This window comes from Stegostoma tigrinum, chromosome 15, assembly GCF_030684315.1.
Source record: "Stegostoma tigrinum isolate sSteTig4 chromosome 15, sSteTig4.hap1, whole genome shotgun sequence".
Lineage (NCBI taxonomy): Eukaryota > Metazoa > Chordata > Chondrichthyes > Orectolobiformes > Stegostomatidae > Stegostoma > Stegostoma tigrinum.
The window spans coordinates 44,247,884-44,392,062 of record NC_081368.1 but is presented as its reverse complement, the minus strand read 5'-3'; the positions used below and the strand labels follow the sequence as shown (position 1 = coordinate 44,392,062).

The 144,179-nt window shown below is 41.3% G+C and overlaps 1 protein-coding gene across 6 annotated transcripts; it reads left to right on the top strand.

Moving 5' to 3' along the window:
• Nucleotides 1–38,027: 38,027 nt before the first annotated feature.
• ocrl (OCRL inositol polyphosphate-5-phosphatase) lies at nt 38,028–140,022 on the top strand. 6 transcript variants are annotated; one of them, XM_059651450.1, is made up of 24 exons: nt 38,061–38,208; nt 42,813–42,882; nt 59,927–60,009; nt 62,771–62,807; nt 69,080–69,187; nt 72,069–72,188; nt 81,452–81,560; nt 83,526–83,687; nt 85,046–85,147; nt 87,520–87,634; nt 90,087–90,203; nt 90,733–90,920; nt 93,674–93,785; nt 97,488–97,597; nt 100,949–101,084; nt 106,096–106,206; nt 108,624–108,789; nt 115,577–115,812; nt 117,828–117,851; nt 121,229–121,348; nt 122,617–122,701; nt 126,974–127,101; nt 130,746–130,857; nt 135,931–140,022. In XM_059651450.1, exons 1-24 carry the CDS (start codon nt 38,167–38,169, stop codon nt 136,053–136,055), a joined length of 2,718 nt encoding a protein of 905 aa, XP_059507433.1. In that variant the 5' UTR covers nt 38,061–38,166; the 3' UTR covers nt 136,056–140,022. The 6 variants fall into 6 exon arrangements, with proteins under 6 accessions (XP_059507436.1, XP_059507433.1, XP_059507432.1 ...); XM_059651449.1 differs by having other exon boundaries at nt 42,813–42,892; nt 62,769–62,807; XM_059651452.1 differs by lacking the exon at nt 38,061–38,208 and adding an exon at nt 54,406–54,635 and having other exon boundaries at nt 42,812–42,892.
• Nucleotides 140,023–144,179: the final 4,157 nt, after the last annotated feature.

The window sequence follows — 144,179 nt, the reverse complement described above, 5'->3', positions numbered from 1 at the left end:
GGGCAAGCCCATCTATCCTCCCTTCTCTGTGCTGTAGATGTTGATTTACAAGCTCTGAGCTTCTGTGCATGTTTATAACTTTGTCAAAAGTTCTCTTCTCATAGAAGTTGTACTGTCATAATAGGATCTTACATACTCTTTAATCATAGAAATCTACAAAATAGCATCAGGAGTAGGCCATTTGATTCCTGGAACCTACTCTACCAGTCAATATGATCATGGCTGATTATCAAACTCAATACTCTAATCCCATTCTCCACCTCCCCCCCACCCCCTCCATATTCCTTGATCCATTTAGCCACAACAGCTATATATACCTCCTTCTTTAAAGCACATAATTTTTTGACCTCAACCACTTCCTGTGGTAGTGAATTCCACAGATACACCGCGCCGTAGAAGCAAAGTAATGTCTCTTAAAGGATTTATTCCTTATCCTTAAACTATGAACCCTGGAATCTTCCACCATCGGGAATATCCTTCCTGCATCTAACCTGCCTAGCCCTGTTAGGTTTATATAGGTTTCTATGAGATTCCTCCCTCATTGTTCTAAACTCCAGTGAATACAATCCTAATTGACTCAATTCCTCCTCATACATCAGTTTGTCATCCCAGGAATCAATTTGGTAAACATTCGCTGCACTCCATCTATAGCAAAAATATCCTTCTTCAAGTAAGGAGACCAAAACCGCACATGACATTCCGGCTGTGGCCTTACCAAATGCAGCAAGACATCTTTTTTTCCTTTACTTGAATCCTCTCGCTATGAAGGCCAGCATAACAGTTTGCCCTCTTTACTGCCTGCCATCCCTGCATGTTTGCTTTCAGCTACTCATGCATAAACACATTGTCTCACGGAGCATTCTTTTCTCTCAACTCAGAGCCATTCAAATAATAATCTGTCTTCATACTTTTGTTACCAAAGTGGATAACCTAACATTAATCCGCAGTACATTGCATCTACCAGGTGTTTACCCCCTCTCTCAGCCTGTCCAAATCACATTACAACATCTCTGCATCCTCCTTGCAACTCACCCTTCAACCAGTTTTGAGCCATGTGATAATCTTGAGGTATTGTATTTAGTTCCTTAGTTTCTTCATCTATATCATTAACTTATATAGTGATTGTTTAGTTGCACACGTGTGCATGTTTTGATGAGCAGAGTTAATGGCATTATCTCTGATCAATAGACACTTCCATCCAGCCCTTGGTATTGAACACATACCGCTCATCATGTGATATTCACATGAGTCTCAAAGCGTGTCTTCAAAACATTTAAAATTTCTGTCATGTGTTTTATTCACTCCGAGAGATTAAGGGTGGAATATATTTTTAAGCAGGCTCATCCCAACAATGATAAAAGTGTTTCAGAGATAGTAGGACCTGCTGCTGGAGGATCTGAGATTAAAAAAAAGTGTAGAGCTGGATGAACACAGCAGGCCAAGCAGCATCAGAGGAGCAGGAAGGCTGATGTTTCGGGCCTAGACCCTTCTTCAGAAACGTGTTGCAATTTGTTCTGATTTACTCATTAAATCAGCAGCCATTCTATATTTCTGTCAGTGTTCATGGAATAATTTCCAATTTTTCTTCATGTCCACTGTCATTTGAACAAGAGCAGATATAGAACATAGAACATAGAACATTACAGCACAGTACAAGCCCTTCAGCCCTCGATGTTGTGCCGACCTGTCATACCGATCTCAAGCCCATCTAACCTACACTATTCCATGTACGTCCATATGCTTATCCAATGACGACTTAAATGTACCTAAAGTTGGCGAATCTACTACAGTTGCAGGCAAAGCGTTCCATTCCCTTACTACTCTCTGAGTAAAGAAACTACCTCTGACATCTGTCCTATATCTTTCACCCCTCAATTTAAAGCTATGCCCCCTCGTGCTCGCTGTCACCATCCTAGGAAAAAGGCTCTCCCTATCCACCCTATCTAACCCTCTGATTATTTTATATGTTTCAATTAAGTCACCTCTCAACCTTCATCTCTCTAATGAAAACAGCCTCAAGTCCCTCAGCCTTTCCTCGTAAGACCTTCCCTCCATACCAGGCAACATCCTAGTAAATCTCCTCTGCATCCTTTCCAAAGTTTCCACATCCTTCTTATAATGTGGTGACCAGAACTGTATGCAATACTCCAAGTGCGGCCGCACTAGAGTTTTGTACAGCTTCACCATAACCTCTTCATTCCAAAACTCGATCCCTCTATTAATAAAAGCTAAAACACTGTATGCCCTCTTAACAGCCCTGTCAACCTGGGTGGCAACTTTCAAGGATCTGTGTACATGGACACTGAGATCTCTCTGCTCATCTACTCTTCTAAGAATCTTACCATTAGCCCTGTACTTTGCCTTCTGGTTACTCCTACCAAAGTGCATCACCTCACACTTGTCTGCATTAAACTCCATTTGCCACCTCTCAGCCCAGCTCTGCAGCTTATCTATGTCTCTCTGCAACTTACAGCATCCTTCATCACTATCCACAACTCCACTGACCTTAGTGTGATCTGCAAATTTACTAACCCATCCTTCTACGCCCTCATCCAGGTCATTTATAAAAATGACAAACAGCAGTGGACCCAACACCGACCCTTGTGGTACACCACTAGTAACTGGTCTCCAGGATGAACATTTCCCATCAACTACCACCCCCTGTCTTCTTTCAGCAAGCCAATTTCCGATCCAAGCTGCTATATCTCCCACAATTCCATTCCTCCGCATTTTGTACAATAGCCTATTGTGGGAAACCTTATCGAACGCCTTGCTGAAATCCATATACACCACATCAACCGGTTTACTCTCATCTACCTGTTTGGCCACCTTCTCAAAGAACTTATGAGAAAAGCTGCAGCCATTTTCATTTAACCATTGTGTAAACTGTTGTTCAATTCTTTTTCTCTTGGCAACTCACAACTCTGCACTGACCTGTGTCTTTCTCCTACTAAGATAACAAAGTGTGGAGCTGGATGAACACAGCAGGCCAAGCAGCATCTTAGGAGCATAAAAGCTGACGTTTCGAGCCAAGACCCTTCATCAGAGACCCTCTCTGATGAAGGGTCTAGGCTGGAAACGTCAACTTTTGTGCTCCTAAGATGCGGCTTGGCCTGCTGTGTTCATCCAGCTCCACACTTTGTTATCTCGGATTCTCCAGCATCTGCAGTTCCCATTATCTCTTTCTCCTACTAGCTGTGTTTTCTTACGGCTCTATATCACTAATCTCAGTGATTCTTCTGACACAATGCTTTTTGACTGTGCCATAAGGCTTTATTGAAGTAAACACTGCCTACAGTATGTGTGCTTCACGGTAGAGGTCGCATGGCTACAGCAGGCTAGGATGGACATTCATACATGATTGTCTTTCAATCAAAATAGAAACAGCCTCTCATCTTTTAACGCCCTAGGCTAAGAATGCTGCATCAAGACCCCTGTTCCTGGTGTGTTGCTCCACTGATTGTATCCTTTCTTACAGGCTCTTTGCACACATTTAACCAGTTGCTGCAGCCTGAATGTGCCTTCCCTTTAAGAATAACTGACTACCATTAAGACCTGCTAGCTCGCTAGAAATTGTGTACTTATGCTGCAAACTAGGCTGCCTGCTGAATGGGCAGTCAGTGAACAAGCTAGGCTGCAACCACAATTGTTGAAAGAAGCATGCAGCACAAAATTTGAAGGTTATCTGCTTCACAGGACATGATTTACAGGTCATATTGAATTTAATGTGCACTAATAGCTCCATTTGAAATTTAGCCCATACAGTACATTAAATTCTCAACAGAATTAAGACTGTGGTGCTTAAGAGCACAATGAGACATTAGTTATGGTAAGCGAAAGTAATCCTATTACATTAATATAATCCAATAAAGGGCTAAGGGCTTGATCTGCACATAGACACAACAAATAGCCTGTTGACATTTGTGCAGTAGCCGTTTATTTTAAATCCTTTTGGCTACTACAATCAGGAGTCATATGTTTTACATTTCCAAACTATTTAAATCATAGAATTTTAAACATCAAATCACTACTTAAATGGAAACAATGCAGTAATGATTATTGTAACAAACACTTACCTGATTTAACAATTCAACAGACCCAATGAATGACTTTAAGAAACTGTATTGTTCTCAATTGCTTTCAGGAAAGTTTTGAATTAAGAACATTCTTGTGACAAAGTTATTTTCGAAAATATGGATTCACCCCAATACAGACAACTTCAGATGTAGATGTGCCAGCTGTTTTAAGACTGCTGTTGCTTCTGCATACTGGGCTATTGGTTGCCACTGTGGATCAGTATATGAGTGATAGTATCCATAGCTCTTGAACGCAGGTTCAAGTCCCACCTGCTCCAGGGGTCTGTGATAACAACTCCAAACAGGTTGATTAGAAAATAAAAAATATAAACAACACATTTTTGTTTGCTGAACCCAGTGTGTTTTTTAATTCATTCATGGTGTGTGGGCTTCTCCGGCCGGGTCAAAATTTGTTGTCTATGCCTTGTTGCTGTTGAGAAGGTGACAGTGAGTTGCTGTCTTGAACTGCTGCAGTTCATTTGTTGGAGGTAGAACCACTAAGCTGTTAGGAAATGAATTTCAAGAATCATCGATACTGAAGGAACATCAATGTATTTCCAAGCCAGAATGGTGAGTGGCTTGGAGGGGAAGTTTAAAGTTGTGGGGGTTCATCTATTTGCTCCCTTGTCCTATTTAGAAGGTTATGTTGGGAAGGTGCTGTCCAAGGAGCCTTTGTGAATTTCTGCAGGGTATCTTATAAATTGTACACACTGTTGCTGCTTATGTTCAGGAGGAAATCGTGACAATCCAGCAACTACCAAATGTCAGGGGCTAAAGGTCCTCATAGAAGCAGTTTGAAATGCCACAAGCTCCAAAAAGACTCTACACTCATTTGGGCAGGTTGGGAAAACTCACTGCTGATTCTCCCTATGAAGCACAAAGAGTTTGTTTTGAGATCAAAGGGAATTTGAAGCAAGCCTGTGTTGCAATGTGGCAGAGAACCCAGACTGCAAGCAGGCTGTACCTTTAAGTCAATTACCTAACAAATAACATGACATTCAGTACAAAAGGACCACCTCGCTTTCAGTCACTTTCTGTGTCATAGAATCAGTGTGCTGCATTCCATTATTTAGCTACATGTATGCAATTTGCAGTAACATTACTAAGCATAAACTCAAATTATTTTTGTAAGTCTGCATGATCATAAATAGTGTTGTAAATAAACTTCAAGCTATCTGACTCCAGAAGAAGCCAACTACATTTGTGAACATTGTCAAGGCTAACATAAAGAGAACCACAAAGCTGGATCAGTCTGTAAACTACGTAAGTAGTTTATGCGGTTAACAGCTTTTGAGAAGAGTAAACTTGGATGAGATGAAGAGTAACAGTTAGCTATAAGAATAAAAACTGAACATGTGTGTAATAGTGTCATAGTGATGTCAGACCACATGGCCTGGAACCCGGATCTGTAGGGTTCCCGTGAAATGTTCTCCTGTACCTTCCCATACATAATTTATGATCAATAAAACCTGTTAATGTTCATTCACCTGCATGTACACCTGATCTTACTTTTCTGCTGTCATTTTGAGTCTTATTTCTGCAGCTGTGATCTACTCAATTACTTCCTCATTACTTCCTCTGGTAAAACCCTTAGTCTCTCCCACATCGACCGCTTGGCACAGAATCTACCTTAAGTCCCTTGAGTTCACAAAGACAAACTTAGATATCAGGTAGCAAATTGATTTAGTCATTAAACACAATGTTATGCTGAACATTATCGAATTCTACTAGGCCCTGTACTCCTCTAAAGCAAACAGATTCCTATTCCTGGATCATCTTGGTATGCAAACATAAGCCCAGGGTTCTCTCTGTAACAACCAACTACTTTCTTCAATCCCTCTACCTTCAAGTCCAATAAATATACGGAGTTCTCCAGAAGTTGCTGACAGTTATTGAATATTAATGGGTTAAAACCAATACAGAAGATGCATTTAAAAGAAATTAAGTATTGTTTGTTTCTAGGTAACTATTTTACTCAAACTCCTTTTCATTGTGCTCAATGACGGGTAGACCTGGCTGAACTGGAAGCTAGCACAGTGTGGAACTGCAGGAACACAGCAGGCCAGGCAGCAGCAGAGAAGTAGGAAAGCCTTCCTGCTCCTCTGACGCTGCCTGGCCTGCTGTGTTTCTCCAGCTCTACACTGTGTTATCTCAAACTCCAGCATCGGCAGTTCTTACTATCTCTGAACGGGAAGCTGCCTGACCAATGTCTATTGTTAGACTGTGGCATGCTACCACCTGCTGGTTAAAACCAGAAGTACAAGACGATGTATCAATAGCAAAATCAGGGTTCAAATTCAAATTTTATTTGAATGCTCCTACCATTTCTTTATTGCTATCAGTTTTGAAATTCTACACAGGATTATACACTCAACATTGTTTACATTAACCTAATGGATAAAAGAGTCTTCTCAAAAAAAGCTTAGCAAAAAATTATTATTGCAGCAGTGTAGACAGCTGCTACATGCTGGAATGCAGTTGAACTAATGAGAATTGACTGGGAAGTTAAAAGCTCCAATCGGCTATTACACCAAGTCAGAAACCCTCCAAAAGAAATCTCAAGTGTGAGTTGGATTTGTGACTTCAGAGAATTTCAGCTTACTAACTTCAATAAATAGCCAGAAAAGTTAGAGGGAGTAAAACCTATTTTGTGGCTCATTCAGAATTCAGTAAGTACACTATCTTGCTGATCCTTATATACAGTCATGTATCTGAAAGCATATTTGTAGGAGACTTAATTGATAAGGTGCACTTAATTCTGGTGTATATTTTAATACAACACATGTCATGCAAATTCCTGCCCTAGAGCTTCTCAATGTTTGTAGTTAGGTAGCTCAAGCTGTCCTCAAACATCAAAATCTAAATATTGTGGTTGATCCCACAAACAGCAGCTCAATTGTTGACCTCCCAGACAACGATGTTGCACCAACCATCTTGCCTATTGTTCCTGGGAGCAGAAGATTCTATTCACAAAATCAGTTTCCATATGTGTGCCGATGATTCTTGACCTTAGCACTATTTCTCAAGTCTTATGCTATTGCCTGACTGTTCACCTAATACCCAGGATAATAAAGTGTGAAGCTGGATGAACACAGCAGGCCAAGCAGCATCTCAGGAGCACAAAAGCTGACGTTTCGGGCCTAGACCCTTCATCAGAGAGGGGGATGAGGTGAGGGTTCTGGAATAAATAGGGAGAGAGAGGGAGGCAGACCGAAGATGGAGAGAAAAGAAGATAGGTGGAGAGGAGAGTATAGGTGGGGAGGTAGGGAGGGGATAGGTCAGTCCAGGGAAGACGGGCAGGTCAAGGAGGAGGGATGAGGTTAGTAGGTAGGAAATGGAGGTGCGGCTTGGGGTGGGAGGAAGGGATGGGTGAGAGGAAGAACAGGTTAGGGAGGCAGAGACAGGCTGGGCTGGTTTTGGGATGCAGTGGGTGGAGGGGAAGAGCTGGGCTGGTTGTGTGATGCAGTGAGGGGAGGGGATGAACTGGGCTGGTTTTGGGATGCGGTGGGGGAAGGGGAGATTTTGAAGCTGGTGAAGTCTACATTGATACCATTGGGCTGCAGGGTTCCCAAGCGGAATATGAGTTGCTATTCCTGCAACCTTCGGGTGGCATCATTGTGGCACTGCAGGAGGCCCATGATGGACATGTCATCTAAAGAATGGGAGGGGGAGTTGAAATGGTTCGCGATTGGGAGGTGCAGTTGTTTACTGCAAACCGAGCGGAGGTGTTCTGCAAAGCGGTCCCCAAGCCTCCGCTTGGTTTCCCCAATGTAGAGGAAGCCACACCGGGTACAATGGATACAGTATACTACATTGGCAGATGTGCAGGTGAGCCTCTGCTTAATGTGGAAAGTCATCTTGGGGCCTGGGATGGGGGTGAGGGAGGAGGCGTGGTGGCAAGTGTAGCATTTCCTGCGGTTGACGGGGAAGGTGCCGGGTGTGGTGGGGTAGGAGGGCAGTGTGGAGCGAACAAGGGAGTCACGGAGCGAGTGGTCTCTCCGGAAAGCAGACAAGGGTGGGGATGGAAAAATGCCTTGGGTGGTGGGGTCGGATTGTAGATGGTGGAAGTGTCGGAGGATGATGCGTTGTATCCGGAGGTTGGTGGTGTGGTGTGTGAGAGCGAGGGGGATCCCCTTTGGGCGGTTGTGGCGTGGGCGGGGTGTGAGGGATGTGTTGCGGGAAATGTGGGAGACGCGGTCAAGGGCATTCTCGATCACTGTGGGGGGAAAGTTGCGGTCCTTGAAGAACATGGACATCTGGCATGTGCGGGAGTGGAATGCCTCATCGTGGGAGCAGAGGCGGCAGAGGAAGAGGAATTGGGAATAGGGAATGGAATTTTTGCAGGAGGGTGGGTGGGAGGAGGTGTATTCTAGGTAGCTGTGGGAGTCAGTGGGTTTGAAATGGTCATCAGTAACTAGCTGGTTGCCTGAGATGAAGACTGAGAGGTCCAGGAAGGTGAGGGATGTGCTGGAGATGGCCCCGGTGAACTTGAGGTTGGGGTGGAAGGTGTTGGTGAAGTGGATGAACTGTTCGAGCTCCTCTGGGGAGCAAGAGGCGGCGCCGATACAGTCATCAATGTACCAGAGGAAGAGGTGGGGTTTGGGGCCTGTGTAGGTGCGGAAGAGGGACTGTTCCACGTAACCTACAAAGAGGCAGGCATAGCTGGGGCCCATGCAGGTGCCCATGGCCACTCCCTTTGTCTGTAGGAAGTGGGAGGAATTGAAAGAGAAGTTGTTGAGGGTGAGGACGAGTTCGGCTAGGCGGATGAGGGTGTCGGTGGAGGGGGACTGGTCGGGCCTGCGGGACAGGAAGAAGCGGAGGGCCTTGAGACCATCTGCATGCGGACTACAGGTGTATAGGGACTGGACGTCCATGGTGAAAATGAGGTGTTGGGGGCCAGGGAATTGGAAGTTCTGGAGGAGGTGGAGGGCGTAATACCCAGTACTGCTTGAGTCAAACTTTTCTGCATCCTAATATTGAAAAATTGACACCAATGTCTTTGGTTATCACCGTAAAGTCCATTCCATTCGTCTCCCTGTCAACTGTCTGTGACTGAATCACACTTGACTGGACACAAATGTCTCACTGCATTTTCCCATAATCACTATTACTCCCTTTGCAACATGGTCTGACTCCTCCCTTGTACTAACTCAACCCTAGCTTTCTTTCTTCTGGACCTTCCTGCTTTTCAAATCCCTCCAAACCTATAACCCTCCGCTTTATCTGCAGTGCTACAATATTCTTCTCTTACATTTTTAATCATTTCAACAGTCACACCCACACCTTCAGCTGCCTGGCCCTAAAGTCTGAAATTATCTCACAAAACCTCACTGTTTCTCTTTCTTCCTGAAAAATATTCCTTAAAATGTAGTTTCCATGGTACACTTGTGGCATTTTATGATATTAAAGGTGCATTAGAAATGCTTGTTGTTATTGTTGCCAGTTGGACTTTGGTAGATCATTGAGAAAGCATCTTAGACTTCTTTGAGTAATGCCAGTACTGTAGAGTAATGAGATGGTGATGAATATAATGATGTATCAATGATGTTAGCAGTCATGTTGTAGACTCTGAGAAGAGAAATGGGACAATTTGTACAGAGTGATGTTCTATGGCGCAATATTGTGTCAATTATATGGAAACAAAAGGAGTTTTGCAATATCAAACCAGAGACGGATTATGCTCATTCTTAGGTAGAGACAGCTGCAGTTACCCAAAGAGAAATTCGAATGGGGCCAAAAGTAAAAGTCAAACCACAAACCTCCTCACCATTGCGTGTAATTAGTAGAAGGCACACTGAAACAACTAAACTGCCATGATTATATGTCACTTCTGATCAGCAAAGCATGCTTTCTTTGTTTGTTACTTCTCTAGCCAATGATCAAGTTCATACTGCTGCTTTTCAAAATCCCAATACTTTGCCCTCAAACAGACGATTCTTGAACAGATAGGTTAAAAAATGGTAGTGATTGGAACTATTTTACTATGAGATCCTTGATTGGGATTCTTAACTTGGGCCAGTAAGGGAGTCCTAACTGACAAATATAAACAGAGGATTCAGCGTGCCCTATCTTTCAGGACTGATTCGGAGCTAGCTAGCCACAACCAGTGTGCTGTGCAGATGTAAATTAAGGGGTATTTGTGACAGGATACCAGCCTCTGTGCAGTTATTTCAAAACTCTTGTTAATTTTTTCTGCCATGACAAATTTTTGCTATGACAGGCCAGATCACACTCAACCTGGTTTCTCTCACCCTGACCCTAGAGGCCGAGAATGAAATTAGTCGTTTTGCTAGTCACAACAGCATCAGTATGTATGATAAAGTAAACAATTTGGGTGAAAAAAAGGCCAACCAACAGGTAGGCAGGTTATTGAAACAGATGAGCAGATTATTAAATAAACGGCAATAGATTGGGAAAGGGGGAAGTGTAATGGGGCCTGAGATAATGGGAACTGCAGATGCTGGAGAATTTGAGATAACAAAGTGTGAAGCTGGATGAACAGAGCAGGCCAAGCAGCATCTTAGAATCACAAAAGCTGACGTTTCGGGCCGAGACCCTTCATAATGAGACCTGCTTGTCCTCATACACCAGTCGCCGAAAAATAAGCGAAGAAGGCAAATGGTATGTTGACCTTCATCATGAGAGAATTTAAGGAGCAGAACAGGAATGTCTTGCTGCAACTGTGCAGACTCTTGGTAAGGCCACACTGGAAATATTGTGCACAGTTTTACTCTCCTTATCTGAGGAAGGATGTCCTAAGGATAAGGAATAAGTCTTTTAGGACTGAGATGAGGAGAAATTTCATCACACAGGGAATGGTGGACGTGTGGAATTCTGGGTAACAGGAAACTGTTGAGGCCAGAACATTGAAGACATTCAAGAAAGATGTAGAAATAATTCTTAGGACTAAAGGAATCAAAAGGATAGGGGGAGAATGATCGGCCATGATAATATTGAATGGCACAGCAGGCTCCAAGGGCAGAATGGTGTATTTCTGCTCCTATGTTCAATGTTTCTACATTCCTATGTTCTGACAGCAATGCAGCTTGGGGTAGTTTCCACAGCCGGGGAAATAAGGTTGGGAAAGGCCCTAACTTAAGATACTTCAGTCACTATATACCCTTGGGCTGGATGTTCAACATTACAGTGTGTTATTACCATGAAAATGAATCAATTACTTAGGAAATATTAAAATTCTAACTAAGACAAATTATTTTGTCTCTAAAACAAAGGACACACAAGCCTGAGATGGCCAATGAAACAATTTAGCGACTGTCTGGAAAATTTCTGTGCGGATTACCATTAGCCTCATGAGAGACCATGAAATAGCTTTCCCTGAAACGTGTTAAAGCATTTCAAAGAGACACTTTAAAAGAAAAGATACAATTCAAAAACCTAAACTATCTCCTGTGGGTTACATGCCCGAAACTGTGAACATAATTTGAGGTTAAAAGGAAGAAGCCTGGTCAAAAGACATACATGCGTTTCGCAATGCCAAGAGAAACACATGGGGTGGGGTAAAAATCAACTGCTCGTCTGGTGTGTCTGGGTCATTCTGTGTTTTAGTGCCTCTGGGCTAGAGTGTTCTGTGAAGGTTACAACTGAAGAACATCTATTAGACACCATACATCTGTAGGTGAATGGTGAGAATCTCTCACGCTCTCTCTGAATGCTGGATGGAATTTGTCAGTCAAAAACCACAGTTGAACAAGAAAATGGACAACACGTTTCAACTAATTTGCAGAACCCAGAATCTCCAAAACAAATGCACAACTGCAGAGTCCATGCTATCAGGAGCACCAACAAAGCAGGGGTGGCGTGGGGTGAGGAACTCGAATAAGGAAGAAGAACTCGATCTTACTTCCTCCCCCGGAATCACAGCAAATTGGGGACTATCACCAGGAACAATCTCAACAATATTGCAAATATAAACTGTTGTGTAAATGGACATGCAATGTTGGAAAAGACTGAGTCGGTTTGTCCTTATGTAATGAAAAATTTAAACAATTGTGTAATGGAGTTTTACATTATGAAGAAAATATACTTTAGGATCAAAAAAAAATGGTTTGTAGGTGCAAGCTAAATTTGGTAAAGTATCTTTTACAATCTATTTCACTCAGCCTGGTGGTCATGAAATTTACCCTTGATGATGTCAGCTGTTGAATGGTTTGTTGACATAATCAGAATAGATTGGAATAATCAAAATAAATTGTCAGGACTTTGTATGACTCATGGTGTTCAGCTCCAGAACAGCATCAGCACAAGAACCGACAGTGAAGTAGGTTTTTAGCCTGTTTCTTTGGCCATAAAGAGAAGCACAAAGATGAAAGAAGTATAGATTTCAAAATAAGAATGGAATGCAATTACAGAGCCTTACATTTCTTCAGGAACAGAAGGAAAGTGTAATGTGTAGTCTGCATTCTAATAGAATTAAAACACTTATAGATATTATAAAGTTATTTAAGTAAATAATTAATAGTTTCATGTTTGTATAGGTTCAAGTTAGATTTGAGTGTCACATGACTGCAGGGACATAATTAAATGAATGTAAACTTTGTACTCATAATACAGGGAATTGTATTCTAGATAAGGCCTTTTGTAACTCCACTACAAATCAACTAGCTGAGCCACTTGTATTGTCACTAACAGCACCAGGTGTGTTCACTCTCCAACCTGGAGATGGCACACCGAAAGAACTCAGAACCTCACGAGGGCAGGCCCTCTGACTTTCCCAACATTGTGCCTCACACATCAGGCCACACATCACCTTGTAACTGCACTCATTGCCCTCTCTCCATATCCCTTATTAGTTTCTCATAACACAATCTGAACAGCCAACAACCACACTCATCCTATGCCATATTGCATTCATATCTCAGTGCCACAATCCACAAGTGTTGTTCTTTCCTTCACTCCACACAAGCCACTTCTAACATTCATTACTCATGCTTTCCCTCCTTGAAAGAGAGAGAAGACAGCACAAAGCTGCCCAAAGAGCTAGAGCCTCCTGAGGCACCAATACTCTGACATGCCAAGAGATCTGTAGACCCCATGTTGACAATCTCACCTCCTTGAAGCTGGATTTGTTTCCATCGCCTCTGCACTGTGAAGCAAACAAATGGCTGAGGAGAAGGTAGCTGGTGTTGTTGCTGTTGTATTGCCGTCTCCTCTTGCTGCTGTTGTTTCAATTTTGCGGCATCTCGGTTCTTCTTCAGAGATCTAACATGGAACTACACAGGCTGCTCCATGCATGATGAAGGTCAACAAAAGGGAACGCAGCTATAGGTGAATGTTAGGTGACATGACATGCAAATGGGTAATCATCCATCAAGCACTAAGATACTTTCCAAGAAAAAGATGCTCCGAGCAGGAGCCCCTCACGTTGTTGCGACTGGGGCTCTTATTAGTTTTGTTGTTCAAGGACTTCTCAGGCTCTCAATTTCACCATAGTAACTACCATGGCAGTGCACCTGTATGATTGATCCCGGTAAGTTATGATAGCTCAGCTAACAGATCTACAAACTGTTGAAGCCAGATGCTGAGTTAAGACAGTAGTTACTGACTTATGGTTTATGGCAATTACTTATGTCAAATTTTCAATAGGGTTCCTCATTCACCCAGAAACCCAGAAATGAGCAGGATGGTATCAAAATGTCACCTTTAGGGGATTAACTCATTAAGTGGATCAAATACACATCTCCCCAGAGACAAATCATGTCTAGAGTTATTTACATTAAGCATGGCCTAGAAATGTCTCAGGTCATCCCAAGATTCAAAACTATGAACTGACCCATAGGAAGTGGCAGATTCAGTGGTACAAGATTGTTTCAAGCTTCTGAATTAGTTCTGATAACACATTTCAATTTATTTTTTAACTATCTTCACGTTATTTACATGAACCAAAATAGATGGCTCAAGTTAAGATGAAAATCTGTATCGGACCGAGTTTTCCAGTTTCAGCACTGACAGGCCTGAAAGTGGGAAGGCAACTTAATTAGATGTAACCACAACACTTTTCCATCTCTGCCTGAATTAACCTTTGGGCAGGAAGGCCCAACCTTGATCTTCCTACCACCCACTAATGAGGCCCTTAACTTATATCATAATAACCAAACAAGGGCCACTTTAGGACCTATTCCCACCTGAGTTTAATAATCTCAGCTCAAGATGAAACAAAACAAAAGAAGTGATCACTTAACTGGTAAACCATTGTGGGCAAGCTGTCATTGTTGGTTAGTTGGGAAGGGTGGGGGTCTCCAATTTGCATAAATTTACACATAATGAAGGAACTGGACATAGGGTGGGGAGGTGGCCACTGAATACCATGCTTTTGAACCCGCTGCACACACGCAACGAAACCTCCAAACTCAGATCTCCTTCCCCTCCAAATAAAAGCACTGACCTGACACCCTGGTCCTTGGAGCGTTGAGTGTTCCCTCAGTGGTCAGCTCTTTGCAAAGGCACTGCAATGTGCAAGAGCTAGTCGTCTGATCAGCTGGCAGATACAACTGAGCAGAACATTTACTTTCAATGTTTTGGTTTCAAAGAAAGATCTGTTGCTGCCCTCCAGAGTGCCTTATTACAGAAAAATATGGCAAGTGCTTCTGGAAAAATTCAACACATATATCTCACCATCTTTTCAGCACGTGAGCAAAATGTGCAACTACACTGGAAGAACCCAGTCATAGCTTTTTTTTCTCAAAAAATTTCTCTTGAAACAGGAACACACTTGCATGGTTAATACTATGAATTTGCAAACTTGAGAACTCTGGGCAGAATTTTTTCTGTCCAACAGACATAGGCTAGAAAGCAGGATGGTTGGCAATAGGGGGAGGAAGATATTTGTAAAGGGATTCTGACAACTTCCTGCCACCTTGCCAGTTTGCTGGTGGCAGACTATTTCTCACCTCCATGGGCATATTGTTTAAATGGGAGGGGCTGCAACCAAGAGAGTAGACTGCCAGGTAAAACCTGAAGGCTCCTAGTGAGTATAGTGAATATCACTGGCTCGGTCAATGTTGACATTCTCCTGCCTCACACCTGGTTATGAAATGAAGAAGTTTTTTTTCTCTGTAGTAAGAGGAAATAAATGTCCCTTGTGGTTTTCAGCTTTGTCTGTACCCATTCACCATGGTGCAGCTCCTATCTAATGTTTTTGGTAGTTGTAAATTGTTCATGTAGTTTGCAAATGGTGGTAATCACTTTGTAGCATTTGCCTCAGTACATTCCCCTGTATTACTCAATCATTCCTTGAGGGATTATTCTAAACGGTCTGGAAATAAAGCTAAACCAAGTGTGTAGCTGGATGAACACAGCAGGCCAAGCAGCATCTCAGGAGCACAAAAGCTAACGTTTCGGGCCTAGACCCTTCGTCAGAGAGGGGGATGGGGAGAGGGAACTGAAATGCTGCAGTGTGTGGTGGCTCGTTGAAATAATGTCCCAACACCCACAAACGAAGCTGCATTAGAACATTGTTCCAATGAGTCACCACACACCGCAGCACAGAGGAACTACGAAGAGCAGAAGAAAATCACCTAAGCAGCGTATTCAAAAAGAACGGGTACCCAATGAACACATTCCGCCAATTTCTCAGCAACAAACCTAAACAAACAGACAAGACATACCCAGAAACCATAACCACTCTCCCCTACATCAAAGACATTTCTGAAATGACTGCCAGACTACTCGGACCCCTTGGCATCACAGTAGCCCACAAACCCACCAACACACTAAAACAGCAGCTAATGAACTTAAAAGACCCTATACAGACAACAAGCAAAATGAACGTCATCTACAAAATACCTTGCAAGAACTGTGACAAACACTACATTGGACAAACTGGCAGAAAGCTAGCCACAAGAATACATGAACATCAACTAGCCACAAAACGACATGACCCACTATCACTCGTATCCTTACATACAGATGAGGAAGGACGCCACTTTGATTGGGACAACACATCCATCCTAGGACAAGCCAAACAGAGACATGCACGAGAATTCCTAGAAGCATGGCATTCCAACCGGAACTCCATCAACAAACACATTGATTTGGAGCCAATCTACCATCCCCGGAGAAAAAGAACAGGAAATGACATCACCAACCCAAGGAAACTTAACCAGATAAATAGAAAGCGGGACATAACACCAGCGCTTTACCGGAGGCTCACTGATGATGTTACCTAGAATGGTGGCGAAACGTCTGGGAATAAACCTTACAGCTCAGTGAACCAGCTTACATCTGGAACAAAATAAAGACCCACTCTCTTGTGGACCGAGAGGAGGAGAGTGCTGTCTTGGAGGTGAAAGGAGGACGTCAGGTTGGCTGTGCACCCTTGCGACCAGTGGATCTTAATGCTAGCTTCGGCCTAATGCTGGTTCAGGGAGCAGCCAACCTGCAACGATGGCTGCGGCATGTGCTCGTGCCCCAGGTCAGGGGGTCCAGAACACCATCCGTGTTTCTGTAAAGAAGGTGGATGAATGTGCACCTGTGGACCGCACCTGCTTCGTGAAGAGGGTCCTGTTGGACTGTTGTGGGTTCGCTGCTGCGGACATTTACTGCCTGCAGGATTTCCCCGGAGAAGGGTTTTACGACGTGACCTTCAGGAGTGCCAAGCTTTGCGAGCGCTTCCTGGAGGTTTTCAAGGAGAAAGGAGGTGAGGGCCCCCTCTCTGTATTGACCGCTGTCCCGCTGTTTGTGATGCCAGCGCAGAGGAGCCGTATGGTGACTGTACATATGTACAACCCACATGTGCCAGCAGTTGATGTCCTGACCTTCCTTGGAAGGTACGTGAAGGTGGAAGGGGACCTAACTGACATCATGGACCCCTTTGGCATCTGGACGAGTAAGAAGCAAGTCAAGGTGACGCTGAGGATGGGCGCGGATGGGAATGTCGTACACCCACTGTCCAGCTTCGCGATCGGCGGGAGCAAGGGCTACCTGACCTATGCAGGGCAACCTAAAGTCTGCCATGCCTGTGGTAGGTCAGGTCACGTGGCGGCCGACTGCAAAGCCACCATCTGCAGGAACTGCAGGGAGGAGGGACACCTTGCGAAGGATTGCCCCCCAGAGAAAAGCTGCAACCTTTGCGGGGAAGCGGGCCACCTCTATAGGGCATGCCCGCGGCGGGGGACCACCTACGCCCAGGTCGCCGGCAGGGGCAATGCGGGGCCAGCCCCCTCGGAGGAGAGGAAGGCACCAGGGCCCAGCAAGGACCCCACTAATGTGCAGGAGGGCCAGGCCGTGCAGGAGGGCCCAGCCCCGCAGGATGGGCCCGAGGCCAGCAAAGCACCTCTGCAGGTTCCGATCCCCCCCGACAACCCGGAGTCGATGGAGGCGGCAACAGGCGACCGAGGGGAGTGGACAACAGTCCGGAAAGCGAGGAGGAAGGTGCGTTGGCAGGCCCAGGAACCGCAACAATCAGGCGGGAAGAGGCAGCTACAGGGGGGCTATAAGAGCTCCTCTGACGAGGGGGATTCGGAGAGGGCCCACCCGAAGCAGAAGTTAAAGATCTCGAGGGGGAAGGAAAGCAGCACCCCGCTTCCAGGTGACGGGAGGCGTCCTGAGGCTCCCTCCGACACCCAGTCAAGTGCCGCTGGAGCACTGGAGGGCCCCCCGGGACTTCCAGGCGGGAAGGTGGAAACAGCGCGTCCCCAGCCTGACCCGGAGCCGGACCCTCCTGCCTCCGCACCCCTGACGGGGGGATGCCACCCGGAAGGCAGCACCGTCGGTTTCCTGAGCCCAGGAAGCGTCCAGCAGTTAGCCCGGGCAATGGGCATGAAGGGAGAGATGGAGGGGCTGGACCTTGGACTTGGGGAGGGTACTGCAGTCACTGCCCACAATAGGGGTACGAGTTGCGAGCATTAATGTGCGCAGCGTCAAGTCCACCGCAAGATGTGTGTCCACGTTGGCCTACCTGACCACCATCAAGGCGGACCTCCTGTTTCTGCAGGAGTGCGGGATACCGCACCTCGGCAGGTACGGGAAATGGTCTGGCGCCTGGACCTGTGGGCCTTCGATCTGGTCGGGGGGGTAACGACTGTCGCTCCTCGGGCCTGGCTATTCTGCTGCGGGGAGGCAACTTCACCATCTCTCAAGTTCAGGAGGTGGTGGGGGGTCGCCTCCTAGTGGCTGACGTCACCTACAGGAACGCTCCCCTGAGGCTGATCAACGTGTACACCCCAGTGGTACGGAGTGAGCGGTTGGCCGTCCTGCAGCGGCTTCCACCCCTGCTGGCTACGTCCAGGCCGGTCATCCTAGGCGGAGACTTCAACTGCATCATTGATGCAGATGGAAGATCCAGCGTGGGGACAGCCGGTGGGGGGAGTCAACTGGACGTCACATCCAGATTCCTGATGGGCATGGTGAGGGACGCCAAGCTGCTCGACGTCTTCAGCACCCCTGCAGACGGAGCGCAGCAGAGGTACACCTGGTCGCGGCCAGACGGGTCTGTCCGCTCAAGGATAGACTTCCTGTTTGTGTCACGGACGTTCTCGGTCAGGTCCACAGGCGTCGAGCCTGTGTTCTTCTCTGATCACTGCCCCCTGCTGGCCGACTGTCACTTACAGGATGACCAGCCGGCCGGCAAGGGGACGTGGAAGCTCAACACGACTCTGTTGACCCCAGAGAACGTCGAGGAGCTTAAGAGGGAGTACGCCGGTTGGAGAACCGTGAAACCCCTCTTTGAGTCTCCAGGTGACTGGTGGGAGACAGTGAAGGAGAACATCAAGAGGTTCTTTGTCCACAAGGGTGTTCAGAAGGCAAGAGAGAGCCGGGGAAAGCTGTCGCGACTCCAGAAAAGTGTGCAGAACCTGCTCCTTCTGCAGTTGATGGGGGTCGATGTCACGGAGGACCTCCGCGAGGTGAGGGGCGAGCAAGCCTCGCTCTTCGCCGCGGAGGCCTCCCGGATAATCTTCCGGTCCAGGGTCCGCTCCGTGGAGCAGGACGAGACGTGCTCGCGTTTCTTCTTTCAGAAGGTGCACAAAGAGAGCTCTGAGCTTAGCCGGCTGAAGGAGGACGACGGCTCGGTGACGTCGTCTCGGCCCGACATTTTGAGGATCAGCAGATCCTTCTATGCCGGACTGTACGACACGAAGCCCACGGACAGCACGGCCTCTGAGTCGTTCCTGTCGTCTATCACGGAGATCTTAGACGACGGCACGAGGGAGTGGCTGGACCAGCCGATATCGCTGGACGAGCTGACCAGAGCCCTCAAGTCCTTGGAGAGGAATAGGACTCCTGGAAGCGACGGCTTACTGGTCGAGCTGTATTCCGCTCTGTGGGGCCTGGTCGGCCAGGACCTGCTGGAGGTGTACGATAGTGCGCTTCGGGCAGGGGAAATGTGCAAGTCCATGAGGACGGGCATCATCACCCTCATTTACAAGAAGAAGGGAGAGAGGGAAGAAATTAAGAATTGGCGTCCCATTTCACTTTTGAACGTGGACTACAAAATCCCGGCCAAGGTCACGGCCAACCGGGTCAGGTCTGTCCTGGAGTCAGTGATTCACCCTGACCAAACCTGTGCTGTGCCGGGCAGGAAGATCGCTGAGAGCCTCGCGCTCATCAGGGATACGATCGCCTACGTACAGGACAGGCGGGTGGACACCTGCCTCGTCAGCCTGGACCAGGAGAAGGCCTTCGACAGGGTCTCTCATGTTTACATGAGGGACATCCTCTCCAAATTGGGGTTCGGGGAGGGCATCCACAATTGGATCCGGCTGCTCTACGCCAACATCGTTAGCGCAGTCTCGATCAACGGGTGGGAATCAGACAGTTTTCCTGTTAGATCTGGAGTCAGGCAGGGCTGCCCACTCTCTCCTGCCTTGTTCGTGTGCTGTGTGGAGCCCTTCGCCGCCTCCATCAGGAAGGACGTGAGCCTGAAGGGCGTGACTATCCCAGGCAGCGGAGGCCTTCAGGTCAAGACCTCCCTGTGCATGGACGATGTCGCCGTCTTCTGCACCGATCGTCAGTCGGTGAGTAGGCTGTTGGACAGCTGCGGCCAGTTTGAACTGGCCTCGGGTGCCAAAGTCAATAGGGGTAAGAGCGAGGTCATGTTCTTCGGGAACTGGGACGACCACTCCTTCATCCCCTTCACCGTCAGGACAGACTACCTGAAGGTGCTGGGTGTTTGGTTTGGTGGAGCTGGGGCGTGCACTAAGACTTGGGAGGAGCGTATCACCAAATTGAAGCAGAAGCTGGGCAGGTGGACGCTCCGGTCCCTCTCCATCGCGGGTAAGAACCTGGTTGTCAGGTGCGAGGGGCTTTCGGTACTGTTGTATGTGGCGCAGGCCTGGCCTATTCCCTGGACCTGCGCCGCTGCGGTCACCCGGGCCATCTTCCACTTCATTTGGGGGTCGAGGATGGACCGGGTCCGTAGGGACACCATGTACAAAGACCTGGAAAATGGGGGAAAGGGCATACCGAACGCCACCCTCGCCATGATGGCTACCTTTGTGTGCGGCTGCATCGAGCTGTGCATAGATCCTCAGTACGCAAACACCAAGTGTCACTACTTACTGAGGTGCTACCTGTCCCCGGTGTTGCGAAGGATGGGCCTGGCCTCGTTGCCGCGGAACGCTCCGAGTAGTTGGACCGTTCCGTACCACCTGTCCTTCGTGGAGAAATTTTTGAAAGGAAACACCTTTGACCACAAGGCCGTCAGGCAATAGTCAGCACGTAGTGTCCTCGGGACCCTTCGGGAAAAGGAGAGGGTGGATCCCGTTGTGTGGTTCCCCACGCAGACTGCCAAAGTCGTTTGGCAGAATGCCTCATCGCCAGAACTTTCAAACAAGCACAAGGACATTGCTTGGCTGGCGGTGAGAGGGGCTCTGCCAGTGAGATCCTTTATGCATGCCCGGAATCTCTGCGCCACCGCACGCTGCCCTCGAGGTGGCTGCGGGGGGACGAGACTGTTGATCACCTCCTTCTGGAGTGTGCCTATGCGCAGGAGGTCTGGAGGGGGATGCAGTGGTATTTGTCGAGGTTCGTCCCGAGCAGCTCCGTGACGCGGGACTCCGTGCTCTACGGGCTGTTTCCGGGGACGCACACCGAGACCAACATCAACTGCGCCTGGAGGACCATCAATGCGGTGAAAGACGCTCTTTGGTCTGCCCGCAACTTGCTGGTCTACCAGCTGAAAGAACTGACCCCGGCCGAATGTTGCAGACAGGCGCACTCTAAGGTCCAGGACTACGTGCTGAGGGACGCGCTGAAGCTTGGGGCAGCCGCCGCCAAGGCGCGGTGGGGAAAGACCACCGTATGAACCCCCTCGCCCAGAATAGGAAAAAGAACCCTATCTGGTAACTGGGCCCAGCTGGCGCCTTCCCCAACTGGTCAGGGGGCCAACTGGGACTGTGCGGGGTGACGACTGCCGGGGTGGTTTCTTTGCTTTGTTTTTTTTTTCTCTCTGTTTTGCTTTTTCCTTTAGTTGGTGTACGTACCCCCTGGGTAACCCGGAGTGGCTTGCATGACTGGGTAGGTGTATAAATGTTTTATTTTTTGTACATTCTATGAATAAAGTATATTTTTTCAAATAAAAAAAAGTGACGAAATGTCTGAAAATGAACCTTCCAGCTCAGCGAGCAAACTCACATCCAGCATGTATGGTTAGCATGTTGCACTTCAAAGGGACATATCTTTAAGACATACTTCCCCTCTTAAAGTGTTGCTGCACTCATTATGATGCAACTGTTGTGTATAATTTGTGGAAGATTTGACCAGAAGGAACAGTACACCAAATGGAGCAACAGGCCAGTGGGAGGGCTTCCTGACATGACACAAGAGGCGTTAATTCAGGAATTGGAAAGGAAGTGGGACATAACAGGCAGAAACCTAACTGTATGGAGCAAGTTGGGCTATGCTGAATAATTTGGGAAATTTGTATGAGAAGTCTAGAGAGGCCTTTCTTGAGGTTGGGAGTAACTAAATTTTTCAACTAAGTTCCAGATGTCAAGATGAGATTCTCATTATGCAATGATGAGACACCAATAAAGAAGATTGTTGCTTGTTATTAACTCGTTAACTGCACATCACGCCCCAATAATATGCAGCTTCTTATCCCACCACCTGCTCCAAATAAACAGGACACCAAAAGTCCTGACATGAAAGTCAGAGCAGGCACCTCTCAACTCTACCTTGCCATTTGCTCCTCTGGACCATCATCTTGGATGCCTAACAACAAGATCTCAGAACACACTCCAAGGTATTTGGTATATTCATACCCACATCCACAGACACTGGCAACCAACACCTGACAGTTTCTCAGGCTTCTCGTGGCACCTCTCTGATCCACTTATAGGACACATCTGCACTTTGAAGGGTGCATGTTGGTAACTACACAGAACTGCTGCTGTAAGGACACTATCTATGTAAGCACAGGTATCCAGCTCATGGGAGATGCCTCACTTTCCAACCCACTGGTCTCCACATTTGAACAATCATCCTGGGCAGTTTTCACCGCTTTCAACAGGATACCATCATTAAACCCATTTTCCCTCCCATCCACTATTAGCATTTCACAGGGACAATTCACTCAGCATTCCCCAGGTTCACTCATCCCTCACTCCTAATATTTCTGCTCCCCATCAAGGCACCTTTGCATATAATTTCAGAAGGTGCACCTCTTGCTCATTCATCACCTTACTTCTCACTGTCCAAGGTCCCAAACACCCCATCCTGGTGAAGCAGTTTTCAACTGGCACTTCTTTCAAACTAGCCTACTGTGTATTCGCTGCTTAAAATGCTATCTCATTTACATTGATGAGACGAACCACAGAACGGGTGATTACTTTGCAGATTACTTCCCTCTGTCTGTAAAATGACCCTGACCTTCCAACTGATTGCCATTTCAATAAATCACCTTTCTCCCATGCTAACACTTCACTGCTGGGCTGGCTGCAGTATTCCAACAAAGCTGAACAAACAATACTTCTTTGTCCACTTCAAGACTTTATAGCCTTCTGTACTCAACAATGAGGTCAACAATTTCTGAGCACTCTGTTACTCTAAGCAGAATGAAGCTGTTTACTCTTTTCTTTGCCTTTGGCTATTATTGAGCTATTTTACATCTGAAACACCCCTTACCATCATTAGCACTCCCGTTATCTTGTTTTGGGTACCCTCACAATCTCTTCCATTTGCACACCCTTACACCCCTGTCAACAGCATAAAAACCATCATTTACCACCCCCTAGATAATAAAATGTGAGGCTGGATGAACGCAGCAGGCCCAGCAGCATCTCAGGAGCACAAAAGCTGACGTTTCAGGCCTAGACCCTTCATCAGAGGGTCCTGAGATGCTGCTGGGCCTGCTGTGTTCATCCAGCCTCCCATTTTATTATCTTGGATTCTCCAGCATCTGCAGTTCCCATTGTCACTGATACAATTTACCACCCCTTTTCAGTTCTGAAGAAGAGTTATTTCAGACTCATAGCATAAACTGTGTTTCTCCCACCAAAAATGCTGCCAGACATGCCAGACATCCAGTGCTTTGTTTTGTATCACTCAGACTGGATTGGACCATGCTAAATAGAGATAACAAGCCAAACAGAGACACGCACGAGAATTCCTAGAAGCATGGCATTCCAACCGGAACTCCATCAACAGGCACATTGATTTGGAGCCCATCTATCATCCTCTGAGAAAATGAACAGGAAATGACATCACCTATGCAGGAAATGACATAACAAGGTGTAGAGCTGGATGAACACGGCAGGCTAAGCAACATCAGAGGAGCAGGAAAGCTGACGTTTGGGCCTAGACCATTCTTCAGAAATGGGGGAGGGGAAGGAGGTTATGAAATAAGTAGAGAGAGAGGGGGGAGGCAAAAACTCAAAACCACTGAATACATCTCTTACACAACCACACCGCATGTGGCTCACTGCACCAAAACCCCATTGTTTAACCATTAGAGATGTATAGCAGTTCAGATAATCTTCTTTACCTTCACCCACCTTCCAAATCCTGGTGAACACATCATCCAAAAATATAGCAATACACTCACTGACATTCTTTCAGGAAAACATCATTCGTCATTTCCACCACTGCCACTACTCCTGCTGTTGCCTTTCATCTAATTCTGTATGCAGTCATAACACTGTCAATCTTCCTTTAAATCATATAGACGCCAAATTTCAAAGTCACTGGTAAAGGCTTGTAGTACAATACCCAAAATCTTCATCAGAGGCTTGCTGGCAGCTGCTTTGCAGAATCAGATGGGAGATGTCAAAACCTATTTTTGGTGGGACAAACCAAACTGACATTTCAATCATCTTGTTTGATCATACAAATATGAAATAGAAGTATCACGCAATATGAAGTTTCCGAAGACTAAAGATGCATAAACAGCAGGCTCATCCCTTGACAGCAACGACCAGTGAAACATCATAACAGCTGTCAGCATTTCATTCCTCGCTGACAAATACCTGTCAGCCATCAGTCCAAGGTTGAGCTGCTGAACAGTTTCATTAACAATTTTTTTGAATCATGTTACATAAGTCATTCTTTTATTAAACTCTCACAGTATGAGGGCATCTCTTGAAAGGCCAGCATTTATTGTCATCCTAATTGCTGTTCAGAAGATCGTGGTAAATCACCTCCTGGAATTATTGCAGTCCGTGTAGCTTAGGTGAACCACAGTGCGGTTACAGAGAGAGTTCCAGGAATTTGACTTAACTTCAATAAAATAACAACCAAAAGAACTTCGGATGCTATAAATCAGGAACAAAAACAAAGTTGCTTGAAAATCTCAGCGGCATCTGTGAAGAAAAAAACAGAGTTAACGTTTCGGGTCCATTTTGAGGAGAGGTCACTGGATCCGAAATGTTAACCCTGATTTTCCCTCACAGACCTGCTGAACTTTTCCAGAAACTTCCATTTTTGTTCAGTAAAATAAAGATTGAAATATTTACGTCAGCGTAGTATGTGATTTGGAGTTGAACCTATTGATAGTTGCGTTCCCATATGACTTTAATGTTTGTATTGTCTTTGAAAAGCAAGCTCATGCATGGAAAAAGGCATCATATATCTTCATGACAGAAAAGAGAAAGTAAAACCCTTCTTGGGAAGGATTTGAAAACGTTAGGGAAAAGAGGCAACATTCTCTGATCACCAAGAGGAACTTAGTGAATAGAACACCTTGCAACATACATTAAAAAGGAAGAAAAAACTGTTATATTTTGAAATGTTCCTATTTCTTTGTAATGTGGCTTGTAGTCATTCAACGCATAAACTTCCTCTTGGCACTGAGATGTATCCCTAAAATGAAAAGTCGCTTCTTACAAAGAACTGCTTTTTGTAATTATTGTTAGCTGTTTCTTTCCAAGACGTAGATTGAGAAGCATTTATACATCTGTAATGTGATGACAGGTATTGTTATTGTAAAAAAAAAGTTCAGTACAAAATTTTTTCCAGAATGCCACTGGAGTCCAAAAGTGGAAAATCTGCTGATCAGAAATGTGCTGATAACTTTTGGACAGCCCCTACATTTTGACATATAAGGATGGGGAGAGTCAATGAATGACTAGCCCCACAATAGTTTAGTGGTATTGTTGCTGGTCCAATCATCCAAAGGCATATGTAATGTTCTAGCAACCAGGGTTCAAATCCTAATATAGCAGGTGGTGAAATTTGAATCCAGGAAAATAAATTTGGAAATAACTCTAATGATGGCAGTGAAGCTGTTGTTATAAAAACCCACCTGGTTAACGCTCTTAAGAGAAGCAAAACAGTAATCTTCACCTCGTCAGATCTGCAGCTTTTTAGCTAACTTTTGAATGTCCTCTGAAAAAGCTGAGTAAATATGAATTGCTAAAGTGTCTCAAATGAACCTAGCATTAGCCTGGACACTGGAAATGACAATGGCAAATGCGGTCCTGTCGATCCTACAAGGCCCTCCTTACAAAATCTGGAGTCTAGTACCAACATTGGGAGAGTTATCTCACAGATTAGTTAAGCAACAGCCTGACATAATCACACTCACGGAATCATATCTCACAGATAATTACCGTATATGATACATCACCATACCTGGTTATGTCCTGTCTCACTGATAATACAAAATGAACAGAGTTGGAGCAGCACAGTGGTTTACAGTCAGGACTAAGTTGTCCTGGAGTAATCAACATTGATTCTGGACCTGATGAAGTCTCATGATGTTAGGTCAAAAATGGGCAAAGAAATTTCCTATAGGTTACCATATAGCATTTCATTCTGAACCCCTCTTCTTGTGATGAATCAGTATTTTTCCATATTGAACTGCACACTGGGTAAGCACTCAGGGTGGCAATGGTGGTAGAATGTACTGTGGGTGGGATGTAAGTAATTCCACAGACAACGAATTAGATCTAAGCCCTTCTGCCATATCCAAGTATGAGTGGTGGTAGACAATTGAACAACACACTGGAGAAGCCTCCACAAATATCCTCGTCCTCAATAATGGGTGAAGCTAGATAAAGGAAAAGAATTTTCAATAATCTTCAGTCAGAAGCATACACGATCCATCTTAGTTTCCTCCAGAGATCCCCAGATATCATACTTCAGCCAATTCAAATCACTCCACATGATATCAAGAAACTGCTTAAGGCACTGGTACTGTAAAGATTATGGCCCCTGAACACATTCTGGCAATGGCTTGTACTCCAGAACTTTCGACAGCCTTAGCCAAGCTGTTTGAGTATAGCTACAATATTGGTACTTATCTAACAATGTTGAAAATTGCTCAGGCATGTCTTGTATACAAAAAAGCCGGACAAGTCTCACCTGGGTGGCGGTTCTGAAGTGCAAGGTTTCAAACTAGGGTCACTCAGCTCCCGACCTCATTACAGCTATAATTCAATCATGGACAGAATACCCAAATTCAAGAGGTGAAGTAAGAATGATTGCCCTTGATGTCAGGGCCACATTGTGGTATCAATCAAGCAGAGGGAAAACTATTCCCTGGTTGGAGTCATACCTAGCACAAGGGAAGGTGGCTGTGGTTGTTGGAAGGCAGTTGTCTCAGCTTCAGGATATCTCTGCAAGAGTTGCTCAAGGTGGTAGATGCAATTATCTTCAGCTGCTTCAACAATGATGTTCCCCATCATAAGATCAAAAATGGAGATAAATGCTGATGATTTCACAGAGTTCAGCATTATTCACTATTCAGGATACAGATGCAGTAAATGTTCAAATGCAACAAGATTTAGACAATATCCAGGGTGTGCTGTTAAGTGGTAAGTGACGTTCACGCCACACAAAGGGCAGGCAGTAACCAACTTCAAAAAGAGAGCCTGAACCATCTTCCCTTGACATTCAATGAAATGATCATCACTGAGGTCTAACTATCAACAACCTGGAAGTTACCATTGGACAGAAAGAGAACTGAACTAGCTGTATAAATGCTGTGGCTACAAAGCATTTCAGAAGCTAGAAACCCTCCAGTGAGAGTTTCACCACCTGACTTCCCAATGTGTGTTCACCATCCAAAAGGTTCAAATCAGGAATGTGATGATACTCCCCATCTGCCTGATGAGTGCAACTCCAACGTTTCAAGAAACTTGATATTATCCAAGACATAGAAGCAGTATGAATGGCACGACATCCTCAAACTTTCACTCATAACCAACATGAATGCCCAATAGCAGCAGTACTATTACAAGATGCACTATATAAACACACCAGGGGCATAGCATCTTGCTAGGGTTCAGAAAAGATTTACCAGGATGTTGCCAGGTTTGGATGGTTTGAGCAATAGGGAGAGGTTGAATAGGCTGGGGCTAATTTCCCTGGTGTGTTGGAAGCTGAGGTGATCTTATAGAAACTTATAAAGTTGTGAAGGGCATGGTGAGGGCCAAGGTCATTTCCCCAGGGGAGGGTAGTCCAAAACAAGAGGGCATACATTTAAGGTCAAGGGGAAAGATCTCAAGGGGACCTAATGGGAAACATTTTTACACAAAGAGTGGTAAGTGTATGGAACAAGCTGCCAGAGGATATGGTGGAGGCTGATACAATTACAACACTTAAAAGGCAACTGGGTAGGAACATGAACAGAAATGGTTTAGAGGGATATGGGCCATGGCCTGAAAAACGGGACTAGATTAATTTAGGATATCTGGTCAGCATGGATGAATTAGACTCTATGACTTTACCTTACCACTTGCACATTCCTCTCCAAGAGACACAGCACACTGGCTTGTAAAGTATATCTTTATTCCTTCAGTGTCACTAGGTAAAAATTCCAGGACTCCCTCTCTAACAGGGAGTATCTATATCAAATGGACTGCAGTCGTTCAAGAAAGCAGCTACCACTGCCTTCTGAACTTCGGACAGGCTATAAATGTTGGCCTGGCCAGCATTGCCCATATCTCCTGGAAAAAAATAAAGAAAAATAAAGTTCTTTGCATGAGAAGGAATTGTGTAGACCTTTGCAAAGAGTTGAGTGGAGGTTGGAAGCCGCAGAGCAGAATATTTTCTCTCAGTTGTAAGTGCTTTGGTTACAGTCCCTGGAAGCCTGCAACATTTTTTTCTATTCATTTGTGGGATGTGGGCATCACTGGCTGACCAGCATTTCTTGCCCATCTCTGATTGCCCTTAAGAATGTGGTGGTGGCCTGCCTTCTTGAACCACTGCAGTCCTCCTGCTGTGGGTTGACCCACATCACCCTGAGGGAGAGAATTTCAGGATTTTGACCCAGCGACAGTGAAGGAACAGAGATATATTTCCAAGTCAGGATGGTGAGTGGCTTTGGAGGGGAACTTGAAGGTGGTGGTGTTCCCAAATGTCTGCTGTGCGTGTCCTTCCAGATGGAAGTGAAAGTGGGTTTGGAAGGCACTGTCTGAGGATATTTGGTGAATTTCTGCAGTGCATTTTGTAGATAGTACACATTTCTGCCACTGAGCATCGGTGTTTGGGGAAATGGATGCTAGTGGATGTAATGCCAACGAAGTGGGCTGCTTTTACCTGGATGGTATCAAGCGTCTTGAGTGCTGTTGTGGCTGCACTCATCCAGGCAAGTGGGGAGTATTCCATCACACTCCTGACTTGTGCCTTGTAGATGGTGCACAGGTTTTGAGGAGTCAGAAGGTGAGTTACTCACCGCAGTATTCCTAGCTTCTGACCTGATCTTGTAGCACTGTGTTTATATAGTGAGTCCAGCTGAGTTTCTAGTCAATGATAATCCTCAGGATGTTGATAGTGGGGGATTTAGTGATGGTACACCAATGAATGTCAGGGGGTGGTGGTTAGATCTTATTGGTGATGGTCATGGCCTGGCATTTTGTGTGATGTGAATGTCACTTGCCACATGTCAGCGCAAGCCTGGATATTGTCCAGATCTTGTTGCATTTGAACATGGGCTGCTTGAGTATCTGAGGAGATGTGAATGGTGTTGAACAGTGTGCAATCATTGGCAAACATCCCCAGCGAACATGATTTGGAGATGGAGAATCTGAATACAGAGAAAGGCACAGGAAGGCTCTGGATCAGAGGCCATACTGACGTAGGCCATGAAATTAGCTGGCATTTCTCTGGCAGCTCTGCTGCAACTGGAGCTGCATTTGCAGGGTTTGATGAAGACAGCACTGTCAGTGGTCACAAAAATTGACATTGTCCAGATTTCCTAAGGCTCTGAATCTATCTAGCTTATAGATGGGTTGTCGACATCACTCAGTTTGTCGTGAATTGTTGCATCAGGGAGTCACCAAGGCCCTGCATGTGAGGAAAGGGGCCTATGAAGGCCTACTTCAAAGGTGAGATAAACAGGAGGAATGTAGTTTCAACCAGGTTACTGGGATTCCCAATGGTGCATGGGACAATCAGTTGTAAACATGAAATTCTATGGATGTTGTATCAAGAGCCAAATATGCTGGAACTGAAAAGGAGTGTTTTCTGAATTTCCAGTGATATACAATTATGCAAAGATCATTATCTTGGTAAATGCCCATAGCGGAAAAGAATGCTTTCATCTTGTTCCAGTCAGCTATTCCTATTGTTTTCAGAACACAACATTGAATGACGGCTGCTGATCAACAACGACGGCTACATGACTTCCTCCTGCCACCTGTTCAAATGTAGACAATGAGAATCCTACAAGGAGAACCACAGAATTTTTTGGAATATCATGGAGCAGAGTATTGGCACATTTAGACAATGGTTCCACTACTTGGACCACCCAGGGTAACTTTCAAATACTCGCCAAACCACTGTTCTAAATTTGTGGGAGCTTGTTGCACCCTATACTAATAATCACTGCAATCACAAGTGTGCTGCCATTACCACCAGGCCTTGGGAAATCATGTTGAGAAGTGGAGGAGGATGAAGGGAGGGGATATCCAAGACATCAAAGTCCTACCTGGGCTGTTCTTCAGCATCTCATCAGGTTCCGGTTCTCCTGGAAATATCCCTAGTTCAGTTCTATTCCACAGTTGCCCGCTTCATTACTTCACTGATGCTCTCTGAGAAAAATATTTCCAAACACCACTGACCTTCTGAAAGAAGAAATTCCTTTTCATTTCCATCTTAAATAGGATACTCCTTACTTTTAAACTGTGTGGAGCTGGAGGAGCACAGTAGACCAGGCAGCATCAGAGGAGCAGGAAAGTTGAAGTTTCGGGCTGGGAACCTTCTTCAGAAAGCTCCATTTGGACCCAGGTTTAATTCCAGTTTTGGGTGGTTGTCTGTGTGGAGTTCACACATTCTCCCTGTGTCTGCGTGGGTTTACTCCAGATGCTCTGGTTTCCACCCATAGTCCAAAGATGTGCACGTTAGATGGATTGACCACCATAAAGTGCTTGGGGTTGTACAGGGTTGTCCATGAGAAATGTAGGATTATGGAGATAAGTCTTGATCATCTTCAGAGGGTTACCGTGGACTCACATGGCCTCATTGCATTCGGTAGGGATTTTATGAAATAGTTAAAGTGCCAAAGAATGGAAGTTATAAATTACAAAGGTTATAAAATAAGATAGATTAAAACTTTAATTGAACAAGAGTAAAGCTGGCAAAATGTATCACAACTTCTATTCTGATTGTTAAACTTTCTGAGTAAAGAAAACCAGCAGTAACAACAGATTAAAAAAAATTAACTGCACAAGGTTATTCACCTAAAATGATAAGGAGCCAACTGAAATAATTAAGTCTTTGAATGTATTGGTTGTCCTACCCCTGGCATCCCGGTAGTAAAACCAAACATTCAAGATGAAGACAACAGCTCTCAGTGCTTCCACCAGCCTATTTACTAGAAGGGCAGAGTTATTTGTTTATGCCCAAATTACTGAGAGATGGGTTGTACATTTGAATCCTGAATCTGAACAAAAAATGCTGCATTGGCCTTCAGATGAGATTTCAACCAAGGCCTTATCTTCCTGTTTGCTTGTTCTGGTGTATATTTCAATGTGAGCAGGGAGTTCAGGGTGTCACGGCCAATGTCCCTCCCTCAAAGAGTTACACAAAAAATAGATTAACTGGTTATTCATTTCATTGTTGCTTTAAGGATCCTGCCGTGGGTGAACAGTCACATATGCCTACATAACTACAAATGTGCTTCTATGTAATTAATTTTATGAGACATTTCTGGAAGTGTGATAGGCACTGTTCCTGCTAATCAGTGTATGTGCTTGGAAATTACTGCATACGCCTTATTCTGTTTTTTAGTACCATGTCAAAAATTGAAAGGGATCATACAGTGAGAAACTGGCCACTGACAACACTGAAGTTTTAAGGACAATGTTAGTAATAAGGTGCCTATATATCTTAGGAGACTGATTTAACAAAATATTTTAATTCAATTCTTCCCTCAGAAACCACCTACATTTATTATTTTATACAGTTTTAGTTAAAACAATCTGAAAATAACTGCATCATAATTACTGTTCAGTTAATTGTTTGTGAAAAAAATGTACAGCAAATGAGAAACAAAGCATTTAACACTGAATTTAGGTGTCAATGTGGATAATAATTATAAACACACAAGATTGAATCTGATGATATATTGGTTAAGTATTATTTGTGTCATGTTTCAAGGAAATTTTCTTTCCACAAGGAAGAGTGTGTTCTCTCATGCTATCAGTCCAGACTCATCTCATTAAGTATCTACCATGATCTATTGCGCATCTCTCATCTGATGCTAGCTAGATTTTGCAAGTCAGCAGAAGTGAATAAACTCATAATTGCCAGGATATCCCAGAATTGATCAGCATCCCTCATGCCAATGCCATCTTGGAACGCCTGCCATGAACTGGTCAAGATTTGGCAGTTCGGAGTTGACCCTCACCATGAACATTGTAACCCAGCATTTTTATGGCAAAGAGGCAGCAAAGCTGACACTGCAAACGCAATTGCACATTTTCACCCCAATTGCTGTCTAAGCACCAGTCCACATACTTAACCAATTTCTGATCACATACCATCTTAAAATCTTCTTAAGTAACTGGTACCCTGTCCCCAGTATCCACTGGAGCCCAGCATCTCATCATTGTTCACTGTTAGGCCATGACACACAGGAAAGCCTCCAAATGATGTGTCATATTAACTTGTTCTTACAGAAACCAAAGGCAGACAAAAACCAAACAAAACAGAAGCTGCATTACCCTCCAGCATGCAAACAAACTGCTGATATTGTACAGTCAATGAATGGTCACTGAACCCAGTTCTCGTCTAATAGAACTGGCTGCCAACTAAGACCTGTCTGATTTGTAGTGCCTGACGTACTCTGCCATGAATAAGGTTATGTTCCTCCTGCTCAATGTCTTTTTCTTCCTTGTCCTCAGAAGAAGACTGCTCCACCTCTCCCAGTTACTTAACATTCAGTATGTTGCTTCTTGGCATACTCTAGTTATGCTGAGGACAGCAAGTGAGAATTATGTGGCACATTCTGTCCAGAGTTGGGCCCTATCAGACCGGTCAAGGTAAAGCATAGATCTTGGATATCTTCAATCTACGCCACCACTGCACCTCACCTTATGGGGGAAAGGGTATTGAGGAGAAAGGACTATGGTTCTCTGTCTGTGATGCATATTGAGAAGCCTTTCAGCTGCACCCTCTTCACATAACAGAGCTCTGCAACCTTCTGCAGCAGGTTACTGCTGGTCCAGGGCTGGCTGATGTATTCATTTCTCCTCCATTTTTTTTCCATGGTGGCAACTGTGACAACCATATCCACTTTGACTAGGTTCATCGGTCACAGTGGCAATGATCATCTATCGGAAACATAAGGAACAGAAGAGATTCTTAGCAATGGGATTGGCCAACTGTCACATCCATGATAAGTGATGGCTGAATGTGCTCCTCCAAAGAGTGAGGCATGTTGCATTCAGATAAGGAGGACCCTTGGAATAAGCCATAATGCAACTTTGATTTGGGACTTTATTTTACCCAGTGCTCGACTGGTCATGGTGAAGATTGATAGTAGCAGAGGTCAAATGTTGGATAAACACTAGTAACCTTGTCCCAAGCCCCACATCACCCACAAAATTGCATAATTGCAAACAAAATAGGCTTCTACCATTCTTACCTTTCAGTTGGAGAGGTAACCAGTTTGTGTGGCCCTCTATCCTGTAGGAAGTCTTGAATTAACTGTGTGTGATGTGGCCCACTGGTGTCTCATTTAAGGTCACCTGTGGTTACTTCTGCTTCACAGAGTTTTCTGTCTGCAATTTGCAAGGACTAATGACATGGACGACATTGTCTTTGATCAGTATTTGAACTGTTAAAGCCCATCCCTGGCATATCGGACTGGATTGGAGCCTGCATTCTTGGCTAAAAAATGACGCGCTCAGCCCAAGCTTGGTGCAGCAGAATGTGGAAGCAAATGCAGGTCAAGCTGGACACTGTCAGTACCAGGCTTGGTCTGGTAGTCAGATTCACCCGCTTGACCAAACCTCCACATCTCTTTCTGCCTAGTGTTCCCTGGATAGTGTTTCTTCACAAAACCCTGGGCAAAAAAAACTGAAAGAACTGTAGATTGTGGAAATCTGAAACAAAATCAGAAATTGCTGGAAAAGGGTAATTGGATATGAAACTTTAACTCTGATTTCACTTCACAGATGCTGCCAGACATGCTGAGATTTTCCAGTAGTTTCTGACTTTGTTTCACAGAACCTCACCTGTGCTCAACCACCACATTAAACTGAATTTTCACATATCCATCTTACCACCTGGACCCTGTTACTATACCTTGGTGATGACCACCATCTTGCAAATGAAGTTGCAATGATGATTGTATCCTATCATTCCTCCTCCCGTAGCATCCCATGCTCTCTCATGCATTACCAGCTCTCCTCTTACATACTGAGATCCCCTCCATCCCCATCCATGTGCCCTCCACATCCCTGGCTACAGCCCACAATCCCTGCATTAATCCCTTACATCTCCCTCACTCCTCAGCCTATGCAGAGATGGATCACTTGACCATTACTGGTTCATCTGGATGTCTGGCTGTTGCTAAGCTCATGCTCTGTAAGACTGCACTTGACCATCTGCACTAGGACCCCCAAATGCTAGCAGCATCTCTTGATTCCCCTCAGGACTATTCCCCTTCAACTTTGAGACGTGACCATTTGGTTATAGAGATGCAGAACGTTTGCCATGCAGGAAGCTGGCACATTCTCCAGGTGTGAGTTTGATTTTGATCTGATTTATTGTTGTCACATGTCGTATCTGTTCACCCCCGACTGTTGACAAGGGTGACAAATTGCCTGGCTTTGTTTCTACAATCAAGTGCAAAACAATACAGAAGTACTGTGAGACTTTACATTGTTGTTCTTCAAGGGCAACATGTTGAAGACAAAACAAGGTAAGATGGGAATACCGTGAGCATCCAGGTAGTTGCTAAGCAAGCAAGTGCTAAGAGATGATGTGGCACCCCTGAGATGCAGCCTGGTCCAGTTTGCGAGATGGGTGCCTGTTCATGTGAGCTGTGACCTGTCAGTGATATTGCAATGAGAGCTGCAAGTGTGGCTTAAAGTGCAACATCACAGCACAGAGTCACATTGTAAGTGGATTAGGATGTATCAAAGGATGTGGACAGGTTGGCTATTGCCCCACCAACCCCCACCCTGCAAGCATCTGTGGATGTGGGTGGGAAAAGCAACTGCTCTGGGGCCTGTCTGAAATGTTGATGCTGGGTGTCCAGGTTGGCTGTCTGGAGGAACAATCGTGTTTACCAGGTGCACATTCTGACTTTTATTTTGTGAATTCTTGGCATTGAGAATTTGTATCATTCCTATCAGTTGCTTGGTAGCATAGGAACTTGCATATTAGTGTCAATGAGGGCAATATTAAGCAAAAAGCCCTATCGATAGGCATTTCACCGCTCCCTAACAACAATCTTGTCTCAATACCTGGCACGCTGTTGAAAATGTAATTTCATGCTCCCAATATTGAGAAAAGCCCCATTGGACTTCTCACTGAATTCTCTGAGATTCCTTGTCACTTCCCAAGTTGTTCAGGATCCAGTAGGATTCTGCCCGTAAAAACTAAAAAAAATTGTGACAGACGCTGTTACATGTAACAAGTCTGATATTGTTCAATTAACATGTGAACCAATTTCAGCACACAGCGAGGAACTTCCCCACATTCATGTTAGTTATAAATATTGCAAACCCAAACACCAGTAAATAGTTACTCATACATTCTTCTTTTACACTGCACCTGTTGGTGCATCATAGTTTCTCACGCCATTCTGTGCCTGAGAAATACATGCAGCTCCTTTGAATTTCTATGCCTCTGTCTTTAAGCTTTGCCGAATTTAAACATTCACATGTTGCTTTAAGGCTTGTTTGTTATTTCTCAATTGGGAATGAATTTAGGCGAAGAAATCTTCCATCCTTAGCAGGCTTAGACTACATGTAATTCCAGAAATGTAGCTTATCTTAACCAGCCCTCTAAATGGCCAAGAAAGCCTTTTGATTCAAAGACAGTTTGGGATGGACAATCAATGCTAGCTTTGTCAGTGATGCCAACATCCCACGATAACAAAAATAACAAAAAGACCAGCTTTCCTACAATTGGGAGTAATTTTGTAATTGTCTAACATAGAAATAAACAATAAGGTATATCTTATTTATGCATTAGAGGTCAATTATTTTCAATGTGTTATAGTGCACAGTTAATTCTTGTTTAGTATGGTTAACATAGAACAGTACAGCACAGAACAGGCCCTTCAGCCCACAATGTTGTGCCGACAAATCTCAGAAAGTTTATTAACTGCTTTTACTTATTTTAACTCATATTTAAGGAATATTTATGTGGTGCAGAACATTTGCACATGATTCATACTCTGCCAGGATGACAGCTGCACTATTGCAAATGAACATTGTGTTACAAAAGGAAAAATACTATATTGAAACACACTTTTTGTAATCTTTTGTCTTTGTTAAAGCCGCTCAATTTGTAATGCATGTATGCTCTTCTGGTGCACAGTTGTATGAACAAACTCTGTTTTCTTTTCATGGATGTACCTATTTTTGTACTCATTTTGTACGCTGTGTTTGTACAACCATTGCCCATTAAGGTTAGTAAGTTTTCCAACATTGTTTTATTGCCAAATGTCAGAACTGAATGATCTCATACACTAATTCTTCCCTCTTAAATCCCTGGTCTAATTTGGCACTTGTCAGAAAGAGTTAATTCAAAACATTGAGCTTTCCTCATGTTGAAGATGTAGGGTACTGTACTAAAATCTGATTTATCACTTGAATCATAGAATGCCTACAATGTGGAAGAAAGCCATTCGGCCCATCAAGTCCACACCAACCCTCCGAAGAACAGCCCACCTGGACCAAACCCCCTACCCTACCCTGTAACCCTGCATTTCCCATGGTCAATCCACCTAACCTGCACATCTTTGGATTTATTATATCTCTTCACTGGCTCCCAGGCTGTTTGTACTTTTTCCTGCCAAAATGTGCCAGTGTTAATATTTGCACACAATGTGTGAGGTTATGATCGTTGTCCACTGTTGTTTGATGCTGCAGTTCCTCAACTTCTAGTTCTTCTTCAGTCCTGCATTCATCACTACTGACACATGATGTAGGAGGGAAGGTCACGTGCTGGGAAAGTCAACGTGGACTCTTGTGGTCTGATAGCAGAACTGACTTCACATTGCATGTAGTTTATGGCGTTGATCATATGGTTCTTTGCTGCTGTTTTGCAGCTGTAACCATGAATGGGTTTATTTGAAGACACAAGCTTTCAGAATCTGGCTCCTTCCTCAGGTGTCAGTGAGAGGTGCCATCAGACACAATTTATAAGCAAAAGATCAAAGGGTCATAGAACTGATGCAAATGTGTTGAACAAACCTAAGATGGCTGTTAAATCTTCAATCGGTTAGAAAGGATTAATATGCAAATTCCAGAATGTCTTCCAAGTCACTGCCCTGAGATAACTAAGGGTTTTACCAGTATATCGGAGATGACATCTCAGGTCAGACAATGCATTTTAAGTGAGGGGGCCTTGTTTCGAATGACGCTGTGCATCAACACGGAGTTGGACTGGGAGCATGATGCCAAAAGCTGTGTCTTCAAATAAATTTGCTGGACTGTAGTGCCATACGATCTTTGACCTTGTCCACCCAAGTCCAACACTGGCACCTTCATGTATGTGGGTGGAGTGTCCCTGGAAAAGGATCATGAGTTCTGCCCGGCGTGCCTATGCTTCCGTGACTAGAGGGTACCTTAGGGACTACAGTGTACAGTAAATTCAGAAATTGTTGTGGTTTGTTTTATGGTTTGGTTTTTGATTATATTTTAGTGTTGCCCTGCGGTGCAATTAATATCAGAGCTGTCCTCAGAAAAAAAATGCTAGCTATGAGAATGAGAAACGCAATATATTTTGCAGCGTTTTTCAATGTACGTTGTTGCTTATTTCGAGAGATATTAAAATATGCTATAATTAAATTGTGGTGCGCTACCTCTGTAATGTTCAGGAGTGCATTAGCTCATGTAGGAAGGTAGCGCTCCACCCTCCAGGTCAGAAGGTGGCGCCGCTCTTGGCCTGCCCAGTGGGAGGATCGAACTCGTTGGCGTTGGCTGACTGACTGAAGCAATGTCGCCGAGGTGAAGGTACCGAGCTGTGGTCCGAATTGCGTGGCGGGTAGGGGAACTGTACGCCGGGAAACCTTATGGAGAAGCCGGCACCGAGAGGAAAAGGGAAGCCCGTGATAATATCCTTTAACATGGGGCAGATGAGCAAATTAGCGACTGGGTGTAACATAGGGCCGGGATCCTGGCAACTGAGGAACACAACAGAAACGAGCTGGGGCCCGGCCGGCTCAAAGAGCGGAGGCAGCGCTGGGCCCAGCCTGAATCTTCCTACCAGCAGCCCACTCATCGGTCCAGTGCACTTCTTCCACCACTGCAACCTGCCCACCACCTCTTAACCCTGTAAGATAGACAGTGGTTGCTGATCCGTGAAGTTTTTTTTAATTCGAGACTCTTTGGAGATTTTATCCTGAACGCATTGTGTTAGTTGTTAGAAACACTGTACTTCCAGAGTTTGCAGGAATGGTTTGTTTTGTTGCTGAGTTGGTGCTCTGCAATCTACCCTTTTGTGGTTTTGCTCTGCAGTGCTGATGCACGAGATCATTAGTTTGTGACGAAGACACTTCGTTGTCGTTTGTAAGCTTGCATATTTATTTCAAAGCTCTGCAGTTTTTGCGAAAGGCTTGTATTAATATAGTGTTGATATATGCATAGGTTAGTTAGGAATCTACATATGGTGTTAACCACGCCCACCCCCCACCCCATTGAATCCGAATGGCTCGCCTCTTGAGAGGACCAAAATGAACGGTGGTGGGCCGTTGCACTATGAGGTGCATCAGAGCTGAGCCTCATCCCAATTCCAACTCGTGTCAGTGTTTTTGATGGAATCATAACATAGCAAACGAGAGTAGGATTTCTGTTGTTTTCCTCTTTCAGCTTTTTTTATTCATTAACGTTGTGAATGTTGCTGGGTAGGCCAGCATTTATTGCCCATCTATTTTGCCCACGAAGCAGTTAAAATTCCAACACTTAGCTGTGGCTTTGGGGATGCGTGTAGTGTGCAGTGTCCTTCCTTAATGGACTTTAATGAACCTTATGGGTTTTTCCAACCATCAATAATAGTTTCATGAGTATCATTAGACTCTTAATTCCATTTTTTTCAGTTGCATGTGAGATCCCCGGGATATTACTTGGCTCTCCGGATTAATCCTGTGTCAAAGACACCACAAGACCATGACCTCCCCTTAAACAGAATTGTTTAAATTATTTGTTGTTCGTTCCAAGGTGTTAAAGCCAGTTGTAACTCTAGTTACCACTCATTTTGGATTGTCTAACCAAGCATGCACAGGCCTACTGATTTATGTAGCTTAACATAATCTCACATTGTGATCAATTGTTATGAAAATGAACTTGAATGTGTGATGATAACATTCTGACATTCTGATGCGGATAACAAATCGGACTATGAATTTATGGATTTGTTTCAGTCAGAATGTTGAAAATAAAAGTTTCTGAAATCATTACTCCAATACTACGATTGTTGCTACATTTACCACATTCCAAGCAGACCATTAGAAAGAAACAACTGGTTGTGGTTTAACCTAAGAGTCGTTGGGCGTCAGATGAGGGAAGAAGTTAAGGGGAGCCTTTCGTAGTAACCTCAGTTGGTGCAGGAATTGAACCCACATTTTTTGGTGTTAACTCTGTTTTGCAAACCAGTTGTCCAGCCAACTGGGCTAATCAACTTTATTTTTTTCTAAGACCCCTGTAGATTCCATTTCTCATCAGGCGTAAGTCTTCTTTACGCAACATGATTGCATTAGAAAGCCACATCAATAAGCCTTCAATTTGTACATAATGGTTCTGAAACCTCTTGGGTGTTTCGCTATTTTGACTTGCTGGAAGTATAGTAAAAGCTATCCAAACTGATCTCTCAGATCAGAAATGTAAATGACAAAAATAGGGGAAGGAAATTGAAGGAAAGAGTTTTTGGGATATATTCTGGAGTTATTCAAAACTCTAAAGGATACATGTTCAGGGAACTGCATTGTTAATAATTCTGAAGTCATAAATTTGATCATTAGGTTCAGTTTTCACTTTGTAAGAGAAGTCAGAACAGTTTGCGTTTAGCTATGTTATATATGATTTGGTGACTAGCTAGAATATGTTGTCCATGGAAAGTGGAAAATGGCAATAAATTTAGGATGATGGATATGGAGAAAAAGGGTTAAGGACTATGATCATCTATGTAAAAATCAAAAGAACTGCAGATGCTGTAAATCAGAAACAAGAGCAAAACTTCTGGAAATGCTCGGCAGGTCTGGCACATCTCTGAAGAGAAATCAGAGTAACATTGTGAATCTGGTGATTCTTACTCAGAACATTCTGAGGAACCTTCACCAGACCGAAACGTTAACTCTGATTTCTCTGAAGAGATGCTACCAGACCTGCTGAGCTTTTCCAGCAACTCCTGTTTTTGTTTCTGTTCATCGTGATGTTTTGAGCTTTGGTTCATTTGGATGGTCTGTAATTCTCTCTTTCAGATCTTGTTTGTGACAGTTTTTTTCTATTCAGTTCTCTATGTCATTCGTAAAATGCTGTAATCACGGCCAGGCATCTATTCAATTTTTGTTTGTAATTTCCGTGACCTTCTTTCATTTTTCTACTTCAGTCAAACCATTTTTGACTAAAATTCACTACACTTAATACTTGGTAAATCTTGCACCTCTAAGAGTAGCATTAATATTTTGCAAGTGGAGTGAGCATTTTTGTAATATACATCATGCTGTATGAAATACTTACTGAGTTAAAATCCAGGAGCTCCCTTCCAGTCAGCACTGTACATGGTCCGATGAGTGGTTCAAGAAAGCAGCTCACCACCACATCACCAAAAGCTATACAGAATAGGCAATAAATGTGGGCCTAGTAAGTGATGTCTGTATCCCACAAATGTATTATAAAAGTTGGATTGATAATATATTGTGAACCTGTTTACTGGCCTGTACAGATGTGGTTACAGTGATGATGCTGTCCCCTCTGAAGTTAGAATGACCCATGTTGAAACCTCACTCCTGGGCAGACTTCATACTCCTATGTTGACAATATTGTGTATTACTCAACAAATCCTGCATTCTAAGTATTTTTGTCTTTCTGGTATGATATTAAACTGAAGCTCTGTGTGCCTGTCAGTTGATCAAAAAAGATGAGTGTAATTCAGAAGAAATTGTGCTGTTGGCCTGAGCATCATTTATCCTGTCACTCGTATCACCAAAAATGGAGTAGTTGGTCATTTGTTTAATTATTGTTTGTGCAATTGAGAGAGAGAGACAGATTTTTAAAAGTACAAAAATAGCTTACTAGTTGCACTTTTATTCCCTTTAGAATGTTCAGTGAAGGAGGATATGGCATATCTTTCATTTGTTTGTCACAATATTGTAATTTCAAGAAAAGATTTTTTGGAATTGCACAGGCAATTTTATAATACTCAGTGTTTATCATTATGGTTGTGGGCAGTCTAACTGTACGTGATGCTTTGCATCCTTGTCACCAGTAACTTATTCTTAGTTCTCAGCTACAAGTGGGGAAATTGTTGTGCTATGATTGTTGTATTTAATGGTACGAGGAAACAACTGACACAAATTGAAGAAAGCTCAGTGAAAAATATTTGAGGTATGTACTTTGAGAAACTAAATTGATAAACAGACATACATACTTTTTTTCAGTATGAATTGCAATCAGACGCTAAAAATTATTGCATTTGTATTATAAGCAAGTAGTTTTATTTTAGCTAATAAACTTTTGTTTGAAAACAAAATTCACTGCATTACTATTAATGAGTTTAATGCTGAGTTCTTTAGTACAGTGAAGGACTTGCTAGTATTTAATTGTGAATCTTTTCTGGGACATACTTTTGAGCTTTGCAGTCATTACGAAATGAAGGGAAACATCCTTACTTTAAAATCAAGACAGTCATTGATGCTTGCATCTAGATTATACACACCCAGTTAGTAAAACCATTAATAGATTTGTGGAACAGAATAGGTGAAATCCTGAGTTTTTCATTCAGGTTGAGGTGATGAAAATGACAGATTATACTGGATAAAATTGAGTGACCTTTCTTAGTTGTCCTGTGGAATAATGCATGGTGCATTTGATGCTGTCATACTCCTTACATTACCTTGAACAATAAAATGATAAATATATTTTACTGAAAGAAAAATCGGCTGGTGTCCCGTACTTTATAATTGATTCTAACTGACTTTAGACATCAGTTTAAATTTATTCATATTGGAATTTGTCTATTTATAACAAAAAAAGGTAATCACATACAATGCTTTTATTTTAGTTTATGTTCAGATTTTCAGTTCAAAAGTGAATCCAAATTTTAAAAATAGCCTCAATTTTTGCCTTTATTTAAATTTGTTTCATTGCCTGTTTTTATTGGAATTTTACTTGTCACTTTGCTGAATTTTGATTGATATTACCCTTGTTTTGTCACTGTTTTGCACTTACAGAATTTAAGTAAGTGGAAGGGAATTTTCAGTTCAGGACCAACGAAGGCTCCAACCAAATTGCTGTATCCCTTGATTCAATTGGTGTCTTTGGTTCTCTGACTTTTCTTTCTCTGCTGCATCCAGCTTCAAATCTAATTTTTGTACATCTCTGTTTTCTTAAAGGAAAAATTTGGACATAGATATTCCCAATGACCAGCAATAATCAGTAATTTGATTACATTTATTTTTATCCTCCTTGATCTGAAATATATGGTTCCTTAATAACTTGAAAAGCTGTCAATGGTTCTGAGCTGAAAGATGGGCTGAAAGTACCCAGAGTTTTGTATCTTATGGAAAATAAAGGTGAATATGAGTAAGTATGTGCATGTTTTCATTTGGCTTTGTTTGCTGTAATTTTTTCAAGTTGAGCTACTGTTCAAACAATGTCATAATTTTACCTCTTGTTCAGGTATGACTGTTTGAGTGCCTGTACACATGAATCTTTTCAATGTGTTTGTGAGATCCAGATTTAGAAGGAAATCCCTTTTACTGACTAAACCATGTTTTGTGTAAGAAACCTCTGTTAACGAGAGACGGGGTATAAGTGAACACCATTTCCATATACTTGTTCAGATAGACTGGAGTCTACTTGTTCTGACATTGCCAAGATGTCTCTAAGGTGCTGTGCAAATGAATGTCCTTGCTTCAGTAAACACACACCAATTTAAGAAAAGGTGTTAAAGTTGTGGCATTGCCTATCCCCAGAGTACTAGGCATGTTTGGGCAATGGATAAATTGCTGAATTGTTAGACAAGAGTCAAGTTATGTGGGTGTAGGATACAGTAGTGGATCTCATGAGCTGAACCTATTCATCATTATTGAATAATGGATCAGACAATAGAGACAATTATGACCTCTGACCGCTCTTACTTGCATTATCAGGTTCATGTTTTCTGAGGTGTGTACCTCTAGAAATTCAACTTCTGTTATTTTGCTGCCTCCAAACAATTTTATTCCTGATGCTGAACTCTAGTGTGGGCTGTCTGCAAGTTTATTCTGCCCTGCACCCTCCATAACTCTTCCACCACGTAACCACTCCCCACCAAACTTGTTTGCAATGTTCAGAATACATCTTGACAAGTTTTTGTTTTCCTGTAGACTGAGTCTGTGCCAATTATGTTGTAATCAGAACTGACGGCAACTTCTGCTTTTATCCTTTTTTAATAAAAACAAAAATGATGCAAAGTATTAGGCAAATTAGAATACAGCCACTTCTAATTGTTAGAAATAGCAGAATCCTCTACTGCCATTCTTTTACCTTGTCATTAATAGATGATGGTAGATTTTGGATTATTGCAAGTTAATTCACTGAAGTTTATTATAGGTTTGGTGAAGGGAAAGAGGATTAGCCAGTGTTGTTAGTTGTGGGATTTGTTATTTAGAGGATCACAGATTTCAAACTATCTCTATTTATATTTTTAAACAAGCACTGTATTTGATTAAAGTCCAATGAGGTTTGTGATTTCAGGGTATATTTCCTCTTAAATTTGAACATTGCACATAATCAATTAATGTCATTTTGATCTAGAGGCAAAAATCTATCCCTTACCAATCTAACCTGTATGTAATTTCAGTTCCATGCCAAAATGGATAATGTGTAAGTCTCAAGTCCACAAGTGTATTAGCCACTCAGCTGTATGAAACAAATGCCAGTATCATGATAAGGTGACAATCTGCCACCAGCTTCGTAACTATGGCGAGAAGTAAAGGTCAGACCTGATAGCAGTGCTCAAATCCAAGAAGGAATTAAATGTAATCTTGTATTGAACTGGTCCTGGCCACATCCTTTCTTGCAAGTAAAATAATCCATTCATACAAAATATACTAGTTTGAATGACCAGAATTCCACATGGCATACTGTGTTTTACTGTCTCTAATAAATTTGTTACTGTTTATCTTTCAAATGACGAAAGGGTAATTGTAGTCAATTGCAATATTACGTGCATCAAGGGCCTGTTTCCACGCTGTAGGGATTCTTTGATTCTATGATCTATGTTTTGTCGGTTGCAAACAATTCCAATGACTTGTGTTAATATTGTCTGACTACTTGGACTACAGTTGTCCGATGGACTGAAAATGCCACACTTCCTGCTGACTGTATCAGACTCTTGCGATATGTGCTGAGTGCAGATAAGGAGGAAGACAAGATTGCTTTCTGTATAATAGTGAAAATATGTTTCATTTATTGAATTCCATTAACAATAAATTATACAGCAACTTCAAGAAACAAAGTGTTCCAAACCTCAGATGCAAGAGTTCTTACAGATATTGAGATACTAATAGAAAAGTTAAGGGAGGTGACCAAAGTAAACTTTAAATAATTAAATTTTGAGGAATTTGGGAGGAGAGGAGAGAGATTTGGCGATGAGATCCGAAAGGAAGGTTCTGGAATGCAAAGATTTTGCATCTGAAGAATCTTAGACAGCTACAAAAAAATCCACTACAAATGAGACATGAGACGATGCGTACATGGGGTGGGGAAACCCATTCCTGACAGTGATCAGGAGGTGGAGGCATAGTGATAATGTCACTGGGCTAGTAATCCAGAGACCCAGATTTGTGTGTTCACATCCGGTCATGACATGCTTTGCCCAACTTCAGAGTTACGTAATATTGGGAAAGGTGATGAAGCAATTTCTCATTTTAGATACGAGTTATGTGCAGTTGGTAATGTTCTTGTGTTCCGTTGATAAGATCTGATATGACGTTAGGATAGATGTAGGAGAACACAGGAACAGTGGTAGGCTATTCAGAACTTTGGGTTTGTTCTACCATTCAGTAAAATCATGTCTTATTTATACTTCAGCTGTATTTGCGTGCTTTTGTTCTGTGTCCTTTGATTTCCCTGCCTGACAAAACTGTTAATCATAATCTTCTAAATCTCAATTGACCCAGCATCCGTAGTTTTTGAGAGAGCAAGTTCAGTATTCCATTATGCACACTGTCCTGACTTTTCCTACCAGAGAGAGTAGCATATTCCAAACGTATTGAGTCAAGTTATCATTTTAATCATCTCATCTAAACTCCAATACAAAACAAGAATGTGAAACTTGTTCTTTAAATTAGTTCCTTTAAACTCTGGTGCCTGTCTACATTTAACCCTTCCCAGAGCATTAGAACTTTTTATGCCCAGAACTGAACATACAAACCAGGTGGGGCCTCATGACAACTGAATACGACTATATATAACAAATGCATCATTTCTGCACTTCTGACTTAGTGTTTCCCATTCTGAATATGAGTGTAATAGGAATATCATGTCACTGAACTAATAGCCCAGAGGTCTGAACTAATGATTCAGATATGTGATCCTATCATAGTAGCTGGGAATTCAATTAATTAAGTAAATTGTGGAATAAGAGCCTAGATTCAGCAATGTTGACCGTGATTGCTGGGTTTTCTTAGAAATCTATTTGTTCACTGATGCTCTTTGACAAAAAGAACATTGTCATCTTTGTTAAATAATAATACCAGATGGCCCATTCAGCAACAGCCTGGATATAAAATATGAAAAAGGTACTCTACGAATGTTTGATCCTTATAATTCCAAGAACTCCTGGATGTACCACAAATGAGAGCGAAAGGCTGATACTACCATACAGAATCATACCTGCTCCCGCTCCTTCGCCAGCTGGTCCAGCCCACTAAAGGTGTTGGTGCAGTCATACAGTCAGTGGTGTAGTGGTCCTGACATTTAACTCACAAGGCGTGACTCCAGAGCCCAATTGGTTTCATGGCATCAGGCCAAACATGGGTAAGGAAGCCGCTTCCTTATTACAACCTGGCATCCTTCCTTAGCTAATGAGTTAATACTTCTCTATATTGAATACCTTAGAAGAAACATATAACAAGGGCACAGAATAAACTTTGGATAAGGACTTGAAGCTCGTCACCAAGAGTGGCTGAATAGCATCACTGACTGCATATGTAAATGTGTAGTTCTGCCACATTCTGTCATGAATGGTGGTGAACAGTTAAACAACTAATGGAAAGCAGCGATGCAACAAAATTAAAAATATAAAAATCCTTGTTGGCATCTGTAAGAAAGCGCCTGCAAAGGTCTGAAACATTTGCAACAAATTCCTACTAGAAGTGTGGAGATTATCTGTTACTGTCTCCTGCTGAGCTCCCACAATCACAGAAGCTAGTGGTCAAGCCATCTTAATTCCATCCATGGAATATCAAGAAACAGTTGAGAGCTCTGGATACATGAAAGGCAAATGAGCCCTGACAACAGTGCTGAAGACATGTGCTACAGAACTATCTGCACTGTAACCAAGCTATTTCAGTACAATTACAATAACAACTACTAAAAAACTGGAAGGTTTTTCCAGGTATTCCCTGTCTTCACAAGGCCAGACAAATAATATCCATTCAATTTGGAAACTGTCAGTCTATCTCAATGTCAGCAAGTTTTAACGTGCCATTGATAACACTACTGAGTATTTGCTCATTAATCTTCATCAGTTTGTTCCTACAGTCTTCGCAGAAATACGGATAAAAAAGCCGATTTCCAGAAGGAAGATTGAAGTGACTGCCCTTTACATCAAGCAGCATTTGACTGACTGGGCCCTCAAGGGACCCGTGTAAAGTTTAGTTCACTAGAAAGGAAACTATTCCTTGGCTGCCATCATTCCTGACTCAAAGGAGGATGGCACTAGTTTATGGGGGACAATTACCTGTGTATCAAGACCTCATTGAAGGAATTCCTCCAGGGCAGTGTCCTCAGTCTAACAATTCTCATCTAGTTTGTCGTTAGAAGTGAAAATGCTCACCAGTGAATACAATTTTTTCTGCCTCCTGTTGTGATGAGAGTATTGCTGGCTAGGCCAGAATTATTGTCCATCCATAATTACAGTTGAGTCGGTGTCAATGAGTTGCTTTCTGTCCAAAGTCTAGAATAAGAGGTTAGATTCAGTAATGTTGACCACAGTTGTTGGGTTATGTCGTAAATCTATCTATTTGCTTGTGTCCTTATGTACTGACTATGAGCTTGTGGCAAGTTCAGCTGACTTTCGTGTGTCTAGTTGCTTTTTTTTCTGCCACACTGCAATTTTAATCAAAAATATCTGCTTTAAGTGTTACATTTTAAAAAAAAGACTTGTATGAAACTTGAAATGGGTTGACTGTGTTTGATGACTTTAGTTATGAAGTACCACATTGTGCATTTGTTGAGGTAACATTTTGTAGATAAGCTATATAGACTACATAAATTAGCACATTAGTTAATTTAATGTTCCAGCTATCTGTGACAAATTGAAATGTACCATACATCTGAACAGCATTCAGAACTCTGAAGAGCCATGACTGAATATGTTTTTCTTCTGAATTTCTCCAGCAATTTCTGTTTTTGTCCATTATCCATTTTGGCTTAATTTGTTTCCTGTTAGCAAGGTAGCATGAATCTAAGCCAATAGGCTACTTTCTGTAGCGTGAGCTTTTATTTTACACAGTAATGTTTCATAGAATCATGGAATCTCTACAGTGTGGAAACAGACCCTTCAGCCCAACAAGTCCACACCGACCCTCAGAGCATCCCAACCGGACCCCCCCCCCCCCAATAACCCACCTAATCTACGCATCCCTGAACATTATGGGCAATTTAACATGGCCAATCCACCTAACCTGCACATCTTTGGACTGGGGAAAGAAACTAGAGGAAACCCATACAGACCCAGGGAAAAGGTGCAAACTCCACACAGACAGTCACCCAAGGATGGAATCGAACGTGTGTTCCTGGCGCTGTGAGGCAGCAGTGCTAACCATTGAGCCACTGTGCTACCCCATTTTGTAGCATCTTATCAAATGCCTCCCAGAAATTTAAGCACAGCACATCCCCCAGTTCCCTTTGATCCACAGCACTTTACTTTTTCAAATAACTCAACTTGATTTCTCTTTCATGAAACGTGTTCAATTCATCTGCCATCACCTTATTTCCTTAGAATGAGTGTCTAGGAATTAATACAGGGCAAACACACACTTTTTTTTTAAACTCTTCCCTTTTAGATATTGTTAGAAACTCCTGCCCTGTGTTTATATATATTTTCGCCTTTAAGGAGTGTAATTTTTCCACATTTTATTTGTCTCTTAATTTTTTTTCTGGTTTATCTTTTGTCAAAACTTTTGACCTGCAATCTCTTTTTACACAGTTACTACTCAATTGTCTATGGATGGTGGGCTTTCTGCTTAGAATTTTACTTTCTGTTTGGAATGTAATTGTTCTGTGTATTCTGAAATATCCCTTGAAACTTCTGCCACTGCATCTCTATTATCTGATGTCTTAACTAACTGAATATATGAAATAGGAGTGGAAATACATCTTTCAATTCGTCAAGCCTGTTCAGCTATGATCTTACTGAATGGCAGATCTGTTTGTGTTTTCACTTTCACATTCCCATTTTAATCCTCAAAAACATAAAACCAATGGTACTTTATTTAAACATGTACAGCATTCAGAACAAAAGTGAATTCTTGGCGCAAATAAAGGTCTAATCTTGTATCCATAATGGAGCCACGATTATAAGATCAAAATGTAGGAGTGTGTGACTGTTTGAAACTACAGGAAGTATGGTGGTGGTAGCCATTTTAGTACAGAATGGGATAAGTATGATGGGACAAAATTACCTTGGATTGTAAGATGTAGAACCAGTGTTGATGGAGGTAATAAATTACAAGGGGAAGAAGATATTGGTGGGAGTAGTCTGTTGACCCCCTAACAGTAGCTGCATTGTAGAACAGAGAAATTAGCAGATAATGAGACAAGTAAAAAGAAGGCAGTACATTAGTTAAGGGTGACTTGATCTTTGTAAATTTAGAAAATCAAATTGCCAGCGGTATATTCAGGACAGTTTTATAAAACAACACGTTGTAAGTCCTATCAGGGATTAGGCTATTTTGGATCTGGTGAAGTGTAGTGAGCTTTAATAAATGATCGGAGTGAAATATCCCCTGGGAAGCAATGACCATAACATGGTAGTAAGCATTCAGTTTTGAAGTGAGATACATGCTTCAGGGGAAAAAGAAACTTTGCTTAACATAAATAAGGGTAATTGCAAAGGAATGAGGGCAGAGTTAGCTGAGCTAGACTGGGAAATAAGACTAGCTGAAAGTTGGTGGAAGAACAATGGCAGCATTTATGAAAATAGTTAATCATGAACAGCAAAGAAATAAAAAATAAAGTTTCCATAATTCTGTGGGTTATAGGGGGATGGGTCTGGGTGGGATGCTCCAAGGGGCGAAGTGGACTTGTTGGGCCGAAGGGCCTCTTTCCACACTGTAGCGAATCTAATCTAATCTACTGGACCATAGGGCTGCTGTCTCATTGGAGAGAGATGATTGGTCGTTTAACATGACAGCCACCATACCTCAAGCGAGGGGAGAGGTTGAGAATAGAGCCCTTTATGGTAACCACAGTCGGTGCAGGAATTGAACCACATTGTCGATGTCACTCTGAATTGTAGACCATCCACCAAGCCAACTGAACTAATAGACTACCCGGCATACTTAAGTGAGGAAGAAGGATTCTAAGAAGGGGATAAACCATGGTCAATCAAGAAAGTTAAGGATACCGTCAGATTGATAGCATTAACCTACCAAGGTAACATCCTAATTCAAAAAGGGAGAGAGACAGTGAACATAATCATAAGGCAGTTATTTTAACTTGTCATTGGAAAAGTGTTAGAGTCTATTACAAAGGATGCCATTGAACTGAGTTTAGAAAAGACAATACAGTAATCGTGGGAGAAATTTGGTTTAGATGCAATTGTGGTAAATTTAAATAGGGAATTACAAAGGAATAAGCGCATAGTTGACTGGATTGGGAGAAGAGTTTAGCAGCAACGATGGTTGAGGCAGTGTGGCAGATGTTTAAGAAAGCAGTTTGTGGTCCACAATGACGATAGAACCCAATGATAAAAAATGACTCATGAAAGAGATAAGCCAACTGTGGTTCATCAAGGAATGTAAGGAAAGCATCCCGTTGAAAGAAAAATAAATTCAATGTGACAACAATAAGTAGAAAGCCAGAGTCGAAAGATGACCACAAAAGAGCAAGAATATGAATTTTGAGGATAAACTTGCAAGTAACATCAAGATGGACAGCAAATGCTTCTTTAAATGTACAAAAAGGAAAGCAAAAGTTCAGATGAAGAGTTAGGTTAAAGAGGAAATTTTTAGGATAAAACTTGTATCCAGTGGAGTATCACAAGTATCCGTGCTGAATCCACAATTATTTATAATGTGTGTTAATGTCTTGGATGAGGAAAGTGAATGTACTATAGCCTAGTTCGCAGATGGCACAAAAACAAGTGGTGAGGCTGACATGGTCGAGGAATACAGACAGGTCAAGTTAGTAGTCAAAAACAAGGCAGATGGAATGTGATGTGGGGAAATCTGAGGTTATGTACTTTGGCAAGAAGAATAGAAGAGTTGAATCTTATTTAAATAGAGAGAGACTGAGAAAGCTACAGCACAGGGATTCGAGAGTCTATGTGCATAATTCTCAAAAAGCTGGCACAAGTTCAGGTAGTGGGGAAGGCAAATGGAACGTTGGCTTAAAAGGGAATGGAATATAAAAGTAGGGAAGTCTCTGAAACTGAGTCAGTATCACACTACAGCTGCAATATTACCATTCAGCTTTTCACAGTTAATATGCTTTTTCCTTAAGTTGATGCTTCCCCTAACTGCTTTAGTTAACCACGTAAAGCGCATCATCCTTTTCAGAATTTTTTTTATCGTTTGAGTGTACTTAAATATTCCCTTAAATGTCTGTGTATCTGTATTGAGCTATTTCCTAACCTAGTATGCCAGTTAACTTCAGCTAGCATAGATATCATGCTCACCTCTAATTAAACTTAGAATTCTAGTTTTAAACAGGCTTCTGTCTTTCAGACTGGATGTGGAATTTAATCATATTGTGGTCCTACTACCAAGATGACTTTAATTCTGAGATCTTAATTAAAAAGTTAATCCTTATGCATTACTCAGTACTAAGTTTTTAAAAAAAACTTGCGAAGTTTATTCCAAAACATACCACTGCAAAAATATTCTGTAAACTCATCCGGTCTTCCTTGCCAGTCTGACTTATCCAATTTGTATGTAGGTTGAAAACCTCCATGGTTATCATTGTACCTTTCTGCTGAGCTCATATTATTTCTTCCTTTATACTCTTTCCCCACTATGTGGCTACTGTTAGATGTGCTGTACCCCACTCCCACAAATCGCTTCTTGCCATTCTCATTTTTTTAATCAACCCACATCTGTATCCTGGTTTCCTGATGCTGGCAATCCTCTTCATAATGCGAATGCAATCATTACGTCTATAAATTATTATTCTATATTGTGATGTGGGTGTTGCTGGCTAGGTGAACATTTATTGCCTGTCCCTAGTTGCACTTAATGATCATAGATCATAGTAGGATCAGCCATGATAATAGAATTGCTACAGTGTGAAAACAGGCCCTTCGGCCCAACAAGTCCGCACCGACAACCAGAGCATCCCACCTAGACCCATTCCCCTAATCTACACAGCCCTGAACACTCTCAGCAATTTAGCATGGCCAATCCACCGACCTGCAATTTGGATTGTGAGAGGAAACCCACGCAGCGATGGGGAGAATGTGCAAACTCCACACAGACAGTCACCTGAGGGTGGAATTGAACCCGGGTCCCTGGTGCTGTGGGGCAGCAGTGCTCACTGCTGAGCCACTGTGCTGCCATTCTGGTGAGCTGCTGTCTTGAACCGCTGAAGTCCATATGTTATATCTAGACTCTCAATGCTTTTAGGAAAGGAATTCCGGGATTTTGTTCCAACAAGACTGAATGAATGACAATACATTTTCAAGTCAGAATGGTGAGTGGCTGAGAGAGATGTTTTTTTAAAAGTGATAGTGGTGGTGAGTTTGTAATGTACTGCCTAAAGATCTTTGAAGGTTGCGCCATGTGGGAGACCCCAGGATCAGAGAGCGTAATTTCTGTCGAGACTGCATTATTAAGTATAATAAAACCCGTCTGATACTTTTAATCAGTAACAGAAATGAATGGTTTCGAGGAAAAGGCAGGAAAGTGGAGTTGAATATTATCAGATTACTGAATGGTGGAGTTTACTTGATGGGCCAAATGGCCGGCTTCTGCTTCTGTGTGTTGGGTCTTAAAACTGCTCTTTGGACTGAACTTTTGGTCACTCAGGCAGTGGGAGAAAATCAAGGAAATTCCTAGCCAGTGAATGATAATGATAGGACTTTAAACCTTTTTAAGATTTACAACAGGTTGACAACGGAAACAGCTAATGTGACAAAATAAAAGACAGATTCAATATAGACTTTGAAAAGAGAATTGAATGATTATTTGAAACAAAAATTGACGTGCATCTTTATAGAAAAGGCAGATAAATGGCATTAAGTGAGATAATCACTGGGGGGCAAGTGCAGACTCAATATACCGAACAGCACAAAAGGCAATTAAGACAGTTCTGATTCTGAAAATATGTTGCGTTCTAGGTTATTGGCTATTTCCATTAATTATACAATTTAGGTTTATTTTGGTAGGACAGGGCACATGGTACATATCTCCAAAGAAAACTTGACAAAATATAAGTTGTAGAAAATTGTATGAATATTAAGATTCCTTTATATCGTGTTTGGATATTCCTAAAACAAGATATTGTATATAAACTATAAAGCTTCAAGGTAATAACTTGAAATATAAGCAATCTTAAACACAGTAATGTAAAATACTTAGACTTTGGTATTGTGGAACACAAAGACGGTCTTGTGTTCTGTGTACTGTGTAATATAATTATACTTTGTAGAGCAAAATGAACTAACGGCTTCGTTTCCTTGTTATTACTTTCATCTTGTTCTTATCTGTTCCTGAAACTTTTGAACTTTCTGTTGATCAAATGGGGCGTCCTATGTCACTTAAATAGACAGTAAGGCTTCAGTTTCAGTGTCTATGTTGCAAGAACTACCTGTAGCACTGCACTCCTTTGACTCTCCATTAAAATGGCAACCTACATTATAAATTAAATTTGTTTTGTACTTTTTAATGACCTAAAGCGCTTCATAGACAATTACTTGCTTTTGAATTGTCTAATACAGAGCTCTTACTACAGCTCACCTGGTACTGCAGAATCTTTTAAGCCCATTGGGAGGACAGTTAGAGCTTCAGCTTAGTCTCCTCTAAAAGATGTTTCGTGCTGATATCGTTCTATTTCTGTACTGGTTATGTGCTGAAGTAGGATTCAAACTCAACTCTTGTTTATGACTGAGATTGAAAGATCCTGAGGTATCTTGTTTCTCAAGATAAATTATTTGCCTTCCCTCTCTGAAGCTGACTTATTTGCATTTCAGAATTTATTTTGCTGTATTCCAGCAGATTTTTGGTATTTTGTTGCAAATAGCTTTGTTCTTCCTTGTATAAGGCCTGTCTTCTGTCTCGAGTTTAGATACTATAATACAATGAACTTTCTTATCTTTCCCATTAAAAAAAATCCTGATGAAAATGTATCTAAATGTGGGATTATCTTGGGTCAAAAAGGGCTCTAAAGGTCTCTGCTTTCGGAGTGCATAGAGGCTCCTCTGCAAAAAAATTGCACCTCAAGTAGCAAAACTTATTCGATTGTTACTTATTCTGATATTTTTATCGAGTTAATGATTTTGTCACCATGCAATGGCTGATATTTTGTAAACTCTAAAATGCGTCACATTATGCTTGGATACTGTAGTTCTGTAGCAGCAGCAGCAGCAGCAGGTAAATGACAAATCGTTTCTTTTTTCACTCTCTTCTGTCTTTTCCTCTCTCCTCTCCTCTCTCTCTTTTTCTCTGCAGGATCTTGAACTTTATGGTCCCTTCAGCCTAATGTCATTTTGTATGGGTTTCCTGCTGAGCTTGGAGCAGCATTATTCCAGAGTAGGAGTGTACAAAACAATTCCCTTGTTATAATATAATCCAGTCCACTCCCAGATGAAATTTACATTTCGGGCTCCTGACCGATTAAATCTGCCTTTTGAGGGAAGCCTGTTGCAAAAATTCCCAACATTAATCAACTAATGCTGTTGGTAAGGTTGAGTGTTATTTTTAATACTTTTTCTTGTCTAGTCACAAATTTTACTTCTTTAGTTCTTTATTCTCAGTTTAGCAAAGGACAAAAATTGAGAATTTTTCTAGATTTGTCATTTTTGTTCTTTTAGTGTTCTTATTGAAAAGTGTACACAGCTATTTCTGCTTATCACTTGTTCATCATTAACAATTACCAGTTGAATGAATTCTTTTTAGATTTATTCCAAGTTAATCAATTTGTAACCTGGCCAAAGGACAGTCTTACTTGAAAATTAGCAATGGTGTAGACAGTTGACCCCCTGAAACGTCATATTTTTGGATGTAATATACCTACCAAAGATCATTGCAAGCCTTTTTGTTATGTGGTCAGATTGAAAATGGTGAGCACTTGTTTAATTCTTAATTTTTCAAATATATTTGTGCAGTATGAAAAGAGGGTGCTCGTTGTATGGCCTGGAGATGCAGCATGAACTACTAACTGTCCATCTCAGCTGATTTAAACTCCAACCATACCATGCTGTATAAATTTAAGTTTTTTTTTAGTTTGGTTTCATGCATCCCTTTCCTGATCAGTAAAGACCTAAACTTTGACTTGCGATTTCCAGAAAGTCGGTGTTATACTTTGTATTTAGTCAAAGGAATCTCGTTTTAGATAAGTAGCAGATTCCAACAGTAAACTGAGATCTCATATGAAGTGGTCTAATGTTCTATATTATTAATATGAAATGAATAGAAAACATCTATTTTCATATCCTAGTTTGGCCATACATTCTTGTTTGCTTCCTTACTCTTAAGAGATTGAAAAGAATGTGAATGGTATACAAAAGTTATTTGAAAGCTCCTTTTTTTAACTACTTTGTAATTTGTTTTGAGGTTTATATTCAGTTTGGTTAGCTTGGAATGTTTTGAGTGCAAACAGCTGAGTTCGTGAAAGCAGATTCTATTTTGAATTCATTTATCCTAGGAATTTGAGAAAGACCTGAGTCAGGTCTGCAGCAAAGATGGGTCTGCAATTCATTATCTATTTGACAGACAGCTCTGTAACTCTCTTGGATGTGAGTTAACGTTTGGTCTATATTTAACAACATTAAAGTAAATGTGAAGCTTTGATTTCGAATAGATTCTTAAGAAATAAAGCAAAAAAATGGAGAATTCGGCAGGCTTGGTAGTATCTTCAGAGAAAGGTAGTATCAGGTAGTATCTTCATATTATACAAATAGTAACTATTTCTTGCTGTCCACAGATATTGGCAGTCCTGCTGAGTTTGTCCAGCTCTTCATTTTTATTTCAGATCTCCAGCATCCATGGTATTTTGTTTTTATTATTAAGAAGTACAGCAACCAAGTTATAAGGAAATGCTTAATGTTTGATGGTGAAGAACACTTTTTTTTGGGGCTGCATGGTGCTTCAATGGATGTTGGTGCAGTGGTTTTAGCACTGCTGTTTCACAGCCCCAGGGACCCCTGTTCAGTCCCAGATTCGTGTGGAGTTTGCAAGTTGTCCTTGTGTTCGCATGAGTTTGCTCCAGTTTCCTACCACGGTCCAAAGTCATGCAGAGTAGGTGGATTGGCCATGCTGAATTGTCTCATAGGGTCTGGGGTGAGCAGTTTGGATGGATTAGCCATGGGAAATGCAGGTACAGGGATAGGCTAAGGGGGTGGGTCTGGGTAGGATGCTGTTTAGAGGGTCAGTGTAGATTCAATGTGCCAAGTGGCCTGATTTCACAATGGGGAAATGCTATGAAATCTGTGTAGAGTAATCAACCTTGCAATAACTAATCCACTTAGATCCTTTTCACCTGTTGTATCACACTAGTTTTGTATTCCTTTGTGTCTCTCTCCTGCAGCTAACAACAAATGAATGACAGCTTAATCTTGAATTCACTGATCAAGGGCAAAACTAATTGTACAGTAACAAGTACATGGCTCACTAGTGGAAGCTAAAGTATATACCACATTTCAAGAGGTTGCACTACTTGCATATTTTGTTTAAAACTATGGTTCAGTGTAGCTGTGCCACGGTTTCATACTTCGCTTCCACATACATGTTCCATATGCAACACAATGAGCTCAAGTTGACTGAAATGTATATAAGTACTTGCAATGTTTGTTTCGTCAGAAATACCTTTATTACTCTGTGTGGAATTAATTGTTTCACTTTGTCGTCGTCAGCCTGTTCAGTAATGCTGCATGCATCTTTATTCCACTGCTTCTGAAATTGTCCGTTTTTCTAATTATCTATAAATAATTGATGCTATATTGGAGTCAGCGGTAGCACTTTAACCTTGTATTTTAAGCCATCAACTAGAGACCTGATTGCATAACCTAGACTGGCTCTTTATTTTTTAATGAGAATTGCATTATTGGAGGTACTTTCTTTTGAATAATACCTGAAACCGAAAGCCAACATATTCTTTCTGGAAGAAATAAGATATCCATTATTGGCAATGCCAAAGGATGGAACAAAACTTCGAGACCATTTGCATTGATATAAACTTACAAAGCCACCTGTCCATGGTCAGAGAACCTGTCAATGGCCAGTCCATTACTAAAGTTCATTTGAATTCCTTAATAGTAGTGAAACCAATTTCATTTTTTAAGCTTTTTGATTGTAAAGTTAGTAATTTTGAAGCCCATTATATAAAATACCATACAGCTGATTCTATTATTCCAGTTGTTTTGGAGATAACAGAATATAGGGAGTGAACACTCATTTAAAACTATATGGTTATTCAAAAGCATATAATGTCTGGACATTCAGAAATTGAACTGCTGGTAATGATATTTAGCCACTCATGGTAGTTGACTATGGAATAGGTTATCTAATGGCAAATTGTTGAAGGCCTCGGAGATAAATAATTTCAAGTTTTACATGTAATCGATGGAGTTAAAAGATGCTTATATTCAATGAATCAATGAATGTATTTCTGGAGCTCCTGCTCATTCATTGTGAGCATCTCAGATTACTCTGTGTGGAATTAATTGTTTCACTTTGAATATGCCAAGTTTCATGATTTGTGCCTCTTAATGCGACTCACTTTGCCAATCCTGGATCTGCATGTCTTTTGGCACGGTGGGGAGAAATTGCCCTGATGAAGGTGACTTGATATTTCAAGCCTGTCTACACTGTCATTCCTATTATTGTCATTGCTTCACTACTGAGTTTTTAAAAATGTGGTCAGTTTCCACCTGCTTTGTGACTTCGGGAATCTCCAGATAATCCTTAAAGTATTTCCTCTGTCCTCCTTGAGATTGAGCTCCACCCTTCAGTTGTGAAAAATTAATCTGCTTTGGATGTTGAGTACTTGGCATGTGAAGTACAATGTCAGTATAGAGTAATAAGCTGCTCTCTCCTGCAGCTAACAACAAATGAATGACAGCTTAAACAGCTTAATCTTGAATCCACTGATCAAGGGCAAAACTAATTGTACAGTAGCAAATACATGGCTCACTAGTGGAAGCTAAAGTATATACCACATTTCAAGAGGTTGCACTACTTGCATATTTTGTTTAAAACTATGGCTCAGTGTAGCTGTGCCACGGTTTCATACTTCGCTTCCACCAAAAAAGCCCAGGGTCAGGTGGGAGGGGGAGGGTCATCTTCCTTTTATATTGTATGGAAGTAACCCGACAAAAGTAATCTATTATGATTTTTGAAAATCAGAGGTAATAACAGAAAATGTTGGAAATGAACAGTTTGTCTCACAGCAACCATGCGTGAAGTTCTCATCAGTATTTAAGGCAGCCATTGTTATACCAGTGGGGGAGACAGACTGAACTGCAGTACCAGAAGGCATTTCTGACGAAACAAACATTGCAATTACTTATATACATTTCAGTCAACTTGAGCTCATTGTGTTGCATATTTATTCATTTGCCAAATTAAAGTTGGAATTCCCTCTCATTGAATTAGAGAATTCTATCCCTAATACACACAGCAGGAGGACTGCCCCAGCTCAAAGAAGGCAGTTCACCACCACCTTCTTAAGGGCAACTAGGGATGGGCAAGAAATGCTGGCCAGCCAGCGATGCGCACACCCCACAAATAAATAGAAAAAAAAACTAAAAAGGCATAGGCATGTTGTTGACCAATCGCCACTCATGCACATGTACATGTTTGTTGTATGCAGGTAGCATTTGTTATCTTTAGGTTACAGCACATGTTCTTTAACTTTATCCCTCCCCAGCACCCTTTACTTATGCTGCTCCCTGCTGTGTGCTATATCCCAAAATCCTTTCAGTCATCAATAGTCTCCTTTTGCCCTTGTCCTTGTTTAACTGCTTCGTACTTTTCCATCCTTTCATTGTTATTCCTTTAATTCTAGCTATACACTGATCTAGTTCCGGCTTCAGAGCTGGGCCTATCCATTGACTGGAAAGCTGGCAGCAACTCTATCACAACCACTCTGGGATCGCCCAGATCTGATTTTAATGCAGCCAAACACTTATCTGGTTGGCAACTGGGTCCATGGCGTCTTCTGGGCAGGTCTAGCCTTTGAGAGTTGCTATATACATCAGAGTTGGGAGCTTTCAAATAAAGGCAGCTGTGATCATCAGTGAGGTCCTGGGGTCACTGGGGTCAAGAAAGGAGGCCGCAACAAGGTGTGTGAGTTTAAAAAAGTGGGAAGATGTGAGGAAACTTGTTATGGTGGTCTCTAGACGCTTTTCAGAATTTAACTGCCAGCACTACCTCCCTCCCCACCTTGAAACAAACTTTCCCCTAGTGCTGCTCAAATTCAGCAATGATGGGGTGAGATGTGTTTTAAGAGATACTTAAAAGCCTCGATTGTTCTTCAGGCAGGAACACCGTCCTTGGCCCTGACTTAGTTGGAAAGGCAGCAAGTTCTCCTTGTGATTCCTGTCTCATTATAATATTCTCATCCTCTAACTATCCTTTCCGGACAACCTTGGAAGAATTTTACATTCTGCCCAGAGTTATGTTTCATTAAATGAAGGAAATGTTACAGGCCTGAAACATTAGCTGTCTTTGACTCTCCACATATGCTGCTGGACCTGCCGAGTTTCTCTATCGTAGAATCCCTACAGTGTGGTACTGGGGCATTTGACCCATCGAGTCCATACCGAATCTCTGAAGAGCATCCCGCCCAAACCCACCCTATCCCTGTAACCCTACGCTTCCTATGGCTGACCCACGTAGCCTGCACCCTTCATCCTTTGCTGAAATTTACAACAGTTTCCTGTTCTGCACTTCAACATTGTGAAACTTTTGCAAACTTGTTGTAATTACTCAGCAGTAAATTTGATAATGTCAGTTTGTTTTCTTATTGCAGATTGTTCATCTCTGCAACTTCGGAAGCTAATGTTGGAACTATTGCAGCGATCCCCATTAATAACCAGTTTCAGATTATACAAGGTACAAGGAGCAGCAGCTCCAAAACTTTGATACTCGGATAATGCCAGACATTAATACTTATAATGGGAAATGGCTGTGTATTTTAATAACTCTAATCTTAGTCTCCTTTCTATAACTACTTTCTTATCCAGTAATACAATTGTTTTCCTATATAAACAATTTGAATATGAGTTAATTAAATAGATTAATGATTCATTGTTAGTATTAGAACGTGGTGTGCTGCAGTGTAATGTGCTTGATGTATAATGATGTATAATTAGATTCCCTACAATGTGAAAACAGGCCCTTCGGCCCAACCAGTCCACACCTCCCACCCAGACCCATCCCCCATAACCCACGTAACCCCTGAACACGACGGTCAATTTAGCATGGCCAATCCACCTAGCCTGCACATCTTTGGACTGTGGGAGGAAACCGGAGCACCTGGGGGAAACCCACGCAGACACGAGGAGAATGTGCAAACTCCACACAGACAGTCGCCCAAGGCTGGAATCAAACCCGGGCCCCTGGTGCTGTGAAGCTGCAGTGCTAACCACTGAGCCCATAATGATATAAATCTGTTTTTGGATCTGCAGTTCTTGTATGGTTTCAGCTATAGTTAACCAATGCTGATCATAAGGAAATACAGAGATAAAACTCTCAGGCTTAATGGCATTTTGAACATCAATGGTCTGATTCAGGCAGTAGTCCAAGTGAAGTTTGCCTTTGTGTATACTGCAGAATTATGCACGGTTTGAAGGAATCTTTACATTATCTTGCCTAATCATAGGGTTTAGAAAGGGTAGGGGCAAGGTATTGGCATGCAGACAGGATTGGCTGACTGGTAGAAGGCAGAGTGTAAGAGTAAAGGGACCTTTTTCAAGATGACAGCTGGTGACTACTGGAGTTCTACAGTGGAGTTTTGTAGAGACTAAAACTATTCATTTTATACTTTTATGATATGGATAAAGGAACTAAACACCCTTGTTTCTCAGTTTGCAGATGATGCAAAGATAGTTTTGAGGAAGCATGGAGGCTGCTGAATGACTTAGGCTAGAAGAGTGGGCAAAGAAATGGCAGAAGGAATATAATGTGGGAGAGTGTGATGCTGTGCACTTTGGTAGGAAGAATAGAGGTGTAGGCTATTATCTAAACTAGGAAAGGCTTCAGAAATCTGAAGCGCATAGAGACTTGGGAGTCCTAGTTCGGATAAAGATTAACATGCAGGTTCAGTTGGCAGTTAGAAATGCAAATGATACATTAGTTTTCATTTCAAAAGCACTGGAAAGCGCGAGCAGGGATGTATTGCTGAGGCTGTATGAGGCACTGATTAGACTACATTTGAAATATTGAGAGTCGTTTTGAGCCCAGTGTCAAAGGAATGCTGACATTGGAGGGGGTCCAGTGTTGGGCCCCCTGACTAAGGAAGGACCTGTTGGTCCAGAGGAGGTTTACAAGAATGATTTGGGGGGTGAAGGGCTCGTCATTTGAGGAGCGCTTGAAGACTCTAGGTTTATACTCATTGGAATTTAAAAGGATGAGGGAAACTTACAGAATAGGGAGGCATGGGGGCTCAGTGGTTAGCAGTGTCTCTGTGTCAGGGACCCGGATTCGATTCCACCCTCGAGCGACTGTGTGTGGAGTTTACATATTCTCCTTGTGTCTGTGTGGGTTTCTACTGGGTTCTTCTGTTTCCTCCCACAGTGCAAAGATGTGCAAGTTACGTGGATTGGCCATGCTAAATTACCCATCGTGTTCAGGGATGTGTGTTGGCTGTGGGTGATTACAGGGATGGAGTCGGGCGGGATGGATCATTGTGGACTTGTTGGGCCGAATGGTCTGTTTCCACACTGTGAGGATTCTAATTCTAACACTGAAAGGTCTAGATAGAGTGGATGTGGACAAAATGTCTCCATTAGTAGGAGAGACTCTGATCCGAGGGCACAGCCTCAGAGTGAGGAGATAACCCTTTAGAACTGAGATGAGGAAGAGTTTCTTCAACCAGAGAGTGGTTAATCTGTGGAACTCATTGCCTTTGAGGACTGCGGAGGCCAAGTCGTTGAGTGTATTTAAGACATGTTATAGTTATGGCAAAGTTTGCTTCAACTGAAAACCTGGAATTCAAAACAAAATTTTTGCATCTGTTTAAGCATGTAAAGCCATGGCATCCTCTTCATCCCAGAGCTCAAATCTAATGCTGTCCACTTTCAGCGCCACTGACTTTCACCAGTATTGCAGATGCCTCATCTTTTTGTTATTATTGGCCTCCTTAACCTCAGTTTCTCTTAAATTGTGCCTGAGTTAACTAATGTCTTCTGAATGGAAATCCCCATCCCATCTTGCCTTGCACACCAATGTACACAATCGTCTTCAGCATTGTTTGAAAATTCGTCTCTCTCTCTCTTAACTAATCCACCTCTTGCCAATTTTGGTTATTAACTTGTATTGATTTCTAATTAAACCAGGCCTCATTTTAAACTCTACAGTTTCTCCAAGTGGTTCCCTCACATACTAATCTTGCCACTTTCTCCAATCTTTCTTCCTTTTCCAAATTTCAATCCTATAACTCTGACATTTAATGCATCACTGCTCACTATTCCATGCCCAGGTAGTGAAAGCTGGAGTGGCTTTGGTCCCACTGTCTGGAAATCCCTCCTTACACACCACCTTTAAGATTTTAATGTTACATATTTGAATGGTGAGTGAACTTTCAGCCATGTCTTACTCAATAAACTGTCAGATACTTCAGTATCATGTAAGAATTGTTTGCTTGCTTTCAGAGGCTGAGGAAGCTCTTTTAATTGATGACCCTTTTACACGTGAGTACTTACGCTATTTTGTATGGCTTTAACGTAAAGGTGGAGCAGTGAAGTCCTGTTTGTCTGCAATAGCCATTCATATTTTTTCTCATAAATATGCTCTTAAAATATAATTGTTAATCCCAGTATATACTAGTTTGCTCAATTCAGTTACGATTCTGGCAAATACCATTTTGTTTTTCAGTCTATCTATAATCAGGTCAGTTAAACCCCGACTCCCCATCCCCTGAAAAGAAACTACATGTGATTTCCTGCCCCTCTTGGAGTGAGAACTAGTAAGGACAGCAGTATGTGGAGTAGCTTGATTATTTTGTTTTGCGTCTTTAGCAACCCGTTTGTTTTAATCTAATCAATCACATAGAATATTCTCTCCTATTCTTGGACTTTAAGGTATAATGAATTATTGATTTTAAACATGAGAATTAATGCAAGGAAGGTGATCTGTTATATGCCACACACGGACACCAATGTGTCTCCAGCTCACACGTTAAATACTAAATCCTTTCCCAAGTCAAACTTAGCAGCCTTGAGTTAATAGTGAAAACAAAGTGAAATAAACCCACGGCTGAAATATCCTGGTCAGGACAAGCCTACCAGCCTTCTATCATTCTTGAAACTCCTGAGTTGATTGTTCCTCCTTAATTTTTGGAGAAGGAGTTGACCTTTAGTTTAGGACAAAATTGCTTGTTAGTACTCTGATCAGCTTCTACTTCAGCTAAGCCCGTCTTTTCAAGTTTTCTTTGCTCCATTGGGAACAACAAACATAGCATTATTTAGATTTCAGCTTCTGATGTGATGCTTCTCAAGTACACAGGTGAATTTATCTCAGTCTTCATAATTTCCTTTTAGATCAGCTGAAGGATGTTCTTGTGAGTCCTTTCTATCCCTCTAGGCAGCAATTTAAAAAAACAAGTTGTCCTCCAAGCAAGCAGGTGTCCTGAAGATTAACTTAGCTCCTTTATATTTTACATTTTTTAAGGACTAATACACCATCTACTGTACTTCTCTCACTATAAGTGGTGATGGTACCCAATGATATTTATTCATCTGGGTGTTGTTAATGAAGGGCAGTGCTTTCACCCAAATAATGGAATTCTCTCCATTAATCAGTCGTCATCTATCTGATTTAGTTGATGCAGTTGTATCTGTTTATCCACTTTTGGGGAGTTTTGACAGTCTTCCTATCTGTAAGAGCAATTTGCTGCCAAGCTGGATGAGATATTGCTAGTATCAGCTTGGTTTACTTTCAGACTGGACTCTGAAAGTTACAAGAAACTGTGCATATAATCTAAGATGACAGTCCAGTGCTGCGTTGTTGCAAGTGCTATTGTTCCGATGAGTCTTTTAAACCAAGATCTCACCTATCTGTTCAGCTAATTCATAAGACAAATTGTAGGAAATTCTCCCACTCCCCCCACCCCAGATAACATCTTTCTGTCATTAACCTTGCAAAGGAAAAGATTTACTGATCATTTGCCTTATTACTGCCTGCAAAGTGGGAGGTCCATTTGTCCACAAAAAAGTGACTGCACATGGAAAAATAATTCCAATTGAGCATCTTGAGAACCCCTGCGAAAGTCAACAGTGGAGGTGGGGCTGGAGAAGATATTAGAAACTGGAAGTGGAGAGCCCCCTGAACCTGTTTCTGGCTATTGCGGCTGTGTTGCGATGTCTTATAAAAACGGGTGATTGGTGATGTGATTATTTCTTCTGTATCTCTTTTGATTGGTCAATTGGGTTAAGTCAGCAGACTTTTTACACATGAAGAGTATGCTTGGGAAATTAACTTTTAATTAATTTGGATATTAAATAGTTTAAATACAATGGAAAGAGAGGGGCAGGCCACGAGTTGCCACTATTATGTGCGATTGAATTAATGTAGTTGCGAGCACAGTGAACAAAACATCAAGTGGTGACTGCTCGAGGAAATTCAGCTCAGAATTGATGAGCTGGAGTCCAAGCTGTGGACATTGCCGCACCTCATCGAGATTGTGAGGGGAAAATGTAACTGAATACTGTGTTTCAGGAGACAGTCACGCTCCTTGGATTAATTTGACATATAGTTAGGATCAGGAGAGTGTGTAACTGAGTGTGACATGTATTGGAATCCCTAATTTAGCTTTGGAACTGCCTTAGCTGGTGCCCTTGTCCAGTAGGTGCAAGGTTCTTTCACATGGTGTGGTACACATACTGCAGGGAGGATGGCCAAGCTGACCACAGCACTGAGGTACTGAGCCCATTTAAGTCACGGCTGAAAAGAAAAATGTTGTTTTAATAGATAATAGTACAGTTAAGGGAATAGATGCTGCTTTGTTTTTGCAGCAAAGAAAGAGCCCAGAAGACTATGTTGCCTACCTGGTGCCAAGGTTCAGGGCATCACTTTTGGACTGAAGAGAAACCGGCAGTGAGAGGGGAAGGATCCAATTCTTGTGGTCCACCCAGTTACCAAATACACAGGTAGAGCTAACGAAGAAGTTCTGTTGCGGGATTACGAGCAGCTGGAGACAAAATTATAAAGCAAAACCACTAAGGATATAAACTCCAGGAATACTATCAAAGCCACATGCAAAGTGATGTAGAATAATTAATATGAGTGAGGTAAATACATGGCTCAAACAATTGCCTGACAGAAATGTGTTTCAATTCAAGAGGCACTGGAACCAGTACTAGGAAAAGCGACAACAGGCTCATCCAGGCTGGCTTCACTTGGACTAAGTTGATCCAGTTTTCTGGATAATTTCAGAACTAGGACTGTAAATACAGCTTTAAAATAATCAGTGGAGCAGAGAGTTCAATTGAAGCAAAGTTTTATTTAAGAAAAAGCAAGGATACTGTGGAGTGATGAGATGAACGTTAATCTGACCAGAAGGGACAAAATATCTGCAGATGATTACAACAGAATATGGAACTAGAATAAGTAGTAACGATATAAAGTCAAAGCTTGAGGCTGTTTATCTGACCGTATACAGCATTTGTAGCGAGATGAATGTATTGATGGTGCAATTAGAAATAAATGAATATGACTTCATAGCTATTACAGAGACATGGTTGCAGGTTGACTAGGACTGGGATCTCAATATTCAGAGGTACTTATTCAATAGATAAATATCTGTTTTTCTATAGATAGAAAGAAGAAAAGGTAAAACAGAAAAGGTGGAGTGGTAGCATTATTAACAAAGGAAGGTATCACTGTGGTGGTGAGCAGTAGATTGTAATGTGAATTCAGTTTGGTTGAAGCAAGTAACAGAAAATGAAAGAAATCATGATGGATGTGGTCCATAGTCCTCCAACAATTTACCCCTTTGTAGGACAAAGAATAAATCAAGAATTAATGGAGGTGTAAGAGAAAAATGTTGGTGCTATTATGGGTGATCTTAATCTGCGTGTTGACTGCACAAATCATATGGGCAAAGCTAACAAGGAAGTTGAATTTGTCGAGTGCATCAGGGATTGTTTCTTAGAGCAGTAACCTACTCGGGAACAGGCTATTTTATATTTAGCAATGTGCAATGAAATAGAATTAATAAGAGATCTCATAGTTAAGGACCTTCTAGGGGTAGTAATCAGAGCATGGTACAATTTCAAAATCAGCTTGAGGGAACGTTGTTTGGGTTTCAAATGACTATCCTCTAATAAGAGCAGTTACAGAGGCATGAAAACAAAGAGGCCTAGGAAGTAGACTAAAGGGAAGCTCTGTAGCTGATTAGTTTCTGATGTTTAAGCAATATTTCATAACACTCAGTAGAATGTACTCCAGTCAAAAAGAAAGGCTCAGTGAGAAAAATGAACCACCTGTGGTTAACAAAGGCAGTGAAGGAGAGTGTCCAATCAAAAGATGGCAGACAGTGAAAGCTAGTGGTAGGCCAAAAGATTGGAGCGTTTTACAAACAAGTGACAGATGCTTGAAAAGATAATAAAAACGGAAAATCGATGATTAAAATAAATTAGAAAGAAATGTAAAAGCAAACAGCATTATAATCAGGCATATAAACAAGAGGATAAGTGAGTGAAAGGTCATGTGAGTATGTGACAGAGAATTGAAAGTGGGGAAATGACATAGTATAAACCAATATTTTGCATCATCCTTCATGGTAGAAGAGACTGTAAACATCCAAAATATGTCAGACAAACAATGTGCTAATTGGAGCAAAAACAAAATTGCTGGAAAAGCTCAGCAGGTCTGGCAGCATCTGTGGAGGAGAAAACAGTTACGTTTTGGGTCCGGTGACCGTTCCTCAGAACTGATGGTGGCTGGGAAAACACCAGTTTATATGCAGAAAATAGGGAGGTGAGTGGGGTAGGGAGTAAACGACAGGATAGAGCCCAAAGAGTGTTTAGGGACTGTTAGTCACGAACAGTCCCCATTAACAACTAGTCACCCTCCGAGCCTCATCATGAGCAACTCTTTTGTCTGTCCAACGGTCTTCCTGTCTCTTAGGGAGTAAACGACAGGATAAATCCCAATCCCACGCATCTCCCTATTTTCTGCATATACACTGACGTTTTTCCTGCCATCATCAGTTCTGAGGAAGGGTCACTGGACCTGAAATGTTAACTCTATCTTTTCCTGCACAGACGCTGCCGGACCTGCTGAGCTTTTCCAGCGACTTTGTTTTTGTTCCTGATTTACAACATCCTCAGTTCTTTTGGTTCTTATGCTAATTGGAGGTCTTGAAACAGTCTGTCGTGAGGAACAAAGTATTTGACAATGAATGGACTGAAGGAGATAATCATAGAAGGAACTGATGGTCTGCATCCAGGCGCTTGAACGGAGATAGCTGCTTAGTAGTGAAATATCTGTTGTTGGGGGGAGAAAAGCTTTCAACCCATTTAATAAAGAAGAAATACCAGGGCATATATAAAATCTTAACACAATCAGAAACATAGTTTTGTGAAAAGAAAATCATGTTTGACAAATTTGTTAAAGTTCTTTGAGAATATAGTGACCAGAGTTGATAAAGATAAATCAGTAGATATAATATACTTTGATTTCTAGATGGCATTGAATAAGGAGCAGATAAAAGGGAATTACATAAAATCTGACCTTACATTATGGTTACTGTGTCGTCATTGATTGGTGATTGGTTAACACACATATGATGGAGTAAGAATTAATGGGTCTTTTTCAGGTTGGAAAGATATAAGCAGTAGACTGCTAGAACAATCAGTCCTAGAACCTTAATAATTTAACATCTATATTAATGACTTGGATGAGAAGGCAGAGTGTAATGTACTTAACATGGTGAGACTACAAAAAAAGTGTAATGCAGAAGAAAATGATTGTTCTTATGCATGAAATACAAGATGCTCGTGCAGATTGCGGCAAGTATTAAAAAGGTAAATGGAATTTTGGGTTTTATTGCTGGGGGTTGGGGTGGGGTTCAAAAATAAAGTCATCTTGCCACTGTATAATGTATTGATGAGGCCAGACCTGGAGTACTGTGTGCAGTTTTGATCCCCATATTTTACATAGAATGCCCTGGCCTTGGAGGCAGTTCAAAAGAGATTCATTTGGCTTATTCCTGGGATGGAGGGGTTGACTCATCAAAAATGGCTAAACAGGTTAGGCCTATATTAATTAGTGTTCAGAAGAATGAAGTGATCTCATCGAAACATACATGACTTTGAAAGGGTTTGCCAGGGATTGAAATTGCTTCCATTAGTGGGTGGATCTTGAACTAGGGAGCACAGTGACAAAATAAGGGGACAATCATTTAAAACTGCGATGCATAGGAATTTCTTCTCTCTGAGGGCAATTAAAGTCTGGAATTCTCTACCCCAGAAGCTAGATCATCGAGTACTTAGAGAAGGTAGGTAGATCTTTGAAACATCTATAAGTTGAGTGCTAAAAGGAGCCAGCACGAAAGAAGAGTTCAGACCTGGGACAGATAAACCACGATGTTAAAGAATGGTAGAGCAGGCTTGAAGAGAAAAATGTCCTACCCGTCCTGTTTCTTATTTTCTAAGGATTTGGAAGGTGTTAGATGTCGGGTGCCCTGATAAATGCATCCTTTTGACCTCACTATTGGGCAGAGTGAATTCAACTACATTTTTTTGAGTTGCATCAGGCAGGATTAAAGTAACCACTACGTTGTGCCCAAAAGCTCTACTCCTGTTTTACTGCCACTACAGTCAAAGTACGGTTTTGTTACCTTTTGAACTCAGTTTCTCAGTTACTCTCCTTACTGACCTTTCATAGTGTACTCCTTACTAAATGACTAACAGTCAGTGAAAGCAGTTCCTGTGATTGATTGATTGTTTGTCTTTTTCAGGTTTATGTAGGATCCGTATACAAGGGGACCGAACAAACTACCTCTTTGAGCTGCCAGATGATGAATGCTGTTTGAGTTTCCTCACTGAAGTGAAAAAGGTCCAACAAGGTAGACCAGATGCTTGACATGTAAAGTTGGAGAGAAATTGACTTCTTTGGGACAAACATAACACTTGACTTGTTTTCTCCATTCAATGAACAACTTGTAAACGATTTTGGTTGAAGAGTTTATTCAAAAAATTGCCATGGATTCAACTTCACAATCATTTGAGCACTATTGTGATATTTACAAATGGTTTTTGTCAAGTGTTTGGAAGATACAGAAAAAACAATGATATCTTTGTATATAGAACATAGGGCCTGTACTGTGCTGTACAGTTCATCTGCCCATGATGTTGTGCTATCTTTTACCCTGAACTTAAGGCCTATCTAACCTCCACCCCTATCTTAGACTATCATCCATATTAAAAATGTGTGGAGTCCATATTAGCATTTAATTTGGAATTAAAAGGGTAAATAAACAAACCACAGGTTATAGGAGTAGGCCTAGTTGTATTGCTGCTAGACTATTAATCCAGAAACCCAGCTAATGTTCTGGGGACCCGACTTTGAAGAACAGAAAAGTTGACATTTCTTTTGGGACCCAGAAGAAGGGTCCTGACCCAAAGCATCAGCATTCCTGTTCCTCTGATGCAGCCGGGCCTGCCATGCCCCTCCAGCTCCACACCCCGCCATCTCCGACTCCAATATCTGCAGTTCTTGCCATCTCAGTGGGAGATTTTTTTTTGGTTGGAGATGCCCAAAAGGCAAACTTTGATTGGAACCACTAGATACAACTGAGTACCAATGCTGATGGAGGAAATCTGAGCCTTCAGTGGAGCAGATCCCGTACTGAAAGCATAGTAGTTTCGAGTCTAGACTAATGAAGTGAGAAAACACCTAAGAGTACGCATTTGTGAGCTGAAACACTTGATTTAGGAATGACTGCAGCCCGAGACACACAATAATTACATCACAAGATAATGTCAGTGTCATGGTAAAATGTACTTAGCTGAGACACTGGGCTTAAATTGATAGAGAAATTATGACAGGGGCTTGGGTATATTCCAAGTTGATAAATCACTGAAAACTCAGATGGGAAATATTTGAAGATATTGTGGGCCAGCAGCAAGGAAATCATTTTGACTCTTGTCATGATTTTTTCAGTCCTTTGATGCATCATGGTGCCAGAAAACTGGAGAACAATAAGTTTTATACCTTTATTCAAAAAAATGCAAGAATCAACCCTGCAACTTCAGGCCAGTTAATTTAACCATTGTAATGGGAAAGCTTTCAAAAATAATAATTCAAGACAAAGGTGCCAGTCACCTAACAAATATGAATTAATTAAGGAAGGACAGTGCAAATTTGTTAAAGACAAATTGTTTGCTCAAGTCAGTTGAATTTTTTTTGTTGATGCAGCAGCAGAATGATTTGATGAGGGTAATGTGGTTGATGTGGTGTACCTAGACTTCTGAAAGGCTGTTGATAAAGTGATACATGCTAGGCTTACCAGTGAAGTTCATTCAAGCCCACAGAATAAAGGGAAAGATGGCAGCATGGGTAAAAGTTGGCTAAGTGATAAGAAACTGGATAGTAGTGAATAGTTATTTTTCAGTCGAGTGGAACGTATTTGATGGAGTTCCTCAGAATCCATACTTAGGATTAGTGCTTTTCTTTTTGTAAATTAATAACCTAAATTTGAGTCTCCAAAGCAAAATTTCAAAATTTGCAGATGACACAAAACATGGTAGTATTGTGAATAGTGAGGTTAGCGATGGACATCAAAGGACAGAGAAAGAGTTGTTTGAATCTGTAGACATATGGCAGATGAAAGTTAATGTAGAGAAATGTGGAGTGACTCATTTTGATATGAAAGCTGAGAAAGACTAGAGAACAGGTAAAATTCTAAAAGGCGGACAGGAATGAAGAGACTTGGAAGTATATGCACAAATTTAACGATGGCAGGGCAGATTGAGAAAGTAGCTATCAATGGGTACAGGAACTTTGATTTTATAAATATAGACACAGATCACAAAAACATATCTAATATTGGCTTGGCCTCTGTAGGAATATTGTTTATAGTTCTCTTTCTAGGCAAATGCTTTAGGAAAAATGTGAAGATTTTAGAGGGGGTGCAGGAAGTATTTACAACAATGATTCCAGGGTAGAAGTACTTCAGCCATATGACTGGATTGAAGAAGCTGGATGTACTCTCCTTAGAGAAGACTGAGAGGGGATTTAATCGAAGTGTTTAAAACCAAAGTGGGGTCTGGTTAGAGTAGGTAGAAAGTGCTCACTTTGGCAGAGGTGTCGAGAACCAGAGCACTCTAATGCCAGGATGAGGAAGGACTTTTGTACAGCGAGTGGTTAGGATTTGGAATATGCTGCCTGTGTGTATGGTGGAGGAAAATCCAGTCATGGAGTTCAAATAAAATCGGACAAGTATTCAAAAGAGTTGTGGTTAGCAGGGCTAAGGAGAAGGGCAGGGAAGGGAAGTGGTACTAGCTTATTTGTTCTTGCCAAGAGCCAGTATGATGATGATAGGATGATGACCCTCTGAGCTGCAACCATTCTGATTCTGAATTGGTAGTTTTCAGATTTGTAAAACTGTTACAATTCCTTTCCTTTCCTCATGACTGAATCTCGATCTCAAAAATCAAGTTTTGAAAAATTGATTACAGCAGAAAAGAATCCTTTAAGCCATACTGTAAATATCTAGAACTCTGTAATCTTTGTAACATCAGTTAGATGGATCGAGATGGGATAATCAAATAGCTCACGATTTGTATATTAAGCCAAAGAATTTTATTTTCAAGTAATACGTAGTTCTCATTTCAAGAAATTCTACAATGGGGTTTGCTAAGTTGTTTCACAGGATACCAGCAGGAGTTTGTCATGCTGTTTCTAATTGTGGAAATTACATAACTGTTCTTTTCCTATTCAACAAGCTTTAACCAAAAGCATTGGAGCTGAAAAAGTAATAAAGGATCCATTTGGAATGGAATCAGCAAGTTGGCCCCAAATGTTAGACCCATTGCATGGCAAGCCAAGTGGAGCAGTTAACTCAGGTAATTGGTCTAAGTTATTGCTCAGCAAATTTTTCAAGAATAAAAGGGCAGATGTTGGATATGCTTCTGTCTGGAGCCTGAATTCCTTTGCTCGAAAAAAAGTTGTAATATTTCTGTAGAGTTTTATGATTTCAATTGACTATGATTTGCTGTAGTTGTGCTGCAAAGAAAAGAATTAACACAACAGAATTTAGTGCTTCTGAGAAACTAGCATGTATGCATTGCTTTTCAACTTTTTTTCAAGTGCAAGTTTTCAAAATAAAACAACAGTGAATGTGTGCAACAGATGCATGTGTTTCATTCTTGAAGTGTATCACCATTGTGGTGGATTTATACTCTAATAGACTATATTATAAACTCAAATTGTCAGAAGGCAAGGGAAACCATATTTTCATGTGACTACATTACAGGGTCAAAAGGAATGAGAAATCAGGGCAATGGTAGGTGAGAAAAGAATTGTTTAAAAAAAAAGTAAGAACCATTATGGAAACCTTTGATATTATCTTACCTTAAACTTAGGTTAAATAATCTCAAATTTATTTCTCGGATTTTGAGTGAGTTAAAACCTTGTCTAGTGCTTCTCATCCTGGCCCATATCGATCTATCATATTCATTCACTGATCTTTCACGTTACAGGTACAGTGTGTCACACTATCTTGGAATATATTTCTCTTGTCTTTTTTGGATTCATACTGCTACATCCTTACAATTCTAATGAGATGATTGGCTCTGGTCTGATTTATGATCTCAACTAATGTTGTTACTAAACAAATCTGATTCCTAACTGAAACCTGATTTGGTAGTTTTTTTTATTTAACAAGGTAGTCTTTCATTGAAACATAAGCATGCATTGCTGCAGATTTAGTTTTAACAATAAAACAGTTGGCCCAGCAACATAGAAGGAACAGCGATTATATTTTCAACTCAGGATAGTGGTGGTGTTCCCATGTATGTAAAATCCTTAAGTTGACATAAGTTATTGTCTAACTTCTGTGAATGAACTCGTTGTCCTAGGTGAAACTGTTTCTCGCACATAACTTCAGCCAGGATCCCTGTGAACTGAAATACAAAGCTTTCCAAGCTATGGTTTTTAGCCTGAAACAAGTAAAAGGACAGTTCCTGGTTTTTCTAAACAGAAAACAAGCTTGTGCTGCTCAGTATTTACTTCGGCTTGTTTAACTTGCCCAATACCAACGGATCCCACTATCACCTGGAAGGGTCTAGGCCCGAAACGTCAGCTTTTGTGCTCCTGAGATGCTGCTTGGCCTGCTGTGTTCATCCAGCCTCACATTTTATTATCTTGGAATTCACCTGGAACTCTTTTGTTTTTATCACTTTTTGTTTTCTCCCCCCTCCTGGTATTTAAAAACAGTTATGACTCCAGAAATACTAACAACTGGCTTGTTAAGCCCCTCTTATACCAGAATCTGCATGCCAGTAGTCCAAGCTAAAAGCTCTAAAGATATTACAATGTATATATAAACTACATAACTTACATCAAACCTGCCTCTGAATGAAACGGATGCTAACTTGAACTTGCTGGTTGTTTTTAATCAAGTATGCTTCTGATTTAACTTCTGCACTGAAAAAAATGCATTAGATCAACCACACTGAGATTGTCCATCACATTGCTAACTTGCTGCAGACGCGTGTCATGATATTTGAAAAGTAACACACAAAATATGCAAGCAAGTAGAATATGAAATATTTGTGTCCAGCAAGATTTGGAGACAGTTGTGTGTAGAACGTAGTATTACATACATCAACAAAACTGAACATGTTTGTATTCTGTCAAAGGCATTTGCTTTCTAATTACAGAATAGTTGCCCTTTTTGATTGTTATCCTGAAGTGCATAAAATTATGTGGCTAGGTGTTTGATTTAGGTGTTATAATTAAAGTGAATTTTATAGAGATTCAAATTAGAATGTGCTGGTTATATGCAGCCTTTCAAGCTTAATATACTGTGTATATTTAGAACATGCTTGTGGCCAGAGCAGTAAAGTATATTTGTGAAATTTGAAGGATCGGAACTAGTCAAAAGAAAGTGCCTAAATTGTATTGCAAATTATGTTAATTTATGAAAAGAAAATGATCCCAATGCACTTAGAGTTTGAAATACTTTTTGACTGTAGCCGGTGTCATTAATGTAGGAAATGTGGCACCAAGTTGGCATAATGCAGGAAATGTGGCAACGAGGTGTCACAATTCTGTTTGTGAAAATGACCCAAATGTATGCTTTTAGTGTTGAATCTGAAATATAAACAGTTAAGTGTTATGGGATGATTATGTGCTTCCATTAGATATTGATGCTGGACGTTTTTTTCCATACATCAGTGTACCAACAACTATGGAGGGGGTTCCACATTATAATCAAGTTGACTAAAGAGACCAACTAACATGTACATGTTTTAAATGTATTCTCCAACCAATTGCATTACATTCATTTGATGTACAGTGAGGAATGATTAAATATTCAAATGACATTCCTGCTCTATTGAAAGAATTCCATGTCTTCAGTCGGATTGCTTTAGGGCAGTACTAACTTCAAAAATTTTGAGGCAGTACACAAAAAAAAAGCAGAAAGAAAGCAGAGGAGAGAGATAGGGATGTTTATGCTATTTGAAAAAGCAAATCTCAACATGTAATCCATGCTTAAATTCAGGGAAACTATTAAGACCACTTTTTCATCGGTCATTGTTTAAGTGACAAACAGCAGTGCAGCCACTTAATGAGTCCCAATTTTTTTTAAAAAAAACTGCTTATAGAATATTTTGCAAGATTTCGGGTCACCCTGGAAATGATTCTAGGATTATAGGATTCTGGGGGATTACAGCTCGGAAAGAGACCATATGGTCCGTCATGTCTGCTCCAGTCATCGTGCATCTACCTACCCTAATCCCATTTCCCCCAGCACTTGGCCTGTAGCTTTGTATACTGTTATTTCACGCAATCATCTAAATGCTACTCAAGTGTAAAAATCAGTTTCTGACTTTTCAAGCAGAGAGTCCCACCACTCTTCAGGTTAAGAAAAATTCTTAAATCTCCCCCCCCGCCTCAACCTCCTGCCCTTTAGTATAAGATATGCCCTATGCTTTTTGATCCCTTTACTAAGGGGAACATTTTCTCCCTATCTGTGCCACTTACAATTTAATGCATTTGAACTAGACCCCCCTGAGCCTTCTCTAGTTTTCCTTTTCAAGCTGAAGTGATGAGCCTATGCAATTGCACTACAGTTGAGACCTCACTAAAATGTAGAGTCATAGAACCCCTACAGTGTGCGAATGGCCCCTTTGGCCCAACAAGCCCATACCGACTCTCAGAGCATCCCATCCAGACCCATCCCCCTATAAACCTACCTAACCTACACATCCTTGAACACTACAGGCAATTTAGCATGGCCAATCCACCTAGCCTGCACATCTTTGGACTGTGGGAGAAAACTGAAGCATCTGGAGGAAACCCATGCTGACGCTGGGAGAACGTGCAAACTCCACACAGACTGTCACCCGAGAGTGGAATAGAACCCAGGTCCCTAGTGCTGTGAAGCAGCAATGCTAACCACTGTGCCACCCCAAGATTTGAACCTAGGCCCCCAGAACATCACTCGGATTTCTAGATTAACAGTCCACCAATTCTACCAGTAAGCAATCACCATCCAGGTGTCAGTGTTGTACAGCTCCCTCATAACCTCCATATTCTTTTGTCCAGTGCCATGACTAATAAGGGCAAGAATCCTACATGTTGCCTTCACCATCCTGTCTCTTTTCACTGTCCTCATTAAGGATCTGTGGGCATGTAGACCATGGTCCCTTAGATTCTCACTACTTTCCAAAGACCTATGATCCGTTATTTACTCCCTTGTCTTGTTAGTCCTCTGAAGATGCATCACTTTACATTTATCAAGATTAAGTTTCATCTGTCACTGTTCTGCACATCTTTCCAGCCTGTCTGTGCCATCTGTAGTTTAAGGCGTTCCTTCTTGCTATTTACCACACCAGTTTTTGTGTCATCTGCGAACTTACTGATCATACTTCCTACGTTTATCTCAAGGTAATAAATATATGTTACAAACAGTAAGGAACCCAGTGCCAAGCCCTGCAGTGTGCCACTAGATACAAGCTTCCAGTCATAAAAACAAGTTTCGACCAGCGCACTTGACCACCTGCCTGTAAGTCATTCTTGGATCCAATTCGCTAAGTTGCCCTGGATTCCTTGGGCTCTTAAATTTTGTTACCAGTCTTTCATTTGACACCTTAGTAGAAGCCTCATTAAAATCCATGTAGACTACAATCAGTGCACCACCTTCGTCCAATTATTGAGTCACTTCTCAAAAAAAATTGTGAACTTTGTTAAATGTCATCTACCCGTGACAAATCCATGCTGACTAACTTATGTTTAATCCTTGTCTGTTCAACTGGATATCAATTTCTGTCCTTTAGAATTTTTCCAATAGTTTCACTACCACTGATTGTATATTCACAGCCTGCAATGCTCTCATTTATCCTTGGCACTCTTCTTGAAAATGGATTCCATATTAGCTGTCTTCCTTACCTCTGAAACCCCTTCTGTGGCCGTAGATGATTCGACAATTATTGTCAGCATCCCCAGGATCATGTCGGACGTATGGACAGCATTTGGAAAAATTGGAGGCAAAGTTGTTCTGGAATATTATGCAGTTTTGATCTACCTATCTAAGGAAGCATATAATTGTCATAAAGGGAATACAACAAAGATTCACCAGATTGATGCTTGCAGAGCTGAGATTATCTTATGAGGAGTGATTTAGAAGGATTGGTCTGTGCTCTCTAACCTTTAGAAGGATGATTAGAAATTGAAATATGCAAAATTATTGCAGAGCTTGGTGGAGTAGGTGCAAAAAGAATGTTTCCCCTGACAGGAGATAGGATCTGGAACCAGGAGATACAGTCTGAGAGTAAGGAGGGCTGGGATATTTTGAAATGCAGATAACACGAAATTTATTCACTTGGAGGTTAGTGAATTTTTGGAATCTCCTACCCCAGAGGGCTGAAGATGCTGCCATTTTCATTGATTACATTTCTAAATATTAAAGCGATCGAGGGATATGGGTTAGTGCAGGAAAAAGGTATTGAGGCCAGTGAAAGACCATGATCTACTGTATTTCAGTGATGGGCTGGTTTGTAGGGCTGAATAGCATACTTATAGTCTAATAGAGTCATACACCACAGAAACGGACGCTTTGGTCTCATTCATCCTTACCAACTGGACATCCCAATCTGACCTAGTCCCATTTGACCCATACCACTCTAAATCCTTTCTATTTATATCTATCCAGATGCCTCTTAAACATTGTAATTGTACCTGCCTCTTCCACTTCCTTTGCAAGCTCATTTCATACATGTACCACCCTCTGCGTGAAAAAAGTTTCCCCTCAGGTCTTTTTTCAGATCTTTTCCCCTCTCACCTTAAACCTATGCCCTCCAGCTTTGGACTCCCCCCAACCTACGAAAAAGACCTCGGCTATTCATCGCATGCTCCTATCTCCTATATTCATACCCAAAAGTGAAAAAATTGGCGAATCAATAATCTTTTTTTAATTTACCCATGGCATGTGACCAAAGCTGACTGGGCCAGCATTTCTTGCCCCTTCCTAGCCATGAGCTGCTGCCTTGAACCACTGTAGTCTATGCACTGTAGGTAGGCACACGATGCCATTCAGGGAATTCCAAGATTTTGACCCAATAGCACTGAAAGATTGGCAATGTATTTCCAAGTCAGAGCGGTGAGTGTCTTTAGGGGGACCTTACAGGTGATGGTGTTCCCATGTATCTACGGCCCTGTCTTTATAGATGGAAGTAGCCGTGGATTCGGAAGGTGCTGTTTAAAGAACTTTGAATTTCTGTAATACGTCTTGTAGCTATAGTGCACTGCTACTCCTGAGTGTTGATGGTGAAGGGAATGGATGCTTGTGGATGTTATTCCTATCAAATGGGCTGCTTTGTCCTAGATGGTATTACGTTTCTAGAATATTGTTGGAGCGGCTCAAATCTGGGAAGTAGTGTATATTCCATCATTCTCCTGACTTGTCTTGTAGGCAAGCACAGGGCTTTGTGGATTCAACAAGGTTAGTTACTTGCTACAGGACTTCTAGCCTCTGACCTCTTGAAGCCATTATATATAAATGGCTAGTACAGTTGAGTGGTTGGAGTACTGCGGATAACATGCATGTCCGTCAAAATTATGCCACGCGATCTTTCATGTCCACTCAACAGGCTTCCAGAGTATCAAATTAATACCCAACTGAAAGACAGTACTCTCTCAGTGCAGCATTGGAGTGCCAACCTTGATGTTTGTGCTCAACCTTTAGAATGGCTGTTGAACCCACAACCTCTTGACTTGTGAGAGCAGTATCAACAGAATCAAGGCAATCCCAAGGGTGAGAATTCTTGGTTTCAGGCAAAGGTTAAATTGAAGGAAATTCATAAGCTCATGGTTGAGTCTGCACTCAAGATGATAAAAACCAAAAGAACTGTGGATGCTGTATAGTAAAATGTGAGGCTGGATGAACACAGCAGGCCAAGCAGCATCTCAGGAGCACAAAAGCTGACATTTCGGGCCTAGACCCTTCATCAGAGAGGGGGATGGGGGGAGGGAACTGGAATAAATAGGGAGAGAGGGGGAGGCGGACCGAAGATGGAGAGTAAAGCAGATAGGTGGAGAGAGTGTAGGTGGGGAGGTAGGGAGGGGATAGGTCAGTCCAGGGAAGACGGACAGGTCAAGGAGGTGGGATGAGGTTAGTAGGTAGTGGGGGGTGTGGCTAGGGGTGGGAGGAAGGGATGGGTGAGAGGAAGAACCGATTAGGGAGGCAGAGACAGGTTGGACTGGTTTTGGGATGCAGTGGGTGGGGGGGAAGAGCTGGGCTGGTTGTGTGGTGCAGTGGGGGGAGGGGACGAACTGGGCTGGTTGAGGGATGCAGTAGGGGAAGGGGAGATTTTGAAACTGGTGAAGTCCACATTGATACCATATGGCTGCAGGGTTCCCAGGCGGAATATGAGTTGCTGTTCCTGCAACCTTCGGGTGGCATCATTGTGGCAGTGCAGGAGGCCCACGATGGACATGTCATCAAGAGAATGGGAGGGGGAGTGGAAATGGTTTGCGACTGGGAGGTGCAGTTGTTTGTTGCGAACTGAGCGGAGGTGTTCTGCAAAGCGGTCCCCAAGCCTCCGCTTGGTTTCCCCAATGTAGAGGAAGCCGCACCGGGTACAGTGGATGCAGTATACCACATTGGCAGATGTGCAGGTGAACCTCTGCTTGATGTGGAATGTCATCTTGGGGCCTGGGATGGGGGTGAGGGAGGAGGTGTGGGGACAAGTGTAGCATTTCCTGCGGTTGCAGGGGAAGGTGCCGGGTGTGGTGGGGTTGGAGGGCAGTGTGGAGCGAACAAGGGAGTCACGGAGAGAGTGGTCTCTCCGGAAAGCAGACAGGGGAGGGGATGGAAAAATGTCTTGGGTGGTGGGGTCGGATTGTAAATGGCGGAAGTGTCGGAGGATAATGCGTTGTATCCGGAGGTTGGTAGGGTGGTGTGTGAGAACGAGGGGGATCCTCTTGGGGCGGTTGTGGCGGGGGCGGGGTGTGAGGGATGTGTCGCGGGAAATGCGGGAGACGCGGTCAAGGGCGTTCTCGATCACCGTGGGGGGAAAGTTGCGGTCCTTAAAGAACTTGGACATCTGGGATGTGCGGGAGTGGAATGTCTTGTCGTGGGAGCAGATGCGGCGGAGGCGGAGGAATTGGGAATAGGGGATGGAATTTTTGCAGGAGGGTGGGTGGGAGGAGGTGTATTCTAGGTAGCTGTGGGAGTCGGTGGGCTTGAAATGGACATCAGTTACAAGCTGGTTGCCTGAGATGGAGACTGAGAGGTCCAGGAAGGTGAGGGATGTGCTGGAGATGGCCCAGGTGAACTGAAGGTTGGGGTGGAAGGTGTTGGTGAAGTGGATGAACTGTTCGAGCTCCTCTGGGGAGCAAGAGGCGGCGCCGATACAGTCATCAATGTACCGGAGGAAGAGGTGGGGTTTGGGGCCTGTGTAGGTGCGGAAGAGGGACTGTTCCACGTAACCTACAAAGAGGCAGGCATAGCTGGGGCCCATGCGGGTGCCCATGGTCACCCCCTTAGTCTGTAGGAAGTGGGAGGAGTCAAAAGAGAAGTTGTTGAGTGTGAGGACGAGTTCAGCTAGGCGGATGAGAGTGTCGGTGGAGGGGGACTGGTCGGGCCTGCGGGACAGGAAGAAGCGGAGGGCCTTGAGGCCATCTCCATGCGGAATGCAGGTGTACAGGGACTGGACGTCCATGGTGAATATGAGGTGTTGGGGGCCAGGGAATTGGAAGTCCTGGAGGAGTTGGAGGGCGTGGGTGGTGTCACGGACGTAGGTGGGGAGTTCCTGGACCAAAGGGGAGAAAATGGAGTCCAGATAGGTGGAGATGAGTTCGGTGGGGCAGGAGCAGGCTGAGACGATGGGTCGACCAGGATGCCGTATCCCAGGAGCAAAAACAAAGTTGCTGGAAAAAACTCAGCAGGTCTGGCAGCATCTGTGGAGGAGAAAACAGAGTTAATGTTTCGGGTCCGGTGACCCTTCCTCAGAACTTCTGAGGAAGGGTCACTGGACCCGAAACGTTTTCTATGTTTACCCCTGCACAGATGCTGCCAGACCTGCTGAGCTTTTCCAGCAACTTTGTTTTTGACCCTCAAGATGATGCCTAGTCCGGCACAATTTTAACAGCTGATTTGAAAGAGATGATGTTTAAGGTGGCAGTGAAGAAAGCATTCCATGGCACTACCTCCAAAAGTCGGAATTGTAGCTTTCTGGAAAGACCTGCGGGTAGGTGGAGATTTTGATACTGCTTGTCATGAGTCTGCTGCCAGAAAGAGTGTGGTATTTTGCACTACAATGAAAGTGTTTTATGGTGCTGCAAGCATTTCTTCTGTTTCCCTTGGGGTCTGTTAACCTCTCTACTCTACTTTGACTACTACCCTGCATCCACTTCCTGCGAACATCATGTAGGATTAAATTAACCAGCCTCTCAATGTGGCAGGCTTCTGTGGGAGAAAAATGAAGCAAAACAAAATTCTAGTGAGGTCTGGCATGGGTTTGGTAGAGCTCTGCATTTCTGGATTTCCTACCAAAAAGCTTGCACTACTACAGTATCTCTGTCTGTGCAATTTTGGTTGGTTTACATATTTTAAGAAAAGATTTAAAGTTGGTTACTTAGCACTTTGCTTCTCTGTTAGAATTTAGGTTTGACGATGATTTCAGTGATATTCTAAATCTGGAGAAGAAAAATCAACAGAACCAAACTGTAAGCAGTTTTACACCTGTGGCAGTGCCTCCTCGGATAGAGTGAGTAACAGATTAAACTAAACTATAATGGTCCACTGGGACCACAGTTGGTTACTAAACTTTGCCTCATTAGCCATCCTCGTCCATTGGCAAGAAAAATCAACTAGGATTTGAAATATCAGATCACTTTTTAGTGTCCCTAGGATTCATGAGAAAACCTGTGAAGGTTTAAATGTAAACGTCTCCTTTGAGTAGGAACATCAAACAGGATTTTCTCCTTTCCTCCCTAATTTGTTAACTACTTGCTGAGTTACAGTTCCTCATGCTGATTTCCTGCATGCACCTTGATTCAGTGGCCACTATTCATGTCAGATTTGACCATGAATATCAGCAGACTTTTTAGCAGCAAGGATCAAACAGGACACATCATTAAAGGATTACCATATAACGAGGATTGGAAATCTGGACAGTGTTTCTACTTCCTATAACAGGACATTACCGCAAATTGTAGCTCATTCTCCACCATCTGGAGACACCTGGTCAAATACGGGCTTGCTTTATTTTGTAAGACTTCACCTTGTGGTGTGAGCTACTCATGAGCCACAATCAGCCATTTTTGACTGGGCAGTGAAAAGTAAGTGATTCCTAAAAACAATTAGTTGTCTATATACATTGCTTTGAACCTGCTGTCATAATTCAAGAGTTTCAGAAGTGAGATTTGCAACTTCTGGGGTGACTAGTTTTGTTGCAACAGTGGCAGTTGCGGAGTTAGCACATGAGTTTTGACCACTATGAGACCCCTTTTAAATGTTTTGTTTTATCTCTTTGGTAGACATTGTTTAATCATCTGCTCCCTGGGACCCAATTGCTGCTACAAGCACAGCCTTTTAAGATGCGGATCTTAGCGCTTTTAGTGTAAACTACCTTGCTGAGCAGGCCAGAACCATCTCACCTACAGTTTTGGTTCTGGAGTTACTCAAAGTCTGAGGTCTTAGCATGAGATCTTTTGTGAAAAGTTTGGGAAATGCTAGAACATAGAACATTACAGCACAGTACAGGCCCTTCGGCCCTCGATGTTGTGCCGACCTGTCATACCGATCTCAAGCCCATCTAACCTACACTATTCCACGTACGTCCATATGCTTGTCCAATGATGACTTAAATGTACCTAAAGTTGGCGAATCTACTACCGTTGCAGGCAAAGCGTTCCACTTCCTTACTACTCTCTGAATAAAGAAACTACCTCTGACATCTGTCCTATATCTTTCACCCCTCAATTTAAAGCTATGCCCCCTCGTGCTCGCCGTCACCATCCTAGGAAAAAGGCTCTCCCTATCCACCCTATCTAACCCTCTGATTATTTTATATATTTCAATTAAGTCACCTCTCAACCTTCTTCTCTCTAATGAAACCAGCCTCAAGTCCCTCAGCCTTTCCTCGTAAGACCTTCCCTCCATACCAGGCAACATCCTAGTAAATCTCCTCTGCACCCTTTCCAAAGCTTCCACATCCTTCTTATAATGCAGTGACCAGAACTGTACACAATACTCCAAGTGCGGCCGCACCAGAGTTTTGTACAGCTTCACCATAACCTCTTGGTTCCGGAACTCGATCCCTCTATTAATAAAAGCTTAAACACTGTATGCCTTCTTAACAGCCCTGTCAACCTGGGTGGCAACTTTCAAGGATCTGTGTATAATTAAATGACTGTTATAATTAAATGTTTTTCATGTACAGTTAAAAGCTAAAGACATCGGAAACTGAGAAACTTTAATCTGTGTAGCACTGGTGTTAAACCTTAAATGCAATGACCGCACAAATTTGTTTTGCGTTATTGTTTTTGCTGTTTACCAGTAAACTACACATTGACACTAGCTGTTCCTCACATAGCACCTGTTTTATTCCTCTTCCTATTTCTAGTTCACATTCCTCATTTAAGGGTTTGTATTCCTCTTTTCTGATTCTTTTTCACAATCACTTTAAAGCAGCAATTGGAACTTAATTATATGTCTGTGTGTGTTACAGGCCAACCACTGAGAAGGATGCACCACGGAATGGGCAGCCAAGAGTATCCAATACTATGCGAAAGCTGTTTGAGCCAAGTAATCAGTCTGGTGCCAGAGAAGGTCTGATTAAACATTACCTTGCCCGACGTGAAAGAGAATTTGTCAACATTCAGAATTTTAGGTGAGTATTTTCTTCCATCTCATTGTATGAGATTGTGAATCCAAATGTTAGAATAAGACTTCTGGAGTGATTACTTATTTTAACTAATATTTGCAACTTTTAGCAGAGAGGGTTCATTTTTGACTCATTCTGGGGATTTATTCTGAGAGCTTTATCATACTATAAGTCCCTTGTTTCATCATTTGAGAAGTGAGAAATCATGATCAAGTCTGAAGTTTGATTATCTAATAAATATCTAAGGCTATCCCCATCCAGACAAGCTTCTCCGAAGGATTTATGCATCTAGATTTTCATGCATCTCTTCAGAGTTTCATGTTGATTAAGCTATTGTTTGGTTGCACATGATTCAAACGCCTCCTCTTGGTAGCACAAACAAAGTGCCCATGTAAAGAGGAGCTGATATTGTTCAGAAGTGACAAAGCATTTTATAATAACTGTATGCTGAGAAAATGTTTTTCAAATCAATTGGAAGCTTATCATTTTTATTGCCCCTTGGATATCTTTACCAGGTTATTTAGGTAGTGTGAAGGCAATTAATTCTTGAAAACACTCAGAAGTTTAACAGCCACAAAGTTTAGTGGAAAAGCAACAGGAATGTTTACTGAGGTGCTATGTTGAATTAGATAACTAAATTAAATATTCAGCAAAGACGGAAAATAATCTGACATCAAAAGGGAGCAAAATAGTGGTTCATCGATAAATCTTCCTCCATCATATGGTCTCAGATTGGAGAACTTGAATTTGAACGATTTGGGGCTTGTGTCAAAATTGGGAGATCTGTACCACAGACTGGTTAAGTAATAGCCCGTCAGTTGCATTCTTGGAATTATGCCTTTACTAGGATTGTCACAGACACCACTGCCACCATCGCTGTTAATGTGCTGTCTGACCTGCAGGAGTGATCCACCAAAGGTGGTGTCACAGTCGTGTGTCATTGAGAAGCTGTTGTCTTAAAAGTCTCTAACATTATCTCTGGATCCTGAGTTGTTTTTGGGATTAGGCCAAAAATGAGCAAACCTCAGCTGATAATTTAGTACTCCACTGTGTTGGACATTGATTTAGAACTGCACTGAGGGTGTCAAGGGTACAGAATGTTCATCAGTAGTTGATGTATATAGCTCCAATAAATGTAGCATGAAAACATTTATTGAATTTCTGTACAAGATTGGTTTAAAGTATCTGCCTTAATATAAAAATGCAGTTTGATTGCTTGAGACAATTTCAGAGAAGTCTATTTTATCTTCATAGTTATGTTGTATGATTAGAGCTGGTATAATTTTTTAAAAATCAAATTTTGCCTTTGAAAAGGTCAAGCTTAAATGACAAGATGAGAAGTTCAAGTCTGATTCTGTCTCCAGGTTTTTTATTGGCACCTGGAATGTGAATGGACAATCCCCTGATACTAGCTTGGATCCATGGCTTCGTGCTGATCCTCAGCCACCTGATGTGTACTGTCTAGGGTAAGTTACATAATTAAATTGTCATTAATTAAGTAGTTTTTTTCATTGTTTTGTGGGATCTGGCCGTCTTTGCACGTTCCTAATTAGTTTAAAGAATGTAATGGTGAGCTGCCATCTTGAACTGCTGTGGTAATGTTGTTAAAGAGCACAATTAGAAAGGGAAATTTGGACTTTCATACAGCAACAGTGAAGGAAAGGCTATGTAGTTCAAGTCAGGATAGTACGAGACTTGCAGGTGGTGGTGTTACCCTGCATATATGTTTTCTTTTAATTCATTCACTGCAAGTGGGCATCATTGGTAGGAGAGTATTTATTGCTTATCCCTAATTGTCAGTTAAGTGGTGACCACATTGCTATTTGTTTGGAATCATGTAGGCCAGTCCAGGTAAAGGTGGCAGTTTCCTTTCCTAAATAACATAAATCATTGTCGATTGTCATCTGGCTCATTAGTTATTGAATTCAAATTCCACTATCTGCTAGGGTGGGATTCAAACTGCAGAACTTTACCTGGGTCTGTGGATCAACAATGCAATGATAATATCACAAGACTGTCACATCCCTATCTGCTGTTCTTGTCCTTCTGGGTGATGCAGGTCATGGACTTGGATAGTGCTGTCAAATGAGCATTTGCACTGCCATCGTGGTGTATTGATATTGGAAGGGTGTGAATGTTTAAGGTGGTGGATGCAGTGCCTATCAGACAGACTGATTTTACACTGTTTCACATTTTGAATGTTCTTGGAATTGCACTCATTTAGACAAGTGGAGATTATTCCATCACACTCCTATCATTGTAAATGATGAGCAGGCAAGTGGTGAGTTACGTGCTGCTGCATTTCCAACATCTGACCTGTTCCTGCATCGAAAGTATTTAAATGAGTGCATCAGTTCATTTTCTTGTCGGTTGTAACCCCTCCCAGATGTTGATATTCAGTTATTTGATTGGATTCTCTTCCGTTGGACTTCGACATTGTCAAGCTTTTTTTATGGTGGGAACATTAATTGTCATGTATCACCAAGCCTGGATGTTGTCCGGATCTCACTGCATATAAACACAGACTGCAGTGTGTCTGAGAAGTTGTGAATGGTGTGAATTGGCAAACATTAGAGATGGGTGAGATGGGTGAAGCAGCCAAAACAGTACTGAGGGGCTCCTGTATTGATATTCAGGAACAGAAATAGTTGACCCTAATGACTGCAGTAGCATTTTTTTTGTTTGTGGTATAACTCCAACCAACAGAGAGCTTTTCCCCCAGTTCACGCTGGCTTCAATTTTGCTAAGGCACCTTGATGATCTGTCAAGGGCAGATGCTCTTATCTCACCTTTTGGTTGGTCTTTTTTGTCCACAGTTAGGCCAATACTATATTGAGATCAGCAGCAGAATGGGCCTGGTGGAACCCAAACTGAGCATCTCTGACTGGGTTATTGCTGTGTAAGTGTGTTTGAGAGCACTGGCAATATTTTTCATCTCTTTAATCAAGAGTAGCCTGATGGCACAGTAATTGGCTGGTCTTTATTTGTCCTGCTCTGTGTGTGCAGAAAATACCTGGGCAATTTCCTTGGTTGCAGATAGTTGCCAGTGCTGAGGCTTTGTTGGATCAATTTAGTTGTGAGTGCAGCTCGTTCTTTCATACTGTTGTCTAGGCCCATATCCCTCAACAGTTTCTTGACAGTACATGGAGTAAATTGAACTCATGAAAGACTAGCATCTGTGATGCAGGAAGAAGCCAAACTGGATCATCCACTTGTCACTTCTGGGTGAAGATAGTGGCAAATTCTTCACCCTTAACTTTTGCTATGGTGTTTTGTGCTCACTGGTCAGTGGGGTTTGGAGATGTTTGTGGAGCCTGATCCCTCCAGTCAGCTGTTTAAACTGTCCATCACCAATTGTGTCTGAATGTGTTAGGACTGCAGAGCTTGGGTCTGATCTGGTGGCTATTGGAATACTTAACTGCATCTATTGCATGCTGCTTCTGTTTTTTTGCATGCAGGCAGTAAGGAAAATAGAATTAGAATAGAGAGAGATTACTGGTGCATGATTGACCAAAGCCCCTTTTCGTGCTGTAAAGCTCTGATTCTGATCAGGCTGATAATAGAGGACAGAGCATCCTAAATGTGAAGATGAATCTCCACCTTCACTAGGGCTATGTAATCATCATTCCTCCCAATACTGTTGTGAAAAGATGCAACTCCAACAGTCAGATTGGTGAGGATGAGGTCAAATAGAGCACGAATTTAGTATTTTCATAATTTTTGATGATGTTGAAAATCATTTGAACTCTACGACACCTTACCGGATTTATTTTACTTTTAGTTGTAATCTTATTTTACATGTTGACTTCGATCATTAATTCTTTTACTCGATTTTAAGTTTTCAGGAGTTGGATCTGAGTACTGAAGCTTTCTTTTACTTCGATTCTCCCAAGGAACAAGAATGGCTGACTGCTGTAGAGAGAAGTTTGCACCACAAATCCAAATATTACAGAGTAAGTTACAGTTCTCCAAATTGTGCAAAATTAATTGAGTGCCTAAATAGTTGAGATTGAAAACTAAGCAACTTAATATCCACAAAGATTCAAACAGAAACTGTTTCTTTTAAAGGACCTTCTATCTTAAATGGCCTACCTTTTCTGTTTCAGAGATAATGGGAACTGCAGATGCTGGAGAATCCAAGATAATAAAGTGTGAAGCTGGATGAACACAGCAGGCCAAGCAGCATTTCAGGAGCACAAAAGCTGACGTTTCGGGCCTAGACCCTTCATCAGAGAGGGGGATGGGGTGAGGGTTCTGGAATAAATAGGGAGAGAGGGGGAGGCGGACCGAAGATGGAGAGAAAAGAAGATAGGTGGGGAGGTGTGGAGGGGATAGATCAGTCCAGGGAAGACAGACAGGTCAGGGAGGTGAGATGAGGTTAGTAGGTAGGAGATGGAGGTGCGGTTTGGGGTGGGAGGAAGGGATGGGTGAGAGGAATAACAGGCATCCCAGATGTCCAAGTTCTTCAAGGACCGCAACTTTCCCCCCCACAGTGGTCAAGAACGCCCTTGACTGCGTCTCCCGCATTTCCCGCAACACATCCCTCACACCCCGCCCCCGCCACAACCGCCCAAAGAGGATCCCCCTCGTTCTCACACACCACACCACCAACCTCCGGATACAACGCATCATCCTCCGACACTTCCGCCATTTACAATCCGACCCCACCACCCAAGACATTTTTCCATCCCCACCCTTGTCTGCTTTCCAGAGAGACTACTCTCTCCGTGACTCCCTTGTTCGCTCCACACTGCCCTCCAACCCCACCACACCCAGCACCTTCCCCTGCAACCGCAGGAAATGCTACACTTGCCCCCACACCTCCTCCCTCACCCCTATCCCAGGCCCCAAGATGACTTTCCATATTCAGCAGAGGTTCACCTGCACATCTGCCAATGTGTTATACTGCATCCATTGTACCCGGTGTGGCATCCTCTACATTGGGGAAACCAAGCGGAGGCTTGGGGACCGCTTTGCAGAACACCTCCGCTCGGTTCGCAATAAACAACTGCACCTCCCAGTCGCAAACCATTTCCACTCCCCCTCCCATTCTTTAGATGACATGTCCATCATGGGCCTCCTGCAGTGCCTCAATGATGCCACCCAAAGATTGCAGGAACAGCAACTCATATTCCGCTTGGGAACCCTGCAGCCCAATGGTATCAATGTAGACTTCACCAGCTTCAAAATCTCCCCTTCCCCCACCGCATCCCAAAACCAGCCCAGTTCGTCCCCTCCCCCCACTGCACCACACAACCAGCCCAGCTCTTCCCCTCCACCCACTGCATCCCAAAACCAGTCCAACCTGTCTCTGCCTCCCTAACCTGTTCTTCCTCTCACCCATCCCTTCCTCCCACCCCAAGCTGCACCTCCATCTCCTGCCTACTAACCTCATCCCACCCCCTTGACCTGTCTGTCTTCCCTGGACTGACCTATCCCCTCCCCACCTCTCCACCTATACTCTCCTCTCCACCTATCTTCTTTTCTCTCCATCTTCGGTCCGCCTCCCTCTCTCTCCCTATTTATTCCAGAACCCTCCCCCCATCCCCCTCTCTGATGAAGGGTCTAGGCCCGAAACGTCAGCTTTTGTGCTCCTGAGATGCTGCTGGGCCTGCTGTGTTCATCCACCTTCACACTTTATTACCTTTTCTGTAGTTCTGTTACAAAGATCAAGTGTATAAGGCCATCAGGTTCAGTCAATAGTTCAGCTTGTATTTATTACTAATTTTTAAATTTCCACAATGAATCTCTCATTTTTGCTCATTTTACAAAAATGAATATTTCCGAAAGGGTTAGAGGGCTGGTGGGGTGTCACCATCCTATATCAGTATCATTTTCCAATGACAGTTTCTCAATTGGCATATTTCATGGCAATGCCAAAATGAATTGATTATCTTGGAACACTTAGTATTGTGAGGAGAGGTCAATGGACACAGCTAAATCTTTTTAATTGAAAAATATTGTTTGAAAACAACACTCCACGGAAAGGTGGAACAAAAAATGTTAAATATGTTCACTTGAGTGGAATACCCTTAGTGTGTCACAGAGAGAGTGTTAAACTGTCTGGTAGGTGTGCCGCTAAGCAAAGATTCTGTCTATCAGAAATTCACTAAGTGACCAGAGTTAAAATTAAAGAACAAGTTTCTTTGAACTTTGCAGGCAAATGCCACCAGCAGACTGTGGCCTGGAAGCAGCAAATTTGCTAATTCTCACAGTTGTGGTCTTGTATGGCAGTGGTGGACCTAAGAAAAGAATCATTTAAAAAAACCCCTCCAACTTCTGTCTTCCAAAAATGTGACTGCAAGACATACTGTTTCTCTATTTGTGTACGTGTCCTGTCACTCGTAGGTGTTTCTGAATGCAGTTTGTGTCTCTTACTATTCCCCTTTATTTGCCATGTTTTAGATTAGATTGATTCGTTTAGTTGGAATGATGATGCTCGTATTTGCTAAAAAGGAGCATGAAAAGTACATAAGAGATGTGGAAGCAGAGACAGTAGGAACAGGAATCATGGGAAAAATGGTAAGAACAAAATTATTAACAATGCTGAAGGATACAATTTTCTGTTTACAGAAACTGAATTGACAATGCATTTCTAGTAGTTTTTTCCTACAATTTAGTGATTGTTGTAAATATCTACAACCTTCACATTGGTGTAAAACATGATATATAATAAATTCATATCATAATTTTAAGGTCTTTAATTATTAAAAACATGTTTACGATTGCTGGGACACTGCCTTCAGTAAAGGATGAATCCAAAGGTTTACTGCTAAATCAAGGCATACAAAAGAATTATACCTAACTTTGGCTTGTAACGCTACATTGCATCAATTATATTAGTTGATCTAGTGGTTGCTTTCATCCTGTCGGAATATGCATAACACCGAATTATTTTTGTGGCGCCTGTCTGTTTTTAGAAAAAAACTACCAAGTGCTTATGTTGAAATATATCATGAGGTCTACATTCTCGATAAAATGTACAGGTTTCTGTCAAAAAACAGCCAGTATTCCAGAAGGTAGATTAACATGCAGGTGTTCCTGTTCTCAGGGTAATAAAGGTGGAGTGGCAGTCCGGTTTGTCTTTCACAACACAAGTTTCTGCATAGTGAACTCTCACCTAGCTGCTCATGTGGAGGACTTTGAGAGACGGAATCAGGATTACAAAGATATCTGTGCTCGCATGATTTTCCAAGTAGCTCAGCAGAATCAACCTTCTACAAGCATTAGTAAACATGAGTGAGTACGAAAAAGTGCGTAAGAAATACCTACTAATTGGGTCAAAGTATTGAACAGTTGATGTTCAGCCCCTTGTTTGTGTTAGCACTGTCATTATTCTGTGAGTGTGAATAATATTGAGTTTAACAAAGTGAGGAATGTTCACACTAAGTAGTTAAATATTGTTTCAATTAGAGCACCCAGTTTCTGAATCTGGCATTCCAGAGTCAAGAATAATACAATAATATGAATGCAGTACAGTTTTCCCTTTCTTTCTCCCAACAAAGTGTGCCATTGAAAAATGTTTTCCGTTACCTGACTGTAGGTTTTGCACCAGTTTCTCTGACTTTGCCAAGAAGTACAATATTTTCTGCGGTGGGTTCATTTAGGTATACTGGAATAAGAATGCCTAAACAATTCTATTTAGGACTCTTATGAATAGTATACCAGGGATTTTACTTTGTCATTTTAAACCAAACTGCATAGGTGAAAATCACTGAAATATCTGTGCCCTCCAATCTTTTATTTGACACTAGAGATAATGAGAACTGCAGATGCTGGAGAATCCAAGATAACAAAGTGTAAAGCTGGATGAACACAGCAGGCCAAGCTGCTCTTAGGAGCACAAAAGCTGACGTTTCGGGCCTAGACCCTTCATCAGAGAGGGGGATGGGGAGAGGGTTCTGAAATAAATAGGGAGAAAGGGGAAGGCGGACGGAAGATGGAAAGAGGAGAAGTTAGGTGGAGAGGAGAGTTTAGGTGGGGAGGGAGGGAGGGAAGGGTTAGGTCAGTCCACGGAGGACTAACAGGTCAAGGAGGCGGGATGAGGTTAGTAGGTGGGAAATGGACGTGCGGCTTGAGGAGGTAGGAGGGGATAGGTGAGAGGAAGAACAGGTTAGGGAGGCGGGGACGAGCTGGGCTGGTTTTGGGATGCAGTGGGGGGAGGTGAAGTCCACATTGATACCATTGGGCTGCAGAGTTCCCAAGTGGAATATGAGTTGCTGTTCCTGCAACCTTTGGGTAGCATCATTGTGGCACTGCAGGAGGCCCAGGACGGACATCTCGTCGAAGGAATGGGAACGGGAGTTAAAATGGTTCGCGACTGGGAAGTGCAGTTGTTTGTTGCGAACCGATGGGAGGTGTTCTGCAAAGCGGTCCCCAAACCTCCGCTTGGTTTCCCCGATGTAGAGGAAGCTACAACGGGTACAGTGGATACAGTATACCACAATGGCAGATGTGCAGGTGAACATCTGCTTGATATGGATAGTATCAACTGCACCTCCCAGTCGCGAACCATTTTAACTCCACCTCCCATTCCTTAGACGACATGTCTATCCTGGGCCTCCTGCAGTGCCACAATGATGCCACCCGAAGATTGCAGGAACAGCAACTCATATTCTGCTTGGGAACCTCAAGCCCAATGGTATCAATGTGGACTTCACAAGCTTCAAAATCTCCCCTTCCCCCACTGCATCCCAAAACCAGCTCAGCTCGTCCCCTCCCCCCACTGCATCCCAAAACCAGCCTAGCTCACCCCCGCCTCCCTAACCTGATCTTCCTCTCACCTATCTCCTCCTCCCACCTCAAGCCACACCTCCATTTCCCACCTACTAACCTCATCCCTCCTCCTTGACCTGTCCGTCCTCCCCGGACTGACCTATCCCCTCCCTACCTCCCCACCTATCTTCTTTTCTCTCCATCTTTGGTCCGCCTCCCCCTCTCTCCCTATTTATTTCAGAACCCTCTCCCCAGCCCCCTCTCTGACGAAGGGTCTAGGCCCAAAACGTCAGCTTTTGTGCTCCTAAGCTGTTGCTTGGCCTGCTGTGTTCATCCAGCTTCACATTTTTTATCTTTTATTTGACACTAAGCAGTTTGGCTGGCACTTCGAAAAGTGACGCTATATTGCAATTCTGGCAACTTCCAGTATAGTTTTTATTTGTGCTTAATCCCACAAGCCTTACTCCGTAAGTAAGCTGACTGTGAATTTATTGGATTTCACAAGTCGTCTGGCAAATGAGCAATAAACACACAGTATTTAGGTGTGCACTTCTGATTTATTGAACTTAGTAATATATAATCAAGAAATGTAAATCTGCAGATATACCTGTTAAACACGCAAGGTCTGTTGAAAGCAGGTAGTTTAGTCCTCAGCCCTTTGGCCAAGTACTTCTTGGCACAGGGAAAATGTGAAAATATAGTCCAAACATTATAAATGAAGGACTGATGTTGTAGTAGCTATTAGCTAATGTGAACTGCTTCTACAAACCAGGTAATCCAGGACATTCGTAGGTCAAGTTGATAAGCATCAATTTTCCATCTACCTCTGAGCTGTGTCTCATAGGTAAACACAGTGCAAAGCAAGTTCCTATATAAACACTGTATTTCTTTGAAGACAGGGTATAAAAATACTTTGTGCGTTAAAAAATAGTTTACATGTACTTCCACCAACGTCACCTAGATACCTTCTGCCAAAGTGTCCAATGATTGGGGTCAGTCTAATAAATTTTATATACTTCTCAGTTTATTATACTATTCATTAGTTTAAAGAAAAAAATTTAAATGTTTTAATGCAGTTTTAACTTGTGCTGTGCTGAAAATGTCACAAGTTTGAATGTTTGGAACGTTTGCTGTTTGCAATCTCGCCATTTGCAAGATTCTCCAGAAACACATGCCCAACAAAAAGCCAGACTTTACTATAATGCACTTCCTGCACTTTTTTCAAATTGGTTGCGGCATTTTCTGACTTTCCTAATTCTTTACATTTCTTGTTGCAGTGTTGTTATTTGGCTCGGGGATCTGAATTACAGACTCTGTCTCCCAGATGCCAGTGAAGTGAAGGCACTGATAGAGAGGCAAGATTTGAAGAAACTTTTGGAATATGACCAAGTAGGGAAAGTTAAATGTACCATCTTTGCTAGCTCCTTAATTGTGCAAATATTGCCTAAATAATTTTGGTATAACCAATAAAACTGTAATTATAAGTATTTTAAAATGTGCTGATTTTGTTTGGTACTGCCAACTTGTTTATCTTGTTACACTTAAATACCAAACATTAAATTTTGTGACTAATATCTATAGAATAGCCTGGCTTGAGTCTATCCAAGCTGTATCGGCAACTTGTTTCTATTCGTAAAATCCATTTGTGGAGTGTAGGCAGGATGTGCTCATTCTGCAATTTTTATTCCTTCACAGGATGTGGGCTATGCTGGTTAGGCCAGCCTTTATTGCCCATTCCTAATTACTCATCACTACCTTCAAGGGCAAGTGGGGATGGTTAGTAAAGGCTGGCCTAGCCAGTGAGGGCCCCATTCTGTAAAAGAGCAGAAAGTCGTGGAATTTTGAAAGATGAGCAGCTATTGTTGTACGTGTGGTCAGCATGGGAAAAATGTATGAGTGTTCCTTGTAACTTTTTAAAAAAAGAAAGAATTGTGGATTTTGTAAATCAGAAACAAAAATAGAGTTTGCTGGAAAAGCTCAGCAGGTCTGGCAGTATCTGTGAAGAGAAATCAGTTAACATTTTGCATCCAGTGACCCTTCCTTTCCTCAACATTGATGGTAGCTAGGAATATGTTGGTAAATGATAGAGTGGGAGAAGGGGATAAGGAGTAAATGATAGGTGAGGATAGAGCTCAGAGAGAGAAGAACAGCTGGGCAGACAAAGGAGTGGATAACAATCAGGCTGTGAAGGTAAATACTTGTTAATGGAGACTGTCGGTGGCTAACGATGGGTGGTGTGTAATGCCAGGCTGTGAGATAACAAGGCTTAGTGTGTGGGATTAGGGGCCAGAATACGGCAGAGTTCAGGCCCTAAAATTGTTGAACTCAATATTAAGTGGGGAGGGCTGTAAGGTTGCTAAGTGGAAAATTAGGTGGTGTTACTCCAACTTGCACAGAGCTTCACTCGAACACTGCAGCAAGCCAGAGATAAGGATGTTGGTCAGAGAACGGGGTGGTATGTTAAACTGGCAGGCAACTGGAAGCTCAAGGTCATTAGAACGTAGAACAGTACAGCACAGAACAGGCCCTTCAGCCCACGACATTGTGCCAACCATTGATCCTCATGTATGCACCCTCAAATTTCTGTGACCATATGCATGTCCAGCAGTCTCTTTTAAATGACCCCAATAACCTTGCTTCCACAACTGCTGCTGGCAATGCATTCCATGCTCTCTCAACTCTCTGTGTAAAGACCTGCCTCTGACATCCCCTCTATACTTTCCTCCAACCAGCTTAAAACTATGACCCCTCGTGTTAGCCTTTTCTGCCCTGGGAAATAGTCTCTGGCTATCAACTCTATCTATGCCTCTCATTATCTTGTATACCTCAATTAGGTCCCCTCTCCTCCTCCTTTTCTCCAATGAAAAAAGTCCGAGCACAGTCAACCTCTCTTCACAAGATAAGCCCTCCAGTCCAGGCAGCATCCTGGTAGACCCCTCTGAACCCTCTCCAAAGCATCCACATCTTTCCTATAATAGGGCGACCAGAACTGTACGCAGTATTCCAAGTGCGGTCTAACCAAAGTTTTGTAGAGCTGCAACAAGATCTCACGACTCTTACACTCAATCCCCCTGTTAATGAAAGCCAAAACACCGTATGCTTTCTTAACAACCCTGTCCACTTGGGTGGCCATTTTAAGGGATCTATGTATCTGCACACCAAGATCCCTCTGTTCCTCCACACTGCCAAGAATCCTATCCTTAATCCTGTACTCGGCTTTCAAATTCGACTTTCCAAAATGCATCACCTCGCATTTATCCAGGTTGAACTCCATCTGCCACCTCTCAGCCCATCTCTGCATCCTGTCAGTGTCCCGCTGCAGCCTACAACAGCCCTCTATACTGTCAATGACACCTCCAACCTTTGTGACGTCTGCAAACTTGCTGACCCATCCTTCAATCCCCTCATCCAAGTCATTAATAAAAATTACAAACAGTAGAGGCCCAAGGACAGAGCCCTGTGGAACACCACTCACCACTGACTTCCAGGCAGAATATTTTCCTTCTACTACCACCCGCTGTCTTCTGTTGACCAGCCAATTCTGTATCCAGACAGCTAAGTTCCACTGTATCCCATTCCTCCTGACATTTTTGCAAGAGAAAGTGCCGTAAGACTGGGGGGATGTTGGGAGTGAAAGAAGAATGGACCAGGGTGTTCCAAAAGAAGGCAGATGAGCGGGATGGGAATTTTGGACATAGAATTTTGCTGGAGGTGGCAGAAATGGCGGCTGATAATCTTCTGGATGTAGATGAACCCTATCGCTGTTGTGGGATGGAAGGATGTGTGGGAGATGGGTCAGACCCAGTTAAGGGTCCTGTCAACAACAGTATTGGGGAAATCTCGGTTGAGGAAGAAGGTGGACATTTCAGAGGCTTCCTTGTTGAAGTTGGCCTTGTTGGAACATACACAAGGGAGACAGAGGAGCTGGCAGAATGGAATAGTGTGTTTACAGGAAGCAAGGTGCGAGGACGTATAGTCCAGGTAGCTGTGGGAGACGGTGGGTTTAAAGTGGATATTAGTGGCCAGTCTATCCCCTGAAATGGAAACAGATGTCGAGGAAGGTAAGGGAGGAGTCAAGGGTGCACCAGGTGAAAGTGAGAACAAAGTGGAAATTGGTAACAAAACCAGTGAACTTTTTCTAATTTCGGACGAGAGATGGAAGTAGCACTTACAATATTACCGATTATATCAGAGAAAGAGATGTGGGTGGGGGCCAGAATAGGATTGGAGCAAAGAATATTCCACGTATCCCATGAAGAGACAGACATAACTGGGGCCCCTGCAAATACCTATGGCCACCCGTCTGACTTTTAAAAAAAATGGCAGGAGTTTTAAATGAGAAGTTATTGAGGGTGAGGACGGGGTTAGCCAAGTGGAAGAGAGTGCGTGGGGATGGTTCAGGTCTCCACAGCACGAAAAAGTGGAGAGCCCTGAAATCATCCCGATGGGGCATGAATGTGTAAAGAGACTGTACGCCCATGATAGAGAGGAGGCCGCTGGAGCCTGTAAACTGGAATTTTTGAAACTGGCATAAGGCACAACTTTTGTTTATATGAAAAAATACTTAATACTAAATTTCTGTTAATTACTATGCATTTTGAGTTTTTCGTACATGTTCTTCGAATAATAATTTTATTATGCATTTAGTTTTGAGAACAGCCATGAGCTTGTCTGTTTTAGGTCAAATTATACAATGAGATTTAGGAAAAACTTCGAAGTGATGAGGAGTGTTAAGATTTCCAGTGTACTGTCAGCATTTTGTAGAGGACATTCCCTGTTACTGACCAATTGCATGTTTTTGGAAACTGTGATTTTGCTTTATGTCTTCAATATCTAAAAAGCTACAGTAGTTCTTAAAGTGTGGCCTGTTAGTAATATCAGTTAGGGTAGACTTTACCGCTTTGTAGTTTGTAGCACCGTTGATATGGGTTTGTATGTTGTTTTTGTATAGAAATCATTGGCAGCTTGATTTCTGATTCCATCAGCTTATCTGCAATGCAGGAGGACGCACTTTAGCTTGGACCAAGAGCATAATTTGATTAAAATTAATTGACAAATAATTATGACAACTTATTTATACTATTTTTTCAGTTAAATATTCAACGCAAAACTAAGAAAGCATTTGCGGACTTTAATGAAGGGGAAATTCATTTCAGACCAACTTATAAGTATGACACCAAATCTGATCGATGGGACTCAAGGTAAGTAGTCGTGACAGATTTGTTATTCAAGTTGTTAACAATGGTATCTAAAGAAATATAGGTTAGAGATAATGGGAACTGCTTATGCTGGAGAATCCGAGATAACAAAGTGTGAAGCTGGATGAACACAGCAGTCCAAGCAGCATCTTAGGAGCACAAAAGCTGACGTTTCGGGCCTAAACCATTCATCAGAGAGCCTAAGATGCTGCTTGGCCTGCTGTGTTCATCCAGCTTCACACTTTGTTATCTTGTGACTAGGTTATTTAAGTTTTCTGTCATCATTTGTGAATTTTCTGATGGAAGTGATGAAACAGCCTACCAAACTGTTTTGGGCACCATTAGGGAATTGTATACAATCGCAATTTTAAGTATTCTGCTTAAGCCTCATTTTAATTTTATTTGCATGTTACTAACAAAAGAAAAATCTTCAGTGAACCAGCACAACCTTGCAGTAATTTAGAGTGCCAACTTAAATTTTTCATTGCAGACATTCCTTGAAATACTCGAAGGTCGTGTAGTGCTGCTCAAAATGGCTTTATCATAAAAATAAACAATTTAGCCGATTTCTAGTCCACTGACAGTGTAATCCAAATTTAAACAATTGTAAAATGAAATTAAAACAGTGAAACAACATGTTGCTGATTGCACCTCTGTAGTAGTATCATAAAATTCTTAGAAATGTTTGTTTTTTTTATTGGCAGGCTGACTAGTGGAGGGGCGGGGGGTTGGAGGAGCTGCATTTTGAGAGCCTTCTCGAAAGTCAACAAATGGGTGCAGTTAGTAACAGTGTGAAAGTTTGGGCTTGCTGTGTGATCAGTTTTTGTAAGTGGAGCCTGCTTCTAAATTTTTCTTTTAATTAGCCCAAAGATCACAGAAACTAAGTCTGGCTGGACATTGTTGATATTTTAAATACCTTTGTGCGCATGCCCGCACACATGCTGATTTGACTGATTTTTGGGAGCAGAAACTCATGTCATACCTTTTTTTCATTTTATGACCCTAGCTTAGTGTCACCTGATTGCTATTACCTGATTTCATTTTAGCTTTTCTTCTACTTTTCAACTTGGACTGTATTGTGCACCCTTTTCCCTTTTACTGTCCTCAACTCAAAAAAGAACATTTAAGATAAAATATTGCAAATGCTGAAAAACTGAAATCAAATCCAAAATTTTGAAAGTACTTGATAGTTCTTGTAACGTCAATAAAGTAGGAGAGAAGCCGTGAATGTTTCACATCCACAGTTGGGCCACTGGGCAGAGAAGTGACAGATGGAGTTTAATTTGGATAAATGCAAGGTGTTGCATTTCGGTAAGACAAGCCAGGACAGGACTTAATACTGTTAATGGTAGGGCCCTGGGGAGTGCTGTAGAACAGAAAGAGATGTAGGGGTATAGGTATATTGTTCCTTGAAAGTGTTGTCACAGGTAGACAGGGTGGTGAAGGAAGCATTTGGCACCCTTGTCTTCATTGGTCAGATCCTTGAGTATTGAAGTTGGGATGTCATGTTGAGGTTTTACAGGACATTGGTGATGCCACTTCTGAAGTACAATGTCCAGTTCTGGTCACCGTTATAGGAATAATGTTACTAAATTGGAATGGGTGCAGATAAGATTTATAAGGATGTTACTGGGGCTAGAGGATTTGACTTAGAGAGAGGTAGGATAAGCTGGGACTTTTTTCCCTGGAGCTCAGAGGTTGAGAGGAGACCTCACAGGTTTATAAAAGTCACAAGGGATATAGATGAGGTGAATAATAAAGGCCTTTTTCCAAGGGTAGGGAAGTTCAGAACTAGAGGGCATAGGTTTAAGGTGAGAGGGGAAAAGATTCTGAGGAATAACTTTTTCACATATAGGGTGTGTGTATATGGAATGAACTGCCAGAGGAAGTGGTAGATGCAGTTACAGTTACAGTTACAACATGTAAAAGACATTTGGACAGGTAATTGAATAGGAAAGATATAGAGGGATATGGGCCAAATGCAGGCAAATGGGACTAGTTTCAGTTTGGGAAACCTGGTTGGCATGGACGAGTTGGTCCAAAAGGTCTGTTTCTGTGCTGTATGACTCTTGACTCAAGTATGAGTCAAAAACCCTGCCAGCCTCCACGTTTAATGGATCATCCTCTGCCATTTCTCAACTTTTCAATTAATCCACCTTATCCCTTTGCCATGACGCATGATTGTGCAAACTTGGAGATGGAACACATGCACTTTTATCTCCTCTCTCCTCACCATCCAACATACACTGTACATGTGAAGCAGTGATTTACTTATACTACTTTCAATTTAAGATACTACGTTCACTGCTCACAATACCGTGTTTTCAGCATTGCTGAGATCAAAACTAGATTGGGTGATCACTTTGTGAAATGTTGCATTCTGTCAAGCATGATCCTGAGCTTTTAGCTGCTTGCCATCTTAATTCACCACCTTGCCAACTCGCATTTTTGTCCTTGGTCTGCTGCTGTGTTCCAGTGAAGTTCAGTGCAAGCTCAAGGAGCTGCACCTCATCTTCTTATTGACCATTTTACAGCCTTGTGGACTCGATACTGATTTTTAAAAAATTAATTCATGACCTTTATCTCCCCATTTGATTGTTTTTGCCATGTGCTGGTCTCTTTAGTTTGTATTTTTAAGTTCTGTGCATTATCTACCATCCACACTCACTCAGGACAAATGCTTTAGTTCCTTTAATGTTTGCTTTTTGTGCCACATTGTTACTTAATCTCTCCTGCCCTGTAGCCTATTGCGGTCCTTGCCATTTATTCTGTTCCACCTTCTGTCACCCATCTTCCACCCCTTTCAATGGCATAAAAACCCATTATGTTTTTATCTTGAATTATAAAGAAGAATTCTAAGTGACTCAAAACATAAGCCTGTTTCACTGTCCATTAGCAAAAATACACTGCCAGCTGATTATTGTCAATTACGGCTGTTCCACTATTTTAGTACTTAACTTTCACCTCTTGGAGAATAAGAAAAATACCTTTAACTCCATTGTCTGAGAACGCAAGTTGGAGGATTATCCCAGTTTTCTTTGTGGGGCATACTTTCTGGGCATTGCAGAAAAATTGGCTCTCTGTTTACTACTCTTCTTTAGCTTCATAATTATGTTTCAAGTGTTTAAGCTCCACCCCCAATTCCTTCCCACCGCCTGCCTCCAAAATGGGAAGTCTGTTTGATACTCGCAACTCAAGTAAACTGTGAAATGGGCCTGTGTGTGGAAAAATGCATACTTTCGCTAGGTTCAGATACTTCTGTCTACTGGAAATATTTCCTGTTTGTTTATACCATACAATGTACCTCAAAGTTTATTATATTGAAGTAACAAGTTGACTGTTTCTCCATGGCAGCGGCAAGTGCCGTGTCCCAGCATGGTGTGATCGTGTGCTCTGGAGAGGTGAAAGTGTACATCAGAAAAGTTATCGAAGTCACATGGAGCTTCGAACCAGTGATCACAAGCCTGTCAGTTCACTCTTGGATATTGGGGTATGTATTGTTTGTATATCTGCCTTTCTCTGAATGGAAGAAAAATCACAAAATCTTACCCACCACCGCTGGCATCAGCTAGGCCCAGAACGAAGCTGGTTAAATTTGTGATGAATAGAAACAAAGTAAAAGCTGGAATAGACCATTTCAGCCTTCGAGCCTGCTCCATCAATCATTTTGGTTGTGGCTGATCATGCAACTCAGTAGCATGTTCCCATTTTTTTGACACATGCTCTTTGATTCTTTTTGCCCTAAATATTCAATGTTTTAGCCTCAGTCGCTTTCTGTGGTGGATAATTCCACAGGCTTACCGCTCTGTGGTTGAAGAAATTTCTCCTCCTCCCGGTCCGAAATAGCGTATCCCATGTCCCTAAACACTGGCGTCTTTCCCGAACTTCCTGGTCATCAGGAACACTCGTCCAATGTTTACCCTGTCGAGACGTGTCAGAATTTTTAGGTTTTTATGTGATCTTTCCTCATTCTTCTAAACTGCAGTGAATAGTCCTTACCAATCCACTCTCTTCCTACACTGGTTCCTGGGATGGCAGGATTAGCCTGGTAAATCTTTGTTGTATCGCCTCAATGGCTAGAATACCCTTCCTCAGATAAGAAGACAAAAATGACACACACTACTCCAGGTGTTGTCTCTCCATGGTCCTATACGTTTGTAACAAGGCATCCTTGCTCCTATACTTGAATCCTGTTGCTGTGAAGGACAACATACCATTTGACTTAACGACCTGCTGTACATGCACACTTACTTTAAGTAACTGGACACTGACACCCGGGTTGTACCTCCTTCCTCAATTTATCACCATTCAGGTAAATGACTTCCTGTTGTTGCTTCCAAATGCTATCACATTTATTCATATTATATTGCATGTGTCTTGTATTTGCCCACTTATTCAGTTTGTCCAAATCACACTGAAGAATGTATGTATCTTCCTCACAGTTCACTGTCCCACCCAGCTTTATGTTGTCTGCAAACTTAGAAAGATTGCATTTTAGTTCCTTCATCTACATCAGTAATATATATTCTGAATAGCTGAGTCCAGGCACTGACGGCTACTGTCCATACTACTCACTGGGTGCCAGTCAGAAAATGACATGTTTATTCCCACTGTTTCCTGCTTGCCAACCAGTTCTTTATCTGTGTCAGTACACTACCCTCAGTCCTGTATACTTCAGTTTTACATGCTAAATATGGCCTTGGCAAAAGCCTTTTGAAAGTCCAAGTAAACCACATCTGCTAGCTCCCCTTATCAACTCTACTAGGTACATCCTCTCAAAATTCCAGTAGAATAGATAAGCATGATTTCCCTTTTGTAAATCTATGCTGACTCTGCCCAATCCTATCACTGTTTTCCTAGTACTGTGAATAAAATCTTCTATAATGGATTCTAGCATTTTCCCTACCACTGACCCCATGCTACCCGATCTATAATTTCCTGTTTCTCTCTACCTTCTTTTGTAAATAGTGGGGTTACATTAGGATATGGGATATATCAATAGAGAGGCACAGACAGACATTTAAAGAGATATTTCAGAATAAGTATATTCTTACTACAGTAAAGTCCCCACTATCATGTACCCCCGTTATCCAGAATTCTCATGCAAACTGCAACTGAGAGGAGCAGGTTTCATTACTCTAGGAACTGACAATACGTTCTGCGAGTGAAGCAGTTATTCACTTATTCTACTTTCAGTTTATGACTCAATGACTATCACTTGTTCATGACCCCACAACTTTCACACTGTCTCCATGGCCTCTTTCTGAACCATAATAATTGATTCTATGGTTGTAAAGTTTAGAACCTGAACCATTGAGGAGTCTGCTTAATTCTGTCTTGCCTGCACTTGAATCTCCCCTTTTGCAGCTCAGCTACGTGTGTGATTGCCAGGGTCCTGACCTTATTTCTTCTGTTACTTTGGGAAGTGGCTGTCCAGTTCCTGCTGTACTACCTTGTCGGTCTTCATCTGGGTAACACATTATCAGTGCAGCTTGTCTATCTATTTAAGATGATGTGGAGGTGCTGGTGTTGGACAGGGGTGGATGCAGTCAGAAATCACACAACACCAGGTTAGAGTCCCACAGGTTTATTTGAAATCAGAAGCTTTCGGAGTGCTGCTCCTTTGTCAGTTGAAGTGAAGAGAAGTACACAGGCACAAAATTTATAGGCAGAGAGATCAAAAGATCATGCAAGTGGTGAGAGTAGAGTGTTGACAGGCTAAATAACAAGTCTCGACAGCTGATTACTCACTGACACGTTTGATCACCTGCAGAGACTTGTTACTTAGCCTTTCAACACTCTACTTGCACCATTTGTATGATCATTCAATCTCTGCCTATAAATTCTGTGCCTCTGTGCTTCTGTTCACTTCAATTGACAAAGAAGAAGCACTTCGAAAGCTTCTGATTTCAAATAAAGCTGTTGGACTATAACTTGGTCTCGTGTAATTTCTGACCTTATCTATTTGAGAATTTCCCTGAACCCTCGCACCCTCCCGAAAGAAGTTGGCAAGGTAGTTTCTGCTAGTCGAACTTTTGACTCAACAAACAAAGGTATGCCTGCTTCTCACTTACACTTTCCTATCTGGTTTTGAGAACTTAGTGTCTCCATTTATCTTTGAGCAAAAAGACTCTGCTAGCCACGCTTTGACTGACTCTTTCAAACTCTCCTATTCTTGTTCTGGCACCTTTTCTGGTTTCCGAACTTGGGAATGTCAGTTTCATTTGCCTGGGTTGGTGTCAACAGCGTTTCAACTCTCTTTTGAATTGTTACAAGCAGGGCTTTTAAAGAGTAGCAATTTCCCCAGTTTGATTACTGTAGGGTTGAGCTGGTACCTGTTCTGTCTCAAGCCTTTTTGCGACGCCCTTGCTCATAGGTGGCTGGTGAGCTTTTGCTGCTTTGCATCATGTGATACTATCCAGCAGTGGATAATGGGAGGTCATTAATGTTTTAACGAGGAGTTTCCACCTCCCTGGTCAAATCAATTGAATGCACCACAGGAGATGGATACAAAAACAGAGTGCTGGAGATACAGAACTGACTTAGGGTCTCTGGACTCAAAACATTAACTCTGTTTTCTCTCTAAAAGTGCTGTCACAGCTTATTCCTCCACCTCTCTGCTTTTTCTTTCACACTTCCAGCACCTGTAGTTCTGTGTTTATTTTAGGAAATGGGTAATTATCACTTCTGTAGGCACAATGAATGTCAAAATGTCTCTTCTGTTATTGAGACGTACTTGGAAATGGAAAATCTGCAGTCTTTGTATTGATGCTTTTTGGCATGTCCGCATGATGAGAAATTCTACAATGGTGATCTAGCCAGCAATATCTTTCTGCAGTCCAGTGTTAGGAAACTTGATGCACTTAGCCAACTTGTATGTAATCAGATCTGCAGCAGGAATTTTAAAAGCCTGGCAAATCAGCTTTTTTAAATGAAGGAAGGGTACTGGTTAAAGAAGTTAATTTGTGATATCTCCATGTTCTCATAGACATCCCTTCCAATTCCTGAATTAGTTATTTCTGGGATTTTCCAGTGAAGGTCAATGCAAAATATCTGTTCAATTCATCTGCCATTTGCTTATGCCATGCTACTAATTCCTAATATTAATTACTAATAGCCATTTTCTATAGGACTAACATTTACTTTAACCTTTTTCTTAAATGTCTGAAGGAACTCTTTTCCTAGGCAGATTTTTCTTATATTCTAATTTTCCCTCCTCCTCATTGTATTAATCATTCTTGCTGTTTTTGTACTGTGCAATCTCCTTACCTACTACCTGTCTTTGCACAATTGCCTCTTTCCTTGGGCTCTGAAACTGACCTTTTTTTGTTAACCACGGATGGCGAGTATATCCCTTAAAATTTTTACTAGTTGGAGTGCATCAATTCTGTGCTTTCTGATATATCCCCTTAAGTGCATCTTGATGATCTGTCTGTTAACTTAAGTTGCTCCCGCTATACCCTTGGACCCAGTCTTCTCTCCCTTTAAATTATACGTAAGATCCGAGTAATAGTGTTGGCTCTAACTGATGACTTTGGACATAACTTCTTTAGTAATGGTTTCTAACATCTTCCCTTTGACAGATGTTAAGCTAACTGACCTGTAGTTTCCTACTTTCTGCATCCCCCTTTCCTTTTGTCAAATAAGTTGATAATCAAATCATTTACTATCCTTCTGTCTGATAGATCATTACCCAAATCCGAGGTGTTTAGAAAATTAAAACCAAAGCATCAACGGTCTTATTAGGAGCGTCTTCTAACGCTCTAAAAAAGATCTATTAAGACCAGTGCACTTACTAGCCTGTAGCGCCAACAATTTGCTCCATACCACTTTTCAGGGAATTGTAATTTTCTTGCGTTCCTCCTTTTCTAAAAAGTATCCCAAAAACACACCCCCAGATCCCAGTGTCCAATCAACTTGTACCCACTTTCCTACACCTACCTCATTGCTAGAGGGTTTTAGTTATGAGAAGAGGTTGGATAAAGTTGGATTGTTTGAGGTGGAAAGACTGAGGATGATGGGGGCGACCTGTTAGACTTCTATAAAATTATGAGAGGCATCGATAGGTTGGATGTTCACAGGCGTTTTCCCAGGGTGGAAAGGTCAACTACAAGAAGGCACATGTTCAAGGTGAGAGGGGAAAGGTTTTTAGTGGAATAGTGTGAAAAAAGGTTTTTATACAGATTGTGGGTGCTTGGAATGCACTGCAAGTGGAGATGGTGGAAGCAGGCATATTAACAACATTTAAGACAGAGCTTGATTGACACATGAATGGGAGGTGAACAGCGAGACAGAAACCACGCATGGGCAATAAGTAGCGGATTGAAGTAAGGATTAGGAAACAGCACAGGCTTGATGCGCTGAAGGATCGGTTCCTGTGCTGTATTGTATAAAAGTGTTTTAAGATGTTTTCAATGCAAAAAAAGTCGAATATATCTAGATTCCTTTTTCTTAATATATCCATGAGAAATTCTTCGTTAACATCTTCCATTCTGCTGTAGGTGAAAATCGTAGATGAACAGAGGTACAAGAAAGCGTTTGAAGAAATCGTTCGAGTGATGGATCGGATGGAGAATGAGTTCTTACCTTCTTTATGCCTTAGCAGAAGAGATGTAAGTGCATAGCTGCAAATCTTGTACAAGCATTAACAGCCCTTTTCTTCATAAACATTGATAATGTTTGGAGTAGGTTTCGAAACACGTAACCATATAAAACAATTCTTTTATTTCACCTATACTATTTCTAAATCGGCTGCCAGTGCTGCTGCCTGAGCATATCAGATTTGTAGTGCTGGGATCCATAAGACATAGGAGTGGAAGTAAGGCCATTTGGCCCATCAAGTCCACTCCGCCATTTAAATCATGGCTGATGGGCATTTCAACACCACTTCCCTGCACTCTCCCCGTAGCCCTTGATTCCTTCTGAGATCAAGAATTTGTCGATCTCTGCCCTGAAGGCATCCAACGTCCCGGCCTCCACTGCACTCTGCGGCAATGAATTCCACAAGCCCACCACTCTCTAATTGAAGAAATGTCATCTCATTTCAGTTTTAAATTTACCCCCTCTAATTCTAAGGCTGTGTCCATGGGTCCTAGTCTCCCCGCCTAACGGAAACAACTTCCTAGCGTCCACCCCTTCTAAACCATACATTATCTTGTAAGTTTCTATTAGATCTCCCCTCAACCTTCTAAACTCTAATGAGTACAATCCCAGGATCCTTAACCGTTCATCATACGTTAAACCTACCATTCCAGGGATCATCCGTGTGAATCTCCGCTGGACACGCTTCAGGGCCAGTATGTCCTTCCTGAGGTGTGGGGCCCAAAGTTGGACACAGTATTCTAAATGGGGCCTAACTAGGGCCTTATAAAGCCTCAGAAGCACATCGCTGCTTTTATATTCCAACCCACTTGAGAAAAACGACAACATTACATTTGCTTTAGAACATAGAACATTACAGCACAGTACAGGCCCTTTGGCCCTCAATGTTGTGCCGACCTGTCATACCGATCTCAAGCCCACCTAACCTACACTATTCCATGTACGTCCATATGCTTGTCCAATGACGACTTAAATGTATCTAAAGTTGGTGAATCTATTACCGTTGCAGGCAAAGCGTTCCATTCCCTTACTACTCTCTGAGTAAAGAAACTACCTCTGACATCTGTTCTATATCTTTCACCCCTCAATTTAAAGCTATGCCCCCTCATGCTCACCGTCACCATCCTGGGAAAAAGGCTCTCCCTATCCACCCTATCTAATCCTCTGATTATTTTATATTTCAATTAAGTCACCTCTCAACCTTCTTCTCTCTCATGAAAACAGCCTCAAGTCCCTCAGCCTTTCCTCGTAAGACCTTCCCTCCATACCAGGCAACATCCTAGTAAACCTCCTCTGCACCCTTTCCAAAGCTTCCACATCCTTCTTATAATGCAGTGACCAGAACTGTACACAATACTCCAAGTGCGGCCGCACCAGAGTTTTGTACAGCTTCACCATAACCTCTTGGTTCCGGAACTCGATCCCTCTATTAATAAAAGCTAAAACACTGTACGCCTTCTTAACAGCCCTGTCACCCTGGGTGGCAACTTTCAAGGATCTGTGTACATGGACACCGAGATCTCTCTGCTCATCTACACTACTAAGAATCTTACTATTAGCCCTGTACTTTGCCTTCTGGTTACTCCTACCAAAGTGCATCACCTCACACTTGTCTGCATTAAACTCCATTTGCCACCTCTCAGCCCAGCTCTGCAGCTTATCTATGTCTCTCTGAAACCTACAGCATCCTTCGTCACTATCCACAACTCCACCGACCTTAGTGTCGTCTGCAAATTTACTAACCCATCCTTCTACGCCCTCATCCAGGTCATTTATAAAAATGACAAACAGCAGTGGACCCAACACTGACCCTTGCGGTACACCACTAGTAACTGGCCTCCAGGATGAACATTTCCCATCAACTACCACTCTCTGTCTTCTTTCAGCAAGCCAATTTCCGATCCAAATCTTGAAAAGGTGTGGCATAATCGTAATGTCACTGGATTAGTAATGTATAGACCCAAACTTTGCTTTGGGGACATGGATTCAAATTTTGCTACAACAGCTGTTGGAATTTAAATTCAATTAATAAGCCTAGTGTAAAGCTAGTTTCAATAATGGTGACTACAAAATTTAATTATTGTAAACAAAAAAAAATTGTTCGCTTTTTTAAAGGTAGAAATAAATCTGGCACCCCTAACTCTTCAGGACTACACCTGACTCCAGATCCACAGCAATGTGAATGACACTTAACTATCCTCTGAAATGGATTATTAAGTCATTCAGTTCAAGAGCACTTAGGGTTCGGCTACACATGTTTGCCTTCCCAGCAGTACCTACGTCCTGTGAAAGAATAAAATAATTTGTAAGCCTGTTTTTAAAATTGCATGAGTAATAGTTGCATTGTTTTTGGAAGAATTGAAGTAAAACAGAATGAATGAACTATTCCTGTTTTCTTAATTATTTTGTTTTACTTGCTTAATTACAGTTTACCTTTGAGGATGTTAAGTTCCGACAGCTGCAAAGGGAAAAGTTTCAGATAACCAATGATGGGCAGGTGCCATGTCATTTCTCCTTCATTCCCAAACTGAATGACAGTCATTACAGCAAACAGTGGCTGCGGGCAGAACCTTGTGAAGGCTATGTCGAACCTCGTAAGTAGAGTAAGAATATTTTTAATGTGTAGTAGTTCAGTAATATAGTGACTTCTATTAGCACAAGTTTTGCTTCAACCTAGAAATAATTTTACATTCAGCCCTGAAGGCTAAGTAACAGGTATTGCTTAGAGTTCAGAGGAAGTTATTCCCAGCTTCAGCCTCACCAATTTTTTAACCAAGTCTTTAATCATATTATTTGTTTCATAGCATAGAAAAAAGTCAACAGACATTGTGCTCCTACAGGTTCTTTTGAAAGCGTTCTCCAATTTCAGTCTCACTCTGCTGTTCTTTCCTGTAACTCTGCATTTTTTTTTCTTCTTTAATATCTTAGAACTAACCTCTGCAGAAAAACTGAAGTTGCTAGGTTGTATAAAAACCGAAAGAACTGCGGATGCTGTAAATCAGGAACAAAAACAAAGTTGCTGGAAAAGCTCAGCAGGTCTGGCAGCAACTGTGAAGGAAGAAACAGAGTTAACGTTTCGAGTCCTGGAACTTCTGAAGAAGGGTCACCGGACCCAAAACACTAACTCTGTTTTTTCTTTCACAGATGCTGCCATTCCAGCAACTTTGCTTTTTGCCAAGTTGTATGTTTTGCCAATTGACAGATGTTTCACTTGCTGCACCATGAACACTGCCATCGTACTCTTGAAATAGAAAAGGGTCTTGCAGATAAATAAAGCATCAAGTATCATTCTGAAATTTCCAGTATTTCTTCAGGCTATGGACTGCTGGTTACTCTCTATAATTGTACAATTCATTGTAAATTTTTGGATATATTAATGAATTGATGCGAGAAAACCTTTTTCAACCTACGGCTTCATTCGTTCTTGATTAAAGTAGCTCTTCAATCTCCATGGAGACGTGAAGGTGCGCAACTTCTGGCATACACACTAGCGGCAGATTTTGAGTTGATCTTTTAGATTTATGCACTTTAACAGTACTACATAAATGTAAGTTATATTAATTAGAAGCAAAATTCATAAGTTAAAATATGGTTATCTTCTGTGTTTCCTTTTTATGATCCCTAAAAGATCAGGGCAATTACTCCTAATTACCTTTTCTGGAAGAAGTTGCCACCCTGTACCTATAATTCTATTTGTATGTCAATGTTAAGATTAAGAGCTGCTTCACAATGGCCAGGAATCTGGGAGAACACTAAGTTTTTCATGAATTTTCCATGGCCATCCTCTGCGCCGTATTGAATGCCCTGGTGACTGCTATGAAAGTGATATTCACAGCTTTGTTTTGCTTATGACTCTTCTGTTTGCCTGATGCAGTATCCTGTTGCTAGTGCCTCTGTGTACTCTGAAACTATGTTGGTTCTTTGGGAAATTTTCTCCCATAATGGTAAGCACAAACCTGTTCTGAAGTATTCTATTCAGGACTTTCCCAGCAATAGAAAGGAAGATGATTCCATGGTAGTTGGAGTAGTCTGTCGTCTTCTCTTTTTTTTGTGTAAACTGTTGGATCTTGCCCTTTTCCAGCAGGCCATGGTATCTTCGATCTTCATATGCAGGATATGGGCAACATGCTTAACAGTCCACTTGGAATTCAGTGGACTTTGAGGGCTTTGTTGCTGTTTGTCTGATTGACACTTATTGTTGCCTCCAGAGCTGAGCGCTCATACGGTTTTTTGATAGGCTGTTAGATGCATTTGATGACATCATCATGCATTTCGTGATGAAGAGTGTTTCAAAGTTCTCTGACTGGCAATCCAGGATTGACCTCTTGTCAGTGTGTAGTGTCCTGTCATCAGCGCTTCTGAGGGTTTTTGGTTTGGTGTGCAGGTCTGTGGACAAATCTTAATGTCTCAGAAGCTTCTTATTTCGCCAGTGTCTGCGTACGCTTGAGATTTTTTTTCCCCCACGAGCAATTGACTAATCATTTTGGATGTTTCTCAATTGATGTTGAAGTGTGCTGCATGCTCGGCAGCAGCCTGTCTTTTTCTTTTAGCTGGGTGATCCTGACGATTGCTGGCAAATTTTGGATTTCCTTGTCACATTCTACAAACCAACCCCCGTTGCTCTTTAGTGCTAAATCTGACAACTTCACTGGAAGTATCCAGTACTGCAGCTTTGTGTTCTTCGAGAGTGGAATCATCTGTGAGATCAGTTAGGTTACTAAGTGACATTTTAGAAGTTACTGATTCAAAATTTCCTTGGTGGCTCTGCATCTGTTTGTGGGTTTGGGCTTGAAGTAGAAGATCAGTTTTGAACAAACAAGTCTGTGTTCTATATGACAGTCAGCACAGGCTCAAGAGTGAAGGATGATCTGCAGCTCTCACTGGCATGTCAGGTTGTAGTTTTTTCAGGTGCTAGTGTTTAGAATAGGGATGCATCTACATGGCCTTGAAGCAATGCTATTCTGAAAGAAGGTGTTGATATGGACAGCTGCATTTCTGCACAGTTTCAATAATAAATGTTTGCATTTGTTGCAGCTTCTATCTCCATAGTTTCTGAGCATTCTCTTCCATTTCAGGCTGTCATGGCCAATTCTGGCATTAAAATTGCCGTGGAGGACAAATTCTTTGACCTTGGGAAGGGCATTCTAGATGGATTCACTAAGATCTGTACAGAAACTATCTTTGTTAGTTGGGTGAGCTTCAGTTTTGAAGCGTAAGTTCTGCTGAAAATTGCATGTTGCTGGTCTTGGAGAGGGATGGAGGTCACTTGGCTGCAATGTGCTCAAACTGGCCAATTAGCAGACGTGAAAGCTTTCTGGTGATAGTTTTCTTCACTATGCAGTTGACACTGCAGAGGCAGTGTTCACCAGAAGGGCTACCTGACCAATAGAAGGGACTGCCAGCATTTCGTTCTGTCAGGTTGTAACAGACCTCACTCGGGGCCACTTCTTCATTGTCTTAATCTGGCCAGGTCATGGACTCCCAAGGCTGAGCATCCTAGGGGGTGATTGATGTCACCATAGCTGAGCATTGTTCTCTCATTCCAACAAGTGTGTTTCAACATTATTGCTAAACTTTTCTGCCTTTTGAAGCAAGTTTGTAAGTTGCCTTTTATCATTAGTGCAGTTCACCCACATTGAGAGATGCCCATTTATTGTGGCAAGCTATTAACATGGTGGGGAGATGAGCATTTGTTTAGGACATCTTTCTCAGCCCCTCTCCAATTCAGGAACAAGTTTTGTTGTCCTTCAGGGTGCTACTGCCTGATGTTGTCATCAAAATCCTGAACATCCAGAGCCACCTTCATACAGGATTGGAACTGTTGCTCCCAGTGTCAGTTTAAACTTGTTGCTTGTGTCCCTTTCGCATCACTACAGTTGCATTTGGGGTGGATCATTTTCATCATTCTGCCTGTGCAAAGGAGCTTTAAGGTGGAGGCAGTTATCTGTCATCACCCAGTGAACTAAAACAGCAACAACATCTCCAAGCCATAGGCTTAGTTTCAGAGTTTGCCTGTCCAATGTGGGTTTCTAACCAAAGCTTCAAAGGGCCTGCCTTCATTTGCTATTTTATCCATTGTTGGTAAACCCACAATCGTAATGCACAAAAGATGGTGTGGACATCCCTTTGGTCCACAACATAATGATATTTTTTGGCTATTTGAATTGTTGGGAATTATTTCATCCAGTCTGTTAATGTTATCAAAAAGACATTGCCCAGGTTGTTTCATTTTCATGATTTCTCACATCGTTGACATTTTACTTGTTAACTGAGTATGCTAGCAGTGAGTTAGGTGTAAATGACGAACAGTGATTCCATTCCATCCTTCAATTAGGGTGCAGCTGACCAAAGGTATAAAGATGCTACCTCTATCGAAACATTTTGTTGACCCCTGAAAAATATCCAGCTTATAGTTGCCATAATTTACTTCTAAGAAATCCATCTTAATTAACCCACATTTGTCCATGTGATTACCCCAAATTGTTTCTAGATGTTTCCCTGCCGCAGAAGTTTAACTGACTGGTCTGGTCTGTAATTTTTCAGCTCATCCTTACGAGTTTCTTTGAATAAGATTGTGAAGTCAGCAATTCTCCAGTCCTCTGGCACCAAACCAGAGTCTATGCAAGACTAGAAATTGTGGCCGGTGCCTCAGCAATGTCCAGTCTCAATTCTGTCAGTATCTTTGAATGCATCTTGTTGGGTCCTGGTGCCTTGTCAACTTTAAGCACAAACAGTCTAACCACTACCACCTGCTAGTTAATTTTGAGCTCTTCTAGTGACTGACTTTCCTTCTGTTTCACCATGGCCTTTGTTAGCATTTCTGTCCTAGTAGAGACAGACACAAAGCATTAATACAACGGCTGCGGGTTAACCTCCTTTTTGTTCGATTATCTGCCGGTTTCCTCATTTTACTACCATTTTACTTTGTATATTCCCATAAAAAACTTTATTTTCTTTTCGTCCTTCTTGGCTTCCCCACCTGTGTTCTGGACCTTCCTGGGTCACAGTTGTATTTTCTACCTGACACCTGTCATAAGCATACTTCCTTTGCCTTCTATCTACTATCTCTGTTTTTTAAGTCCAAGGAGCTTTGGATTTGTTTTACCTATTTTTCTCCTTTTCAGGGAATGTATCTTAACTGCACCCAAACATTTGCTCCCGCCAACCTTTAGCTCAGGTCTATCAGGCCCAGCTCTGTTCTTGCCCCATTGAAATCAGCTCTTACTGCTTAATTATTCTTACTGTGGATCATTCATTGTTGTTGTCCACCATCCTAAATCTATGATATGACCACTGTGACCAAAACATTCCCCTACCAACTTGATCTACCTGGCCCATCTCATTTCCAAGAACCAGGTTAAGCATTGTCTCCTTTCTGCTAATCTGGGCGCACACTGCTATAGAGAGTTCTCCTGAACACGCTACAGAAACACTTACACTTTTCTGTCCTCCTCACTCCCATTATCCCAGTTTACATTCAGATAACTAAAGTTCTCAATTATGGCTACCCTGTAACATTTTCACAACTCTGATTTCTTTATATATTTATTCCCTACACCCTTCCGATCAATTAGTAGCTTGTAATCCACATCGAACCATGTAATTCCATCCTTTTGATCCTTGCTTCGAGCTAAATTGTTTTTGTGCTTGAACCCTCTGGTGCATTCTTTTCTCTAGCATTGCAATGCTCTAATCAACTAATGTAATCACTCTTCCTCCTTTAATTCTTTGCACTGTAACCCTAATTGCTTCTTTATTGTGATTCTACCCAGAAACTTACTGTGCTCTATTCTTCTGGTGTCAAAGTGCTACTTGTTTCTCTCAGTATTTTCTGCACCCTGAATTTATCTGATACTCTCAACAGTTCCCGCAATCCCACCAATTTCATTTAAACACTCAACAACAGCAATTGCAAAACTCAAGGAACTCTGTTCAGGAACAAGCCCATAAGGTGAAAAGGTTTTTGTTTCTAAAAGAGATAAGAAAAATTACACCACGTTCCTCTCATTGCCTAATTTTCTCAGCTCTCCAATTACCTAACATTCTTGTGTAAAATCACACTGAGATGTAATGTTAACATTTTGAAACTTAAAAAATTAGTTGAACCCCAGTTACAGCAAAGGAAACAGTTGAAACTACTTCCTCAACGACAGCTGTTCTACAATAAATAGTTTGTATACCTCTACAGGAGTTCCTTGTCCCTGAAAGTAGCTTTCAGTTATTTGCAAAATAGTAATAACTTGCTAAAAATCTAATTTTTCTTATATGTAAAGTTACCTCAACTCACCAAAGTCCTCGTACTTCGTTTAATCTGTGCTCTGTAAAAGTCACGACCTGAGATGCTATATTTCTATTCAAAAATAAATAATTAGCTGAGCCACAGTTGCAGAAAAAGTTCATACTAGCTTCCTTAATTAAGTAATTACAGCTGTTCCTTAAGATGGAGTTGGTATATCACTGCCCTCAATTTAAATAGTTTCTTTCTGATAAATTTTAATTGCATGCATTAATCATAAATAATTTTTTTAGGACAAGTGAAGATTCCATCAACTCATCAAGTTCCCAGCATCTGAGATATGAAGTACAAATTTGCATGTATAGTAAAGGATAATGTAGCTTTTTGGTAGAGAAGCTGGTTGGCTGTTGAAAGATTCTTCAGATCTAGCATAATATGTCACAAGAATTTAAATGAAAACTAAGGCAAAAAAGTAAATGCAAGCAGAAGACATAGAAATGGTGGTGGATTGATGATGGAGTAAATACAAAAGCTGCAATAGAATGTTTGGGAAGACTTTACCCCAGACTAGCACTTCATTAGAAGTGGTGTTCAGGAAAACACATTTCAAAGTTGTGAAGTCCATGAAGCCCAAGAACCCATGCATTCACACTGGAGATGACCTACGAACTCCTGTGTAAATGTCTGTACCCTAAGATTATCTAGGTGACAATAGGAACTGCAAACATAGGGCAGCTGTAGGATCAACTGTGTATGACAGTGTAAAGTATTCTGTACTTGTGGTTGGATTCTATGCAGGAGTGGAAGGCCCTCAAGTTTCATTATCAAATGCAATCCTAACCCTACAGGTTGGGCTAAACTGCAGCATTGAGGGAACATGATCAAATATCCTCTGTAAACTGGATCTTTTTATCAGTGTAATTATGAATTAAATAAAGCCTTACTCTACGTGCATGTATTTCTGCTTTTCAAACTAACTCAATTATCTTTTCTAATTTCTCAGTCAATGGCTATTTCTCTACTTATGTCAATTGTCAAGCCCCTGGCAACCTGTATTTTGAAAGCGCTACGTCAATGCAAATTGCTGTGATCTTATCTAAATGTCTCTAAGTAAAGTTTGAGTGCTTTTGAATGCTCTCTTTCAGATGAATCTGTGGATATATCACTTGAAGTTTATGTTAGTAAGGACACTGTGACATTATTAAACTCAGCTGAGGATAAGATTGAGGACATCTTGGTTTTGCATCTGGATCGAGGAAAGGATTACTTCCTTACTATTGGTGGTAACTACCTGCCAAGCTGCTTTGGTACGTCACTTGAATCACTGTGTCGAATGAAGAAGCCAATCAGAGAAGTGCCCATCACCAAGCTTATTGACCTGGTAAGAAATTGAATTAATGTTAAAAGAAGATTTACATGATTAATATTTTTCAAAATTCTGGGCACTGCCTTTTGTAAATCCTTTTATCCCACAGCACCCCTGCCTCGTCCTCCAATTTAAATGGAGAGACTAAAATTAAATGTTGCTTCCAAAGAATCATGCATCGTGGATAAAGGTCTTCCCGCTCATTGTGCCCACTGTCTTGTACTGTTTCCATAGTCCTGCAGTTCTTTTTTCCCATCAATCAACAATGATAACTAAACTTTTCTTAAATATAAAGTCTTTGTCATCCCAGAGAAATATTGCTGATGGTAGCATATTCTCCTCATTGTGTCACTCCAGCTTTATTATTTGAGAAGTTTAAATTCCTTAAGATGGTATTTTCCTTCAGAGAAAAGGGATGCTTCTGATGGCAACAGCACCAAATGACTGGGATTTTGGTTGGTGTGAGCATACCATGATTGAACTTCAGATTGGTTGAGGAAATGATGTTTCTTTGTTCATTTGGTTGCCTACTAATAAAGATTTGTGCATGTATAGAGTAGAGAAACATAATAAAAATGCACTTGGAGCATGCTGTAGAAGACTTCGACTTTTATTGTGTTGGTTGATCTGAAAATAGTTAGTAACTGCACAAGCTGAAGATATGATTTGTGCAGATTACGCTTCGTGCAATGTGTGTTGTGTGCCCATTGGCCGGGGGATCAGTATTGGAGATTATAATTATGGAGAAACGTATTTGAGAGCACAAACATTACTTGTGTGGAAGAGATGTTTAGTTGGCAGTTTATATATATTGTTTATTTTGTGAGTAAAAGATAACTCATCTCCCATAAACATGTCTACTATGAATGTACCACTGTTATCCCTCAGCATTTTTTCTTTCTGTTGTGAATTCACCTGCAACCATTACAGTAACAATCATCTCAGTTTTGTCAATTACCAATTGTTGAATTATCTCAGCAATGATTTTTAACTCTGATCCAAGATCTTATTTGGTTTAAGTACTGGTTTTTCACCGTTGGATTCAAATCTAGCCAGAAGAATAGAATTGAGTGTCTTTTGCACCTTGTTGCAAAGGCTCTATATGATAATCCATTTGAGAAGTATGGACCTGCAGCATAAAACTTTCTAAAACGGTAAGCCCGCTCCTACTGATTTAAGAAAGTATAAAATGTAACACTGCTACAATGGGGGGTCACCCTCTGAGACTAGGGTGAGGATACATTGTGAAAAGATTTTTGCTCGATTTAGCGTTATACATTTGACTTGAATCTACTTGGTTTAATAGTCACTATCCAAATTAAGAATGTTCCATTTTCTGGTATTCATTGTTATCATCTAGCAGGCTCTGACACAGATGCCTGAGACCAAATGGAACTATGGAGCGGGTAATGGTTTGCTATTATGAGGGTTAGTTGGATGACAGCTGGCATTATCGGTGTGGGGAGCATGTAATCAGTGTGTTGGCGTTTGTGGTGTTTGAACCAGAAATAAAACTCATGACTTGAACAGTTTCAGTGAACTCTCTATAACCGACATTTTAAACCCTACTATTTAACATTCATTGCCCTCGTTTTGATTAGCTTTGTTAAAAAACATTATGCAAACTTGGAGTCACTTAGGTCTCGAATGGTTGATGAAATATAGTAGATTGTGCCACATGGATGCAATTAGGGGGGACTCTTTTAAGATTAAAGTTAAATTATGATTTTAAAAATGAATAAAGACAGTTTTATCCTGAATCTTCCTGTCCTCCACCTGACTTGACTGTTTTATTCACAAACAGTTTTTCAAAATTCTCTCATTTTGTAATTATGTTGTACTTCAGTTCATTTGTGAAAAGAGCTTTTTTTAACAGATTTCCATTTTGGCAATTGTAAACAACACTCCAAGGGAAAGGAGCAGTTATAGCTGAACTTACCTCAGTTCTGTTATCTGTGCATATAAGCTTTTGAAGAAAGCTTTCTGTGGCTGATGCTTTTTTTTTCTTTCTATTTCTTCTGCCTGTTCAGGATGATGACAGCGTTTTACATAAGGTAATGGTATGTTTGGAAAATGTTGGACTATTATTGGTTAAATACATCTAATCCCTTCTGAATGTTTCTGAAACGTCTAAACCCACCTGGTGAGAAGCCGGTGTTAAATTTTTAGGTTTTTATTTGCTATATTTCAACAATATAACATAGTTCAGTCAGAAACGCCAATGAAGGAATTTACTTGTTTTCTGTTGGTTTAGGTAAAGATGCTGTAATCTCTAAGGGCTTTACCTCCACCCTGTCATTAGAGAGAAATGATTGGTGGTTTAATCTGAAGGATATAATGTCTGAGATGAGGAGAAAAGTTGATTTTATGATATGGGGGACCATTATGATAACCTCAGCTGGAATAGAAATTGAACCACATTATTGGCAGCCCCCTGCATCCCAAACCAGCTGTTGTTATCAACTGAGCTAACTGACTAGCTTAAGTAACCACTGAATGATAACATCGGAAACTTAGGAACAGAAATAGGCCGTTCTGCCATTTTAATGGCGAATCTCTGGCCTAACTACATATACCTCCCTTTGGCCCATATCCCTTAATAACATGCTGTAAAGAGATTTGACATTCTGTCCCAGTTAGTGGCTGGTTGGGTTTTGGTATCTCATTGAAATAACCATTCATACCTGACCCTACTGAATATCTGTTAACAGGCTTTTATGATATTGAAGGACACCACCAGATAAGTCTATATATGCACAGGAATCACTGAGAAATAAGGAGAGTTGAGCATCTTAATTGATTTTATCCCCCCCACTTCGCCATAACTCATTGGACTTTGAACCAGTTGTAGTGTTCTAACCAATGACCTGGCTGAAATCATCTAACTGACACAAACTTGTAATCTTGGACATTAAAACAGGGAGCTTTTGACCCAGACCATTAGAGTTTTCTATGTATGACTTTTAATACAAAATTTAAAAGTGCAATACTAATAATTGTCAGAATACATTTCTGGAGAATTTCTAGTGAATGCACAATCTACCAGTGCTTACTGAATGACCCACAAATGCATCGTGGCCCAGATAATACTGTTGTGTTCTTTCTGTTTGATGTTGTGAAAAAAACTGCATAGCATTGACATCTTCAGAATTTCAATGGTGGTTGAGTAACTTATCGACTCCAAGTCTGCCCTTGTTATCAACTAACGTCTTTATGGTTTGATTTCACTACCTTTGCATACTAGAACTAATAGTCTGAAATATCTGTGCACTTGAACCAAGTGACCTGTTAGCATTTGTGGGGCCATATTTACTCCTGGCATTCATTGTGCACAATTGCAAAACTCAAGTCAGAAAATCATGCATATACATTCTGTCAAGTGTAGAAATTTGCAGGATTTCACATGGTATACTAAGTAATTTGCTTTAATCATGATACAAATCACTACCACACCAATCTAATTACTCACTTTTATATGTAATGATGTGGCCAGCTGATAAGGTGTTCCAAATGATATTTGTATTTTGGGGTACAAAGAGTACATTGAACATTAGATTGTAAAATATAGAGTCCTTTAATCTTCATAGCATTCCTGAATAGGCATAATTCATAATCATTTATGGCATGAAACAGAAATGACCATTTGGCCCATTTAAGTCATTGGCTTGTAATGTAGTCAGTTCCATTCTCTTGCTGTAACCCATAATCCTCACTCTCCTTTCTGCCAAAGTGCCTCACTATACACTTTCACTAAATTCTGAATACCATTTGTTAACTCAATCTGCTAGTTGTGTCTGATGCAATCAATTTGTACCAGCTTCACTGTTTTGTCATTCTTCCAGGCTTGGCATCATTGGCAAATTTTGACACTTTATTTTGCATCCTAATATCCAGGTCATTTATTCATTGCACACAAAAAGGGGGTTGTTTGTAATGTAAATATCAGATATCTTGCATATTTTGCCATAATTTTGCTGTCCTTGAATTCCTGTTACTCCTGTTGGGAATCCTCTTCTGACCTAAAGGCAACACCAGCACTTGAGTGAAGTAATAACAAATTGGCCTACTGTGTAGAATATTGAGGGTTGAATAACTGCTTGTGTATCTATGGCTTTGATGCTGTTGAAAACAATGGACAAAAATCATCATTTTTCAGTACAAGGAAATGAGACCTGTTGATTCTCTTGGGTAAAAGCTGTAGCATTGCATTATTAATAAGCAGTATTTTACCTGAATGTTTCTCTGATTTCGTAAAAATGTGCTGCCTTCTCCTCTGCTCTTTTTTTCTGATATTTTCCTTTTTCTCTTGCAGCTTCTGTCCTTTAAAATCCCAATTTTTCCATTTATTACTATCCAGATTATTTTTATCGGGCTCCAAAGAGTACACGCTTTTTCGGCTCTGCATCTCTTAAGAGCCCTACTGCAATACATTTGCACAGGAAGCTCAGTAAATGCATTGACATAGGAGGGGTAGAATGCATACTTTTCAACCGTGTAATTTTTTTTTCTCGAATTTCCCAACAATACACTGATTTATTTTACTGTGAATTTTACACATATTTGAACAAAATTCAAAATTCTATATTTCTTTTCATAAATTGCAAACTGAAAATTGAATAAGATGTAACTAATTTCATCTCTTTAAGATATACTGTGCATCTATACTATGAAATGTCATCTTGGAATGTTGCCAATCTCATGTTGTCTTGCCTGTTTTTATGTAGTTAGCCAAACAAAATATAACATGTATTCCTGTCACTAATCATGTTTTTTTCTGGCAATTCTCCAGTTCTTTCCCTAGGTAGCTTTTGTGACTCTCTCCTTCTCCTTAGCACTCCTGCATTTACTTGTTTCCTTCAGTTCAATTTAAAGCCTTGACGTTTGAGTAGTCACCCAGGTATTCATCAAGCATGACAATCCATGCACTGTTCATAAAACATTACTAATAAGATCAAAAAGTAAGTTGGTGCAAGGTCATTATCACTGCATTATGTTTTCATATGGTGCAAAGTAAAGGAATATTCATTTTCTGTTAATTCTTGTATTTTTTTTTGGAAAAAAAAACAGATTTTTGTTAGCGCTCAGGCCATAGTCCTTTACTGATAAACGAGGACTAACATGATTTCTGAATGTAGCATTCAGCCATGGAGCACTATTATCACCTAGAATTCTGTGTGAATTTTCTGGGCAAGGGAAGTAAATTTATTTACTTGATTTCTAAAATTAATAACTCATAATTCTGGTTGAACTTCATGATGAACAATATTAGAGTAATAAATATATATTAAAAATACAGGAAAGAACTGTTGTACATTTGAATCGACTATAGATGAGCTCCTGCTCTGGATTTGAATGAGCAAAAATTACAAAGTAAAAGACTTGTCTCTTGATAGCAAGTGACCCTAAATTGTATAAATATTCTGTTCAATAGGAGAAATCTCGTTTAGAACTTGTCTCAGTGGATAATACAGGAACTGACAATAAACCTCTGCAGATTCCAAAGGAAATTTGGTTATTGGTGGATCATCTGTTTAAAAATGCAAGTCGACAGGTACATGCAATTAATTTTCATTTTCTGTTTCACCTGTAAGCTATTATTCATATGATTCATTCATCATTTGTCAAAAGAGAATGTTTTGCAGATGACTAAAGGCAAAGCCTTTTGATCTCGTAGCTTGAATATTCATAATCCAGAAAGAAGTAGTAATGTTGATTGTAGAATGTTGATGCTAGCTAATGGAAGAAGTTCTGTCTGAACAATTATAATTTTGCAAAAATGAGGATAATGATGCTACGTTTTAACTTTAAGGATTAAGTTTGTCTACCTACTACAGTTGTAATACTGAATTTTTGCAATCCAAAGTCATTTTTACTTAAATGTTTTTCATGAGCCCTCCGCCTTGTCTGAAGACCATTGCTGAGATATGATTTAATATTCTGGTCATTCATTATGCAAGGATCTAAAGCAGTTGTGCAAGGCTGTAAGACCACAAAAGTCATCACTGTGAAGCCTGACCTTGTCTCAATTTGCACACCTTCAGGACTCTCAATAATTCAGTAACAAAATAATAAGGAGCAGCAAGGTGGCTCAGTGGTTAATGCTACTGCCTCAAAGCACCAAGGACCCATTTTCAATTCCAGCTCAAACAGTTGTCTCTGTGGGGTTTGCACTCTCCCCTTGTCTGCATGGGTTTCCTCTGGCTGTTCTGATGTCCACCTCCAGTTCGAAAATGCATAGGTGAGGTGGACTGGCCGTACTAAATTGCCCATAGTATCCAGGGATATTTGGTTATGTGGATTAGCCATGGTAAATGCAGGGCTATGGGGATAGATCTTGGTGGGATGCTGTTCAGAGGATCAGTATGGACTTGATGGGCCATATGACCTTCTTCCCCACCCTAGTGATTCTATGAAACTGTGAAACTAAACAAGAATGCAGACTCATTCTTTTCAACCCCCTTCATTTCCCATGTAGTGCTTTCCTTTCATAAGAAGTACTAACTTCACATAGCTGCAGCTGCAATCTTCAAACCATATGCTTTTATGTCCCAATCACTTCACTGGGGCCATTTTTTAAAAAATTATGATATGTTTATTGTGTGTTAATAATTGTAGGAAACCTATAGCAATGAGATCTGAAGTCTGGACTTAGAATTTCAATTGCACAACATGCTTTTTTTTTGCATGTCTCAAAATACGTTCTTTCATTTATTCACCACTTTACATGAAGCAATGTGGGAGAATTAGAAATGGAAATTTTCATCAGTGCAAAGATTCAAAAACTTACAGGTTTTCATTAACCTTTTGCTGTCTTGACAGGAGGATTTGTTCCAGACACCTGGTACGCAGGGAGAACTTCAACAGATTTTCGACTGCTTGGACACAAGCATTCCAAACACTATTCGTATCTTTTACAGTGCAACAAGGAGAAAATGTCAAGTTATGTTTAATTTCATGGGGTGTGGGTGACGCAAGCAAGGTAGCATTTGTTTCTCATCCCTAATTACCTCTGTGAAAGTGCTACTGAGTTGTTGTTTTCAGCTGTTGCATCCATTGGGTGCAGAAATGCCCACAGCCCTGCTAGGGAGGAGTTCCATTGGCAATAAGGAAACAACAGTATCATTCCAAGTCAGGATTTTGTGTGGTTTGGAAGGGAATGTGCAAATGATATGTCTGCTGCCTTTGTTCCTAGATCTTGGTGATTTTGAAGGTGGTGTCAAAGGACCCTTCTTAAATTGCTGCAGTGCGTATTGTAGCTGGTGTACACTGCTGACACTCAGTTGGTGGAAGGAGTAAATGTGAAAGGAGATAAATGGTATGTCAGTCAAGTAGACTGCTTTGTCCTGGATGATGTTCAGCAACTTGGTGTTTTCAGCCCCAATCATGTAGACTAGTGAGGAGTATATGTATTACCCCTAACTTTACCTTGTAGATGATGGGTAGACTATTGGCAATCAGGAGGTGAATTGTTCATTTCAGTATTGTTATTGTTTGACCTGGTCTTGGACGGTTTCTGGATAGTAGTAACACAATGTTGATTGTGGAAGATTCAGTAATAATGTCATTAAATGTAATGCAGAGGTGATTGGATTCTCTATGTTGGAGATTGTCATTTCCTGACACTGTAACTGAACAGTTCCTGTTTGCTCATCAGCCTGAGTCTGAGTGTTATCCAGGCCTTACTACATATTGCTGACAGAAACTGTTTCAGTATCTGAAGAGTCCCAAATTGTGTTTATTCTGCAATTGTCTACAAGCGTCCCGGTTTCTGATGGAAGGAAGGTCATTAATGAATCTGCTGAGGAGCTCCTGCAACAATGTTTTGAGACTGAGATAAGTAGCTGCTAACAAATATGACCGTATCTTGGTCTGATTCCAACTAGCGAAGAGTTGCCAAATAGAACAGAAATTGCTGGAGAAATTCAGGTCTGAGAGCATATGTGGAGAGAGAAATAATTTCAAGACTAATTCTTTGGAAGTGAAGTGAAGAGTTGCCCCTGATTCCCATTGAAGTTAAGTTTTCTGGTTCTCCTTGATGCTGCATTTGATTATAAGCTGCTTTAATGCTAAGACCAGTCAAAATGTGGAACTAAATCTTCTTTTTAATGGAATAGCCATTGTTGATTTTAGGTTCGTTTTTCTTGAACATAGACTCAAGAGTAGGCCATTCAGCCCTTTGAGCCTGTTCCACACTCAGTATGATCATGACTGATACATAGCCTAACTCAATGTACCTGCATTTGGCCCATGTGGGAGAAAGTTCCAAACCTCTACTACCCTGTCTGTGCAGAAGTGCTTCTTAACGTATTTCCTGAAGAGCCTGGCCCTAATTCTCAGACACTGTCCCCTAGTTCTAAAATTCCAAAACAGTGGAAATAGTTTTTTTTTATCCACCTTATCTTTTCTTGTTAATATCTTGAAGACTTCAATCAGATCTCTCCTTAACCTCATAAATTCCAGAGAAAACAGGCCTAATTTGTATAATCTGTCCTCATAACTTAATGCCTGAAGTCCAGATATATTCTTGTAAACCTACATTGTACTCCCTCTAAGGGCAGATACACCTTCCTAAGGTGTGGTGTCCAGATCTCAGTACTCCAAGTGTGGTGTAACCAAGGTTTTACCTAATTGCAGCATAACTTCTGTAATCTTGTATGCCAGCCCCCTAGATGTAAAGATTAGCATTCCGTTAGCTTTTTTGATTTGTTTTCTGTGTCTGTTCATGGGGATTTTAAAGACCAATGCACCTAAATGCCTAAGTCTCTTCAGACATCCCCAAATTTATCTCTATACCATCTCAAAAAGTATCAGAGATCCTCCAATGTAGTAGATTGCTGTAGATTATTGGGGAGCTGTGCGGACTTGAGTGGGCCCGGCACAGTCTAATGGTAGTCGGGGTGGGAAAGAGTTTGAGTTACGGTGGCTTGTGCTTTGATGAGGCGGTTGTAGCACAAACTCTCAGCAGCTGCGGGGGAGGCACGTTTGGGCCCAGAACAAGACCTTGCAAAAGCAGCTGCACCAGTGAGGTGGGCCCACAGCGGTGGAGTCGAGTTTGGGCCAGTGCGGTACCCAGCAACGTCAGTGACACTTGCATTGGCAGGGTCCAGTGAGGACTTATAATGGTGAGGTGTTGGTGGAGGTGAGATGGTGCCAAGGGCTGGCAACTTTTGTTCCAACTGCGGCGGCGAAGGGACTGGTCAGCTACTGTCTGATGTGAATATTAAATACCACCCAGATGGAGAATTTTACCCTCCGTTACCTCTATGGAAAAATTAAACTGACTATAGATCTACATGACCCGCAATGTGCGAAGGACTACATGGTCATTGCTCTCACTGCACCAGATTTGCATATCATGCCTGATCTCTTCAGTTTTGAACAATGGAGACTTAGTTGCCAAAGTAAAATGTGTATTTCATTCCAGATATGCTTAGTCAAAAATCACACATGTGTTAAAGGATGGACCCTGGAATATGTTCAGCAATTCCTGTTTCCTGGCAGCTATTTCTCTTAAAAAGACCCCATTAATGACAATGGAATACTGGGTCAACTGCACCAGTTCAGACGTACAAATTGGCAGAAAGCATTGGTCAGCGAAGACACCACAATCAACAAATGTCCTGGTATATAGAAAAAGTTGTTGTCACCACACTGTTGTACTCCAGTGAGTTCTGGACTGTATCAATGACACATGAGAACACTTGAGAAATGCCATATTCTCTGGATTCAAGTGGAGAATTATTTAACAAATGCTCTTGTTCTTCTTGAAGCCAGCTCTACAGGCATCTAAGCAAAACTCCTTAAATCGACAACAGTAGACTGGGCACTGTTTCCTTTTGGCTGAAAAGTTTGTCCTGTTCTCTGTCCTGTTCTTTCAACTCTCAAATGTCAGTGCTTCAAGGAAGACGTAGAAAATATTTCAAATGCACTTTGAAATGTGGTAACATTGATACTGATAACTGGGAGAAACTTGCTACCCAGTCGTTGAAGATTACAGCAACTTGTCCGTCAAGCTGCATCATGTTTCTAGTTCAAACACCTTTAATGATACAGAGTGGATAGAGAAGGAAAGAAAAGAAAGCAAATCCTACTGCTTTGTGGGGCATCTTGTTCCATGTGCCCACAGACCTGCGGGCCAAGAATCAGTGTAATCAATCACATGAGCCATAGTAGGAATTCAGGAACCTGAGTAGCTAGCACCTTGAGTCAGGGAACAACCAACAGTGATTCTCTCGCGCTCTGTCTCGCGCTCGCGCTCTCTCTTTGTCCTCTTTCAACCCCCACCGCCCGCCCCATAGTAGGCTGAAGGAGAATTAGTCACGAGAAAGCTTGGTGTAAAGGAAGTAAATAGTGGAATGCTTTGTACATTAACCAGTTATGTATTGAAGAGTCGGGACTGTTCTCTCAGTTTTCCCCAAAATATGTGTATAATTAAATGACATTGTACATGTGCTAAGAATAAGTTACATTTGCCCGGGTTGTAACCTCAAGTGGCTATAGAAGAGCCAGAAAGTAGAGTTAAATTGCAAAGTTTGATGTAAAATTCCAACTGTTCTTTGGTATTAAGATCACATGATTTCCAAATGTGTTGTAATGCAGTTAGAGGACGTGACATCACTGATGTAACTTCATTGCTCCAGCATTGTTTGTCTTAATTGTGTTTTATCTTAAAACATCCAGGTTGGTTTAATTCACTGTCAATAATTTGTTTTTTGCAATATTTTAGAGAAAGGACTCCTATCTCCATCTTGGTTGCAGTTAGTATTTGGTGTAGCAAATCAGAACAGAGTTGATGCTGTGGGGAAGACAAGGCTCCAGCAGAGGTGCATAATTTGTTTTTGTGCACATGATTTGCCAAAGAATGGTTTCAGTAAAGTCTGTCATGAAAAGAGCTGATGAAAATTTGCTGAATGGTTGCTGGATATTGTGTTCAGCAAATGAGAACTTTAGGAGTTTAATTTTTCATTCTAGGCAAAAATCATGTGATCTTCATACCAAACAATAGTTAGAAATTTATATGAATCTTTAATCCCGTGTCCCTTCATTAATAACAATGTAGCTTTGTTGTAGTCCCATATGTTTCACTTGAATGTTTTATACTAGCCCTAATTCATATCTGCTATTGAATATTCAAGACCAGTGAATTCTGTTTACTTCTCCTGATTTCATATGCCAGCTGGCAGTAACCATTCAGTAGCTGAAGCTTTGCTCATCTTCCTTGAAGCCCTTCCAGAGCCTGTGATATGTTATGAACTGCATGTTCGATGCCTAGAAACTTCATTTGATAGTCGCAGCTGCAGACAGGTAAGAGTAAAAGTTCCATGATTATTGTGTGACTATTATGATACTGTATAAAATGGGGTCCACAGTATCAAAAATTAGCATACCTTTTCTCTCTAGCAGATATATATAGTATATATGGCCATAAAAAAGAACAGGAGTAGATTGTTCAGTTCCTTGAGCCTTTTCTGCCAGCCAAGAGGGTCTGACATACCATTCATTCACTCTCCTGCTTTGCCCTGTAACTCTTGTTTTCCCTTACTTATCAAGAACCTATCTATCTAGATATATGCAAGGGCTGCTGTCTGTGGCAAGGACTTATAAAGACACTCAATTCTCCTAAGAGAAGAAATTTTCCTCCTCATCTGTTTTAAATTGATGCCCCTTTATTGTGCCCTCTGGTTTTAGACTTTCCTATGAAGGGAATATCCTGTTAGCATTTACAATGGCAAGCACCTTAAGAATCCTATATATAGCCAACATAGCTACCTTTATTGTAACAGTTTACATTTAGATAGGTCCTTTACCTCAGTTTGGATCATTGTAGCCCAGGTGATTCAAAGAAGCATAATTTGCAACTGCATAGTTTGTAATAAATTTGCATCAGTGGAGTTTTTATGCAGAAAAGAACATGGAACTAAGTTGAAAGAAATACATTTTGATGTTCAATTCAATAGTAAACTACCAGCACTAACTTGGACCCTAACACATAATTCAAAAAGTACCTGAAATAGCAGGTTTCCCTGGCTACAGGATTCTGTATATCCAGATCACTGACCATCTGAACATAGATGCCGTATCATCGTTGAGTTTATCAGCAAGATTGTAATTCATGGTCTGCAATGAGAAGTCCCAAAAATCAACAAGGCTTTAAGATGGATCCAGACTGGAGAATATCCCTGCTACAATTACAGTGACTTGTTCAAGATCCATGCAATATAAAATTCTGAACTATTGTTTATGGATTCTGTGCCCTACATGTACAAGCATACCCCCATGGGATGTGGGCCTACATGTTACATTCTGTCCCTAGACATTGAGGATACATTTAATATAATGACAGAAACAATTGTTAACGAAAACTTAAAAAAAAAACAAAACTGAAGACGAAATCTATTGAGGAAATTCCACTTGTAAAATACATTGTGGTTGATGGCGTATTCTTCTCTCACAGTATGAGGCATACAGATTAAAGGAGATTGGCCCCAAATTGTGTAAACTTACAGGTCTGAATTGTATAGCAAATTTTATTGAAGAGAGTTCTCATAGAGGCTTCACTTATTGACACCTTAAGTGAAATCTGGTTTTACAAAGTATGAAAACAGCAGGAAAAGCCCAGCTCGTCCCTCCAGCCTGTTCCACATTTACAATGGCTAGACCATCATGGATGAACAGATTTTTCCCCACTATCCACCCTTACAACCATATAATCTCCCAGGAGAACAAAATAAAAACAAAGGATTTCTGAGTGAAATTGTATAAAGTGATGGAAACCAGTCCAGAGGATCATTATGAATCAAGCATTTCCTATAAAAATATATCTATATATGTTGTGATTTCTGCCTTTCAGGAACTGATCTAACTTCTTGAAAGAATGCCAAGAGTCTGTTTCATCATAGCACTGGAAACGTATTCTGGTGGCTCAAAATTGTCTGTAGCAAGAGAAAATGCATAACATTTGGTCATTCCAACTTAGATCAAACTCAGTCTCCTCGACCTACCCATCTGTCAAACAGGAACAAAATAACCATAGGTGTTGAAATCAATCCTTTATTTTAGACTTCTCTGATGTAGATTAAATAAGATGAGAACTTGAATGTATCTGAATAATTAAGGATTTTTAAACTAGGAATTGATTTTGTCGCTCAAGACTTGTCTTTTTATAAACACTACCCACTGTAGGGGGAGCGAGCGGGGGGGAAGGGGTTGAAATTAAAACAAGGCATAATGTGCAAGATATGATCTGACCACTGAAGTATACAATGTCAAAATAAGATCATTTGATTTCTACTGAATAGTTCTATTAATATAACCCTATCTTTATCAGCTTTAGGTACAATTTCTTCACATTTATGATGATCCCTCTGTGATCTGTACACAATAGCACAATTGTTTTTTCTTGAATTGATTCAGTTCTGGCCCCAGCAAATGATACATGCATGCTAGGCTGAACATACCAAGATGTATGGCAGTATATTTATCTAAACCTAATCGTTATATTTTAATGTAAGATACAATCACACAGCACAACTAAACCTTTTTGGATTTGATCACATTTCTGTTCTCTTAACCATTTCTCAATTATGTTATGAACAAATTTATCTGCTGTAGTCCTGATTGTCATACATTCCATCTCTAAAAAGCACTCTGAAGAGTCACACGATTAGGACTAATTCCATTGGGATATCACAGGTAGCATCTCCCTGAGCTGAACTGCATCTGCTTACTGCAGCTTTTTGGTGATGGACTTTCAGCAGTTCCTAATCCAGAGTTTTAACTTTCTACTGATACTACAAATGTTAATCTTGTGAATTTACCTTGTCAAAAGCTGTCTGCTGGAAAGTGTCAGTAAGATTTCTCTCATTCCCTGTGTCAGGTTTCCTCTCAGAAATTCCTTTTTATAATTAAAGGTGACCCTTTGTTTTGGATTTCATGTTGTGAGTTTCTAATGACACCTTCCTTTCTCAACATACATATGGTTTATGAAATCGGGAAGAATTATTCCTGATTCACATTGCTGCCATGCAGGCATAACATTTGTGTTGCCAAGAGCACCTCATAGGATTGTAGCTTTTCATGATAAGTAACTCAGCTTGCATAAATACCAAAAACACCCAAAATCCCAGATTCCTACTTGACAAAATTCTTTACTTTTAAGATCAACACATGACTAGCCTGGCTCTTTCAACAGAATTACTGTAAGCACTTACATCTATGCCTCATTTTACACACCTCTTATACACCATCTCATTCAACTCTCTAGGGAACCCTATCCTTGCCAACCTTTGTTGAATTCTCTTCAGTCATCTCAATAACTTTTTAAAATCCATGTCATTCTTTCCTAAAATCTCCCATGGTCAAGGTGCACCTACCTCACCAAATGTATGTCCCATCCTGCATCCTCTGTGAATCATCCCTCACTACTGGTGTCAGAATCTTTTGACCATCTTCTCCCCAGTCATTACATTTGTTCTCCTAAATACCGCATCCTCCCCTTCAAAATCTTCCTCATGCACACCTTTGTCCATTTCCTGTTGCTCACAGAATAATAGAATTGTCGCATAGTAGAACACCATTCTGACACGAAATTGCTGAGTATTTTAAGACTACTTATCATGTTAAAGATATATCAAAGTTGCTGATGATCTTAAACAGTATGCACACGTATATTAGTCCTGAGCTGATACAGATTTAGGATAAATTTATTTATATCACAGATGCCTACAAACGAGATTTAGTGGGTAATAATTGGAGTGTACAGTCTTGGTAAACAGCATTTTATTCACCATGAAATGAAAAAGGTACTTCAGGATTATTAAAGTCTGACTTTTTTTGTGTTGTAGTGTTTTGCACTATGCCATACCATGTTGACTATTTAATATAGTTTTATTGTATTTATGATTTTGAACATGTTTACTTTATCATGCATACTTGCTCTTTTTCTCCAGTTAATATTGCAGTTGCCTCGCTGTCACAGAAATGTGTTCAAGTACTTAATGGCATTTCTACGGGAATTGTTGAAGCATAGTGAAGAGAATAAGCTTGATGCCAAGATGCTAGGTAAGAAAAGATGAAACACTTTTTTTAAACCTGTTGAAAGCATACGTCAAATATCATGGCAGCTTTACTTACTCCTTTTACCTTTTGGCCCTATGGGTATTATTCTCAACAACACTGTCTCTGAGCCTCTGAATGAGATTGCTGATACACTGAATGTCGTTGTTTACTCAGCTATTGTTATCATTAAACAAGTTTTAAACAAGAATGAGAATGTTTATGTTCCATGAAAAGATTTATGCAACTTCCTTTCATGCATTTCAGCTGTAATAACAATTCATTAGTTCAAAACATCTATTACTGCCAATTTGAGACAGAACATAGAAGGCCTGCATTAAGCCAGTTCTGTAATTAACTTTGCGTTGTTGATCTAAAACAACTTTGCAAGTCTATGTAATGTCATAAGATGGAAACTTGTGACATGATTTTAACTTTGACAGTAATAGAAAGCAGGCAAGGTCTTATGGGTGACCAGTGTGCTATATAGCCTGTTTTCTGCCAACACTTGTTAAAATCTGGTCTTCAAAATAATGCCTTGAACTGGAGGAACTGTTGTACTTCTTTAAAAAAAACAAAATTAGTTGCTACTATGGTGACTGTCTTACCTCCAGGAAGATGAAGCTGAAGCTTCAGTTCACAGTTAAGGAATTGACCATGTAACCTTGCTTAGCACTTCACTGTACTACTAAGTACCGGCAGATGCAACATTAAAAAGAAGTCGCATTTGTCTGTTCAATTGGATGCAAAGAACAGAGTGTGCAACTTTCTTTTTGACACCCAGGGAGTTCTCCTTAAATCTTGGCTGGTGTTTATTGTTCAACCAACATTATTAAAATGGATTAACAGGTCGTACTTCTTTTTTCTCTCTGCAGATCTCCCATGGGTGAACTTGTGTATCTTAAGTATTAGTTGAGAGACAAATCCAAGTATAAATTAGCAAACTGATTTTCTTTTCATTTCCTACAAATTAATAATGAACATACTAATAATTGCAATCAGTAATTTAAATTTAAATTCACCAATTTAAATTAAGAACATTTAGCAGTGGACTGAAAATACTGACTATTATGATGCTTAACTAAAGGGAGTTTTTCTGATCAGCATTCTTCTAAATCTAGTCAGTCACGTACTTGAGAACAGATTTTCTTTCTCCAAACATTGCTTCTTTACCAGATTTTCTATGGTAATGTCCTCCTTTGTATGATGGATAGTAAGACCAACATTTGATATCTGATCCTCCTACAAAAGTTAACTAGTTGAACTGCTAGACAAACTAGCCACTTGTTATTGATTGGATACTGAATGTATATAAAATCAGCATCTTGCAAAACTGCTATCTCGAAGCATATCAGAGATAATAGGACCTGCAGATGCTGGAGAATCCGAGATAACAAGGTGTAGAGCCGGAGGAGCACAGCAAGCCAAGCAGCATCATCTGCTCCTAAGATGCTGCTTGGTCTGCTGTGTTCATCCAGCTCTACACCTTGCTATCTAGAAGTATCTTTTTAGGAAAAATTTATGAAAAGGATGTGAACATTGCTGGCTAAGCCAGCATTTATAGTGCATCCCTTATTACCACTTAACCTGTGTGGTTTGCTCAGAACATTTTAGAGAAATAACTTCCTGTTGTTTGAAAAAGTGTTATAAGATCTATCGCATCCACCTGAGACAGCAGGAGGGTTTTGATTTAATGTGCCATCCAAACATTAGCATCTTAAACACAATAAAGATCTCTAGGTATTGAACAAAGAACAATACAGCACAGGAAAACGTGCTTTGGCCTACCAAGCCAGTGCCGATTCCTAGTCTTTATTTAGATCACTGCTTACAGCCCACACAAGGTTAATATCCCTCTGTCTGATTCCTGTTAATGTACCTATCAAGAAATGTCTTAAACGTTGCTAACGTACCTGCTTCCACCACCTCCATTGGCAGTGTTCCGAGCACTCACCACCTTCTATGTGGAAAAGTTTTCCCCATACTTCTCTAAACTTTCCCCCTCTCGCCTTGAGCCTGTGCCCTCTTGTAGGTGACCTTTCTAACCTGGGAAAAAAACCTATCCACCCTATCTATGCCCCTTATAATTTTGTAGACCTCTATCAGGTCGTCCTGTAGCCTGTCTTTCCAGTGAAACAGTTGGAGTTTATCCAGTTTCTCCTCATAACTAAAACCCTCCAGACCAGACAACATCTGGTAAACAGGGAGAGAGGGGGAGGCGGACTGAAGATGGAGAGTAAAGAAGATAGGTGGAGAGAGTATAGGTGGGGAGGTAGGGAGGGGATAGGTCAGTCCAGGGAAGACGGACAGGTCAAGGAGGTGGGATGAGGTTAGTAGGTAGATGGGGGTGCGGCTTGGGGTGGGAGGAAGGGATGGGTGAGAGGAAGAACAGTTAGGGAGGCAGAGACAGGTTGGACTGGTTTTGGGATGCAGTGGGTGGAGGGGAAGAGCTGGGCTGGTTGTGTGGTGCAGTGGGGAGAGGGGACGAACTGGGCTGGTTTAGGGATGCAGTTGGGGAAGGGGAGATTTTGAAACTGGTGAAGTCCACATTAATACCATACGGCTGCAGGGTTCCCAGGCGGAATATGAGTTGCTGTTCCTGCAACCTTTGGGTGGCATCATTGTGGCACTGCAGGAGGCCCATGATGGACATGCCATCTAAAGAATGGGAGGGGGAGTGGAAATGGTTGTTGCGAACTGAGCGGAGGTGTTCTGCAAAGCGGTCTCCAAGCCTCCGCTTGGTTTCCCCAATGTAGAGGAAGCCACACCAGGTACAGTGGATGCAGTATACCACATTGGCAGATGTGCAGGTGAACCTCTGCTTAATGTGGAATGTCATCTTGGGGCCTGGGATAGGGGTGAGGGAGGAGGTGTGGGGGCAAGTGTAGCATTTCCTGCGGTTGCAGGGGAAGGTGCCGGGTGTGGTGGGGTTGGAGGGCAGTGTGGAGCGAACAAGGGAGTCACGGAGAGAGTGGTCTCTCCGGAAAGCAGACAAGGGTGGGGATGGAAAAATGTCTTGGGTGGTGGGGTTGGATTGTAAATGGCGGAAGTGTCGGAGGATGATGCGTTGTATCCGGAGGTTGGTAGGGTAGTGTGTGAGAATGAGGGGGATCCTCTTTGGGCGGTTGTGGCGGGGGCGGGGTGTGAGGGATGTGTTGCGGGAAATACGGGAGACGCGGTCAAGGGCGTTCTCGATCACTGTGGGGGGAAAGTTGCGGTCCTTGAAGAACTTGGACACCTGGGATGTGCGGCCTAATGGCATCAATGTGGACTTCACCAGTTTCAAAATCTCCCCTTCCCCAACTGCATCCCTAAACCAGCCCAGTTCGTCCCCTCCCCCCACTGCACCACACAACCAGCCCAGCTCTTCCCCCCCACCCACTGCATCCCAAAACCAGCCCAACCTGTCTCTGCCTCCCTAACCTGTTCTTCCTCTCACCCATCCCTTCCTCCCACCCCAAGCTGCACCCCCATCTACCTACTAACCTCATCCCACCTCCTTGACCTGTCCATCTTCCCTGGACTGACCTATCCCCTCCCTACCTCCCCACCTATACTCTCTCCACCTATCTTCTTTACACCTATCTTCTTTACTCTCCATCTTCGGTCCGCCTCCCCCTCTCTCCCTATTTATTCCAGAGCCCTCGCCCCATCCCCCTCTCTGATGAAGGGTCTAGGCCCGAAACGTCAGCTTTTGTGCTCCTGAGATGCTGCTTGGCCTGCTGTGTTCATCCAGCCTCACATTTTGTTATCTTGGAATTCTCCAGCGTATGCAGTTCCCATTATCTCCAACATCTGGTAAACCTTCTCTGCACCCGGTCCAAATCATGCAGTAGTCCAAGGGTGGGCTAACTGAAGATTTATACAGCTTCTGGGGTGTCAGCTTTGATTTTTGTGCCCAAGTCTGAAATTGGATTTTCACTCTCAATCTTCTAACTCTGAGGCAAGAATACTATCCATGAGCCATGGCTAGCATTTGCTAAGCAATATTATCTTTTGGAGAAGTCATTGTCATTCAAGCCCTTAATGTGTCAGTGATTTCAGCTTTTAAAACATACTGCATCTTCAGATCATTTTATTTATCTTCTGTCTCCTTTATATGAACACTTAAATCAAGCTTAAGTAAAAATTCTCTTTGGGGCAAATGCCCAAATGTTCCAAAAAATAATTGATTGGTCATCTTGCCACACTATGTAGAACGCATTCGTGCCTGCCTTGAAGTATAATTGGTTAATTATGAATGATTTTGGATATTGTTCATTTGTTCTTAATACAGTTAACTTCACTTGATTTTTAAAAAAAATACTGATAGTTCAGCTGATCAGGTACCATCTCTCCAGAGAGGAACACTCAACAGTTTAGGTCACCTTGCATTGATTTTGAAGTGTTATTTCCCCACGGATGTTGCCTGAATTCAGTATTTCCAACAATTTTATTTTGAGCATTGCTCCATTTTATTTTTCTTGTTAGTGGTTTCACTCGATGTTTTCCCATTTGCATTGTGTTTATAAACTGAATGTAAGGATGTAGCTCTAATCCCATCCCTTTTTCTCAAAGGCACTCTAACAAAGTTCACACGTGAAGAATGACTTCTTAGATGATTGCCAGCAACTATCGGACTGTTGCACAAGGGTTTCCAGACCCTGGAACCATCTTGCAAAAATGCCATGGAGTTCCACTTTACTGAGCACAAATAACACTGTGCTGGTGGAATTAAAACAAACTAAACTACACTGACTGTACTACATAATGAGAGATAATTGAAGGCATATGGGCATTAACATATGAAGATAGATTTGACTAATTTAAGATCAGAACCAGGTATATGGTGATTATCATGTATAATAATATTTAGCATGAAAGTTTAATAGCATTGTTTTAAAGTCAAAACCCAAAGGCACACTTTGACTTCGTCAACTGTTCAAGTAACATCAACTATACTGTTAGAGAACCAAACCCCAGCAAGGGTTATTATTCCAGGTTCTGGAGGTAGAAACTTTCAGGCCAACTGAAGAAAACCATATTAAAACCCCATATTAAAAGATGTTATTTCATGATCTATTTTTCTGTAATCCACAGCTACTCTGTTTGCAAGTCTTCTTTTGAGGCCACCGCCAAACTTAGTTGGGAGGCAAACCCAGAATGATCGACAACGTGCTGTGGATTTCATCTATGGCTTCCTGACCAGTGGAGATGATGACTAAATGCTAGGCAAACATACCAACACACCTTCGTTGCACTGTGATAGTAGCTACATCTGTTAAAGTCGTGATTGAATGATGCAAGTAATGAGACCTGTTTCTTTCAGTAATTTCAGTTTTGACCTGAGTGAAATAAGGCAGCTGCTTAATCTTTTCTCAAGTAGCTAAGAATGCTCGTCACATTGCGACCCAGCGTGGCCATACACATTCTCAGCAGTTGCATTGCTCTTGTCAATCTGAACTTTCATCAAATTATTGTCTTTTTCTAGTAATATATGCAAAAAGTGCATTTATTGCTAAATTAGTTCAAGTTAAGAGTGGGAATCCTTTATGTGGTTGAAAGTGACTGAAGAGTGATGTCTCAGGTGAAACAGGAAATATGCCTCAATCACAGGACATGAAACCTGTATGTGCTCCCATCACTGAAACACAGTACTTGATTATAATTCTCGCAGTGCATAGAAAATCGTTTGAAACTACAGTAAATGAGTTCAAGCTGTAAATTATTCCGATGAGTAATAATGCTTCGACCCCCCCCCCCCCCCCCCAACAATTGTGTCTCCTTAGTAGCATTCTGTTTCATTGTGTCGTGGTGGAGTAAAAGAAATTTGCATAAGAGATTGTTCTAAACTTTCAGCCTATATACCTGAATAAAGAAGACCACATGGAAGCAGCAAGTTGTTGGCAAGGCAAAAAGAATGCTTTGCTCTGATTTTCAGGAATAAAATTTCTCTAATATAAATCACAAAGTATTTATTGTTTGAAACATGACTAATGCATAAGGTTTTGTATAATTTCCAAAATTCTTGATGCCCTTAAACATAATTAGGCCAGCAAGTATGCAACTTGTCTGCAGAGTTTGTGCTGAGGTCTGTACACATTTTGGAACATTCTCTTCAAGAAATGGATGTAGCAATGTTTATTTGCTTTTTCTATATTGATTTAATATTAAATTTGTGATTTAGAAATTGCATATGCTTTACCTATAAGATAATACTGCAGCTTTGTTTTCTAATTTCTGCATGATAAAGTTGAAGCCTACTCTGTCATGTAAAAAGAAAAAATGGTAATGTTATACAATGTTAGATTCCAAACCAATTTTAGACCATTAAATTCCAGATCCAGTGGCGCTTTTAAATTTAGATCAGTCTGGTTGAATGGCTGAGTTTTGCCTATTTTGAACTGGAGTGCTGCAGCTCAGCATCCAGAAGCACATTTCCTGTTTGCCAATCTGAGTAATATTACGGTGCCATAAATTTTTCCGGCCCCTTTAAATTGAGAAAAAATGATGTATGAATGTTACTTCAATCTTTTCATTCATTTGGAATAATTTTAAATTGAAACCATGTATCATTCAATCACTAGTAAAAAGCCATGTGTTAATCAGTTTAACTGATGTACTGTTGCCAGACCCTAGTCATGGGGACACTAGCATGTGTATATATATATTTAAAAATCTATGGCAGTGTCATAAAATTTCTGCAGCCCAGAGTACTTTCAGTACAATGTATACTCCTAAGTAAGGTGCAGCTATATATTTTTTTCCAAAAGCAGCCAACTCCTACTTCAGATGAGATGTTTGTAAATGTCTGTAGAGATGCTTTGTGTTCAAACTCCACATTCCGTTATGAACACCTTTGCTGAGAATATCAACACTAAAAACCTTTCAGCTCGATTTCAATTGTTTGATCTTTTCTCCTCAATGCATTGCCTGAAATAATGTGAAGACTGTAATACTTTTGTACAGTTAACTTAATTTTAATGCAAATTGGCTGGATTCTAAGAGTTGAAAGATATCAGTTAATTAGTACCAATTATACATCAGTTGAAATTAAATATAATCAGGCAGCTCAATTCTTAAAGTCACTGATATCTAGAAAAGCAGAAGCATTAATATGAAACTTTGGTATGATATTTTGCTAACTTGGCCAGAGCAAATTGAAATGATTGATATCAATCAAAACCAGGAACTAATTGAAAGCCCTTTAAATTCCTCTCCATCAATGTATTGAGCTATTAAAGTGTCTTCAGCTGTTGTTTAAAGGTTTTATCATCTTTGCTTTTATGACTGTAGTGCCAGATGTAAGTCAACAGACTTGATAAACTGAAAGAGAGGCTTAATTCAAAAGGCCAGTTACCGGAAGCATTCAATGTTATTGGTGTAGAGGGCAGGTCTTCAGATGCTAAACTATGATTTGCAATTTTTGTAGTACACTACACTGTATATTTTGATCTTTAGGTTCTTTCATTATCGTAGTTAAATTTTCCAATTAAAATCAATTTAAAACTGTGTCCACATCATTTGTCATTTATTAATATATAAAGTTATGGCTTCTCTTCTTTGGACCTTTTGAGTTATCAGAGAGCTTATTTTCATAATTGACATCCTGAAATGGTATCAAAAATTTGAGCTAAATGAGGAATGCTATATTCATTATAAATGTTTGCTATCAAACAGTTGTTTTGCTGTGCTACCTGTAGAATGAAACCTGTTGTTTGTTAATAATGCAAGCAGTGTAGCTAACAACGTATGGCTAATTCCAATAATACATTTTTTTAAATGGGACACAAAGTAGTGTGAAGTAATTGTTATATTCTAGCACATCAAAATACAAGCTCTTAATTTTTTGAGGTGGAGAATTGTATTGTTCATTCTGTGGTATTCCGTGATGACATCACAACTACTGCTTGTTAATTGTTTACTAAATATAGTCCTTATTCACTCTTCATACTGTCTGCTTTGAGTAAGTAAGGAAGGCATGTGTTCAATTCTGATATTCAGTACAGGGAAAATCTTTGTAATTGTGTATTCAAGACCAGATCTTTGAAACTACTTGTTAAAGTTTAAAGTATTTGTCCATATTACTGACCCTTCTGGAAGTAATGTTTCGTTATGGTACTTTAATGTATGTACTTTTTCTTCTACTGTATTGTATATTTACAATATCAGTGGGTCACCAATCCATTGTCTTACATGTATTATAGTACTGTTTATTGAGCAGTATGTATATTTGTTTTCCTTTTATTTTGGCAATAAGTATGCAGCTATTTTGAAACCTTTTTTGATTAAAAGTAAAGGAAGGTTATCTCAGCTGCTGATTCAAACAAACAACAATAACACTTCAAGAGACACTGATTCTTAGTAATTAACCCTATAAAAGTGTTTAAATTTATCTTAACATGCTTTTATAAAAATGTAGATAATTTTGTGCTTCCAGGTTTAGGAAGTAACCTTTTAATGAGTTTTCTCACGAGTCATTCTTAAGGTGCCTGAACTGTCTGTAAAAGTAGGTGCTGTCTGTCTGCTCAGGTCAAAGGTTGGATAAAATAGTTGAGGTGTCTTCTGTGGATGTAAGTGACAATGTATTTTGAACTTGACATCTTTATTTATTGACCAAAAACCTAGCAGCTTCAGCAAAAACTTTTTATGTTTAATATTTATGTTACGTATATGCATTGGTCATAGTGCCTTGTGTGGTATACGTGGAAGGTTTGCTTAAATCTCCAACACAGGCTAAAATACTCACGTGGCTGTATTTTTGGGTAGCATATGGTCAACTTTACCTGCTTGCTGCAACGTTTGCCTTGCTCATGATTTTCTCCTCAAAGTTAAAATTACAGTTCTTTCAGTTCATCTAGATCCATACCTGTATGATCAAAAGAGTCATGTTGCAGGCCTATGCAAAATGCCATCATTTTGAAATTAGTGTGCACTACTCCACTTTCAGAGCATTTCCCCCCTCCTCCCTGCAATAGAGACATTGCCAAACTTAGAACCTGAGCAAGGTGGAGGATCAAATGTTCATACCACTTGACACTGAGATTTACAATTCTGATGCTGTGTCTGTGTTATTCAGAATTTTGTTCCAAGTTGGAGAGTAGGGCACTGCTCAATCTACTTTTTATTGTCAATGCAATGTCCTTGTTATTGTTCAATTGCATGATGTTTAATAAAATCGACTGTTTCAAATTTGTTTTAAAAAGTTACTGAAGGTCACAGTTCCACTGCATCTCATTGAACTGCTCCTGGTTTTTTTCTATCACATTCATGCTGTACGTGCTAATATTCTGGAATCCACATTGCAGAAGGAACATGATACCACTGGAGAGGGTTTAGAGGAGATTTACCAGAATGTTGTCTGGGCAGCTTAGTTTCAGTTACGAAGAGAAATTGGACAGACTAGGTTGGTTTCCTTTAGAGCAGAGGAGTTTGAGAGGAGACATGATTGAGATGGATAAAATTATGCGAGCGTAGAGTAGACAGAAAGAAACGGTTTTGCCTTTTGGAGGTATCAGCGACATAGGACTCTGGGTCTGCCCTTGATAAGTTTAGAAGGACGAGGGAGGATGTCATTGAAACTTACAGAATACTGAGACCCGTGGATACAGTGGACTTAGAGAAGATATTTCCACTAATGGAAGAGTCCAGGACCCAAGGACAAAGCCTTGGAGTGAAAAGACTACTCTTTAGAATTGAGATGAGGAACTTTTTCAACCAGAAGATGGTGAATATGTGGAACTCACTAAAGAAGGCTGTGGAGGCCAAGTTATTGAGTGTATTTAAGGCAGGTTCTTCATTAATGGGGGGACCAGAATAGGGTTGAGAAATATATCAGCCATAAGGCAATGCAGACATGATGGGTTGAATGGGCAAATTCTGCTGTATCTTGTGGTCTTATATGCTGTGGACCAGATAGGACTGAGATAAGGAGAAATTTCTTCACCCAGAGTGTGTTAGACCTGTGAAATTTTCTACCACAGAAAGCAGTTGAGCCCAAACAATGAATGTTCTCAAGAAAGAGTTAGTTATATTTCTTAAGGCTGAAGTGATCAAAGGATGTGAGGAGAAAGCTGTAACAGGAAACAGCGTTGGATGGTCAGACATGATCATATTGAATGGCAAAGCAGGCTTGAAGGACTGAATGGCCTAATCCTGCCCCTATTTTGTATTTCAATGTTCAAAGGAATGAATTAAATGATTTTATTGTTATGTGCATTTTGCAGTGAGAAAAAAAGTAAAATACAGTGAAAAGCTTTTCCACAGTTGCCATGATCCAGCAACATTTTGAACAGTTTAAGAATAAGGAAAGAATAGAAAGATATTGCTTAAAGAGAGGCCACCAGACCTGAGCCAGCTCATCATCAATGGATGCCTGCATCACGATCCTTCCTCCACTGCTTCAACACTGTCTACATCACACCCAACCAACATTGAGGTGGCCACTCTTCAGGTGCTATATTTCTGCCCCCAGTCCCACCAGCAAACACACTATCAAACCCAAGTGACCATTGCCAAAGCAACTTAACTAGTCCTACTCCACTGCCCATTCCCCTTAGACACAAATATTTTCAGATGTTTATCCTATTCCCATTTGACTAGCCAGTTGATATTCAACATCATTGACATATATTCACTGTCGGAAGCCAGTCACCCTGGTGAACACACCCAGATTCTTCCCTTTGTGTTTCTATGGTGACAGGGTGAGCAAGCAGCCCATTTCCAGTCTGCTGCTGTGATCCTCTTTGGCTAACCCTTTGGCCAGTATCATCCCTGATGATTATCCGAATTCCATCCACACCACCCTTGTGAAAACAGCTGGTGTATTTGCCTCTGCAGGGCTGTTTTTAAACTGATTTGACAATGCTCATGCTATCTTCCAGAAAATAATCCAATATTGATTTTGTGGTATTGAAGAATACAATGCATATTTACGATAATCATTATGTACAGATATTACATTCCTCAGATATGGAAGTGCCTGGGCTAACATTAAGCTTTTCATTTACAACAGTTTGCAGTAACATGCCATATTTCACCTCATCCAAGGTAACCTGGACTGTGTGACGTGTTTGTTACAGAGGTGATACCAAATATATGTCTCTCATAAACGTACTGACTGTGAAACATGACACAACATAACCTATTTTCAAAGAAAAATTATCCTGAGTAGATACACATGGGTTTTAAGCAGTCCTGTGCTTCCAATTTAATAATTATGCAAACAGATAAAACACAGTTTGCAAGACCAGTGTTTCAAACTTCATTATAAGGATTTAGATGTTTTATAGTTCCTCCTCATCTGGTGATCATTTATCCACGTGGAGACGTATGTGGTGTTCTCTGCACTTTCTAAAAACCTCTGTTATCTTAATGCTGGTTGCTGTGACTCACATTACCACCTAATCATTATTATTGGAGTTCCCCCTCAATCATTTTGTACTTAATTTGGTCTATCGTGCAATGATCTGACCTAACTTCTGTTCCTTTACAACGTTGCACCATGGGCAGTAGTGATTTCATTTAATTTGGGCTAGTTGCATATATAGAAACATTTGCTGGTATCTGCATCTATTTGGATTTCTCAAATATGTTCTGCCTAGTATACAGTTTTGGTAATTCTGTACCTGCTTGGTTATCCTGTAGCTCTTTTATTCTCTTCTGTCTTTAAAGAAGAATACCTAATGTCTCAGAATTGTTAAACAATTTTATTACTGGGTTCAGTTGTTCATACTTGCCTACCGAGCATAAGCTGTGCTGGGGATAGTAATTCCTTCCCCATTTGTGTTGCAGTAGCCACTGACACTCAATGTTCATTGATTTGATAACATGTACCATTCTTTCTGCTAGGTCCTTTGAACATGATAGTGGGTGATGATTTTAATATAGGTCACTCTCCACTTGTACTCATGTCTTGAAGTGATTTGACACTAATATAATCCATTGTCAAACAATACCTGATCCAGGACATCAAATAAGCTGGTAATAGCTCTCATTATGTCTGCGACAATTGTGTTCATTGTGTTGCTAATAATTCAAACAATGGGAAGTTTTGAGAAGTAATCAGTCACAAGCTTGTAATCATCCCTGTGCACTGTCAATAAGTCTGTACAGTCATCCAAGCAGTGGATGGAACATTGTGCAGGTGTGGAAGCAACTTCCCCTGCTGGGATTGATGCATTTGTCAGAACTCACATGCATTCATGAGTTATTAAATATTCTGATTCATTCCTGGCTCATACACAGACTCACAATCTAGCTGTATTGTGTGTTTAATACCCAGGCATCCCTTGTGCAACATGCTCATAATATGCAGTGCTTTTAGTATTGGAATTTGTTTGCCCTTAAAAATGACTTGTTATTGAAAAGACTTTTTTATTTTTCTCCATTCAAGGAGATATTTCAGAATATGTGCTTATTATTTAAAAAAAAACTTACAAGAGAATGAGAGATAATGGGAACTGCAGATGCTGGAGAATTCCAAGATAATAAAATGTGAGGCTGGATGAACACAGCAGGCCAAGCAGCATCTCAGGAGCACAAAAGCTGACGTTTTGGGCCTAGACCCTTCATCAGAGAGGGGGATGGGGAGAGGGAACTGGAATAAATAGGGAGAGAGGGGGAGGCGGACCGAAGATGGAGAGTAAAGAAGATAGGTGGAGAGAGTATAGGTAGGGAGGGGATAGGTCAGTCCAGGGAAGACGGACAGGTCAAGGAGGTGGGATGAGGTTAGTAGGTAGATGGGGGTGCGGCTTGTGGTGGGAGGAAGGGATGGGTGAGAGGAAGAACCGGTTAGGGAGGCAGAGAAAGGTTGGACTGGTTTTGGGATGCAGTGGGTGGGGGGGAAGAGCTGGGCTGGTTGTGTGGTGCAGTGGGGGGAGGGGACGAACTGGGCTGGTTTAGGGAATCTCCCTTCCCCTACTGCATCCCTAAACCAGCCCAGTTTGTCTCCTCCCCCCACTGCAGAGAGTCATTTGTAATTTTGCGCACATTTAAGAAATCTAATATTAAAAAAATAGTAGCTTCATGCATGTCTATATAATGTTATGTGCAAATATTTGTGGTGTTATTAGTGATTTTATTGGATATTCAAATATCAGGAGAAGTCGAAGGCTTTATTCCTGTGAGAATATAGCCTCAGTAACCAATGTATTCTAATTCGATCCATCTCCCATTTTTCCCAGTTTCAAATTTTGGGGTTGCTACCAGCCTTCTCGCAAAAGTTAAACAATGCCATTGACATGCCAACTGTTTCCTTAGTGTCTGAGAATGAAGCTAGAAAGATGTACGAGAGGTGACTAGCTTGATAACTTATTGGGATGCTGTAGGGATTTTATATTTGGAAGAAA

What these genes read in the sequence shown, in the direction of transcription:
- ocrl (XM_059651449.1), top strand. Translation starts at nt 38,167, where the DNA reads ATGGAGAAGCCGGCACCGAGAGGAAAAGGGAAGCCCGTGATA. An exon ending in CCTGATGTGTACTGTCTAGG is followed by an intron (nt 85,148 to 87,519) that starts GTAAGTTACATA and finishes CTCGATTTTAAG; the next exon opens with TTTTCAGGAGTTGGATCTGA. An exon ending in GCTTGATGCCAAGATGCTAG is followed by an intron (nt 130,858 to 135,930) that starts GTAAGAAAAGAT and finishes TGTAATCCACAG; the next exon opens with CTACTCTGTTTGCAAGTCTT.